This window comes from Coptis chinensis, chromosome 9, assembly GCF_015680905.1.
Source record: "Coptis chinensis isolate HL-2020 chromosome 9, ASM1568090v1, whole genome shotgun sequence".
NCBI lineage: Eukaryota > Viridiplantae > Streptophyta > Magnoliopsida > Ranunculales > Ranunculaceae > Coptis > Coptis chinensis.
The window spans coordinates 36,822,457-36,940,826 of record NC_141464.1 but is presented as its reverse complement, the minus strand read 5'-3'; the positions used below and the strand labels follow the sequence as shown (position 1 = coordinate 36,940,826).

Sequence of the window (118,370 nt, the reverse complement as noted above, 5' to 3'; positions counted from 1 at the left end):
AGGACGAGTTTTAGAGCTTTTGGATGCTATAATATACCTTTTCTTGCTGTAAATCTCGGGCAAATCTCCTCTACTCGTTAGTCCCATTCTTCTTGTCTTGTAGATTTGTAGTAGTAATTATTTCGTTCATTTTTATGCGCTCTTGAGATACTTTGTTGAATTAGATTTCCTTGGTTTAAGTAACATTTTTATTGGTTGAATTATTAACTATCTTAGGTTGTTGTATATTGAATTATGAATTCATCATACTATCTTAGGTCATATTTCTAGGTATGACAAGATCTACTAGAAAGAAGCCAAGAGCAGTTTGGAGAAAGGTTCTGACTATGCCAAGAAAGAGATGGAGCGTACTTAGCACAATCTTGAAAAGGTGACATTCCAAATCTTTGTGTTTTTTAAAACTTTCAAGAAATGTTCAACCTCCTGAACAACCCCTAGACTTTAACCTTCTTTTCTTTTTATTGGTGTTGTCAATCAACTCCGCCAACGCAGATGAGTTCACTCTCAACACTATGCGGTCAAGCTTATGTGGTGCAACAATTATATGTACAACGCTGTTATCTATCTCTTTTCTTGAGTCGACACATTATGGTATACGCGTACAATAATAAGGAGGTGGTAGATTATGTCATAGCAATGGTTCTTTTAGTTTGTATCTAAGTTATTATGAATAGCCTACAAGGACCTCTTTCAGGTTAGATACAAGTCCTAGAGTTTAGTGCTTGACCATCTTTTTTTTTTCAAAAAAGTTTTGAATTGACACGGACTGTGTAATGTGCAGGTATTGCTAGAGGAACTGGCTAGTAGCATCTGGGTGCCTATGTCAACCTCCGAGCATTTTTTCTATTGTTGTGCACAAGAATATCAGCCACAATTCCTTGACCGAGCCAATTGGCGCTATATGTTCACTAGTTTGCAGAATACAAAACAAATGTATGATGAATTTTTTTGTATTACTTTTTGCTCATAGATGAACTTGAATACTTAATATGTGATCTTGAGTTGTAGTCAAGTGATTACATTAATTGAAATGGTATGTTGGTAGATTTTTTGATATATATTTTGTGTTAATCATTTTGTGATACATGCTTTGTCAAATTTTGGTGTTTGGGGTTTTTGTGGTTGTATTTATGCAGGTGATTTAAGGGGGAGAAAAAAAAAATAGGAAGGCAACCAAAAATGAAAGTTATTTTTTTTCAATTAAATGATATTTTGTGGCGCCACAAAGCGCCACTAATTGCAAAGGGCTGTCATTAATAACCGATGCGAATGCCGTCACAAAAAAGTAACACCTGCAGTCTTTGTCACAAATTACTGACGCCAAAATGGCGTCACAAATATTTGTGACGCCACAGTGCCGTCACAAAAAAAAGTGACACAAATTGAGACGCCAAATTTTTGATGCCAAAATGGCGTCACAAAAAATAATTGTGACGCCAAATAGTCGTCACAAATTTGCTGTTTTGGTGTAGTGGATCGTCTGACTGTTCCAGAGTTCGAGTACTTGTCAGAGATGAGTAAGTGTGGAATAAAGCCTAAACAAATTTTGGATTCTATCAAGAATAGGTATCATGATAACATATCTAGTATATCCCAAGTCTACACTGCAAGGCAGAAGGTGAGAAAATTGGATATGAACGGTCTCACACAATTGCAGAGATTGCGTGAGTTGTTAGCAAAAGAACATTATTTTAAGGAGTTGAGACAAGATGAGAATACCGAGGAGATAACGGGGTTGTTATGGGCCCATTTAGAAGGCGTTAAGTTGGCTCGGACTTTTCCAATAGTTTTCATGTTAGACGTTACCTACAAAACTAACAAGTATCGGTGGCCTTTCGTACAGTTTGTTGGGGTGAGTTCAACGTGGAAGTCTTTCACCATGTGTTAGGTGCTTCTTCAGTTTGAAACAACAGTCGACTATGAATGGGCCCTGCATCATTTTAGTAGCTTGCCTGGTGACATAAGCCCATCCGTGATCGTGTCTGACAGGGACTTGGCCCTGATGAGTGCCGCTGACAAAGTTTTTCCTAACGCACACAAGCATCTATGTAGATGGCATATCGCTACGTGCGTCCTTCAAAAATGTTACGATATTTTTCCAACTACAGAACTTGTAGAAGGCCCGGTTCGTGGAGGGAACATTTGTAGTCAAATCGAAGACAGAGGTTATTTTCCAGCGTAGATGGGATGCTTTGGAAAAATATTACAGGGTTGAGTACTCCAATTTTGTTAGTTATTTGCAAGAGACTTGGTTTCCTCACAGGGATCGATTCGTATGTTGTTGGACTAACCAACACATTCACTTTGGGAGTACAACGACCAATAGAGTTGAAGGGTCTCATGCTCAGGTGAAGCATGTACTAGGAAATACAAACTGTCACGATTTTTTGAGTATGTTTAGCTTAATCTACCCGATTCTAGAGATCTAGATGTCCGAGATAAGAGCTACCTTTGAGAGAAGTATGATTGTAACTCAGCACCACCACCGGATTCCTTTGTTTCGTGAACTCAAAGGCCTTGTCTCACGCAAGTATTTGGACTTGCTATTTGAAGAAATAGATACCCACGTAAAGCGTGTTAAAGATGGAGAGATCAGGTGTTGGTGTTATTTGCACACGAGCCATGGACTGCCATGTGCTCATGAATTAATTGAGTTTGAAGAGCAAGAGCGGTCCATCCCTTTGACTGCTATCGACCCCTTTTGGAAAACATTGTCTGCTTCTCCCAATGTGTCAGTGGGTGTTGGTCCTGATGTTACACTTTTGATGGACTTGTTCATGAATAGGTTTGCAATGGTTTCTGAATAAGAGCAAAGGGTTATGATTAGGAAGCTTATGGAGATTGCCGTACCATAAAGTACATGGCTAGTACCGCCTCGTGAGGAAGCAAAAACCAAAAGTTGACCGAAAGGTAGCTACAGCAGAAAGCTTCCAACTGAAGATGAGAACTCTTCAAAGCGAGATCCATCTCATTTTGAACATTCTCAACGTGATCATGAGGAGTGGGTCTCGTCACAACCAAATACTACGCCCACCCAAAACACCCACACTACACCAAGAAAGAAGCCTTCTCTAAAAATACCAACCCAAAACACCCACACCATACCAACAAATAAGCCTTCTCCAAAAACACCAAAAACAACCACACCAAAAAATAAGCCTTCTCTAAAAACACAAAAACAACCACACCACGAAATAAGCCTTCTCCAAAAACAGCCACACCACGAAATGTGATAGATGGGTTAGACTTTGGAAAGACAAAGGGTCCTAAGGATTACGGGTTGGATATTCTTGAAGAAATGCATAAATACATTGTTAGAGTCCATGACCCTGTTGGCGATGGCAACTGCGGTTATATAGCTTTCTGCATTGCATTAGGAAGAAGTCAAGAAGATTGGTCACAGATGAGAAAGGACTTATACCAAGAGCTTATTGACAACCTCCCCCTTTATTGTACTTTGTACAGTCAAAGTGAGGTTGTTTATGCGATGAAGGAAATCCTACATGAAGAAGGTTACGCACCCTTAAATAAGTGGATGAGCATGCTCTTTGCTGGATACCTATTTGCTTCAAGATTTAATGTTGTCCTCCTGCATTTAGGAGCTCGTCAGTGCTTTCTTATCATGTCGCTGAGAACCCAAGCAAATCCTGAAAGAGTGACCCAAGTGTTGGGTAGCGCACATGTTGGTGGAAATTATTTTGTTAATGTTAAACTTGTTGAAGATTGTCCGGTTCCTCCAGTAATGCGCCAATGGCTTAGAGCTCGATATGATATTGCTGAAAGTTGGAATTTGGCCTGATAGGAAGGCAATTGCAATTTATGGCATTGAACATTCCCAATTTAATATGGGAAAACGAGCCCGTTGAAGACCTAACAGTACATGTTATCGACTAAGTTATTTGTATGTTGTCGATATGATATTTTGATGTAATTTGGAACAAGTGTAATTTTATTTTATTTTTATGTTATTAGTTATGTTAGGGCTTTTATTTGATTTGATTTGGAAATCGAGTGATCGACTAAGTTAATTCGGACGACAATCGAGTGATTTGGAAATCGAGCGATCGACTAAGTGATATTTTGATGTAATTTGATATTTTGATGTAATTTGGAACAAGTGTAATTTTATTTTATTTTTATGTTATTTGGAAATAATGTTAGGGCTTTTATTTGATTTGATTTGGAAATCGAGTGATCGACTAAGTTGATTCGGACGGCAATCGAGTGATTTGGAAATTGAGTGATCGACTAAGTTGATTCGGACGGCAATCGAATGATTTGGAAATCGCTCGATCGACTAAGTTGATTCGGACGGCAATCGAGTGATTTGGAAATCGAGTGATCGACTAAGTTGATTCGGATGGCAATCGAGTGATCGACTAGTTGATTTGGACGACAATCGAGTGATTTGAAATAATGTTCGTATGTTGTCAATAATGACCGAAACTACATGGTCAAGTCGTTTGGCTTTTATACCAAACGACCCAGCTACATCGTTTGGGCTTAAAGGCAAACGACATGGTCAAGTCGTTTGGCCTTTATACCGAACGATGTGGCTGGGTCGTTTGGTATAAAAGCCAAATGATCTACCGAAGTCGTTTGGCCTTTATACCAAACGACATGGCTAGGTCGTTTGGGTTTAAAGTAAAACGATCTGCCGAAGTCGTTTGGTATAAAGGCCAAACAATCTGATGAGGTCGTTCGGCCTTTATACCGAACGATGCGGCTGGGTCGTTTGGACAAAAAAAATTTGAAAGTTCATTTCATTTTTACAACACTTTCATATTCATCAAATTCCACTTAATTCCATTCAAACATCAAACATCCATTCATCAAATTCATCCATTCATATTCATCAAATTCCATTCAAACATCAAACATCCATTCAAACATCATTCATCCATTCAAACATCAAACATTCATTCAAACATTATATCAATCCATTCGAAGTTAACAAAGTTACAAACCCTAAACTGAAACAAATTAAATCTATCAAACTAAAACTAAAACAAAGTTAACAAAGTTTCAAATAATCCATCCATCAAACAAATTACAAAGTTACAAACCCTAAACTGAAACAAATCATGAACTATAACGCCCACTAATGTACTTGCACCTAGTCAAGTTGTACGCCCGTTCGAAGGAGGACCTTGCTTCCTCTGGCATATCATTTCCAGCCAATTGCAGACCTCTCTCTAGCAAACGACTGGTTTCATTAATGACGTCGTTCTGTCGAAAAAAAGGAAAATCAAGATAAGTTACCAATCAAATGCAAAAAATCATAGTTATAGAAACTCAATTAAAAATCACAATACTTACGATCGGTGAACAGTTAGGTAGTGTCTCCAGGGAGGGATGAATAGGAAGATGCTCAGGGTTCACCAAAACTACATGAGAATTCCTCGCATGCCAAGTCATGTAGTTTTGATGACACTCCCATGGATAAGACGAGATAGGTCCTCGGTTGCAGGGTTGGATCATGTGATTCTGCCATGACTCCCAGTAAAGTAGCCCAATATTGGTCCAGTTCACCTCATACCCACGTCTTACCACAGTTCTTATTCTCCAATTTGGTATTGGAGGATCTATAAGTACAAGCTGCACGTGACCCAACTGATGCACCAGCCTTGCGACAGCATAAAGCTCGACAATGTTGAAAAAACATAACAATCTCTAAAAAAATGCAATGTCATCGATCGGGTTTGTATCTCTGACATTTTTGTAGGGATGCCAAACAACCTGAAATAAAATCAAATGTGTCATTAACAACTCCAATGATCAATTACTAAAAAAATATATAAACAAACTTAAATACTTAAACTTAAACTTAAATACTTACATACATTGAACTTAATACTTACATTGAAATAATTCAAATCATCAATTATCGCTCAATAATACTGCAATGCATGCGTTGTATCGTAATAGTGTGGAGCGACTGGGGTGTGTCTATGAGCACGTGGCTGAGACGAGGTATAGTTAAAGTTTGGGACTGCTATGAATACCGGAAAGTACTCATAGATCCACGCCTAGATATACACAAATAGTTAACATATTATTGATAGAGTAATAAAATTAACATTAAAAAAAATAAACTCTAAAATACTCAAGTTTTACCTGTAGAAAAGTCATATAGGCTGTAATCCCTTTCACTTTCGCACATGTGGCAGCCCCAAGACCTCTATACAAAAACGCCAAAATTGCTGCACCCCATGCATACTCTTCTATCTCACTGAATTTCAACAACGGCCTTAGATAACATATAGGCACTCTAGTCCCAGACTTGTCAGTAAAAATGGCACATCCAAAGAAAAACAGGATAAAAGCTCTAACAGCCCGTTAAACTTCCTGGAAACTCGAGGCCTTCTTCTCCACCACCTTCCCAGCAGCGTCGCATATAGGGCTATCATGAACCTTGTTCGCAAAATGCTTCCGGATGAATTCTAGCCTTACTTTTGAAGTGAACCTGCTAGATTCCATCTCTGCCCTAATCAAATTAATAGGGAGCCCCAGAGCAATATGTAGGAGATGTATCGATTGTTGTAAGTTCAGCTCACTGTCCCTTTGCACCGCTCTTCCTCTAACTATGACTCCACAGATTTGGACAACATCATCCAAAGTCACAGTCATCTCTCCAACTGGCATATGGAAGGTGTTGGTCTCCGGATGCCATCTCTCCACAAACGCAAATATCAATGGTGGATCCATATGCTCGTGATAACCTTCCACGAGATCAAACAACCTAGTCCTTCTCAATTGTTGGGCAAATCTCAGAGACCTTTCACATTCATTCTTGAAATCCCATTGGAATAACTTCGCTAAGTGCGAAACACACTTCATCGCTCCGCGATCCTCCTGAAACAACCGAGCACGTATTAGATATATATGAGAAGAAACAAAAGATTTTGTAAAAGAAAATCAAAGTACCCAAGAAAAACAAAATATATTACCCTTCTCTCCCAAACGTCGCGAGCAACATGCACCGTATAGTCATACAACAACTTTGACTCATACGGGCCACCCCTATACACACCTCTTTGAAACTCCAAATCATCATTGGATTTTCTTACAAAATTCAATACCGGAGGTGCTTCTTCAACTGGTGGTACGTTTTCTACCACATATTCTTCCACATCATCATCCTGCTCATCCTCCTCCTCATCATCCTCCTCATCACCCTCCTCATTATCATCCTCACTCTCCTCTTCCACTATACTCTTCCCTTTGTCCATATTTACATCTAAACCTACATTGTTATCACTATCTACACTATCTTCACTCGATGAATCAACCTCAGGAACCTCTTTTTCCAAATGGTCTCCTCTACGCACTGATGCCGTTAAGCCCTCTGCCCTTTGTCTCTTTCTTCCAACTGCATCACCACTAGAAGAACCGCCACAAAACAATTTTTTCACACCCTTGAATGTAGTTTTCGCTACATTCTTCACATTCTTTGATCGAGGACCCATCGCTACAAAGAAAAATAAAACAAGTATTAGTAAACCATATTTAAATAAACCATATTTAAAGAAACAATGTACAAAGAAAAACACTAGAAAAGGGAGATCATCCCAAATTAAAACTAATATACTTATAAGCTTGCTATGATAACTCCAAGTATATATGAAGAAATAGAATGAGGCATTACGCTATCCAAATTCTATCAAATTTTGGGCAGAGTTTCCTTTGTTTGGTCAACGTTTCGTATACTTAAACCTGTCATAACCTGGAAATCAATAATGACATCCTTCCAACAGCCATATATACATATAACCTAACTTTTACACGACAGTGAAAATGTATATATATATAAGACTGTTTCTGTATGAACCGTTATTTATGTACATCAAGTATTACAACAAAATAACTGGGCTCTCTCTACAACAAAATGAACTTGACTCTGTCCCTCGTCAAGCATAGGGGAAACCACCCAAAAAAACCACCTTGATAACATACATTCAGTAAGTTTGATAACCAAATTAAAGAAAGAGCTTCTCACCTATAATGTTTTACCGCTTCAGTTTTGTTCCCCTATATCCAGCCCTTAAGCAAGTACTCGTAAAAGCTACATGTGATCAAGGTCATTACTCATTAGTCAAGACTCAAGAACATAAGAAGTATGAAAGGTAAGTAACAGAATGTACAGAAACACTAATCATAAAATGGTAAAAGTATCTTCTCTTATAACATCAGGCCCTAAAGGAAAATACTAAGTATGAAAGATGAGCACTATGAAAGTTTAGCAACAAGATGTAAAGCAACTCATTTTTTAATTTTCAAACGGGGCCCTAAAGATGTAGACTATATTTTGTTGGCTCTACATGGCAACAAAATATATCAACTTCAATTTGAGACTGCCATATGTGACTGTGGTGGTCGTGATGCTAAACCTGGTGGAGAAGTAGGTTTGCAATATTCTAAGGTCTATACCCCTTAGAATATTGCAAACCAAACACAGTTTGTTATTGTGGCAAACTGAAAGGCTTGGACTCCTCTTTCATGCAATGCTGGAAAAAGCTGCTAAATTGATTTTTCAATGTAAGTTCTAAGAGATCATCACAGGGCCAAACTTAAGTCATAATTATAAAAAATATGAGTGCTGAAGGTCGGGGTAAGTATGGTTAAGAGGGCTCGCCAAGTTAAGAAGTTCAGGTGTTCAACAACTACTCCAAATACCAAATCATAAATTTAAAGTTTGGTTCTAGTTTTGAGCATTTAAATATTTGGTTATATAGGGTCATAATGTTCGATTATATGGCTCTTAAAACGTAATTACAAGGGGTTGTTATTTTTTGTATCATCTCTAGAAATACTGTACAAAAACTTAGAGGTAATGTAAAACCAAGTGGAGAAGGTGTCAGAGAAACAAGGTTATATTTCTAGAACTTACAAGTATGATAAACTAATACAAATTTTAATGTGCAACATGAATGCACAAAGTTACCCTTTGTATATATATATATATGTCATGATACCTATTGCTTTAATTTAAGCTTCATTTCAACTACCAAAATAAGTTTTATTTCTTTTAAAACGCCTAGCTCTATTTAGGCACCCTTAGTCTTTATCTAAATGGTAGCCTGAAGCATATGTCCTGGTAATGAATGGGTCACAAGGGTCGAGGAAGTATAGAACCTTGCTCTTCCTCCAACTATAAAGGGAAGCTCAATTGATTACTCCTCAATCACATGGTTCTATGATGATTCCTCGAGAAATTATAAGGTAAGAAAATATATCAATGTATCACACATATTGGATGGAAAGTTCTAAACTCTAAAGGGTTATCAAAGAAATCATTTTTCGAATACTCAGTACAAATTACTAATCAGCTCTAGTTATACTATAAGTTTTCATGTCAAACTGAAATACTTTGTCGAGGCGTATGTGAAAAGGTAAAAAAAATACCAATTTCCGTATGTCTTTATACAATTCAAATATCTTATGATTTACTTAATCCATAATGTCAATTCTGGGAATCCTACATTTTATGGTTTACGCTCAACACTCTGCACCAATATGATTCTGACACTAATATCTCACTTTACACAACACATACAGGAACAACAAAACACAGTTACCAGTCAGCATAGTTCAAATGAAGTTCCATAACATCACGCAAATGGATAGTTCAAATTGACACTCCTAACACATCCAAAACACTTTACCAGATATGCGAAATGAAATGACATGATTCTAACAAGCAAATAGATCATAGGAGATAACTAACAACAAAAACATTTTTTTTTTTTTGCTCAAAATAATGTCTTTTGTTTTCAAATTTCACTTGAACTAACACCTTCAGTCTGACCTTCTTCGATACCAACTTAGTTACATGATGTTTTTATATAACTAAACTAGCCGGTGCCAAACAAGAGACAAATAAAATTTACACTGCTGTTACTTTATAATGATATTTCCTACGCTAGCAAATGACCTCTTTCACTTTACTATCCAACTGACAAGTTTACGAGAAAATGAATTTTCTAAAGTACAGTTTGACATAGTATATCTTCTCTTTGCTACTTATTTCCTTTTTGTCGACAAGAACTCGTAAGTTTACACGAAATATTATGAGCCTTGTTCTTACTAAGTATAGACCCTGGCTAACGGACCAATTTTAGGTAGGGGAGAGTCCAATTATCAGTCCTAACAGACTTATTATCAACCATAGAAAGACAATACTTGGCAATTTCTCTAAACTTAGGAACACTTCTAAGATCAACTATAGTTCCATCTTTCAAAGTAATAATAATATCACCCCACTCACCAATAAAATGTGGAACAACTTTCACATCTTTAATAACTTTATAGGAAAAATCACTCCTATCTTGACCACTTAACCCAGAAATAACAGTTACCCTTAAGTTTGTAAACTTGTATCTTAAAAAAAATGCTCTTGTACATAATTGCTTCATGATACAAGACGACTTGGAAACTTTGCAAAAAAACTGAACACTTTCAAGTTTCAACCCCTAAACCAGCGTCAATCATACCCAAATCTTAACAGTGCGATGTTGTATTCAATACAAGCAAAAACAACTCAGAGTACCACAGAACATAAAAATTAGAACAAAGCTCATTTTTATAAACAATTTAAGCCATTTAGAATCAAATAAAAAAAACCCGCATCCCAGCTACTAATCTTAAAATGACACGTAAATTTTAATAGTTCAACTTCAATTTGGCTTCAAATAACAACACTAGTTTAAGACTCAATTCAAACACAAGTAAATCAAAATGATAACTGACCTGATCTAATATTAAGAAGAACTAAATCAAATTTCGTGAAGAACTAACCTATTGCTAGGCCTGTTGGTTCTCAAGTTCTTTAATCCATCAAATTTTGAGAGATTGTTGTTGTGAGAAGAACTAAATCAGTTCAATCGCCAAGAACTAACCTGTTGCTAGGCCTGTTGGTTCTCAAGTTCTTCAATCCATCAAATTTCAAGAGATTGTTGTTGTGAGAAGAACTAAATCAGCTCAAACCAATAAACAATAGGTTGTTTATGTTGTGAGGTTGTAATTTCGTGATTGTTTATGGATTGGATTGCTTCAATTCGCGAAATTGATTTTGAGTTTTTTTTGTTAGGGTTTCGCGATAACGTCGAAGGGTTTTGCGCGATAGAGATGACCGGTTTCAGGAGGTTTTTCCGGTTTCGCGATTTGGTGGGGGTGTACTGGGCTTTTGGTTGGGCTTTGTTGTTTGGGCTTGGGCTGGAGGCTGCCCAATCTAATTTTAGTGGCACCCAATACAGGACCCTTTATTTTTTGTCAATAAGTTTCCACTGTTTTATAATCAACACAATCTGATATGCTATTGTTATAGATATTGATGGTCAAAGTTTATAAGAACCGAAATAAAGAACCGGTACCGGTGGGTACCCATGGTTCTGGTGCAGTTCTACTAATTTAAGAACTAGAACTGGAAACACCATAACCAGAACCGAAACCTTAAAAGTAAATGGTTATTGGTTCTTATATCAGTAGGAACCGGACTGCTGGCACCCATACCAACACTCTATCATACCTTGTCTTCCTATAAGCAGAGAAGCCGGGGAAATGCAGCCTTTATTTCCATTTCACATAACAAATTTTGGTTGCATCGTACCACAACAAAATCTGGTCAACATTTGTATTGGAATACGAGACTTATCAGGGAGCTCTGGCCTGTGGAATATGCGAAAAGGATCATCTCCATCCCTCTCACAATCATAGCAAAAGAGGACTACCTTCTGGTGGCCTAATAAATATGGGATATATGATGTCAAAAGCGCCTATATTATGATGCAGAATTATTGTGAACCAAATAGAGAGAAACTTCCCATCTTCTCCAAAATATGGAAACTCAACCTTCCGCAAAAGTTTAGATTTTTTTTGTGGCAGTTTACACATCAATTGCTACCGACTGCTGATTTGCTATGTCATCGAGGTTTCCATGTTGAGTCTCTGTGTTCACTGTGTATGGAGGAGGAAGAATCACCGAAGCATCTTTTCCTTCAATGTCCTTTTGCGAGGGCTGTCTGGCTGGGATTAGGACTGTCAGTATCAATATCACACTTCGACATCACCCAGATGAATGAATGGTTAAACCATATGATGAAATGCCTTGGAAATGTTGATGAGTCAAGAACATGGATTACAATATTGGGTGCTGGTCTCTGGTATATCAGGCTCGCAAGAAATGAAAAGAAGTTTACCGGTACAAGGCAATATCCACTAGGCTGTGTAATAAAAGCTAAAAAGATGGCAGCAACAATGGAGGAAATTGATGGCAGAAGCAACTCAAATGGTCAAAGGATGATGGAGATTGATGTCAAATGGGACTGTCCACCGAGGGGTTGGTATAAACTAAACACTGACGGATCGTCGCATGGGAATCTCGGAGCGGCTTGGGCTGGCTGTGTATTAAGAGATGATAACGGAAATTTTATATTGGCCATTGCAGTACCAATTGCCTATGAATCAGCTTTGATGGCGGAGACTTTGGCACTGAGGATAGGAATCAAGGCAGTCAGAGAATTAAACCTTAACAATGTTGTCATGGAAACTGATTGTAACCTACTACATCAACTGGTAACTAACAAGGACTCTCAAGGTCCAGCTCTAGTTTACGACATGATAATGGAAATTCGAGATATGATGAATGAGGGGAATTTTTTCATGCCCTGGAATTATAGGGAAGCAAATTATGATGCAGATGCCGTGGCAAACTTCGCAGCTCATAAGGTTGAAGCGATGGGCTGGGAATGCAACACAGAACAATTTGTTCAACTTCCGGAGAGCTGGAGACATTGGATACCAAAGTACGCTTTTGTGTGGAATGTAATTCCACCCATAGCTAGTAAATTCGTGGACGGCAAAAGTGGATGCGTCAATTATTTGCCTAAGATTCAAAATTTTCAACAATAATACATTGGTCCAATAAAACGCTTAACGTAAAAAAAATCGATATCGTGTTTTTAAGCGGGTATAATGAATATATTTCTTTAAAATTGCTATATATTTTACATTTAAAATTTTGATATATAAGTATATAACGTTTTTTATTTTTATTTTTACAATTTTATTCATGAAAAAAATAATACAAATGTCATTTTATTAAGCCAAACCTTATAATTCGTGAATAATTCGGCGAATAATTCGGCAATTATAAGCTGACCCAACCAATTCGCGAACCAACCATTATCATTCAATTATTCGATTATTCGTCAATATAATTCGAATAACCATTACTAGCTATGATTCCACCACCTTTCTTAGGAGGATGGATTAATCATGATATGCGAGACATCTGTATTCCGAGGTTGATTCCGAGATAATTAAGTATCTTTAGCAAAAAAAAACAGAAACATCCTCCAAAAATTGGCGTATGCCACTGTGGCAAAAGTACTGAGAAATGAATAATTTAGATACACTCTAAAAGGGGCGACTTTGGGAGTCTTTCAATCCCACGGCTCAGCAGCAACTGTGAATGCAACATTGCATCATGATTAGTTCATTTATGTCGCATCAAATTTCTTGACGCAAATTCATTTCTGCAAATTCGGACCATGCAAATTCACTTGAACATTGATCATTGCATCGAAAATCATTTGTGCAAATTCACGGAAATAGAGAGATCATTCATGAACACGGACAATGGTGGCCTAGTAGTATTCATATTCATAGACAGTCACATACAAAATCCATTGTGCAAATTCCCGGAAATAGAGAGATCGTTCACGGAAACGGCCAATGCAAGTATTCATATTCACAGAGACACTTGGGACCACGCGCGGACTGACATTGTTATGTAGAACTTAGGAAATGTGGCTTTTAATTCCCATTTACACCACAAAAGTTTTGGAGTTGGGTCCTCTAAATATGACCACAGTATGGTAAATTCCCTGAGAATTTAGGGACTCAAATCATTACTAGAATAACCCAGAATTATGTAGAAGAGATCGAGTTTATAATGGCAAATGTATTTTCAACACAGAATAGTAACACAGAATTACTATATGCAGCAAGCACACGGTATTCTTTAGTAAAAGGCGAAAGAATAGTTCGCTTTGTGCTCACTGCGTGACAGCGTGATGTTAACTGAAATGAGTAGCTTATTAAATATCACCAGTAAACTGTGCTTTGTTTCTTGTAAGCAATATGGGACCATGTTATAGTGTTATACTAAGAAAATGAAATGTTAGCCTTCCTGTCATTGTTCATTCGCGCCGCAAAAGAAACAATAGTTTGAAAGTTCAAGTGCCATTTTGCACACCTTAAACGTAGATTGTGTTGCGGCCACCCCACATTAATTATGAATGTACCATAATTTGAACATTATCAACGAAAAGAAAAAATGGCATTGACCAATCATAGGTGCAGAGGTGCAGTTCACTATCCAATGTGGCAATATCCACAAACTTTACTAACGAAAATTTCCAATCGGCAAAGAATTTCTTAGAGACCGGCCCTGAGAACCAAAAACAGAAAACGGTCGTCAAGCCCTAAGCGTCATTGCTCTGCTTGGATAATCTAATCGGTATCTCAACGCAAATTACTGCAACCAATAGTGTGACGATATCAAATTCATTTGATTTACACCACGTATGTGTTGCACTACCCAAGTGTAGACCTCACCAAGAGAGTGAACAGAAGCTACATACACCCTAATGAACAGCAGCTTACAAACAATTAGCAACTTGATGTTTCCTCATTTCTGAAAATAACAGCATTACAAGAGAACCAAATAGTCCATGCCAGTATAAGAGATGACAACATCGCCAAGTGAGTGAATTCTTAGGCCCATAGATCTCACTAGTATCGATATTGTTCTCAATCTTATTAGCAATTCTCCGAATAATTCGTGAATAATACACGAATCGAATTTTTGAATGTCTAAACAATTAATATTTCCACACTTTTCAATAATTTGGAATAATTCACATTTTTTGCACTATAAACGAATAAAACACGAATTCCTGAATTATTTAAAAATTCGTTTCAAAAATATTTTTCATATAATAAAAAAAAAATGAAAAACCAAATTTTTGTAAGGACGAGTAGCATGAAGATACATAAATAATAACAAAAATAAACTGTGAAGGGCATTCTTAAAAGCTTAAAAGTTTTTTGTATATCTGTGAAGAACATTCTTTTTTGCAAATCAAAAGAGTACGTACACTAACATAGAGACATGGATATATGTGTTGTTTCTAATTCTTATTTTCCCATACAATTTGCAAATTAAATCTACATTCTAAAATAGATAAGTATAGAAGAGAGAGAAAGATATTGGAGAAAAAAATAATTAATGTTTGGGCGAGACAATATATACTAGACTCTAGCTAACTCACTTAATTCAAAAGTTTAATTCATAATGAATTCGCTGGACAATATGGTCCGATTTTTGAAAAGCAGCTAAGACAAATGTTTGTCAATTGTCAGTGACAATGTTGGTGAATTGTGAGTGACAATTATATTATTATTGGTTGTTGGTTTTTTTTTTTTGGTAAGTAAGCCTGTTTTAAATGAGATCAGTAACTCTTTGATGCGGGCGGGGTTTAAGCCCCAGACCTTTGGTATCATCACCCAAAGGTTTTACCCACTTTGCTAGTTAGCATATAATTATCGGGATTATTGGAGTTTATGTAAAGTAAAATTGGTGGAACATTTCAATTATATTGCTAAATATATATCAAAATTTCTCTTTAAATGTACCAAAATTTTTAAATCTGAATTTTTATTTTAAAACATTTAATATTTGTATAAAACATATTTTATTAATGTATTGTGAATTTTGTACCAAATTTTTCTAACATGTAAACGAATGAAACTGGAATTATTCCCGTACCAAATCATTTCTGTATTCCGAATTACTAACGAGTAGGGGTATTCTTTTTCAAAATTCTGATTTTTTCAAATTCCGATCCAAAAATTTTCGGATTCGGCATCAATATTACTCGTCCAATTTTCGAAAATTTGATTGCTGAAAATCCAATTTAAATTTGGTTCGGGGCTTCAGATGATTTCTAAAATTCCGATTTTCTGATTTTTTCCGATCCGAATCCGCCAATGCATATCCAACCCAATTTCCCCGAATTATTATTTGGAATTATTACATACAATATATCTAAAATTCTAATGTAATTAGAATTGTTTTGATATAACCCCTTTTTTTTTGCTCATTTATAATGGCTTAACTTGCATTAATCAATATATAGTATAAACAAACTAAAAATCCTAGAATTAGTATTTATTGTACAAGTTATAAAATAGACTATATTAAGATATTTGAATTCTAAATAATTTCCGATTTTTATCTAATTTCCGAATTTCTAGATTTTTTTCGAATTCCGATTTTCATCCGATTTCTGAAAATTTCAAAAAAAAAAAAAAAACGGGTCTGATTGGATTCGGCACAACATATCAAATTCCAAAAAATCCGAAACCGAAAACCCATATTCTGATCCGACTAAAACACACCCCTACTAACAAGGCCCCTCACTTAACCACCTTGGACTAGATCAAGGTGTGAGGTTTTTTCAGAAAAGGCCTCGATGCTAATTTGCAGAGATCCACACTTTTATACTTAATGGTTGCTTCATCTCTTGGCAATGTTGGACTCCACAGCTTGATTGGAACGACACCCATAGGATCAATTACACGCCAACACACGAGCTCCACCTGAATCACACAGGCGCCTGAGCTGACAACCATCACGGCTAGACCCTTCTAGAATTTTACACCTGCACGACTCACTAATCTCACTAGCATTGATATTGTCCTCACACTTAACTATCTTGGATTGGATCAAGGTGTGGGTTTTATTTATTTATTTATTTTTTTTTATTTTTTTTTTCTAGAAAAGGCTTTGATGCATGCTAGCTAGTTTACAGAGATCCACACTTTTATACTTAGTGGTTGCTTCATCTCTGGGCGATGTGGAACTATTGATGTTGGTCCACACACCCCAATATGAACTAGTTCGATCTTTATTTGTTGGAGTTAGATCCATGATCCATCCCAAAGCTTCCGAGTGCACCTAAAATCACATGAACTGATTATTTGACAACCCTGTAGAAAGAGAGTATACTATTTATTGAAAAAAAAAAAAGTTTTTAGACATGCACCCCCATTTGAAAAAATAATTAGACTCCCCCCCCCCCCTCCCACCCCGGCGGCTGGAAAAAGAATTAGAACCCCCTCCCCCGGACTAATGTTAACGCATCTTGACTATTATCTCTGTGGTCAAAGCAGTGAAATGTCTTGAATACCCTTGTTGTTGTGAACTATCAAAATAACCCTTGACTTCCCAATTCAAGACCCATTTTTAGGTTTGAGAAAAAAAGAGACACATGTCGTTATCTCGTCATATCTAATCTAACGGTCACAAACACTTAATACATGGGACACATACGTGTCGACAAGAGGGGTATTGGTAGCAAGAAAAGACAATTAGAAAATAAATTTTAATTAGACATACCACACCCCCCATTGAATAATTTTCATTAATGTCTCCCAAACTTAAAAAACAGTAAAACACATTCTTATTAGTCATTATACATATTTATTACTTGTAACATTTTAAATTCTTGAACAAGTACCACCATCATTTTACCCATATTAAAATTTTACTTGTAATGATTTCAAACAAAATTGGTGCTTAAATTAATTAGTTGGGGGACGGAAGATGAACTCAAGGTTTAGGACTTAATTATCAATGAGTGATGTGGGTTGTTGGAGGTGAGTAATTAGATATTGACACGTGTCATGTACATTCTCTAGTTTAAATTGGGTATTACAAAAACTAATATGTCATTTTGGTAATTTTTCAACAAAAAGGGTATTCAAGACATTTCAACTTACTTGACTATGGGATAATGGTAAAAATGCATTGACTGAGACGATGAGTGAGGAGTGGGGGCAAGTCTAATCCCAACATATGAGCAGTAACAAGATTCTAATCCTAGTATCCTATACGCTTCTACAGTTCTACCAGCTTCTACCACTTTATATAAATAAACCTGAAAATGCTTGGCTATCGAGAGAAAGAGAGGCATAGCTATCAAGATGCAATTTTCTCAAGTGTGAAAGAAGAAAATAGTACTGCACATCAGGCGAAACGTGATTTGGAAGAACTGGTACAAGCCGCCACTGCATCTCAGCACATATCAACGGCATGAGTTCAAACGTGATTTGCATGCATGTGCTTCAAAGTTCAAACAGAAGCAATGTGAAAAGCTGGCCTGCAGTGAATCAAGAAAAGGACTTAGGCTATTAAGATCTTGACGTACAGTAGTTCTCTGTTGCGGATTATTGGTGAATATCCTCAATTATAGATTTGCCGACTATTGCCATGTTCCTGAAATTCGGATATATATATATATATATATATATATATATATATATATCACTATCAGAGACATGGAAGTCCACATACAGTTTGACTAACGCTTTAAAGAACAAAGTCCCAAGAGACAGGAGAAACTTGGAGTGTACTCAAAGCTAATGGCAATATTGGAGTTCCAGCCAACCCAAGGGCTATATACCACACTCCGACTATATAAAACCATCAGTCCATCACTCCAACTGAAACTTCTTATACACAATTGAAATGTCCACTAAAGAAAGGGAAACAACAACAAAAGGGAAGAAAATGGCTTGCGCAAGAAGAATGATGAAGGGAAATGGTGCAAATAGAAAATGGGTTTCTGGTTGTCCGATACCAAAACGAGGTCAAGTTAAAGCTGGTATTGCTAAAGGCATAGCTCACTTTTTATCATCTATCTTCTCTCTCAACTGCCGACGATCTTCTTCGAGTTGTCTTAGCATGGCTCAGCCAAGTCGTCAAGTCGAACCCATTTTTGATACATTAGGCTAGATATTTAGAGCTGGAATTTAAACATGAGATGAAGATGATGGCCTGGCCATCTGTTTTGTTGTATGTAGAGTAGTACAGTGGTTTTATGTATAGTTTGGTTAACGAGCTAGGATCATTTTCTTGTTGGTTTTCATTTTCATTGTTCTTGCATTGTAGTTGTTGGTTACAAGTTTGATTTTGTATGTTTATTGAAGAAAATTGCTTAATTTTTAGCTAGGTTTTATTTGTGGCCACCATTAAGTTTGATTTTGTTCACCTGCCCATTCAGCGACATGTTCATGACTTCATGTGGCAAACTGGCAATTGAGAAAAAACAATGACGGATGAAGGGGCTTCGGCTATGAAGATTCAGTACATTGTCTACCATTAGTTTCACTCACCCACTGGGCTTTAGTTGAATACTTCAAAATTTAAAAGGGCCCATAGTTGGCCCTTTGGGCCCATTTACTCTACCTGTGACTCTGTGAGTTGCTCAATGCCAGGCATGAGCAATACTGTGTTTTGTTGAATTGTTTAGTATAGTAGAGACGCCAGCCCGCCACTCGTCCTCTATTGGTTTTGACTTTTGAGGCTGTAATGCACCAAAATTTGAGATTACAAAACTTGCCGATTTTATCGGAAACCAGTAATGATAAAAAAAAAACGTAATCAAAATAAGGTAAGATGAGGAAGTGAAGTGAAGTGAAGTGAATGATTGAAGAAAATAGGCCGGTTTGAAGACTGAGAGAAATTGGTTGCACAGTTTGAGGACAGAGAGAAATAGGAAAGAGAGAAGATAGAGAAATAAGGTAAGATGAAGATGAGGAAGAAGTCGTGAATTCCAAAACCATGCTGAAAAGGGTGACATGTGCAGTCACTTTGTTAGTTAGCAATTGGCATGCTTTCAACATAAATTTGAAGTCAGACCATTGACATGATTTTGACTTGACACCATGTAGGCTTTTGACCGTTTAGATCTAGACCATCTTGTGTGGTTCTCCACTTGATTGAAAATGTATACTTTACTTAGAGCATATGTAGGTGGTGGTAGTATCAAGCGAAATTTGAAGAAATTAGACACAAATTTTAACCAACTCTAGGTAATCGCAAATATAGGACGCAAATTTGAATGTAGGGTCTACCACGCGCGCCATTGGTAATGTCGTGCGCCAGTACTACTGTCGCCCAGGTTGAAAAATGTAAAAAAAAAAATTCATGCGACATTCCCAATATAGCGCCAAATTTAAAAAGTCAAAAAAAAAAAAAATCTTCGGACATTAGGAGTGGTGCGCGACAGTACCACTGGCGTGGTATGCTGGTCAAAGTGAAAAAAAAATTTGGGGCGACATTTGCAATGGCACGTGACATTACCACTATCGCTCCGCATCCGCATCCCAAATCCCAAATTTACTTCCAAAGATGCGGCTAGACAAGTGATGCGACCGAATTTGCTTCCACCTAGAGTTGGATTTCTACGAAATTCCGAGTTTTGGAAGCAAATTTAGAGAATTTGGGAGGTGATACTACCACCTAGAGATGCTCTTAGCCTCTTGCACGTGGCTTCACGTAGAGCCCACCCAAAAAAAAACTATAAATAGTAAATGTGGAGCCCATAATGTTGACAAAAATATGTTTTTATCTTTTTTTAAATAAAATAACAATTTTGCCCATAAAAAATCTAAAAAAAAAACTATTTTAAACAGTAAAATTACCAAATTGTTCCTGGGACCCCCATATTTTTGTATATAGCAAAAATTTGTGTTAGAATTCGACCCACTGAATGTGATATAATATACACTTAATTGGCATAGTATACAATGTACTATGCCTTTTTTTTTTTTTTTTGCACTTTTGATACTATACAATTTTGAGTCACATTACTATATTATACTATCAAAAAATTTGCACTTTTATACTTGGAACTATTTCTGGTCATTTTGTGCTAATGTCATGTGGCCACCATCTTATAGCATGTCCAACCATTTAGACATGTGGCATTATTTGGTTGGAAAAGAAAAAAAATAAAATAAATGGTAGGACAGGCCGAATTTCAAGGGCACCGATTCCAATCTATCTAACCTTATTAATAGACCTCTCCACTTGTCTCTTCTCCTTCCTCCTTAAAATTTTTCTCACTTGAAATCATCGCTTAAATTATTAAAACATTTACATATTTCAAGAAAATTCAATTTTATTTGATTTCTTTTCTTGCTTTCTTTTCCCACCAAATCAATAACTATGCCTCCAAGAGGAAGAGGATCCATTGTTGCAACAACAACAAAAATCGAAGTGGAGAATAATAATATTGAATCAAAGGAAATGAAATTTAGAGGTGTGAGAAAGAGACCATGGGAAAGATATGCTGCAAAAATTAGAGATCCATGGAAAAAAAACCCAGCTCGGCACGTCGTTTGAATCAGCTGAAGATGCTGCTAGAGCTTATGATGCAGCCGCTCGAAATCTTCGTGGTCTTCAAGCCAAAACCAATTTCCATCTCCTCCTCTTCCTCATCCAATTAATTTTCCCAATCATTACAATCATAGATTTGTTGTTCATCAAGAACAACGGGATGAATATCAAGACTAATTACTTCAAGTTCAAAGGCCGACATCAAGCAGTTTAAGTAGCACGGTGGAATCATTTAGTGGATCAACGGTGCAGACTGTATCACAACTTAGAAGAAGAGAGCGAGAGAGAAAATGACAACACTTACCTCCTGTTTTACCAGATGACTGTCACAGTCTGCAAAGGACTCACGTGCTTGATATTCAGTTTGTGTGGCAAAAAAAAAACTGACATGTCTCCACGCAAGAATAAAAAAGCTTCAAATTTGGCCACGTCAGCACATTTTGGCCAGAATATTTGTCATGGTCGCCACCTGATTTTTTTTTATAGTACAATATAGTAATGTGACTAGGAAATTGTATAATATCCAAAGTGCAAAACAAGACATAGTGCATTGTATACTATGCCAATTAAGTGTATATTATATTACCATTGTTTTTCTAAATTGACTCTTAATTCGAGTCCGTTATATGAACTCCACCACCAAAAGTAGATTTATAAAATGAATTGAGAGGTGATTTTTTTGTTAAGATTCTCCGACTCTCATAATAGAGAATCATCCTACAAAAAATTAGTTTAAACGAAAATGTTTAACATTATCAAAAGTTGTTTTGAAATTTGAAAAATATAGATCGTTGGATAATTTTTTAACACTGTAAGTAAATTTTGATACGTCTAGACTGTTAAGCTATAACTTGTGTTACTATACTAGAATTTAACCTATGGCGATGCCACTCAATTGTTATTATGGGTGAATTTATTGAATCAAACATATGTTTAAACCCCATTTTACACCAATTTATTTTAAAAAAAATTGGCATGGTTTCCCTATCTTTTTTTACATCTGAAATGAACATGTATGGCGTCATATGAATTATAAATAACTTCACATGACAATGTGCTAGTTTAGTTATTTATAAATTCATTTTTCAAAGCATACAACAACTCAAAACATGTCTAAGAAGACAATGAAAAGAATTACATAGCAACACTATGAACTATGACAATAACGTTATCAGCAAGCAATTCAAACCACACAAAATAAAAAAATATACAGTAAGCACCCACATTAGTTATGATGGCACATGAAACCATATGCAGATCTAACTAATAAGCACCACATATTAACGGTAAGTATGGATAGGTTTCTCTATTGATCAATGTTATTCATTCATAATTTTGGAGTTGAAAAACAAAGAGGCTTCATTTCACATTCATCTGATTCCCTGCATCATCACACAACCAATTAAATAATGGCCAAAATTAATCAATGTTCAAATTGTACCCCACAAAAACAGTAGTGCTTAGTCATCACTGATCATGTATACTCCTTAACTTTCTAGTGCATACACCTTTGATAGAAAGAGTGTGAGCATCCAACACAAATATTTTGGTGTCTAATGTACAATAGAAATTTTGAGATGAATTGGTGTTCCTACCTTGGACGTTCCACAATGTAAATACATGGTACTATTGAACTAAAAACCTTTTGAACTACATTATCTCAAAGTTATGCAAAGTATTAAAAATTGAGTCCATTCCTTGTGTGAGATAACCTACCAAAACACTTATTTTAAGTTTTTGATAAGTTCAATCATACACTAATTTAGAGGCTCCATTCTAGATTGTAAAATTGATTGATACAAAAATAAATAATAAATAATAAATAATAATAATAATAATAATAATAATAAATACTCTAGCTAGCTTTCTCAAGGAATATGGTGGACTGTAGTTGCCAGTCGGTATAAGTCGACGGGGTAGCATAAGTGAATTGCTAAGAAGAAGGCAATAAGGTGACAATCAAACTAAGAATTAAAGACTCACATAATAATTGGATGAAAACACCTTCTATTGCCATTAGAAAATATTTTTTATATGTAAATTATTTGCATGAACGAAAAGGGGTAGATCTAAGATGATGATCTAAGATGCAATGGGTTATGATAACTATTATGAGCAAATTTGGTATAGGCAGAGCTTTAGAAGCTTAGGTTGGCTTTGGCACAACCTAACTTCCTAGAGTAGCCTTAAGCAAGACGAAAAAACTCTAGCAGATTGCAAATTGTATTGTTGGGCCAACTTGCGCCTAGAAAGTTGCGAAGGTATGAAAGCATTGGTGGGACTGACTCCAAGAGTTAACTGTGGAGGTGTCACGACAATCTCTTGAGCTAATTAGACTTGGTGGTTCTCATGCAATTGTTTGTTTATAACTTGTACATCACAAACTTAACGTACGGCAAAAACAAACATTGTATATATGACAATATAATACATATATACCTTAACAATAATTTGGTCGGAATAATTGTAATAGTTGACTGTGGAGGTGTGACTACTACCTCATGAGCTGATTGTACTTGATGTGAAGGTATTTCTGAGGTTGACGAATTAGCACTTATGCGCTCTCTATCTTCTTGTGTGTTGAGCCAACTTGCGCTTAGAAGGAGTAACACTAATTAGAGTTGACCATGGAGGTATCTCGACAACCTCATGAGCTGATTAGACTTGATGGTTTTCATGTAACTGTTTGTTCATAACCTTTATTTTGTAATTGGTGAAAGGTTAAATACATAAAAAAATTAACAGTATTAACGTAAGCATAAAACAAACATTGTATAGATTGTGGAGTTTTACAATTCATGTAAGAATAAAAAAAAAAAAAAAAAAAACCTTGAAAGAATAAAAGAAAAAAAAAAGTTAAAAAAATACCTCAGCAAATGTAGCACGTTCACTGGTAGAAGTAGTTTGTGTCTTATCCATGCTGAGAAGAAAATGGAAAACAATAAAAATTTTACGAGAATATGGCAGACTACAAAATATTGATAATCAATGACTTGTTGAGTAAAAAACATAATAAATATGACTGCAAAGAGTTAACGAAGACACTTTTAGTAGAAGATAACTGAATGTTAAAGATCAATGAACAACTTAAACCAAGAAATATTAGTTTTCTACTCAGCCTAATGAAGGCTAGAAGTAAACTTTGTGATAAAAGATGATGTTTCTACATGATAACCATTTATAGAATGAACATAGTGCACAATCATCTCAATTTGCTTGGGTTGATGTCCAAGTATGGACACAATGGACACAATATATGCTCTTAAGAGCCTCCAAGAATATTATCATATAGGTTTTTTATGTTAATGACTTGATGTAAAAATATAATCACTCTCAATAGGTTTGTTAGGAACAGAGAACTACATAACAGAACAATTACCAAAAATTTGAACAACAAAACAATTCTTCCTAATAGAACTTTGTTCTTATGAAGTGTGAACAAAGGTTCAAAAATTACACAATTGCACCTTTTATGGAAAATATGAAACTGAATAGAAATACACTCATTGTCAACCTTCACTCCTATGTTTACGGAATGCAAAGAATCCATGGGAACCACCATTCATACCATGCTAAGTTAAAATGTAAGTAATAGGGACCATGTGAGGTGCGTAGATACAATTCATATAATAACACCGGAATCAATTACAAATCACAATCCAACTTATTCTAGAATTACGTGCGGCTGCCTACATTATCAGTAAAGTAACCATTCAAAGAAAAAGTAACTAAATACCTAGTTCGAGAAGTTAAGTAATGTGAAAGTAAAACAAAATATCAATTTTTAACTAAAAGCAATTTTTTCATATGAAATCAATATAACAAAATATAATATAGTTATTTCGTTGAGAGGAAGGAAGCCCTCGCTAAACTTAGAGATGAGAGAATGCATCGAGATAGAGAGAAAAATGTTTTAGGTATAGGCAATATACAGAGAAGATTGAGTGTTAAAGGTATATACATTAATAAAATTAGTGGAGAATACAATTTAATATGTGAAATCCGATCACATCACTACACCTGTTGAAGAAGCTTGGAGCGGTAGAGAAAACTTGGAGCAATGGAGAAAAACCACCCTTGTTGAGTTTCTGGTGGTGGAGTCTCCTGTACGTTTGTTTCAAACGAAGGGTTTGAGTACGTTTTCATAAGTTTCAAATAACGAAGGTTTTATTATTATTTTATTTTTTATTTTTTATTTTTTTTAAGTGGAAATTTTATTGATATTGATAACAAATTTTACAAATAATTAGAACAAACGTGCAACAAGATGCGCTGCAAATCCTTTCTGAATAGCAAATCCTATCCTTCTAAAAACAAACTCGTTGTTTGTTTTTTTTTTTTTTTTGTTTTCTTTTGGGTCTTTGTTTCCTAATTAAAATCAACTTGGTCTTTGTTTCCTAATAATTAAAATCAACTTACTATTAACTCTTAATTGTACTATTAATCGTTCGATGTACTAATTATATAAACTTTTAGCTGTCAGATGTAGACTTCACACAAAGCGCTTAAAAACCAAGTTGTTTTATTATATAGATGGAAGTTTAGTCTTTCAGTTTAAGTTTACTTACCAAGAGTTGAGGGGTTCAACCTACTTGAACCGGTTGGATGTGCGAGGTGAGTAGTGTAACATCACGTTTGCGCATCTCAACCCAGGTCAAGTCCTGTTGGCAAGTTTTTTTGGAGTAAGTAGGACTCTTAAAAGAAATTGATTTCGGGTGGTGATTTTGTTGGCAAGTTTTAGGACTCTTTAGTTTAGAGTAAGTAGAACTCTTAAAAGAAATTAATTTATCACCTTAGGATCATCCCAAAACTGTTTTCTCCCTGACCGCTCGATATAACAGCATAATTATTATATTTGTTGGCTAGTTTTAAGACTCTTTAGTTTAGAGTAAGTAGGACTCTAGAAGTAGGACTCTTTAGTTTATAGTAAGTAGGACTCTTTAGTTTAGAATAAGTAGGACTCTTAAAAGAAATTGATTTATCACCTTAGGATCATCCCAACTATATTCTCCCTAACCGCTCGATATAACAGCATAAAAAACCAAGCTGCTTTTATTATATAGACTAGAATTTAACCCGTGGCTACGCCACTCTGTTTTTACAAAAGTGCATTAAACATTATTTTTAAAAAAACTATTTAAGTATCTCAAAATATATATACACACACACACGTACCTTTCATCAAAAGCTGGAGAGAAATTCAGAGGTACAACTTCATTATCAATGGTCTAAAAAGGAAATATGCAACAATATATTAGACATATATAAATATAAAAAAATTTCTCCTTGAATATATTAGGATACATAGTGTGGACCAAGAGCACATTATTCCCCAGACTATATTAGTTAGTAGACATCGAGGGACTTGTATTTTCGTGGGAGGATATGTTGATGAAATTATTTTTATCTTGATATACATACTCATTTGACTCGGTTTGCTGAATGTATATGGCAGATCCAAAGGTTGAGCATGATGTCTCAGAATCTACTATTGAGCCTACATTGGTAGAATAAAGGGCTAGGAGTACTCTTTGCATGGCAATAGCTGGAAGATAAGACATGGACGTTCGAATGCTGGAGGATCACATCATAGCAAAAATGTCACTCATGTTGGCCAACTTAATTTTGCCCTAGCAATTTACAAATGTTTTTGTCATTAGATTCATATAGAAGTAGGCTTGGAAGTTCATTTGATTTTTCCAACTCATGTAATGTTCACCAGAAACTAAAGCAAGATAACCAAAAAAGATGGAAGTACTGGAGAATAAGCAAAATAAAGATGCACAGGAACTTGTTAATCAGATTTCATAATCAAAGTTATTTCATGTTTAGTCAAAGTAAACTTATGTTAGACAGACTAATCTTTGAGCTTTCAGCAAACTAAACCATGAGACTGTCAAGGCATTCACTTTTGCATTGGACAGTAGTAATAGAATTGCAAAAAATTTCTAGCTGACAAAATGAATAGAAGATACACATGATGAACAACATAAAAAACCAAGATGCTTTATTATATAGATATACTTAACTTGCACAACAGCTTCCGAGTGATACTGAGATTGGACCTCAATTAATTTCCAAGGGGAGAAGTTAACACTAATTTACTTCATGATTTATTTCTGTTAACAAAAAATTGTATCAGCTTGAAAGGATTGACACTTGGGCGAAGTATCGATACCCAACTACCCATTATGGCCACGGTTGGATACTCCTTAAGACACTTCACTTCTCGGAAATCGGAAAATTCCAATTACAATCCTGGGTAGGATTCACCATCCGCTAGACATACCACATAAGCCAACTGTAGTACGAATGGAATAGCAACTGTGTCTAAGCAATTGGAAAGACCCGACCCTCGTAATTTCTTACCACCCATAAGCGTTAAACACAACTATCAGCTTAGTACGATTCTTAATTAAAAGTAACTCCATCCATCCTCGGGCTTCCCATAACACCATAAACAGTGCCATCACTGTTATCTTAACTTGAATACTTTATGGTGGATTTTTACCTCGTGCACCCACTGAACTGCTTGTCGTCTGTACTTCATCAAGCCTCAAATCTATATAACAAATTAGGGTGGTGTGAGGCCCCAAAAACCAACCCTAACCTTTGGATCTACTCAATAATGCTTATGATGTGGCGGATCTTAGGGCTTATAGGGCGTGGATAGTATAATAAGTGGCAACAGGAGTACTGGATCATTGTTTGAAGTAAACAAATGTGGCTGGACTTTTTGGGTGGGCAGTTGGGCTTTTTTCGTCGGGCTTCTGCTGAGGCTTTTTAGTGCCGTATGGCATGGGCCAAATCTAGTCTTATATAAATCGTGCACCTTTTATCTTGGTTTTAGTTATGATCTTTCATCGGTCGTACAAGACCTGTAGCAACCACTTGTCATCCGATTCCAGCCATGAAACCAAATAGTAGGAGGACTCTATTTGGTGGTATTTAGTAGGACTCTTAGAAGAAAGCGATTTATCACCGTAGGATCATCCCAGTCCATAACTCTTTATTTTTTTCTCCGTAGATATGTTTTCTCAAGTCTCTTAGAATTACCACTAAGCTAGGTGACCTAATGGCCATGTTTTTAACCTTTTTCTTCTTTTGCTTACTTACAATGACCTCCATATATTAGTATGCGTGCACCTTAGGAATTGAAAGGGAATTGAAGTGTTTATGCATACTAATTTTCCGATCCTTCTCCAAATAGCATACTTCTATAATACAAAGTATATATATATATTGCTATCAATAAGAACCGAAAGTTCAAGGGTTAGAAGTCATTGTCATGTACACTAAGTTGGAATGAAGTAAACATAATCTAGGGAACCAAACCTATGGGAAAAAAATTCGATGAACAATTTTGGTTTTCAATGAAGAGTACACAACTCTTTATTTTATTTTTTTTCTTAAGAACAAACGGAACTATTGGTTTCCAATGCAGGGGTTTTCATTTCGGGTGGTGATTTTGTTGGCAAGTTTTTTTGGAGTAAGTAAAACTCTTTAGTTTAGAGTAAGTATGACTCTTAAAAGAAATTGATTTATCACCGTAGGATCATCCCAAAACTGTTTTCTCCCTGACTGCTCGATATAACAGCATAAAAAACCAAGCTGCTTTATTATATTTAACTTATATTCTTTGGTTTTGCAGTTTTATAATTGTTTGATATGTGTGTTTTGGTTTACTTTAGAGATTTCGTGTGGGATCTGATGAATTCAGTTGAGCTGATTGTATTACTTGATTTGTTTGCATTAGAGTTCATTCTTTCTTTCATTTTTTCCCTCACTTACAAAATGATTTAAAACCTAATTTTTTGTGGATATGATATACTAACCTCAAATAATATCTCTACAAAAATTCAACTTGTTTTACAATTTTTAACATTGGCAAAAAATGATTGCAAAAATACAAAGGATTATGGGAGAGGTATGCCAACTTATATTCTGATAATGATCTTTACTGATAATGGATCACAAATATGGGTTTTAAAAGAGAATAAATGGAAACACGCAAAATTACACATATTAAATCAGAGAGGAAGAGAGAAGCCCATGACCTTGTGATGACTCGCGAAGCTCGCAAAAGAACATATACAAGCTTGTCCCTTAATCATGAGGGCTTTTATGGTTTGAGGGCTGGGCTAGCCCGGCCCGACCCTTTTTAGCACCCCTAGACTCGGATCACATATCAATATGCTACAAGCTTCTTTCACATAAGCCCAAGCCCACATATTTCAGATTGAGATGGGGTAACTAGTCTTCCATAATCCATATTATAACCTTTTTCTTCTTTTGCTTACTTACAGTGACCTCCATATATTAGTATGCGCGCACCTAGCCTTAGGAATTGAAAGGGAATTGAAGTGTTTATGCATACTAATTTTCCGATCTTTCTCCAAATATTTAATTACAAACTCATTTATACTCTCTCCCTCGTTGGGCTTGGCAAAATATATCCTGCCAATAACATAACCACTACTTCTTTTAGTCCATACCTTTTCTATTTTGTGCCAAACAAAGTGCTCGGGGAATTCTTGGTAAGTATAGGCCCGAGCATTTGGATTTGAAACACAACAGTTGAAGAATGAAGTGAGACTCGACTTTTGTTGTTTCACCCTTTCAAGAATATTCTTCGTTGGTTCCTTAGGGTTGAACACAACATGATGCATACCTGGCAACAAATCATAACTTAACAATATGGCATTCTAATATAACTTAATAGTATATTGATGAAATTTGTTTAATCAAGTGTTAAATACCTGGCAAGTGAAGAGATAACCTTACAACAGTTGGAAACTCTTCATGTAAGGAAAACCCAAATAGCCGCCAAGCTGCTTCTGGTGGTCCAATATATCTAGCATCAATGTACTGTTTAATCTCATTTCCGCCGTCCAACACCATTGTTGTTATGTTATTGCCCTTGCAGATGTACTTGTGGATGTACTAAACACATTGTAATCCCACACACACTTCGACATTAATGTGACAATTAAACATCCTCACCAACTGTGGATTATATGGGACAACGTTTCTATTGTCAACCTCTTTGTCTTCCACCATATAGACACGTCCCGTGTTGCGACGCATATAAAGTGGATAACTGTCTTTTTGTATGGTTGTCGCGTCTATAAACTCATGTGGAAAATACTTTGTGCACTTGCCATTTTCCATACATGGTGAGTTCATATTTTTAACACCACACGGTTTATGGATTATACAACTCTTTATTGTATCAAAGAGCAAGGGATTCTTATCTAGGTCGGGAAATTCTATAGATATAATTCGATCAATTTGGGCTGTGGTACGAATTTTATCTTCATGCTTGAGGAAAAAGAGTGCATGCATGTGCGGGAGGTCACGCTTCTAAAATTCAATGGTGTACACATGAGCTACTTCACAACCAAACACATTTTTCTTCTTGATAAATTTCATTAAAGCTCTTTTCTTCAGTTCGAAAACACGAGCAAGAACATCAGGTCGATAAAACGCATTTTGGTTCTCCAAAAGGGCTTCTTGCACTTCTGGCCAGTGAGGATTAGCCGTCATCATAAGGAATATATTTGGATACTTATTGTAACGTGTTATAGCCATCAAGTCTTGAAAGATCTCATACATGTTTCTTGGACTTCCAATGAACGATGATGGCAAAATAAACCGCTGACCAACCTGATAAGGATTCGTACCCTCAGCTAAATCTGTCAAACTCATGTACACTTCAGCACGAAGATCCTTTTAGTGGGTGTAATGATAGTATAACTTATTTTACTTAGTAGAAGCCCAAGCATCACACAGAAGCTCCTGAAACAATTTTCCACCACGGAGTATTGCTGAATATTCAATATGACGTTCGAACAAACGATATGCATAGAACACCATCTGAGTCAATCACCTCGAATCGTCGTCATTGACATCATAAAGTTTCATTTCGGTTGACCATCCAAGCTCACCCCAAGGGAAAAACAAAGGATAATGCAGGGGTAGATAAGCGGGATTACATTCATCAATCCACTTCAGTGCATTGCCTGATCTATAATGAAGAATGATATCTCTTGTGCTTCTGATTTCAGTTCCATCCCCATGTATAACAACTGCAATTTCATTTGCTGAAGGAAGATTGTACCACCGTCAGTCAGTAGATGTATTATAATGGAGATAAGCTGCCACGTCATTTTCCTCAGTTGCACGAGCACTCAATATATCATATGCTTGATGAAATTTTTCAGCAAATCTATTACAATCCGACAGTGTACTCTGAATGACATCTAAAACATCACGGCTCAATTTTGGATTTCGGCGATGACACACATCAAGGGCACTGGCTGGGTCATAAACATAGAGCTGAGCATAAGTCAGATCTTTCTCAGGTTCTGGTAGTAACGATCCAATTTGATGGCGTAACTCACCATGAATGGTGAATGGAATAGGACCGCTACCACTGAATATTCGGTCATCCGGTTGACAATCGAGACTGGTAAATGCATTAGCCAAGTTATGTTGATGAAGATATTGTCTAAATGACCTGGCTTTGGCGTCACTACCATCATATAGATCTTGAATCGCAGGAGGCAATGGACTAAGTAGAGGAAGACTGACTTTTTCTTGTTTGCAACACATCCCGAAAAATTGTCTTTTGACTGATGTATTTGCTAGCCTTTCATCTTTCCAGTGCAGAGCTTTACAAAAGGAGCATTCCACATCCATCTTTCCAAGATAATGGCGGACATTGTTGTGCATATTAGCAGGTTCTGCCATATTGACACCAGTTGTAAGAGGCTGAAAATAATCATCCACATCCATTTCGCTTTGGGTGTCACTAACATGTAGGAAAAAAAATCCTAATGAGTTAGGAATGGAAATATTTTTTTTACTGAAAATAATATTATAGAAAACACAATGAAATTCAACATACATATATGAAGACATTGATACTAGAATATTATGAAGGTCTGCTTCTAAGTTCTTTCTAGTTCGCTTGTTCATTCTACCAATTATGCGCTCTTTTTCTCTTCTATTGCGTTAGGCCAACTTGCGTCAAGAAGTCTGAGAAGGTGTATAAGCATTGGTCGGAGTAACACTAAGATCATCCACTTCCATTTTGTTTTGGGTGTCACTAACATGCATGTAGAAAAAAAATCATAATGGGCTAGGAATGGAAATATTTTTGACTGAAAACAATGCTATAGAAAACATACAAAGAAATGAAACTTACATATAGGAAGACATGTGATAGGGTTATATACTTAAAAGCATTACTTTTGTATTAACTATAATTCTTTATATTTTGAATGAGAATCATATGGGCAAATGTTATGCATATTATATATGTTATTAGTTATATGCATGCGTCTAATACTTTATGTTGTAGATGATATGGTGTGTGGTAACACCCAGAATATCATATCATCAGTACCTTATAAAGTATAAGTAAACGTTCACAACCTAGATGGATTTGGACAAACCATTGGTACGGTTGTAGTATAATATGGTATTAGTCTATCTTGACTATAGGATTATACTAGTACACTTTGTGTGTATTGAATAGGACCAAGTGAGGTTGTTTATCTTTATACTGACTATATAAGAGAACAAACACCTCTGTTATTATGGATGTTTGTCCTCTTAATCTGGATATAATAATGGGCACTTACGTGCATTGTACATTGCTTTAAATCATCAATGAGTAAAATTCATTTGTGAATCAACAAACTCAATGGATTGGGTAATGACATTATATCTAAGGTGTGTTGTTGATTATAGAAGGAATCCGTGACCAGCAGGAAGTCGGGTTGATGATGTCCCCTTAAGGAGCTCATAAGGATTGTCATGTAAACCCTGCAGGTGGATTTAATTCGACATGACAATGAGGTTGAGTGGTACTACTCAAGGACATAAGAAGTTGATTAATGTAGTTGTCAGTAACTTGACTTAATCAATGGGCATTCGATATCTTAAACATGGGGAGATCAACAAGCATATAATATGGAGCCCATAAACGTAACACGTAATTTGGGATTAAGGCGGTAGTGCAACAATGGCCTTTAGTGGAATAAGCCATTTGTTGACGGACTTAGGCCGTGTGTTCTGGGCGAACATGGGAAGCCCAAGCCCGTCAGGAGGCCCAACCCTAATTTCTCATCATGGTCCTTGTTGTAGTCTATAAATAGAAACATCTTTCTCTGGCCAGTTTTTACACAAAAAAAACTCAGGTTTTGCTCAAGGAAAGATAGATCCAAAATCGGTTCTAATTTTGTGAGTGAGAGAGGCCAAGAGAGAAAAAAGAGGCTGGAAGATCATTGCCCACACAACGTCCATTATAAGGATAGGAATACAACAGAAGATCAAGAGGTTGCTGATTTCGTCCATTCTCAGAGATATCACAGCTGATCTAAAGGTATGATTTCTAACCAAACCGTGAACACCCTTTATTCCGTTGCGCATGGGTTTCGCGGTTCGTAGTCTTTCGGTGAAGCCATAACGGTTCCTACAACATGGACACATGTATATTTTGAAGGTCCTGCTTCTAAGTTCCTTCTTGTTCGCTTGCTGCTTCTACCACTTATGAGCTCTCTTTCTCTTCTATTGCGTTGGGCCAACTTGCGCCGAGAAGGCTGAGAGGGTGTAAAAGCATTGGTCAGACTAACATTAAGAGTGGATTGTGGAGGAGTAACTACAACCTCATTTTGCACAGGAGGTGGTTGGACTTGATGGCCTTCATTTCCTTGTTTTTCCAAAACCTGCATTTTATATTTGATAAAACATAACCATCAGAAGGCAGTAAACAACCACCGCATATAATGAAAGTATATATGTTACATACCTTAGCAAGGGTAGCAAGCACATGGTCAATGATCCGTTGTTTATGCTCACGTACTCGATTTATATAATCCAATTCTCTTTGCTGCATGATGCAAGTACATGAAAAGCCGCATAAAAAATTAAATGAGAACGTTGTCAAATTAACAAAATAGTTTTTCTTTGTTACAAAATTTAAAAGTTTGAAATCATATAAGAATCAAACATAACCAAACTGTGAAAAAGGAACTTCAAATACCTGAACTGATACAGTAGGTTCATTGGTAGATTTAGGTGGTGCATCGATAACAGAAACATCAAATGCACTTGCAGGTGGTGCCTTATCCATGACTGATAATCAAACATTGATAAGGGAACTTATTATTTTACATCAACGAACGTTCTATCCTCACATCCTTATGGGAAAATTGAATGAGAACCAAACTCCAATTCTTTCAATTATTATATTCCATGTGATTAAAATTAAAATCAATTGAAGTGAAACATGTTATCAGTTCCTATGGATCTATGGATATATAAAGAGGGTACAACTGCTGCTATCAAATCGATTAACCAATTATGAAGTTTTGCTCTAACCATATTATACTATCCTGTGTAGATATGTTTTCTCAAGACTCTTAGAATTACCACTAAGCTAGGTGACCTATTGGCCATGTTTTTAACCTTTTTCTTCTTTTGCTTACTTACAGTAACCTCCATATATTAGTATGCGCGCACCTTAGGAATTGAAAGGGAATTGAAGTGTTTATGTATACTAATTTTCCTATCCTTCTCCAAATATTTAATTACAAACTCATTTATACTCTTAAACATCCCAAATATGCCATATTCACCAAGATGATTTTGCAATCCCACATACAAGGGACTTCCAAAAAACTAATCCAATTAATTCAGCACTCAACAAATTTTTAAGAAAAGTAAAATACAGGTAAAATTGTCCATTGTTATTATTCTTTATATTGTAATCTGAACGTTAGTGTAGGAGTGGACAGATTCATTGGTTTGTCGCTACCTCTAATCTATCATATTGTATCGTTTCTTCCAGTCGAAGAAATGGTTCAAACATGTGTTCTATCCAAAGGGTGGAGAAACGTTTGGTCTACTGTCCCCTCCTTTCATTTCGATCACGAGTTATATCTATCCAAGGAAGAACGCAATTTCTTTAAATTTTTCGAGTCAGTACTATTTCGACGACATGGCTCGGATATACAAAAATTCTCTTTCCCTAGGATACAAACCCAGGTCTTGTGATAGGCATAGGGTCAATTCGTGGATCATCTATGTGTTAAGATATAATGTTCAAGTTCTTCATATAAGTAATGATGACATAGCTATTGAGTGGACTCCTCAGATATTCACTTGTGAATCCTTAAGAGAAATCAAACTGCATAACGAACACCTAAAACTTCCAACTTTGATTTCTTTAAAATAAAGGAATAACACAACATATATTAATAACCATCATATCAGGGTGCAATTGTTATTAAAAAAAACAAAGAGAGTACCTATTATCTCCACTGTTTGAAGAAGGTTACTGAAGCTGAAGAAGAATTGACTAGAGACATACATTGAAATTTCTACTACCCATTTTATCATGTAGCTTTATGGCCTGTTTAGTTCCAGTAGAACTCTATGTCTCTATATATTTAATTTTACAGAAGTAAAAAAAAAAACGAATTGGAGATACAGCTGACATAATTTTATCAATATTTTACTTTTCTAATGAATCTGTTGACTACTGAATTGGTTGGATCAGCAGTAAATAAAATACACAAAAGATGCACCGAATAAGAATTTGAACAATCACGTTTTATAGTATATATGCAATAAATGGCACACCCAACAACCTTTGCTTCAGTAATCTACTTCATTGGGTGGCACAACTTATATTACCTTGGAGTGAAAAATCACGGTAATGCATAGTTTCCATTCAAATTTAATTAGATATAATTGAGTACTCCGTGAATTTTGGTAATTCCATATCCCTAAAACTATACTTATTCAACCCTAATATATTTAACGATTCAGGGAACAGGTACGAAATCTAGTACCAAAACCAATTGCTTGAGATCATAATCTTTGGTTTTTATTTTCCCAAAATTCAAGGTGAACTTTTGAACGAAATAGCTTTTCGTCTTACGCTTCAAGTTCAAAGATCGGAATGCTTGTTTTAGTTGCTGGTTGAGAGGTGCTTTGGCATAAACATTAACCAAAGTGGCCAGATTTACAAACAAATATTCACATGCAAATTAGAGAAGCTCAGGATTGACATTAGAAACCACAATCACATGCCACTGCACTTGGAAAGCGGAGTCCCAATTGACTAAAGAGACCATCAATAGGATAAAAATTGACTTAGATAAATCCTTGAACTATTTTCAGTAGTCTACAGAAGTAGATACGTAAACAAACATTGTCTTGTTGTTTATAAAAGAAACACCGACACATTAACTAAATGAAGGTAGACTTTGAAGTTAATACAAAAAAGTATGCACCATGCTTAAACCTTATGTCAGATCTTTAAAACAAACATAACCCAGCTATATTAAAACAACCTTTCTCATATCGCCCTCCTCCCCATCCTCCTCAAGGGAGTCCAAAGAGTTGCACTCCCTCCATTCGAGGAACACTTTCTGTTGATCTAGGCAATTGCCTGATATTAATTTATTACACTTCATGACTTAAAATAGTATGAAAATTGTCTTCTAATATAAGCCTAGAAAGGAAAAAATCCCAAACTTAATCAACCAAATAATTCAAATGAATTCAAATGATCAGGCAATTGCCTGATATTAATTTATTATACTTCACGACTTAAAATAGTATGAAAATTGTCTTCTAATATAAGCATAGAAAGGAAAAAAATCCCAAACTCAATCAACCAAATAATTCAAATGATCAGGCAATTGCCTGATATTAATTTATTATGTAATAATACATCAAAGAGACACATTGCTTCAAATTAACAAAAGTTCACACCTCAACTTGAGATTCAACACTGACCAGGGATATTACTCGTAACACCATAAGCATGCATGGTTGAAGCTTATATAAGTATCAAGTATCATTGAGCAATGAAATTGTATGCAGGTTAAAAGAAAAATAAAATAGAAACAAAAACCTAGTTGATTGATAGGCTAAATTGTGCTCATTAATGCTCAGCTTGTTGAGAATTTTTAGGATACACTGTCAATAATTAAGTGAATTGTACGTATTAATTAAATAGATACGACGTCTAATTTAAACGATAATTTACAGCCAATGCCGACAACACATCACAAATAATGAACTGAGTTTACGTGTTGATTAAGCAATCTTTGTAATTGCATGGTACAGAAAAAATAACACACATTTCGCCATAATAAACAAATAGATCGAAACCGTCAGCATCTGATAGGCAATATATCCATAAATTAAGGACAAAAAAATACCCGTATAAACAACTTGAAAAATGACTCACCACCCTCGCTCTTGTTCTGGGAGGTCCACAAGTCGCATTAATATCTCTTCAATACTACATCAAACCATCATTACAAAATTTCTTTTAGATAACTCATACCAACAAAAATCATAGAACTCAATAGTATATCATTTTCAAACAGGTATAACTGTTTGTGGAGAAATTAAGTAAGAATATGATATATACCTTTTAATTGAACATGACTCTAGAGCTTGGGAGAGCCTCTTTTTATTTTGGGACGTGAAGAGGATGAGGTTTTTTCTAGCCGTGAAAGTTTATTTTAGTCTATTTTGTTTTTGGTAGGTTTTCTTTTTATAGTAAGTAAGTGAGGGGAAAAGATAGGTAGTACTCTTTAGTTTAGAGTAAGTAGGACTCTTAAAAGAAAGTAGGAAGAAAGTGATTTGATCACCGTAGGAAGGGAAAAGATAAGTAGGACTCTTTAGTTTAGAGTAAGTAGGACTCTTAAAAGAAAGTAGGACTCTTTAGTTTAGAGTAAGTAGGACTCTTAAAAAAAAGTAGGACTCTTTAGTTTAGAGTAAGTATGACTCTTAAAAGAAACTGATTTATCACCGTAGGATCATCCCAAAACTGCTTTCTCCCTGACCGCTCGATATAACAGCATAAAAAACCAAGCTGCTTTATTATATAGATTAGTGAAAATATTGTATTTATTCTTCATACTCCAATATAATTAGAATTGTATTAGTGTAATTACCGTTATACTCTTGTAATTATCTACTTATACCTCCTTGATGATTGAGAAAAATAAACACTGGAATATTATTCGCTTCATGGCATCAGATTAGGTTTTGATCCCCCATAAACCCTAGCCGTCACCTTTCAGTCACCTCTTTCTCCCTCTCTCATTCTCAAGTTATTTTTCTTTAATTTTTAGTCTTTCAAAGAACTCGGTATTATCAAGTACTTTGTTTGATCCATCGATCTATATTCGGTATCTTTCTTTCTCTGGTAGTCTTGCACTCATTCACTTGTGAGAAAGAATATTGTGGTTATACAAAGGTGGAGCCCTTGCTGCATTCAAACAAAGTTCAATTTGACTTCTTTTGATTTATTTCATTATTAAACCTGACTTTGAAACAAAGTTCAGTATAAATAAATTATTTAAAGCTTCCACATTTGTACTGTGTACCAACAACGAAGCACTAGTCTTGTCTTAACGGCCATTTATTTTGGGCGTCGGTATTGACACCCCACTTTATGGGATTGGCACTCCTTTGGAAAAAAGTAAAACAATAATGGTTATTCCTTATATGTTCTTTTACATCCCACATGCCCATAGTTCTACGGCATCGGGTTGCTGCGAGATCTCATATCCCACGGCAGGCAGTTGCCGCGAGATCGCACAATTCACGGGATCAGGTTGCCGCGAGATCCGATATCCCATGGCAGACAGTTGCCACAGAACATTTTTTTTTTGTGTTTTTTTTATTTTTTTCACTTCAAATTTTGCGTATTGAACATACATGACATATGAATATATCATTTTCTTCTTTAAAACTTCTTTATACACTCCAAAAACAACACCAAAATCATGACAAAAAAAATGTACAATCGAGCCATAATTTTGCTATCTCGCGGCAAATATTTTCACATGCTATAAGAAAATTTTGTGATCAAATTAATGAAGAAGAGTTTTGATAATTAATACAAGTAAAAACTCCATTTTAGTAAACATAATCATCTCGTGGCAACTAACTTTTTTTATGGTGGCTATTAAAAAAAATTTAAAAGAAAAAATGACCCATGGCAACCACCTTCCGTGGGATATGGGATCTCGCGGCAATCCGAAATTTTGTGATCAAATTAATGAAGAAGAGTTTTGATAATTAACACAAGTAAAGACTCCATTTTAGTAAACACAATCATCTCGCGAAAACTAACTTTTTTTTACGGTGGCTATTAAAAAAAATTTAAAAGAAAAAATGACCCATGGCAACCACCTTCTGTGGGATATGGGATCTCGCGGCAACCCGATGCCGTGGATTGTGCGATCTCACGACAATTGCTTGCGATGAAAAATCAATACTTCTCTATTGCTAATGAAAGATCAATACTTCTTTGTTCAACATTACATAGTTACCTAAACTTGTGATGAAAAATCGACCTCTTTTCTAAAACCCAAAACCTTTATTTCTATCCATTGAACGTCGGCTTCTTCTAGAAAACCTGAATAACTAAAAGGAAGTTCTTTGCTCATATAAAAAACGATTCAATTGTTTCTCTCGCATTTCTCAAGTTGGTTTCTTATCACTTCTCTATATCTTTGTGGTTCCCACCTCTCTTTTTGCGTCGTGCCTCTCTCTTCCTTTAAGTGTTTTAGTTTGACATTGATTTTTTTCTTAGTTTTTTTTGGTATTATGTTCACTCTGTTTGACTAAATCAGCATTTTGATTGTGCAATACAGTAAAAGGGGGTTGTAAGAATATTTATGTGTATGAACTACTTTACTATGTTCAATCTTTAAGGTTTTATAGATTCATCATCTCTTTAATCTTGGACTAATTGTATAACCATCTGTTAGTGCGCAATTTAATTACTTTGATATTTGATTTTCATGTTTTTCATCCTTCATGCATAGTTTTTCATTCGTGGCTCTTTTGTGGCAGGTTCTTCTTTTTTAGATGACGTCAATTGGACATAGCAAGGGGACGACATGATTTAGTGAACAAAAGTAGATTTGATAGAAGATATTCTTTGGTTTGTCAGTTATAGTTTGATGAACCGACCGCAAAATTTCTTTGCAGACTTCTTTTCTAGCGTGGACGTCCATCTTCCAAAGTAAGGTAATTATTTAAGGTTGGCATATTTGCAGTTGATATCGACATAATTTTGAGATATGATTCCCCCCCCCCTTGCTTTGATAAACAGGAATGGTTACTATATCATGGTCATTCCAATCTCGAACTTCTAATTAGCAGGTATGTACTGATCATTATAGAATTTTATCATCATTGAGATCATTTTTAGCTTTAATATTTGTATAGTTATTTTCTTTGATTTTTTCCCATTAGCACTACTTACTATGATTATGCAAAGTTTTAATAGATTTGTCATGTTTGACAACTTTCGTTGATTTGATAACATCAAATCAAGAGGGTTACATTCTAACAAGAATATTCATTGTAAAATTCATTTTTGCCCAAGCTGATTGGTGGGCGTGCATATGCCAAACGACAGTTAAATTAGGTAAATAATTCTGTTAGAAATTGATGTTTAGCATACACTATCATGCAAAATTTGTATTCATCAGCTTATGTGTTTTGCTAAAGAGTATTATGGATAGGTCTACCTCTAAGATTTGGGCTTTGTTTGCTTCAAAATATCATATAGTTTAAAACATCCACTCTGTCTTTGACTCGATACAATTAATATTTTGAGGCATCTCACCTTTTGATGTCGAGGTATGGACACACACATCATTACATCATGTTTTACTTGAGTGCTTGAGGTAATGATCCATGGTTTTGAGTTGGGATAATGTTGCTTCATTTCAGTGCTATACTGTAGAGTGTAAGCTGTTAGTATTCATTTATTCATTATTACAATGCATACTCTAATGGTAAATATATGCCCACTTTTTGTGTACCTTCTAGAGGCCCACAACCATTGATAATTCCTCCAGAGAGACAAATAATAACTGTTGCCATTTGAATATTACCTCATGAAAAGGCCTATTTGGAACATTTGAACACGTCAATTTTTGGATTTTAAGAATCATATTGGGCTTGTGCAAAGTCCACTGAGGATAATATATTAGATTGATGATCCATTTATATGTTATGCGTACTTAATAATGGTATTGTATACTTCCTTATAGTCATTATAATACCTGATGCTTACACTGATCTCCCTTTCCTTTCTGAGATTTGTTCTTATGTTTGAAAAATGTGCTTAGCCATTGATGTGGTTTGCACTCCTTTACCCTTCATTTCTCCTTTACACTGCTGAATGCAATAAATTAAATAATACAAAAAAATTGAATTTTGGACTAATTGCAATAGCTTCTGTTTTTGTGCAATCGATATACTTTGATTTTCACTTCTTTCATATTTGTCATCCTTCGTGAATGGTTTTCATTGGATCTTTTGTAACAGGTTCTTCTTTCCTAGATGGATTCAATTGGAAATGGCAATGAGATGACATGATTACGTGAACAGGATGATATGACAGGTCGAATCTTCAACCATACGTTCATCCTAATATTCCTATTAGATAATTAGGATGGGGAAGCTCTTTTCAGTAGATGCTGCTGCAGCTCATGGTATTTAGGGGACACTATAGCTTCCGTTTTTATTCATACCATAGTATCATGAGACAAACCAACTACAACTTATTTTTAATCGACAGGTTTTGGTGTTTTTCCTTTTTATTTTAGTTCTAATCAATTGAATCCCGATGTTTTGTTTTGTTTTGTTTTATTAGGTTCCATTACGATAAGTTTCTTTCACTAATTAAAATCTTTATCAATTATTCCTTTAACTCTTTTTACCATCTACCTATTTCATTTTATGGAGTGCGTTAATGTTTGGCCTAATCAAGTTTTATCTCATGACTTTGCAGTTTAGCTAGCTCCTTGAGCACAGGAACAATTCCGATTTTGCGGAATTGTCGGTTATAAACTCATAATGCAAAACCCATTCCTAAGGTATGTTATGTCTGAGTGAAATAGATAAATTTTGAATTCAAACAATTTGTTTCATTCACTTTGAGCCCTCTTTTTGGTTCTTACTTTTGTTATATTTGCCTACATTTTATTCTATATAGAGCGTGTCAATATTTGGTCATTGATTATATTATTCCCAAGATGCAAATATGTTGGATAACGCATTCAAGTGTTGTTATTAGGGGGACATTGTGTATTAAGGATTCGAAAAGAGAACAACAATATGTTGCCTTAAGTAATTGTGTGTATAGGTAGTGGATTCACTTAAGTCACTTGCAGCCATATCCAATATATCAATTTTAATTGATGAACTGATTGCTTCTTTTAGAATTGAAGCATTAGCTGCTCTTTCTATGATGGGCTCCTACTTGATTCATTAGTGGGTTGCTTAAAAAATGTTGACTCACTTCTTAAGGGTGGTTCTACTCTTCCTTCTTCTCTCAATTTTTTCCTCTTTCATTGTTATATTTGCTCAATTTTTTTGGCTTTCCGTTGTGCATGAGCACTTATCAAATGGAACTATGGAATATCTCATTTTAGATACACACCGAATCTAGGTAATATAACCATTGTCACAACGTGATTTTGAATTTGCTTACCCACCTTAATTGCGTAGATATGTTTCAATTTATAATTTCTTACAAATTTTACTTCGTTAAGTATAACTAATAGTAACTACCACTCATTATTGAGATCAATCATATATTGGGCGTTAGGTGAAAATTAAGAATTAAGTTCATGTGGTCTTAATAAAGAGAAAAGAAAAGTGTCCTAGACACAAACACAAAATTTAAGTAGGATATATCATTCCCACGTCGACACAAAAAAGGAAAAATATAATAAGAAGAAGAATATTATTACAAAACAAATAAAGCATGGCATGAGAGTTTCGACTTTCAAAATGAGATCCACACAATCTATATGATGTCGAAGCTCAACAATGAAACATTCTATCTTCAAAGCTATGATGAGTACAAAATTAGCTAGTTACCTAAAATTATTTGAATGGATTCATATGGAGATTATATAGGACAAACTCCGTTTAAATAAATATTTTGATCTTATCCCTTACATAGTCAAAATAAATATGCATGTCAATAACAACATAGAACACCGTGAAACACAAAAGGTAGAACCTAACCTCAATTAGCTTCTCTATTTACAACTTTAAGAAATAACCAATTAACGTGACGAAGTGCATGGATGGCATAATCTCATAACATTATTTCTAATTGGTTGAAAGGGACAATAGAAGTTGATAAGCCATGGTGAACTGATGAAGCTTATAAGTGGAGTATCATATATCTATTTGATTCCATGGTCTTTTAAGCTTAAGACCCTCCTCAACTTCATTATCCGAACATTTTTATTGATTATTAGTGCTATTTTCAAGTCAATAAAAGTCTAAAACAACCACCAAAACAAAAGTCAATACAAATCTGAACAATACATGCTAGTTCAACATTGAAATTGTAAAAGTAATTAACCAAATCAACTCAAAAATAAGAGACTTACATAATCAATTCAAATGGTGCTATAATCCACCAATGACAATTGGTACTCTACCAGGTATACTGACAAATTAACCCGGTATAGAGAAGAAGGATGAGAAATAGAGCCCATGTATACTGACAAATTAACCCGGCATAGAGAAGAAGGATGAGAAATAGAGCCACTGCAATAACACAGTAAAAAATTCATCAAAAAGGGTGGTCATGAACTTAAGTATATCCATAGGAAAGTGAAATACATAAAGCATATAATTGTATCCTTTAACATAGTGTCCAATGGCCTACTGGTAAAGTAATCAAAGTCGGGTCATGTATCTCACAATTGGAAGTCAAAGAGCAAGAATTCTCACAAAAATGATTTCAAGGGAGGGGGAGGGGTATTGTGGGATGGTATACATGGAATACCTAGCAAAAACACCTATATGCCAACTAAAATTTGATATAATCAAGAACCTCAACATATCCTATAACATATTAGTTCTTGAAGAATGACAAAAACACCTTAACCAAAATGGCAAAGTCCAACTATAGTAACAAAAATTGAAATAACTAAGGGATTTAGAGACCTCACTTTCTCAGCACATGTACAACTTCAGTTCAATAACATAGCTCAACAGAAAACTCAAAGGGAACTCATAATGAGAAGGATATACATCATTATGAGTATATATCCTAGGCGAGATCCTAAAATGGGGCCTATGTGGTAAAACAAATGAAAAAAATAATGGCTTTTACTATATCAAAGAATCAGCTTAATGACATTCATGACGGTTAGACATACTTCTATGCATTGAGTACACAAAACAATCTATAAGCAAAAGAGATGCAACCAATTCCAAGCCTCTCAAGACCTCTTACAATATGGAAATCCTCTTCCTATTCCAATTATTACAATTTTACAATCAAACTTCCGAAACTTTTTCCAACTCATTTCAAAGTAGTGGCTGGAAAATCAGAGCCCCTTAATCAAATCAAATATTGCCAATTTATATATATTTTTTTCTTTATTTTGATAATACCCATTTTCCAACTTCTAAACAACCCGTCTCAATAGTTGTACAAATAGTAGAGATAAGATAAATTAAAGTTCAAGTTTCATTATGATTATAAATTAGTATTTATTTCATACAAAAAAAGAAGGGGATACAATTAAGAATATGATTACGAATGAAGTTACAAAAATATAATTGTTTTTAGAATACCCATTAATTATAATGATATAACAATATCTCACCTACTGGTTGAAATTCTCGGTCCTGTGGAGGAGGTTGTACATTATCCCTCTGGTTGTTGGAAGTGGCGCGTCTCTACCCGAGAAATTATGGTTCTGACTGGGATGTTGCATTATATTGGTGCACTCTGGTGATTCCAAGTCTGATTTGGAGGTGGAACATTTCCATTATGATATCCTTGCCTCTCAATTGGTTGCTGCATGTCCCAAACTGGCCCCTGTGCTACCAAACTATTATGAGCACATGTCCCAAACTGGCTCAACTCCATCATGTTCCAACAGTTCGTCCAAGCCTCTGCAAGACTTGAGAACCCCACTATTGATTACAGAACCATATGAGACCAACAATAGCCGACTGGAAAACCCAGATAATCAATCAAAGATCAAGGTCGGGTTTTTAGAGAGAGAAGCGGACACCCATTGGCGTCGATGGGAATTCGAAGAGAGTTGGGAGGAAAGCAAAGATGATGGATTTAGGGAAGAAGATGGGATAAAATTTCGAAGAGCAGAGGCGTAACCTTGAAGAAAAGAGCAGACACATTGTTGAGAAGATGCGAGGACCATGATTAAATACTTAACTGGTTCTGCATATTGAGCAGCTTCTTTTGTAGTTGATACCCATGTATAGATTCATATCTGATTATTACTCCTATATATATTTGTTATGTCCGGAAGTGTCTATAAAATATGATGTCTTGTAATGCAAAAGGAAAAAGAATGAAAACCCTTGCTTTCACAATTTGCGCTCTTTAATGGTAGTAGCTCCATATGAGTGTCGCAGAATTTAGTTGTTTTTTAAGTAAAATATGGTGGCGACAAGTGCAGTGAATTTTGTGGGGTGCGATGACATCATAGGTGAACGAACTTACTATCCCATAACATATGACTCGGTTGAATAATCAATGTTATTAGAGCATTTGCAATGCAGGTGATAGAGGGGGGTTTGTGAAAACTATCACCTAGTTGGGTCCAAAAGCGCTGTGCAATGCAGGGTGATAAACTCGGTGATAGTTTTCCCCAGTTCAAAACAAGGTGAAACCTTCCACCGAGTTTTTCACTGACTTGTTAACTTCGGACGGGATGTTGGATTCCGTCTCGTGTGTGTTTTTTTTTTTTTTAAAATGGGTTTTTTTTTCGGACGGGATGTTAGATTTCGTCTCGCATGATTTTTCGACTTTTTCGGTTTTTTTTAAATTTCAGACGGGATGTTTCATTCCGTCCGAGTGTTTTTTCAATTTTACGCCCGCATCGAATCCAACATCCCATCCGAGATATTTTTTATCACCTTTGCATTGCACAGCTTCACCTTGTTTTTCACCGGGTTAGTGAAAAGAGGGTGAATAAGTGATGAGGTGGCGGTGATAGAGGGGGGGGGGGGGAAATTATCACCTGCATTGCAAATGCTCTTAGGGTGGCCTTCAGGAAATTCACTTAGGTGACTGTATGCTGTTGGGCCATATCAGAAATAGTGAAAAATGGCAATGGAAACAAAAGGTGCTTTATATTGCTATGAAACAATGGTCTATTAATTAATCATTTAATAGGTCCATTCACTTCGTTGTTACCAGATTGTTCTACAAATGAGGCGAGGCACACTATCTTCGCAAACAAAAGTAAAAAATGTCTGAAATTCATTGAAATTGCATTGCCAAATAAAAATGATCGAATTGCATTAATATGTAAATTTCGAATCAAGAAATTTGTCCCTAGGCCCATTATCAGGTGAAAATCACTCTCAGAATGAACATTTTTTTTAATCACTCTCAAGGACAATTTTCGAGTGAAAATAACGTGGAAAACCAATTTTCGAGTGAAAAAAGCCCATAAAGACAAATAACCCGGATTTGAAATAAATATTTTTCGATTTTAACATTTCTCTCATTTTGGTATGAACATTGATTATATGACTGTTCATACCCAAATAGGTGAACATACTTCATACACTATGTTGATGTATGAACAATGATTATATCATAGCTCATGTTGAGGTATAAACTATAATTGTTCATACCCCAAATATGTATGAACAATGATTATTCATACTATAATATGTGTTTTTACTGATCATACATTATGTTGAGGTATGAACTTATAAGCAGTGATTGTTCATAACTCATGTTAAGGTATGAACAGTGATTGTTCATACTCAGGTGTTCCTACTGACCATATGTATGAACAATTATTGTTTATAGCTCAGGTTGAGGTATAAACAATGACCACAAAAAAAAAAAAAATATATATATATATATATATATATATATATATATATATATATATATATATATATATATATATATATATATATATATATATATATCTGAACAACATTGATAGTTAATTATATATATACGAACAACATTGATAGTTAATTAATAACTCATGTTGATGTATGAATATCGATTGTTCATACTCTAATAGGTGTGAAAAATGATTGTTTATCATACTTCTTACTGACCACACATTATGTTGAGGTATAAATAATGATTGTTCATACTCAGGTGTTCCTACTGACCATATGTATGAACAATGATTGTTCATAGCTCAGGTTGAGGTATAAACAATGACCCAAAAAAAAAAAATACGAACAACAGTGATAGTTAATAACTTATGTTGATGTATGAATATCGATTGTTCATACTCCAATAGGTGTGAACAATGATTGTTCATCATACTTCTTATTGACCACACATTATGTTGATGTATGAATAATGATTGTTCATGGCTCATGTTGATTTAAGGTATGAACAGTGATTGTTCATAGCTCATATTGATTTGAGATATGAATGTGTTCATACTAGATACACTAGGTCGTTTCGATTCGGCCAGACTGTTTATTATTTCGTGTCAATGGTATACTTGACATTTCATCTACCTGAGCCATTTTTAATTTTGCGTCAAGGATATATTTGACCTTTAATCTACCCGGTCTTTGTGAGTGATTAAAAAAAAATGGTTTTGAGAGTTACTTTTTCCCTGATCTATGCTGAAGAGTCACTCATTGATTTTGAATTGCATATCAATCTTGTATAGTTGTATATCATCTTGGTAAGAGAATATTTGGTGAGCTTTTAAATGTTGTGTATATTTAGTAAGAGAATATCTTGTTTTCAATAAATCAAACTTGTAATTGAAGGGGTAATTGGTTACTTACCAAATTAAATTTACAACGTAATCTACACATTAATATGCAAAACAAGAAACCCTTAACCATCAGTATATATATCAGGTCAGGATGACCTTTTGCTCATCGGTAAATCTGTGAATAGACTAATTCCAACTTTCTTTCCTCGATATGGCTAAATTTTCGCCCACCTTCTGCTTTTTTGTTCTCGTTGTTATCTTTGTTTCAGGTATCTCTTTTTTATGTTAACTAGTATGATGCTTGTGTGTGTTTTTTGCATAGCTAATTCGTAAATAAACAAAAATATATGAGCATTTCTACTAAGCTAAAAAGTAAATGTATTTTATTTGTTAAAAAGTACACGTGGGCCACATGTCCCGTGTGTTTTGGGAAAAATATATTTAATCTAAATGACATATTTGCCCTTATTATTAAATCAAATTTACTTGAAATTTTTTTATTTGAATTTTTGTAATTTAATAAATAGAGTAAGGGGAATTCCGTAAAAAAAATAGTTGAAGAGTTACATAAAATAATATATGAGCTTCTAGGGTGCGCAGGGTGCACAATAGTTGTGGTGTGCATGATTTTGAGTCACACAATACAGAGGGATAGAATCAGAAGAATGCGTGAACAAGTATATGCAATAAAATATTGATAGATATAATCTATCATCCATTATTTTTGGGACGACTCTCCATTATAATGATATATGTCAAGTATCATTCTCTGTTAAAAGGCTGACACATGTAATATATCATCCATCATTTATAGGGAAATGCTTCTTGATCATTTTGTTTGTATGATACATGTCATATATCATCTACTTGGAACTCTCCGTACGAGTGATATATGTCATATATCATTCTATGTGGGAAGGGTGTTATTGTTATATATCACCCATCATTTATGAGAAAATGTTTTAGGATTATTTTGCTAGTATGATACATGACATGTATCATGTCGCCAATTACGTTTTTTGCCCTTTTAACTAAAACTTATGTAGCCAGTTACCAAAAAAAGTATAAAAAAGGAATGAGTGGACCATATGCCTGTGCACCGGTGCAACCTGCGCATAGTAGATTTTGTGTGTTTTATATTGAGTAAAGAAGAGATTAAGGGGTTGTTTGTTTTTTCGGTTTTCAGCGTTAAGAGGCGCTGAAAAGTAAGTTTCCAGCATTCAGTGGTTGTCCCAGTTGTTTGTTTTTTAAGTTCACTTCAGCATTCAGCGAGACATTTGTTCTTTAGCGTTCCGTGGTCTCACATCTCCTGAATGCTGAAACAAAAATTGTTAAAGACTTCATTCCTCTCTTGCCCCTCATTAGCCGCTCTCCCTTCTCTCCATCACTCTCCTTTCTCTCTATCATGTATGTTTAAAAACCCATTTTTTGTTCAATTTCCAGCGAAAATTGACTGTTTTTTCTTCATTAATTTTTTTTTGCAGATCTCTACTTCTCATCATCACTTCTATCAATTTCTAACAACAATCTTTAGGTTTGTTCTCTCCTTATTATTATTATTATTTTAATCAAGTACATCACACTTTGGATTTGGCATTGAAAGTGAAAACTAATATAGCACACTTCCAAATGAACAAGAGCTACTAAACATAAACACGGACTTAGCACAGGAACAAGTCCCTCAACCCCAATGGGACAATGTTTGCAAGAATGCATATTTGTTTTGGAAATATGATTTTTTGTTGATTAAACTTTGATGAAGACAACAATCTTATTATTGTGTTTCTGATCGTTGGGACTTGGGAGGTGGCTAAAAAATGCCTCCATGTTCTGTATGTTTGAATGATGACTCAAAACAACCTTTTTTTACAAGCAATAAGTAGAACGAGTGGGTGATGTCAGTTTTCTTAAACGACTCATCTTTTCTTGGTTTCTCCATTTAACAGTTTGGAGTAGATATATCTTGAACTACTTAGTATTATTGGATCACCGCACCTGCATTATTGTTCTGGTATTAATTGTGGACTTAGCATGTGCATCCATTTGACCAGTGTGTAACTTCATTTTCTTGGTTTCTCCATTTAATAGTTTGGAGTAGATATATCTTGAACTGCTTAGTATTATTGAATCACCGCACCTGCATTATTGTTCCGGTATTAATTGTGGACTTAGCATGTGCATCCATTTGACCAGTGTGTAACTTGTAAAACCCCAAATCTTTGGGCTTTGGACTTTGGATTTTTGGGCTTCATCTAGTGGGCTGAAAAATAGAAAAAATAGGGTCTTCGGTCTCTCTCTCGATCTCTTTCAGGCTCTCTATTTGCCCCTTAAGGGCACAATTGAGTTCGAATAATGGTGGGGTATAGAATTCGGCTTCTTGGGTACCTAGAAAACATGAGATACAAGTTAATTAAGGTTTTGATTGGGTAGTGAATTGGGAGCTAATTCAAAAGGAGTTTAGATAAGTTATCTATACCCTCAAATCTCTTAAGATTAATTAGAATTTGAAACTTCTACGAGTAGAATATGTAGTGAGTATTGTTTGTTGCATACTTATAGATTTACAGCACTTGCTATCAAATTCATAATTTTTATTATTAATATGGTGTGTGGCATGTTTGGAATGCATGTAGCTAACCACTAAAATCAATTTGATTGGTACGACTAATTATTTGAGTCGAGTGGTGGCTGTATAGGTGATGGGTTGTTTATTTAGTTGTATTAATCATTTCATAGTTTGGTTTTTCATGTTCTAATGGTATGTACAGGAGATTATAGCTCATTGTTTATGGCTTGTATAGCTAAGGTTTTAGTTTGTGCATGGCTATTGTTAAATTTTATTCTTGGCGTTGAATACGCATGGGACCTAGTATTCTTTGAGTTTGGTAGTCTTGTATATTAGTATGAGATGGAAGAACTATGTATGGCTTGATCCCTAAAAGGGTACGTAGGCAGCCTCCTGGCACAGCCGCTTCCGTAGGTAGATACCCACCCCGTAGAATTCTTTGTTTCCAATGTTTGATCGTTGTTTTATTTCATAACTATATATGTTAGAGCGTGCTTAGTATGATATGTTTAATATTGGGTCCTCACGTATTTTGCTTATAAAAACTGATATTAAGTTATTCATGTTTAATGTTGTACGTAAGTCATTCGGTTACGAATAGACAGATGCAGCAATGGCACTGAGAGTAAGTTTTACTATAACTTAGATATTTATCGCTATGAGTGTCATTAATTCTAGTCGTGTTTGTGTCCACCCGGTTGCTATATTAAAGATATCTTTATTTGTTTAGTTTGTTTAACCGATATTAGTTTGGTACTTAAGTGATCTGGCACTTGTCAAGACGCTTTAGTATCTCTCTATTTTGTATCTCTTTTAAAAGGTTTTATAGTAAGTACTTATTGTTAAGGGCATAAACCTTTTGATAGTTATGGGACTTAGATGTATGTATGTTAGTTGCACTGTATAGGTCGTGTATTAGGGTTTTTGGGATGTTTGTATATTTATAATTTTATTCTTATTCGTGGATTGGTTACTTGACTTAACTGGCATTGGTTGAGATGGTTAAGTTGTTGGTTCTACAAATCAGTATATCTTTTAGTAGTTGAATTTACGACTGAGGTATGAGGTTTTATATTTGGTTTGGATGTATTCTTATTAAATTTTTAGGTTATGACAGGTTATCATATTTATGAAATGTTGAAAATACAGAGGAGACTCTGCCGAAATTTTTACTATAAAAGTCACGTATCTTAGGTATGTTATTGTTTGAGATTTGGAGTGTTACATAACTTCATGCTTGCATAGTGGAACCAAAACCATGCAATGCCTTCCCCAGGAGTAGCACCTGTCAAATTGTTAATGTACTACTATTCTTGTAATCTTATTCCATAAATGATTACTCATTTTATCGAGTGCTTTTGTTGCATTTCCTTTTGTGGTAATGTATATCATACTATTCTCATATACCTTCACATCTAGGTCGTGTCTTTCTTTTAGGATTATAATTTAATTTTTTGTTCTTCTAGTTGATTCTCTGCAAACCTTATTGAATTATCTTGCCCCGAGTGACTAACTGACTATGTTGTGAGTCTGTAGTGATATTTGTATATATACTTTTCTTTGCATACCATTGCTTTGTTTGTGTACAATTCCTTAATTAATTCCTATTGAGTGACTTTAGGCATGGGTCCTCGAAAGGAGAAGTTAACTCCTCGGGTTAAGGGAAAGAACAAGGCAACTCTGGATGTGGTTGAGAAATCCGCTCCAACTCCTTGGATAAAGACAGATGATGCATGGAAAAAATGTTTTATTGAAATGTGTTTAGAAGAGGTTAATAATTATGGCTATAGTGGAACTTCACTCAAATCAGAGTCATGGATTAGGATTAATGAAAAAATGAGCAAGGCCTACGATGTTCCATACATACAAAGGCAACTTAAAAACCAATGGGACTACCTCCGAAAATAATATTAAACATGGATAGTTCTATCAAATAGGACGGGACACGGTGTCGATTTTGTTGGAGGGGTTTTAGATTTTTCGGATGATATAATCAAGGTAGAAATCAACAACTTTTTAGTTTATACAAGTTATTAGTATACAACTACTTTGTTAGTTGTTTAACCCCATTTTTTTTTGGCTATCTATTATTACAAACAGAAGTATCCTTTGGCGAGCCATTTTAGGAATGCTCCATTGGCAAATAGCGAGTTGCTCGAATTCTTGTTTGAACCCACTGTATCTTGTGGTGATGAAGGGTTTAACCACAAACATCCAATTCCTGTGGTGACTCCCTATAACGTTCATACTACAGAGGTTGAGAATGTTGATAGTGCAAGTGAAGATAACCAGATTTATAGAGCTGATTATCTTGACGATCACTTCCCAAATGTCACCTACTGTGAGGAGTACAACCCTTATATATCACAAGATGATCATTCTTCCCATGTTCCAAGTGATAATGTACCTATTAGTTGTTCACATAGTGGTACTATACCTGCACCACCTAAACAAACACAAGTTCCAACTACTTCATGAGCAAAGAGTGATGCTGGAAGCTCAAAGCAAAAACGTATAAGAGATTCTCCTGAACCAGATCCTCTTGTGAAGATTATTTGACAACTTGTAGAGATGGCGAAGACTCAAACCATAGGAGATAGAAAACTTATGGATGAAGGTGTTTTGCAAGTGGAGGAGTTACGCCTCTTGGATTTGTTGGATGCTACTCTCTACCTTAACTCATTGGAAGCTCTCTCTCTTCATCCTTCTCATAACAAGATGCTTTTGAATCTGCAAGAAAATAGGCTTAAAATCCAATTCCTGAAGAACATTACTCGAACTATGTCCTAGTCTAGCCTAAGGATGTGATACTTGGAAGATTGTCAGTATTTATACTTTGTTAATGTAAAAGGTTGTAGTTGACTTGGATAATTGTCATATTTAGTTTTTGTTGATGTTGAAGGTTGTAGCTGACTTGGATGATTAGTGTATTTAGTTTTTAGTTTTCTATATCGTTTGTTGTTATATCGTTTTTAGTTTTCTATATCTCTGTCAAAAATTTTCTATATCGTTTGTTTTTATAAACAATCAAGTTACTTAACTGCTCTGGCATTGGTTAAAGACTGTTAAGTAGCTAGGTTGATCAATGAGAAATATATTGCTTTGATTTTAAGGATATGACAGGATTTATGTTTATGGAATGTTGAAAATACAGAGGAGACTCTGTCAAAAAATTTCTATATCATTTGTTGTTATATCGTTTGTTTTTATAAACAATCAAGTTACTTAATTGCTCTGGCATTGGTCGAGACGGTTAAGTAACTAGGTTGACCAATGAAAAATATATTACTTTGATTTTTAGGTTATGACAAGATTTATGTTTATGGAATGTTGAAAATACAAAGGAGACTATGTCAAAAAATTTCTAGAAAAGTCACGTATCTTAGGTGTATAATTGTTTGAGATTTGGGGTGTTACAAGACTGCTAATGATTATAGTTATTATGATCGATTTTGTTTACTTGGATGATTGCATAATTAACATTTTTTATTTTTATTTTCATTTAGCGAAGATGACACCGCAACAATGGTTATTGGTTTATTATATCATAATATTCGCATGGATTAAGCATGCTACGAATCCTAGGCGCATGCTACAAATCCTAGGTACGTGAGGCAAAAGATATGCATATCTACACTTACTGGGAGAATGTATGTACAAGAGCTTCTTCATGGAGATGATACAAATATGTTTAACATGTTAAGGTTGAAGAGGCCTTCCTTCGTTATGCTATGTGATTACTTTCGACAAAGGGAGTGTCTTCATGATAGTAAACATATTGATGTAGAGAAAAAAATGGCAATGTTTTTAATGACTATTGGTCACAATAAGAGAAATCGAACCATAGTGGATCGATTTCAACATTCAACACAAACCATTAGCAAATGTTTTCATGAGGTGCTAGTGGCAATACTCCATTTCTCAAAAGAGATGATACTTGATCCACCATTTGACCGGGTCATTCAAAGGAGTTGTTGGAGCTTTGGATGGTACACTAATAGACGCAAATGTTAAACTTGAGAAGCAAATTCCTTTTCGAGGAAGAGGGGGTAAGGATTGTTTCCAGAATGTTTTAGCTGTGTGATTATGATATGAGATTTACTTATGTGATGGCTGGATGGGAAGGGATTACCCATGATGCTCGTGTATTGAACGAGACATTACGATGGCCCAAAAAACACGGATTCCCATTGCCTCCGGAAGGTGTGTTTCAAAACATCACCTAATGAATAACTTTTCTATTTATCAAGTTTATATATGCTTATATGAATTCATTATTGTATTGTAGGTATGTATTACTTGTGTGATGCTGCATACACACACACCAGGGGCTTCATGTGTCCTTATAGGAATGTTAGGTATTAGTTAGCTGATTTTAATTGTGGTGGTCTTCCTAGAAACAAAGAAGAGAAATTTAATCAGGCACATTCCTCATTAAGAAATCTAATTGAGAGAACTTTTGGTGTCTTGAAGGCAAGATTCAAGATATTGAAGAGAATGCCTCCATATGCTTTTCGCACACAAGTTCAAATTGTTGTAGCAAGCATGGCAATACACAACTTTCTCTGTTGCGTCTTAATTGATGACCGGTTGTTCAAGCGATATTAAGATGAAGAAGTTATTATTCCAGTGGGGCCATCAATTGACTCTGACAGACCTGAAGCACCACCGAGTTTGAGTCATACATTTGGACCCGAGGCACATGAGTACATAGTCAACTTGCGTGACCAAATTGCAGAACAATTGTGGAGTGGAAACATTTGATCAGGTTTAAAGTACTTGCATTTTGGAGTTAATTGTAATGTACTTTGGAGTTATGGTTGTATAACTATTTTCGTTTGTCTTTTTAGTTTTATTTTTATCCTATATTACTATATGAAATGTTTTAGACTAGAAATTGCCCGTGACTTTGTCACGAAGCTTTTAAAAATAATTGTTCTCCTAATTGTTTCTTGTTTGTACATTTAACCTTTGCACAACATATTTTGCAGAATCACTAAGAAAATGAATTATTTAAGTTGCAAAATTACGAAGTAAAATAACCAAAAGACCACAACTTCCGCAAATAAGGATGACATATAGGTTTATTCCAACAAAACTTCTAGATACACGATATTTGTAGTGCAATTAGAAGTATCTGGTGGAAGGATGACACTAATTCTTTTTGATGATGTGCATCTTGAGAGGGCCACATACAATTGTCCATGACTGAAAATTAGTGTCTGTAGATCTATCCCAACGTACTTGACTGATTGCCCTTGTGATTTATTTATCGTCATTCCATACGCAAGTCTTACAGGGAATTGACGTCGTGTCATTGGAACTGCCATGTCATTAGATGAAGGCGTCAAAGAAATTCTCAGGAGAAGTACCGGCTCACCTGCTTTGTCTCCAGTTAAAATCCTAGCCTGAATCACTTTAGAAGCACATTAAAGAACTATTAGTCGTGTTCCATTGCAAAGTCCATTTCTTGGTGCTATATTTCTGAGCAGCATAGTCGGGCTCCCACGTTTTAGTTTTAGTTGGAAAGGAGGTAAACTTGAGGGATCAAGTGAATTCAAAAACTCACTTGGATAATCATGTCCATTTGTGGGAGAGTTGCCGTCTTTTTCAACTGATTTATCTGCTGCTAAATATTCAATAACATCTCCAGGAAACAATTTTAAGGCAGTGTCATTGATTTCCTTGACATCGTCATTATGTGCAGCTAGTAGTACACTCTCTTAGAAAATCAGCTGAAGTTCTGCCCTCCACGTTCAAATTTGGGTATATAGAGTAAATGAGTTCTTCGATATTTCTGCAATGTCGTATTCAGATGAAAGCTCTACCGTATCTTTCGAATTCGTTCTAATCTAAACAAATCAGTTAAACTTAGACGATAAGCTACTATTATAAGAGTTTTTGCAAAAATACAGTTCAAAATAAATGGTTAAAGTAGATATTTTACCTTTTTCAAATAGTTTGCAAAGTCAATGTTATTTGGCTTTGTCATATTAAGCCGCATGTTTTGAACCAGATGCAAGACTTTCACATGTCTCCAGAGCGGAGATCGTCTCAATGATGTAGCGACAAATTCTTCACAGACACCTTTCGATATAACAGGCAAAGTTTGCCTAAAATCCCCTTCAAGAATCACAGTGATTCCACCAAATGGCTGCTTATTGCAACATATATCCTGGAGCGATCGATCAACAGCTTCTACATAGTGTCTATGTTGCATGGGGACTTCATCCCAAATAATAAGTTTCGTTTCTTTGAAAAGTCCAGCTTGCAATGATTCTTTACCAAATCCACATATTGTGTCTTCTAACACATCTAGTGGTAACCTAAATGTTGAGTGGGCAGTTCGACCTCCGGGCAATAATAAAGACGCAATTCCAGAAGAAGCCACCATAATCACGATATTACCAATACTACGACATGATGCTGTAATTGTATTGTATAGAAATGTTTTTCTAGTACCCATAACTCCATTTAAGAAAAATAATTTTCCTTTAGCATTGTGCACAAAATCCATCACTGCATGGAAAGCTTGGCGTTGCTCTTCATTGAGACGACTAACATTATCATTTGCCACCTGTTGTAGTCCCTCATACTAAAGTTGTTGTTGCTCCAAAATAAGTCTATTGCCAACTACCTTATTCCAATTTTCTCTTGGTAGTGACATGTCTGGGAAATCTGAAAGCTTCTTACCACTCTAAAAAAGGATTTGGTCCAATAAAAATAAGTCGTAGTCTTTTACTTGGGCGTCAAATGGATTTGAAATGAGAAACAATGTTTTCATCTTGGGTGCAAGATCATCACATATTTGTAATGCAAATCTATCCCACAATAGTTCTGAACGTGTTGGAGTGCACTCTTGAAGGATAACACTGAAAAGTCCTCGTAGTTGATACCCAGTTTGCATCACAGCTGCCTCCTCTAAACATTGTTTCCACTCCTCATCATCTTTTAACAGTCCCGTGCTATACATGCAGCTCTAAATGTACCATATGGAACACCATCTACAAATTTGAATGATTCAAATGACTGCGGCCCCTTTACAACAATTAACAACAAGCGAAGATAGAAACGTTCACCTGCATTTGGACTTGCAAAATGCATCCGACCAATAGCATAACAACTTTTGCTCCTGGGTGTCCAAATTTTCTCATACTTGTCATAAACAAAGTGTTGAGGGACTTCTTGATAAGTGTACTTTCTGGCATGTGGATATTTAGCACAACATTTGACGAATGCATTTAGAGTTGATTTTTAGCTCGAGCAATAATTTCTTAAACTCTAATAGATGCCACCACGGCTTAACAACATTTGGTCCGATATTACCTCTAATAGATGTCGATGTGGTCCGTTGGATCTCCGTCATTAATCTCTAGTTAGCACTAGTTAGCACCATAGTTGTTTTGTCAAATCCCTTGTAAATATACTTAGTGATATATTTGACTGCCCGAACTGATGCACATACTTCAACGTTAATGTGGCAGTCGAACATTTTAGATAGATACGGATTGTACAGAGTGACATTTCAGTTGTCAATGGTATGCTCACCTCTTATCTTGCTTTTGACCTTGTACATTTTTCCTGTGTTGCGACGCATATAAAGAGGGTACCCTTCTCGATCCATCGTTGTATTTTCAACAAATTCTCGTGGGTAATGGAACCTGCACTTGCCATCTTGCATACACGGTGCTTCTGGGTTTTCAGCACCACACGGACCATGAATCATGTACTTCATAATGGTCTGAAAGAGTGCAGGTTGAGTGTATGGGTCTGGAATCTCAGCAGAAACTATTCGATCCACTTGTTCAGTGGTGCGAATCGTATCCTCATGTTGAAGGAATATGAGAGCGTGCATGTGTGGGAGGCCGCATTTTTGAAATTCAATGGTGTAAACATGTGCCACTGCACGTCCAAACATGTCATTTTTTAAGATTTCATTCATTATCGCTTTTCGCTTCATCTCAAATACTCGAGCGACCAACGCAGGTTTATCAGATGTTGTATGGTGACTCTTAAGCTCATTTTAAATTTATGGCCAATTCGGATTTTCAATGACCGTAACAAAGACATCCGGATGTTTATTGTATCGTGTGATCACCATTGCATCTTGATAAATCTCACACATATCCCTTGGACTCCCTGTATGGGACGATGGCAAAATAAAACACTGGCCCACTTGATCTGGATTCAATCCCTGTGCTGCAACATCTGTCAATCCTAAATACAACTCTGCACGAATCTCAACTTGATGATCTCTGAAATAGCGCAACTTGTTCTGTTCGGTTGAAGTAAGCCCAATCGTCAACAATAAATTCTTGGCATAGAGGCCCTGCCTGCAAGATCATTGAATACTCTGTCGGGCGATCAAACAAACGATAAGCATCGTACTGCGTCTGGGTCAAACGCACATCTGTTGGACGATTATTTATGACGTCCCATTGGCATAGATCAGGAGACCAACCTAGTTCTCCTCGAGGAAATAGAAGAACATAATGCAGTGGAAAATAAGTGGGATTACACTCACTTATCCTCTCTAACCCTCCCCCTCTCAAACGAAGAACAATATCTCGCAAGCTATCAACCTCATTCCCATTACCTGGTAATACCACAACAATTCCTCTGTAGATGAAAGGTTATATTGTCTTCGGTCACTACCAGAGTTGTAATGAAGACGGACAGAAATATTGTTGTTTGTAGAACCATTTGAATTTAAAATCTCAAAAGCATTCTTATAGAACTTGTAGAAGTCGTTGTACTTAATAAGAATGTCTTTAATGATTTTTAAGACGTCCTGTGACAAATGAGGATTCCGACGAAGGCGGCGATTCAAAGCCTCATTTCCATCATAAAGGTAAAGCTGTGAATAGACAGGATCCCTTCCTAGATCTGCCAGCAGTGATTCGACTCTATGGTAGAGTTCTCCGTGTATAACAAATGACATTGGACCACGCCCATGCAATACAAGCATGTCCGTATTAACACCAAGGCTTGTAAAAGCATTACACGCATTGTATGATCGAATGTGCTCACAAAATGACCTCACATTGGCATCAGATCCTTCATACAATAATTTAAAGGCGGGGGTAGTTCAGAAAGCAAAGGCAATTTGATCTTTCCTTGTAAACAACACATCCCAAATAGAGATTTGTTTTTGGTTGACTTTGATAGTTGTTAATCTTTCCAATGTAAGGTAGAACAGAATCCATAATGCACATCCATTCGACCAAGATAATGTTGTCCTTTCCGTGGAGTAGGTACATCTACATCCATTGGAGAGGTGAATACTCGTTGCATGCGATTCTTTTCTTGGTGAGCGCGTTGAGCCAATTGTCGCCAAGTAGGTACTAACCCTAGTGAGATAGTATGTTGAGAAAGAGTTGAAGAAGTAGAATTCTGAGAAACATTGTAAACATTTCTGTTGTTATTTCTTTTCTTTCTTGAATGCTAATAGAGAAATTAAGTGTCAAAAATTGATTTAAACAAACATATACTTTACAATATAAGGAATAAGATGAATAATATTTCTTTTAGAAAAAAAAAAAAAACATGAATGCTAATATTAATACATGCATCTAAAAATTGTCAAAAACTGCTTTAAACATAATTAATAGTTTAACCAACAACTTACAAATGAGATAACTACAAAAACAAACATAGTATATCAAATCTTTGCTTCACAATATATAGAATAAGAATTCGCAATGCATCTTCATAGTATTAAAAAATTGATAACATGACATGTCCAGTAGCAATTACATCTCAATTATTAATACATGATGGTTAATATTCCATGAATTAGATAAAATATTCTTCATACTACGGTATAAAGAAACATGTATTTTATAGCTTAGTTTACCAAGATATCAATTTTTCTACTTTTTTTATTGTAGAGGCTAACAAAAGTACAGAAGAAGTGGAGAAGTGGTATGAATTAAAAAAAAAAAACCCCCTCAATATTCTCAGCATTTTGAACGCGGAATTGCTCCCGAAGTCTTGCTCTATGAATTTCTACTTCCGTTTGCTGTACTAATCCTTGTGAGATGGAATGTTGATAGAGATGAAGAAGTTGAATTCTGAGAAACATTGTAATCATTTATGTTGTTATTTCTTTTCCTTCCTGAATGCTAATAGTAATACATTCATCCAAAAAGTGACAAAAATTGATTTAAACAAACAATATAAGGAATAAGATAAATAATATAAAAAATAACAACTCATAATCAGTTTATTACTTTTTAGACTGTAGATGTTAACAAAAGTACAGAAGAACTAGAGAAGTTGTGCTATGAGTAAAAAAAGATACCTCAATATTCTTAACATTTTGAGCGTGCAATTGCTCCCGAAGTCTTGTTCTATGAATTTCTACTTCTGTTTGTTGTTCCATGATGATTATACCTTTAACTTAAAAAATAAACGGTAATTGTGTCTCAATTGATTAAAGAGATGCAGCGAAGAGAAGTTAGAAAACTATTGTTATTCACCTATTGCTTCAAAATTACTTGCTCTGCTCAGTCACAATGTGGTTGAGTTACTATCTAATTATCTATGATTAAAGAACCACTATAATCAATCGAGAACAAAGAGGGTACCTGTTTTCTCCATTGTTTGAAGACGGTTACTGAAGAAGAGTTGAACTTGGAGTGCTTTTGTGGGAGTACCTCTCTTTTGCGTATGCATGAAAGGAAAAATAGGGGTGAAGTGAGTGAGATGGCTTTAAACAACTGAATGAAACTTCAAAAGCAAGCTTTAAGTTTGTGATAGAAATCTCAAAGTCCAAAAAAAAACTTTGAAGATCGAGACCTAACTTCTTAATATAGTTCTAATATGGGCTTAGGTTTAGTGCTTGACTGTATGGTGTCCATCTTTAGATATCAATCTAGTGAATCTGAACTGCTAGCTCAACTCTTACGTAACCTTATATCACGGTATCATGAAAACACTCTAAGACCCTTATATACACCACTTGCGCAAGGAAAGAGTACAAAATACACAACAAAATAGAAAATGGTTGTCTGGCTTGTTGGAAGTATTGTGGTCCATTATTCTAGAGCTTGCATAGCAAGCAATTTCACTCATGGATATCTTCCAAGTTCAAGGAAAATCACATTGCATCACTGGAAATGCTCCAGTAAAGGAAAAATAACCTTGCAGCATCTACATCCTCACTCAAAAACCTAGAAAGCATTTTGAAACACTGTGTTTCATCGTCACAACAAGATTATACATTTCATAATGTGGGACTGGTTTCTGCAAATCATCAGTATAATTTCTGAACCATAAAACTGTTATAGCCAACAAAACAGTAGAAAAAGGTAGAACAAAACTGTCAAATTCATTACACAATCGACATGGACAGAAGTGCAAGTATTAGAATCAAAGGTAGACAAGGGGGGGGGGGGGCAAGTGAAAGGTACCTTTGATTTTATTAACCAACCAGTTCGTTCCTCCTTGTATGCTACTTCCCAGTGACCTCAAGTACATGCGAAATTATATCAGTGTGTAACTAACAATGCACATAATAAAACAAACACACTAAAACTGTGGTGAAGAAAAAACTGCAATTAACACAAAAGTACCAATCCACAAGGAAGTAACCTGCTATCATTTGGTAGGATATGAGATTAAGAGAAACACATTGCGGGGAGGAAGCTAAAGTAGATGCAACCAAACATAATTGAGATAGTAACCGAATAAATATAATAAAACCACTCTAGATAGTATGTTAGTTTCCTTATTGACCCGCAGTAAGTGTTTGATTCAATATATATAGAATTTCTTTTTTGATAAGTAATAGCTATTTTTTTTTCCGATATTCATAAGTAATAGTTATTACTTTACTTAATTATAAGATTATATTTGATTTTTTTCGATAAGAATAAGATTATATTTGATTGGGCACCTTATCTTCCGAGCTCATCCGTACCAATCATGTACAATAGCCAAGATTCATTAGTCAAATCAATAACCCTTGACATGATTCCATCTAGGTTCGATGTGTAATTACGTGTGAACCTTCAATTGATTGGAGTGTTAACCAATATAGTTCTCTAATCATACTACAACTCTGTAGATGTTAAAAGTTTGGCAAACTCTTAGTTTCCTTATCGACCCCAGCAGTAAGTGTTTGATTCAATATAGAATTTCTTGCTGGAGCCAAACTCTTAGTTCCTTATTAGTAAGTGTTTGATTCAATATAGAATTCCTTTTTTGAGAATACCAATCTCGAGGGGCATGAGATTAAATCTCAGCCACCACATAGCTTTTCCCAAAACCAGTCCTAGTATGTTATATTGATGTCATACAGGTGCTGAAAATGTTGAATAAACAAAGAAAACTCTGTAAAAAAAAATCAGATATTTTGTTTTTATAAACTATAAGTTTGTGTTCAAAATTGATAACAGGGGTAAAATTTTCCAAATGATTTATATTCAAAGATTTGAGCGTGTCATTCGACGAGTAAAACAAACATGTTTTTCAGAGTTCAACAATCAACATTCAGGATTCAGAGGGTAGGTCATTTAGCATTCAGCATTCAGAGGCTAAAAAAAACAAACAACCCCTAAGTTGTACGCCAATTTGCTATGAAACAATAGTGTATTAATTAATCATTTAATAGGTCCATTCACTTCGTTGTGACCAGATTGTTCTCCAAATGAGGCGAGGCACACTATCTTTGCAACCAACAGTAAAAAAATATATGAAATTCATTGAAAATTGCATTGCCAAATAAAAATGATCGAATTGCATTAATATGTGAATTACAAATTGCATATCTTGTATAGTTGTATACCATCTTGGTAAGAGAATATTTGGTGAGCTTTTAACTGTTGTGTATATTTGGTAAGAGAATATCTTGTTTTCAATAAATCAAACTTGTAATTGAAGAGGAAATTGGTTACTTACTAAATGAAATTTACAACGTAATCTACACATTAATATGAAAAACGAGAAACCCTTAACCATCAGTATATATATCAAGTCAGGATGAACCTTTTGCTCATCCATAAATCTGTAAACAAACTAATTCCAATTTTATTTCCTCGAAATGGTCAAACTTTCGCCCACCTTCTGTTTCTTTGTTCTGGTTGTTATCTTTGTTGCAGGTTTCTCTTCTTCATGTTATATGATGCCCGTGCACGTGTTTTTTGCATAGCTAATTCATAAATAAACAATAGTATAGAGGCACTTCTACTAAGAGCAAGTTCAATGGAGAGCTGCTAAATTGGGCTGCTAAAAGGTGCCACATAGGCCTTTTAGCTTGCCCAGCCAAATTTGGCACCCGAAAAATAAAAACCAATCCAATTGCGTTTTCTGTTTTGAAGTGCTAAATGATACGAACGACATAGTTTTTGCCGTCTGTCTCCCGAACTTATTATGGCAACTGCTAGCGAAGGTTTTAACTTTGGCTGGGTTTTTGACTCCTAAATTTAAGACCCTTTTAGCAGCCCCATTAGAATGACATTTTTGTGGTTGGGGTGCTATATTTGCCTTTAGCAGCCCATATAGCCCCTACGCCCCCATTGGACTTGCTCTAAGCTAAAAAGTAAATGCATTTTATTTGTTGAAAAATACACATGGGCCACATGTTGGGACCTATTTGTTTTGGGAAAAATATTTGCTCTTATTATTAAATCAAATTTACTTGAATTTTTTTATTTAAAGTTTGTAATTTAATAAATAAAATAAGGGAAATTCTGTCAAAAAAATAGTTGAAGAGTTAGGGGCATTTTTAAAGTAGTTTATTTTTAAGCCAAAATCTAGAGTACGCAGGCTGTACCTGCACTATCACATCTGGGCCCTCTATCAGGCAAGAAGTGAGGGTGTATTGCATGACAAAGTCTATAACCAAGGGATGTGATGCTAGCACACCAATAACCAAGGTGTACTCTAGAACTGCTATATTTTTAAAGTAGTTTAAGATATGCTCATTGTAAGTACCCTCCATTCCACACTACAGTACACGTGTCCACATACCAGGTCATCCTCCTTCAACTCGTCCCACACCATCAAATCGTACACACGACCCAACACCCAGGTTGTCCACAACATCAGTTACATCCATTTATGGAAGCAAATCAACTAGCGCAATCTTGGAGCTCAATCAATGCCACAATCAATGAGACATTAACTTTGTAACAGTAGAGTAATGGCGAATCATCAAGATAGCACACAAGGTGGATCTACACTTCATAACGGTCCAGATCAAATATGGAAAGTCAGCTCAAACATCTATAAATAGAGAGAGATGAACTATGTAAGGCTTGCTTCAAGTTTACCCCAAGAAACTTGATACGTAGGCAACTCTTATCCCAAGAAGAGTGCATCCATTCCCTATCGCCCAAATCATCAAGTCCTTGTCCAGTAAACACTAACATTTACATTGGCGCCGTCTGCCGGTTCGTTCTCTTGAGAAAACACAGATACCATTTTCTCAAGCCCACGAAGTTGGTTACAACAAGCCACCATGGAAGCACAGCTACAAGCATTAGCATATCAGATGAGGATGCTACAAGAGTCATTCATAACACTTCAACAAGAGAACCAGACAATGCGCGAGCACACCACCTCCAACACCAACAACGGCACTCCAGACGCAGTGGAGAACAACGCCGTCACAACCCTCACCAACACTACCAATCAAAGGCTAGAAAACTTCGCACAAAGATTGGAGAAGGCGAATGACAAGGATAGCGCACTTCAGATCGTCCAGAAGATACTCCAGACGTACAAGGCATCACCATTCACAACAGAGATCAGTCACAAGCAATCGCCTTCAGAGTTCATCCAACCAACGTTCCCGCTGAACGACGGTAGCTCGTGTCCAGGCCAACACGTAACTCGTTTCAGCTAGACTCTCGCACTTTACAGCACTCCAAAATACGACTACCTTAAGTGCAAAATCTTTCCAGCCAGCCTGAAGGACAGAGCTTTAGAATGGTTCTACACACTAACTCCTGATTCAATTAGCAACTTCGACAAGCTAGCTGAGACGTTCGCAGTAGAGTCCGTCCACAACAGAAAGTAGCAAGCAGACTTGGACTCTTTGTTTCAGCTCAAGAAAGCTCATGGCGAAGTAATCCGCATCTTCCTAGGACGTTTTAAGAAGGAGCTCCTCTCAATGGAGCTAGGCCTAAAGGACAGTTTTGCAACTTCAGCTTTCACCAACGCTCTCCTGGAAGACTCCGACCTAGTAGGATCTCTGATGCGCAACAAACCAGAACGCTTAGACGACCTGTACCACCGAATTGACAAGTACATCAAGTACGAAGAATGGCTTGCCCAACGCAAAGAAAAAGAAGTCCTCGCAGTAAGCGACAAGCGAGGACCCAAAGAAAACAACCACTATTCAGGTAAAAATAGTAACAACAACAACACCAACAATTACAACAAGGGCTCCAGCTCCAACAAACCCTCTTACACAAAAAGGGAATTCTTTAGCTTCTCCAGGACACCCAGCCAAATCCTGAAGAAGATATATACAACACCATACTTCAAGCCAAACATCAACAAGGTGATCGCCATACCAGAACGTCCATACTGCCATTTCCACAAGCTCCACCACCATGACACCAATGATTATTGGAGCCTCAAACACTACCTCCAAGACTTAGTGGAGGAAGGCAAATTGAAAGAGTTCATGCTAGAAAGCGACCTAAGGCACAAGCTGGATGTCAAACGCCACAGAAGCAAGAGCCGCATCAACGAACGACCTACCAACAACAGAAGCAGGAGCAGAACAGCCCGACGATCTAAATCTCCAGGTCGGTCGAGGCACAACAGGAGACAGCACTCCTCCGACCACGATGAGGAGAAAGTAATCAACATGATTACAAACACCTCAAACGACGAAACCTCAGGTCGGGAGAAGCGCAGACGAGTAAGAGCGCTTCAAGAAATCTACCACCTCTCACACAAAGCTGAGGTAATCAATCCCACCAACCCTCAAACAATAACAACAATTTCATTCACTGAAGAAGATCTAGACAAGGTGTGCCTACCCCACAATGATGCCCTGGTAGTGCACGTCAAAATCAACGGTTGGACAGTCAAAAGAGTCCTCATCGATCTAGTCAGCTCGTGTGACATAAATTTCAATCAAACTTACAAGGACATGCACCTGCCAGACTCGGTGATGATAGAATCAAATGCACCGCTCTATGGGTTCAACGGAGATCGCACAGATGTCATCGGAGATGTTATCCTACCAGTCTCCATTGGAGAAAAGGAAGATATGGTCAAAACTTCAACACGCTTCAATGTGATCGATGTCAAGTCGTCCTACACTTTCACAAGATCCAAGCAATTCCATTAACCCTACACCAAGTCCTGCGATTTCCCAGTCCCCAAGGCATCATGGAGCTCAGAAGCAACCAACTAGAAGCTCGCCGATGCAATCACGTCAGCACAACGACCTTACCCAAGCCTCAGGTCATCGAACACAATGACATCCCAAAGAAGCAAGATCTTCAGGCATCCAGCCCTCCAGCAAACAAGCTCAAATAGAACTAGAAAAAGTCAATCTGGGCACAGATGATGACCCAAAGTTTGTTTATGTAGGGGCTGATTTAGATCCCAAGCTCAAGGAGCAACTTGTCATATCTCTCAATAAATTTTTTTTTGCTTGGTCGTATATCGATATGTCAAGAATCGACCCTCAGGTCGCTTGCCACAAGTTAAATGTATATCCAACTGTCAAGCCTGTCAAACAACGACCTAGGAAACTAGCACTCAAATTTCAAAAAGACATCAATGAAGAGATAGAAAATCTCAAGAATGTTGGATTCATCAGAGATGTCGAGTACCCGACCTGGCTAGCCAACATTATGGCCGTTCCAAAGAAGAATGGTTAGGTACGACTTTGCATAGACTTCACCAACGTCAACAAGCACTACCCAAAGGACAGCTTCCCCCTACCAAGGATCGACATACTGGTAGATCAAACGTGCGGCCATGAGCTTTTATCATTTATGGATGCATACAGTGGATACAACCAAATACCGCTTGCAGAAGAAGACCAGGAAAAGACATCCTTCGTAACTCAGCAATGAACGTTCTGTTACAACGTCCTACCATTCGGCTTGAAGAACGCCGGTGCGACCTACCAAAGACTAGTCACCAAAATGTTCAAAGACTTGCTAGGAGACACTATGGAGGTCTACATAGACTACATGGTGGTCAAAAGCGAAAATGTGGGCGATCACATCTCCCACCTGCAAGAAGCCTTTGAACGACTTCGCCAAAACAAGATGAAGCTCAACCCAGCAAAATGCGTATTCGGAGTAGCCTCGGGAAAATTCTTAGGTTACCTCATTTCACAAAGGTGCATTGAAGCAAATCCAGAACAAATACGAGCTCTCCTTGAAATGCTAGCACCAACTACAAAGCAACAAATTCACAAGTTATCAGGCATGGTTTCAGCACTCAACAGATTCATCTAATGAGCATCTTACAAATGTAAGACCATTCCTGCAAATACTCAAAAAAGGCGCAACATTCACATGGACAGACGAATGCCACAAAGCCTTCACCGCCTTGAAAGCTTACTTATCAACGTCACCCATCCTGTCCAAACCAGACGAAGGAGAAACACTGGGGCTTTACCTTGCAACAACCGACTTTGCAATCAGCTCAATTCTTTTTCGTGAACATGAAGGAGTCGAAAAGCTAGTCTACTTCACCAGCAAGACGTTGGCAGATTCAGAAAAGCACTATTCTTCGATGGAGAAAACGATGCTTTCTTTACTGTACTCAGCTCGAAAGTTCCGACCTTACTTCCAATCTCACAGCATTAATGTCATCACCGATGTACCCATCAAGCAAGTATTGAGTTCCAACAACAAAATTGCTCGAATGGCCAAGTGGGTTGAAGAGCTCGGAGAGCACCACATAGAGTTCGTTCCCAGAACGTCTTGCAAAGGATAGGCCATTATTGATTTCCTTGCGGACTTCCCGTCGAAGACATCAACTGGGAACCCGAGCCCATCACTTCACTCCATCAACCAGCCACCCCAAACACATGGCACCTCTATGTAGATGGAAGCGTGCAACAACAACGGCAGTGGACTAGGGGCTGTGTTAACTTCACTAGAAAGCACTCAGCTACAAAAAATCAATCAAGATCGATTTCATAACGTTTAACAACGAAGTGGAATACGAAGCATTGATCACAGGCATCTGCATGGCACAATAACTACAAGTCCCCAAGCTTAAAGCTTATAGCTTACAGCGACTCACAACTAATAGTTAAGCAGATCACCAAGGAATATGTCACGAATGGAGCAAACCTTGCAAAGTACGCTCAGGTCGTCAGTAACCTCATCAGATCGTTCAAAACGTTCTCATTGGAGCACATTCCCAGGGAAGATAACATACATGCAGACAGTCTAGCTTTTTTAGCCTAAAAAACATAAGAGGTTTGCCCCAGCACAATTTACATTGACATCCTAGAAAGACCCGCTTACCAGGAAGAAAGTGTCAACAGCCTCACTGACTTTCAGCCCTCATCCGATCGAAGAAGAAATCACTCAATCTTGGATAGGCCCATTCCTGAAATACATTTTACAGGGTGAGATCCTAGCAGAGGCAAAGAATGTTCGTGCAATACAATTCCAAGCCCCAAGATACACAGTAATCAACGGACGATTATTCCATAAATCCGCATGAGGACCACACCTAAAGTGCATAACTCCGCGCGAAGGCCAGCTCATTTTCGACGAAATCCACAAAGGTGAATGTAGCAACCATGTAGGAGCAAGATCTCTGGCACATAAAGCAATAGCCCAAGGGTATTATTGGTCAGGCATGCATATCGAGGCAAAAAGGTACATTCTTAAATGCCTCCAATGTCAAACATTTGGCCATAACCACCTAAGTCCAGCAAGGGAATTGATCAATATTGCAAGCTCATGGCCTTTCCACATGTTGGGGCTAGACATCATGGGATCATTCATCCAACAAAAGAAAACAGGACTCAAATACGTTCTAGCTCACTACAATAGAAAAGTTGTATTACATCACTGAAAAAGTGATGTTAAAACTGTATCACATCACTTTCGAAAGTGATGTTAATAGTGGTGATGTTAAAAGCTTGTGTTTTTAACATCACTTTTTAATTGATGTATGAAAGTGATGTCGTAACATTTTAGATCACTTTTGAAACGATGTTATAAAGTTAATATACAATGTCACTTCGTAAAGTGACGACCAAAAGGGATGTTATAAGAATACAAAATCACTTTTTTAGTGATGTCGTCTTAGTAGTTCGACATCACTTTTAAATAGTGATGTTAAAGAATGACTATGGACATCACTTAAAAAGTGATGTTAGAAAAAAACTATAGACATCACTTCCAAAGTGACGCTTGATTCAAAAAACTACTACACTTAAAAAGTGATGTGAATTACTTTTCGAATCACTTTATAAGTGATGTCGTATTGATTGAAAATTAAAAAAAAAAAATATATATAAAAATATATATATATATATATATATATATATATATATATATATATATATATATATACACACACACACACCATTTTCCTGTCATTAATCATCAAATAAAAATGAATCTTTCTTACATCATTGTACATATACATCTCATCCCCAATTACATGTCATGCCAAGTATCAATAACATCGTCCCAATTTAATATATCACTTTAATATATATCATCCCCAGCCAATTACATATGTCATGCTAATATAAATGTATCTTCTTACAATTTGAAGAGTATCCATCTTGCATACTAACAAGCAATGGCTTGACAAAATAACAAGTGAACTTGATCAATGCCCCTGATGAATTTTGCATAAATTAAACCTGCAAGAGTTCCCAACACAATCTAAGTTGTAGATAATAGTGTCAACTTTTATAAATAAAGTAAAGCAGAATGAAAGATACAAGCGCTTTCATACTTAATGCATAAACATCCTTTTAATTTCTAAATGCAAAAAAGGTAAGAACTTGGCCTATGTGGCTTGTGTGTGGGCTGTTAGTGGTATGCAGTGGCTTTTTTGTGGCATGTCAGTAGTATACGCTTCAGCAGTAAAATGTTAGCTCATAACTCAACAAGACTTCACAATCTAAATTATGTATACTTCCTACAATTTGTGGACACCTTTCTAAATGCAAAATATATATACTTTTGACCTTGCACACGTGGCACTAAGAGTATAAAGCAATATCTATATATTAAGCACTTAGAAAGTCCGAAATGTATATCACTTGGAAAGTTATAGTGCAATGAACACTGCCATGCTTGGAAAAGCTTGAGGCATAATCTCATGGAAAACCACGTCTTTATCTTTTATGGTGGTTGTTTCAAGCTTGAGGCATAGTCTCCTGGAAAACCATGTCTTTCTCTGCAATCAACAAACATCTACAAAGGGTCATGCAAAAGATAACCACAACCATGGCACCACAACTCAAAACCCAACTTTGCAATACATTGCAACTACCAAGCTTGCACCACTGCACCCACTTTTGATTTAGCCCAAACCCCATGCATCAGGTAGGTTTTATGGGGATCAAATATAATGCAGAAGTGTACTGTCCAAAAAATTATACACAAGTGCCCCTTAACTTCAAGTATTATTAATCAAATAATTGCATGTAAGAAAGTTTGGGCCAAGGGACATACCATACATGTAGAAAGAAGAAACATGTATAAGAGAAGCAACGATACCCATGAAGCGAAGTTTTTTGCATCTTGTTCTGCATGCCAAGTGACCCAAGCACTGTGGTGTGGGCACTGAAAAAAATAAAGTATCGCGTTCAGTAGTGATTTCAAGAAAGCTTATTACCTAAGGACCCTACATAGGTGACTAAGTAATAGTCTTTCATGTGTTCTGTTTATTAGAGGAAATCCTAGTCATTTAACGAATGATCTAGACAACTCTCCATGAAATTAGAATGGAAATATACTTGTAAGAAACTGACAAACTGACATCTGAGTAGATTCCTAGCTTCAGTCCCTTGCTATGGACATAATCTGCAAGCGCTTTAATGCCCAAGGGGACAATTGAAGCTTTAGGAACTAAATTTGCCTGCAGGAAAACATAAATTCAGAACTTACTTTGTTAAGTTTTACACATGTGCAATGTGCAATAAACTTAGTTAGACAAACTCACGAAGTACCTGAGAGTCCCTATCAAGTTCACCCCAGCAATCATCTGATCAAATTAAGTTATTCACCTGACATGATATGTACATACAGATTAAGCTAATATCACAATAAATCAGTGAATATAGTGACAAAGGAATATAAAAATGTAATTGATTCACTTACATGTTTACGCTGTCCTTGAATTTCGTTTTCTCTCCTCCTTTATCCGGGCTTGAGATCGGCAATGTAAAAGCTAGACAAGCTTTCACACAGGCAGAGTTAAAAACAGGTTTGACCTGCTAGAAACAATTCACAATAATCAGTTAAGTAAGCAAATATACACAACAACCACATAATATAACTAAGGGAAAAGTAGTTATTTACATCATTCACCATAGATCATCAAGTCATTTCCATAATAAATTAATTCTATAAACATAAATCTCCAAGTCTTAGGTAGTGTTTTGAAGCATCAAAAGTCAAGCTCTTGAGATTTGTGTGCATCACAATTTAAGAATAGAACTTGTTGGCCAAGCCACAAAACAAGACACAACATCTTCTATTGTCTTCAATTCTATATTCCCCCAAACATGCAACGCGTCTTTCCGAATTGCAACATCAATAGAAACCTTTGAAACACCAGGGCCTAAAGGCACATGATGCACTTTAACTGTTGGATTATCACTGTACCATAAACCTTCTGCGACAACATCGTCTGGAACAAGCCTAAACAATTTGCACTTCACAACTTTGGATTGAGCGCCTCCCTATACAAAGACACAAAAGAAAATTAATACTAAGTGTACGAGTATGCAAATTAAGTAAAATAGCTTTCAGCATTTTATACATACAACTGAATTCAAATTTTGATTGCTTTGTCCTGATAAACTTTGATGGTCACGTTGAGCCGTAGGCAGTGTGTGCAAATTTTGATTACTTGGCGCTGATAGACTTTGATGTTCATGTTGAGCCATAGGGGGTGTTCGCATAGGGCAAGCTCGACCATCGAGAGAAACTTGATGTTTCTGTGGCAGGTCAGGACAAGGTTGAAAAGAAGACTGGTCTGACTGAAAAGAATTTAGGTATAAGTAAACAAAATGATTAATACACGTAAGAGATGAATACACAAAGATTAATTTACCTCCTGATTATTCAACACTTTAGCAAGAGTTTCTTTAACAATAGACAATTTTTTCAGCACATCAAAATATTGGTGCTCTAGTTCGCACACCGTCCCACCGTACTGTTGAGTAGCATATAAAGTTGAAGCAGTAACTCCATATCCCACTCCTCTCAGATGCCCATTAGGATCAAGACCTAAAACTTGTGAGAGTGCATCATCTTTTCCATAGTCCATACTATAGCTCATTTCATTCAACTGGTCCTACAAAATAAGTAGAAAAATGGAGACAAATAATAATAGTAAAACTTAGCCACAACTATGAGAGAACCATGTAATCTATCTTTGATTTTTGTTCTGAATAACAAATGACATACTATCTTTCCTTTGGCAAATTCATTAATCGATTCTCCATTTTTCCTTCTATGGCCTGCAACCCATACATTGGATCCATCGCTTTTATGATTCTACATATATATCATAATTAAATAAAACATAAGTAAAACTTCAACAAATTTCAGACAAAAAAAAATATTATTCAACAAATGTAAATTATTTACCAACTCATCTTCCAATCTACCAAAACCTTTATGGCTATTAGTGTGGGGCATCTTGTGGTTAGTCGCTGCCTTATTTCCAATTTCCCTTAATTTCTACATAGCAAAATAAAATAAAAGGATATTATATAAGGCTCAAAATATATTATACAATGGTTCAATATAATAAAAAATCGATACCTTGTATTCATCGGTCGAGGTATATGTGATAAACGTTTTCCAATCAACTAGCATTACATTAGGTGGGCAGTGTGCAACTCTATCCTCATCATTATCAAAGGCATCATAAAATGCACTCCTTAATTTTGTTTTGTATTCACGCCAATCTTTCCCAATCATCTTAAGAGTTTGCTTCTTAGCATACTCTAGGACTACAAATCTTTGATGTAAAAATTAAATAAAGAAAATCATTACACTTTTTCAATCATAACAAAAGATATATGGAATCGAAACAAACAAATTAAAATTATTACCTTATAGAATCCCACATTTTGTCTTTAATGCCTCTAAATTGCCTTTACTTTTGGGTACTTTATGCCAGGTACGAAAGCTAATAAGAACACGACTCTTTGCAAGCTTACCCAAGTAGCTGCTGAAGAATTCTGAATTAGGACCAACAGGTTGACCTTTTATATTGAAGCCGACAGACATCTTCTGACCACGTGGAATAGTTTTCAAGAAGTTTAGTTTTGTTGGTCCCCTACATTTTTTTTCTTAGGATGGTCTATTCTTTTGGATGTATCACCCTCTCCTTCAAAGTCGTCTTCTTCCCAGTCAGTTTATGGTTCATCCAATCTTGGTTGTTCCCTTTCCATTTCTGGTAGATCCATAACCTTTCTCAAGCTGTCCATTTCCACCTCTTAGTTAACAATTTGTTGTTGACTTGCCATCTTTTCAATTTCCAGAATTTTCTTCCCACGCGATTTGGCTAAACCTTAAATAGTTTGTACATAAATCATTATACACTAATAAGTATAATTAAGAACATTACATGGGAGACATGGGAAGGAGTTAAATATATACACAATGACATAATCATACCTGCGACATGTACGCGTTCATTCTTGTTAGTTGTTGCTAAGTCAAATGCTCTCTTAAACTTTTGAACCTTAGCTCTTGCACTCTTCTGATACTATATTTTTAATGAAAAAAATAAAATTAGAATACTAAAGAAAACAAATTAGAACAATTAAATTGACATAATTATATATGAATATGAAACAACTTACTGCAGTTAGTTCTTTTGCATTTTTCTTCGTCATTTTTCTTCACATGTACAATGAAAGATTAGAAAATAATCATCTCCAAAAAATTAAGAGTATTATGGTGCTTACATAGTTCTAACAAAACTATAAATCAACAATATGTATCAAGAAATCAGTGCCGACATTCAAGAAAAGATGCATCTAGCATAACATAATAAATCAAGAAAACTATAGCAACATTGTCTAAACACACTGAATCAACAAATTAAAAAGGAAACTGCAAAATAGTCTTAATAATCCACCAACACCCAAGTGTGGGATTAAAGTCCTAATCAACCCGTAAAACCAATCTGACGTTGCAGACCTAGTTAAGTTCTATTTCTTTTATTTTTGTTGAGTACCCAAGTTCCCTCACAGTCCCAACGCTCATACACTTCATCACCCTCATCACCTTCCACTTCATCAACTAACCTCGCACTTGCAAAAGGTGGTGGTGGAGTGGTCACATTGCTAAGATCTTCCTCACCATTACACTTGGAGTCATGAAATCCACGAGGAGGTGCTCTCAAAACCACATACCAGTTGCTGTCACTTGATTCTCGAGCATAAAAAATAGGTTCAGCCTGGGATGCAAGAATAAAAGGGTCCTGGTTGTGTGTTAAACTCTGATGCAAAATGACTAACGTCAATCCTTCTTCAACTTTGACCCCACCCCACTTCCTACGTTTGCCCAATCACACTTGAATAGCGGATATTAAAATGTACCATAATCTAGCAAAATTATTTCCTTGATCACACCATAATAGGTCACAACTTGCTCGATTTGCCTGTTGTCCTTAGCACTTGCCCTACATAAGCTACTAGCGGGCAGTGATACTCCAGAGTTTTGAGTTCCTTTCTCACCATCCTTAGTGTGGAAGCGGTGGCCATTTATCACATAACCTTTATAGCTCACAACATCAGGACCTGGACCATCAGAAAGCGAATCTAACAAGCTAGATACAGGCTTCACTTTCTTCTCATTTTCAATCTAAAGGCACATAAAAAAAAAGACATAGTCAAGTACTCGCAAAGAGTAAATACCCTAAAAGTTTATAAAATGTAAATGTAAATCAGATCCTCACCTCTTGCTTAAACCACTCATTGAAATATTCGACATGCCTTGCTCCTAAAGCACCTTCGTTTCTCTGTAAGCGAGGTTCTCTACGGATACAAGCTCTTTCTTGTGTTTTCTGCTTAATTACAAAGGTAAATGTTAAGTATTTCGACTTCCCATGTACACTTTTAAGTGCTACATTTAACAAAGTTACTTACTCAATGTACGGCTGAACTTCCTCAAAATTGAGTAAAATGCAACGATGTGCAACTTTGACCATATCTCTTTCTAATGTTACAACTTTCCCCTTTAACAGTGGTTTTCCTTTTTGAATATTGGATTCATCCTCATAGTTTTCATTTCTACTTTCTAGGTTTTTATTCACTTCACCTCGTTTCATATGCTCAGTGAAAAATGACACACTCTCTTCGGCCAAGTTAGACTCAGCCATGCATCCCTCAGGCCTTGCGTGATTTCTAACACTTGCTTTCAAATCCTTCATGTATCTATATTTGGTGAATAATTGAACTTTTAGAACCCAATATACTCAAAACATACTTTATAGATTTTAGCTAAATTAAAACCAATTAATAATAAGGACTTAAATAAATTAATACCTTTCAAAGGGGTACATCCAACGGAATTGTACCGGTCCTCCAAGGCACACCTCTCGCACAAGATGAAGTGTTAAGTGTACCATGATGTCAAAAAATGATGGAGGGAAATATCTTTCTAGTAAACACATAGTCACAACCACTTCATCCTTTATACTCTCCATCTTTTCCAGATCAATTGTCCTTTGACAAAGCTCATTGTAAAACGAGCAAAGTCTGAAAATTGCGTTTCTTGGCCCTTTGGGTAAGAGATTCTGCAAAGCCATTGGCAACAATTGTTGCATTAAGACATGGTAATCATGAGACTTTAAGTCATAAATAGCATAGTCATTCAAGGAAACGCGGCACGATATGTTTGAACAATACCCATCAGGCAACTTCAATGCCTTCAATCTTTCACAAAATATTTGCTTCTCACTTTTTGACAAATTGCATGGTGATGCGGGAAGCTAAGTAATGTTTTATCCCCATTTTGCTTAGGATGCAAGTCATTTCTTATTCCCATTTCCTACAAGTCTTTCCTAGATTTAATGTTATCCTTTGATTTTATTTTCATATTCAACAGTGTCCCAAGCAAGCTTTCACAAATATTTTTCTCTATATGCATAACATCTAAATTATGACGCAACAAGAGAAATCTCCAATAAGGCAAGTTAAAAAATATAGATCTCTTATTCCACATTTAGCCTTTTCTTTTTATCTGTTGACCTTTTTTCATTGGCACACCCTTTCCACGTTTTTTTTTTAGTGATATAGCTTTTCCCCAATCATCTCTCAAATCTCTTACCGCAGATTTTCCCCAATCATCTTTAATAACTTTTACCTCATCATAAATCTCTGTTCCTTTCAAAGGCACTGGCTTGTCTCCAAGTTCTTGTTTCCCATCAAACCAACTTTTCTTCAAACGAAATGGATGGTCAGCTGGAAGGAACCTTCGACTTCCCATGTAAGAGAATTTCATGCTATGTTTTAGCCACACCGCACATGTATTAACGCCACACTTAGGACATGCAAATCTACCCTTCGTTGCACATCCAGCTAGGTTACCAAAAGCTGAAAAATCATTAATGGTCCACATTAAAATAGCTCTTAACGTGAACATTTTTTTCTCATATGCATCATAAGTTTCCACACCTTCACTCCATAAAAGCAGCAAGTCATTAATCAATGGCTTCAAGTAAACATCTATGTCATTGCCTGGCTAGTAAAGACCGGGAATTATCAAGGTCAACATCATATAACTCTTTCGCATGCACAACCACGGAGGTAAGTTATATATCGCTAAAATGATTGGCCAACAACTATGCCTTAAACTTAGAGTTCGGTGGGGATTGACACCATCAACCGACAACGCCAAACGAAGGTTGCGTGCTTTTTCACCAAAAGATGGCCAACTTCTATCAATATGCTTCCACGCAGGACTATCAACTGGATGTCACATGCTTCCATCACTACTTCTATTCGATGCATGCCATGTCAGTTGCTTCGCTTTGTCGACAAACATAAACATCCTCTTGAACCTCGGTATAATAGGAAAATACCTAAGAACTTTTGCTAGAACCTTCTCCCTTATTTGCTTTGTATACGGATCAATTTTCCATCGACTAGCATGGCACTTTGCACAACCCACAAGATTTTTATAATCATCACCCCTATATAAAATGCAATCATTTACACATGCATGAATTTGTATAAAATCCAAATCAAACTTCCTTAACATCGACCTTGCTGAATTATTTGATGTACGAATAACATTATCCTCTGGAAGAATATCACTAAGAATCTCCAGCAATTCAGTAAATCCTCTATTGGACCAGCCACGCTTTGCTTTTAGACTATACAATCTAACAATTGTGTCCAACTTGCTGTACTTACAACCTTCATACAAGGGCTTCTCAGACTCCTCAACTGACTTATGGACTTTGGTTGTGTTTTTTGCATCACCAGGAAAGTCTTTTGCATTACTTGCATATGTCGCTTTAAACATTTCATATGTCTCTGTCTGGTCGACGCTTGTATGTGCAAATCCTTCATCTTCTAGAGGCACTTGCACTTCCTCTCAGTGCAAAATGAACGGATCATAAGTCATATCAATACCCCACTCTATCAAATGATCTTTTACGGCATCTGGACTCAAAAGTTTAAAGTTTAAGCATTGATTGCATGGACATCTAAGGATTGTTTTATCTTCAAAGGGAGCTAAAGCAATTCTAATGAATTCATCAACAGCAAATCCATACTCATCCCCAACTCTGGTAATTATAAAACCAATCATCAATTAACTATATATGTTTTAACTAAAGTAATAGAAATAATGTAATGTAATGAACCTGTTTAAAGATCTCCACGACTTGTCCATAACGTTGTTTATATCTAGCCTATTAAGATTGTTAACGCTGATGTCCTCAACTAAAAAGTGAGACAGGGAGAAATTTAAACCACAGTAACAAATACGATTGACACTAAATTGCTCCTGCATCATGGACATCAGTAGCAAATTAAACAACACAACCACACAACATAAATTCGATAAGACAACCAAATACCCAAAACAAAAATTCTAGCTACTTAATTGGGGAAGACACAAACTTAACCAAAAGTAAGATATTCACCTATTACAAATTAGATCATAGATTTAAAATTTTGAATTTGTAATGGAATATTCAACACATCTTAGAGCTAAAATCACATAAAATACTGAGAATAAATATATAACAACAATTTATGATATGACAATTAACTAGGAAGTGAGGAAGTCAAGTCACACATCAAGACAATCTCAGAGACATATCAAGAAGGAATGAAACTCAAATAAACAATGGGATCCAGTAAGAAGTAAAAGATAATCAACGATCTATACACCTAAACGAAAACATTTGATGCCTAAGTCTAGAAGTCCGATACGACCCATACGCCCGTGCCACTACACAACACACGAGTCGATTACTTTTCGACTTCTAATTTCTGATAACCAAGAAAACAAGTCCTCAAAACTAATAGTCAATAATAACACATTTTTTGTTGACCAATTTCTGAATGGAACCAGAACCACCACGACAATTCTCAAACACCGACACCACCACTAGCTACTACAACTAGTAATGGTGCAACAACCCCACAACAATAAAAGTACCGTAAAGTGAATATTGAAAAAATTAAAGGAACTGTAAAGTTCTAATTTTTTGAAGCTAGAAAAATCGTGCTTTAATGAGCGAGACAAACCTGGTTAATTTGTTCCTTTGATTTCCAGCAAAATCCACGGAAAACGATTATGCTTTTTTGACACAAAAACAGAGAAAGTCAGTTTTGTACGAGAGGTGGCAAAGGCATGAGCGAGAGAGAAAAAAGACTTGGGAGAGCTTTACCTGAATCGACTTTAGAAACAGATCTATTTTTTCCCATAACTGACCTAGCTGCCGTTTAATAAGTTTAGTTCTAATATCAGCGGGAACAAAAAATTTCTTCGCGGGTGGGCTTCAGTTTTTGGGTTTTCAAGTTTTTCATCCAACACTGAACACAAGTAAGAGGTAATAGCTAATTTTGGCAAAAAAAATAAAAAAACTGGAACCACAATACATCACTTATTTAGTGACTTACTTTTTTCTACATTTAACATCACTTTTAAAGCAATTTCATATTTTCTAATTTTCAACTTGTTTTTAAAGTGATCTTAAAACACTAAACCACATCATATATTCAAATCACTTTTGAAAGTGATGTTGTACACCTATTACTAAGTTACTTTCAGTAAAAGTGACTTTAAAACAAATTTACAACGATTTACTAACATCACTTATACGACAAGTGATGTCAAATATTATATACAACATCACACTCATAAAAGTGATCTTAAAAAAGTGATGTCGTATCATAAAATTGTTGTAGTGTAGCAGCCACAGATTACTTCACCAAGTGGGTTGAAGCAATCCCACTAGTCCAAGTCAAGGAAGTCAACGTCATCAACTTCATATGAACCAATATCATCACAAGATTTTGTCTACCCCACACCCTTGTCATGGACAACGGAACCCAATTTGCTGGCACATAAGTCAAGACTTTTCTACAAAAATGGTGCATCACTCAAGCATTTTCTACACCTAGATATGCACAAAGCAATGGCCAAGCAGAGGCCACAAACAAAGCCATCAAAGAAAATCTCCAAAAGAAGTTGGAGACCAAGAAAAGCCAATGGCCAGAGCAGCTCGAGAACATTCTATGGGCATAAAAAACAACAGCCAGACTTAGTACCAACGAGTCTCCTTTCACACTTTGCTTTGGAACAGAAGTAGTAATACCATCAGAGCTCACAATCACAACCACACGCTCAGACATCGTCGAATCAGGAGACAATGACAACATCTTAGTCAAAGAAGTCGACCTCCTAGAAGAGCGAAGAGAAACAGCTGCAATATCCCTAGCTCGGTACCACCAGGCAATCCAACGATCATACAACAAGAAGGTCGTCCTAATATCCTTCCAAGCTGGCGACCTAGTCCTAAAAAAGATTTTAGCACTAGCCAAACTCGACCCAACTTGGGAGGGACCATACATAGTCGACAGAGTTGTTGGAAATGGAACGTACTGGATCAAAACTCAGCTTGGTGACATGCTTCCCCGACTTTGGAATACAGCTCTCCTAAAGCGATTTTATCAATAAGTTTCTTCTCCAGATATATAGGTCGATATGAATAAAATTTCATCAACATTTCGAGCACAGATGTCATTTTTTGCTTTACATGAGTACCATGCACCTTGCACTACGTAACCCGACCTAGGACACCACAAAGTCAGGTCGTACAACAAAGAAGGAGCCAAGAACTACTCAAATACAACAACCACGCAGTGGTTAATTATTAATCAAATCAAACCAAGGTCCCCCAAAAGGACCCTAAATCAACTTAACACTAAAGTTAAGTATGATTCAACTGTAATTGCCACTCAAAGGCCAATTATCAGACAAATACAATCCAAGGGACCCCCAAAAGGACCCCAAGTCAACTTATGACCTCGAAATGTTTTAAGTTAGACTCAACTATAATGGCCATTTAAAGGCTAATTATAGCAGGTTCTCCCAAAAGGAACGACTTACACACACCTAAACATGGCAAAGCCTAGGTGTCAACTACGCAAATCTACCAGGTCGTACACACAAGCTCTACGACCTGTTACAATCAGACGACCTACCCAAGTCCAACAGTTCATCAATGATACTGCTATACAACACAGGTCGTCAAACAACAAACAAAGACAACAAAAGCAATCACATGCATGCAAACCTCAAGCACAATCTCAACAAGTAAGTAATTTAAATATTTCTACTTAAATAACAAATTTGGTTAGGTACTGGAAGCCCCCAGGTTATCCAAGGAAAACGACCTCAGTACCCCCATCATCAAAAATATTGTTTATCAGTAGCAAATGCAAGTGTTTCAATATTGTTCAAAGAAACAACCAACCAAAATCAAACCAGAGAAGCTCAAGACTAAACAGCAGGAGAAACTTGATCAACATTCAAGGGATCCAACTCGCTGCCCTGTACAGCACCAGAATTGCCAGCCGGATCATCACCAACATTCAACACATCTTTGACAACATCATCAAGAGAGGTAGCTGGAGCAGCATCTAGATCGGATGGCAGGTCAGATCGTCTACTAGCATCTGCACCAGTATCTTCAGCAGACACTGTTGCAGCCCCACGTTCAACTGACATCTTGAGGATCTGATATTTACGATCTAGCTCCAAAAAATCATCCACCAGAACGTAAGTATCACCCCCTTCCACCAAATCCACCAGGTTGTTATATTCAGACTCAGCTCGTTCAGCAACAGCCCGCGCTTTCTTGCACTCAGCAACCCACTGCTAAACCTCCAGCCTCGAAAAGTCAAGAGAAGGTTGCAACAGAGCCACTTTCCTACCAAGCTCTTGCACCTGAGTTCTCAACCCTACGACCTTAGCCCTCTCCACCTGTTGCTCGGCCACCAGCTTGCCATAAGCCTCCTTGGTTGCATCCAACTCCTTCTTGTACAGATCGGAGATAGATACCATCTCCCTCAACTCCTGTACATGGCCATAACCTAACAAATAACAAATTAAGATTAGATTGGACCAATATTAACAAAGCCCAAAGAGAACAAACTCAAAATGGAAGACAACTCACAAAGCACAACGACCGATCCATCTCCTTCAGGTTCACCTCCAGACTCTTACCATCCAGCTTACGTCTATCTCCATCAAGAATAATGCTCTCCACCAACCAATGTGGACTTGAAACTGCAGTCCCCATTCTTCACAAACTTCATCAACCCACTAGCAGGGTCCTCATACATGACAAACCTGCTCAGAACGTCATCTCCACTCTTGTCACTTGGGGCCACACTCCCTGACCCCTTGCACTGCTGAGCAGCAGGCTCACCATCAACAACCTTCTTCTTACCACGGGCCTCACCTACCCCAGCGTCAACAGCCAAATCATTCAGGTTCATCTTCTTCAAAGGTACCCGACCTGAAGAAGTACGACCTTCTAAAGTACTAAATCGTTCCTCAGACAAAGTTCGGGACCTCTTAGCCCCCTCCGTCTCAACCACTTCGGAGCGCCACTTCAGATTAGTCCTCCGGAACGAAGTGGGAGCATCATCATCTCCACCAGCACTTCCACCAACATTATCAACAGCAAGACCACCAGCACTTCCAGCACCCGATTTAGAACGGGTGGAGGCAAAACGATCCGCATCACCAGAGGAGAAGCAGTTGGATGCAGAACGATTCGCATCACCAGCAGATAAGCGGTTGGATGCAGAGCGTCCTCCATCCCCCAGCTTAGAACGTTGGGATGCCAAACGATCCACATCACCCACCTCAGGCGTCACGGACACGAAGCGACTTTCAACGACACTTATTTACCCATCCTAACGGCCCTAGAACGGCTATCACCAGCCCCTCCAGCCTTTCTCATTCCAGAAACAGGTGCTTTCTTTTGGCTCTCCCTCTCCATGGCAGAATCCGAGTTAGAATCAGAGAGAACAACAACAGCCTTACGAGCCTTCTTCTTTTGCTCCAACTTCTTATGGTTAATTTTCTCTCATCCACACCTCTTAAAATAATGAGCAACCTCCCCCAACAAAGCTCGTTTATCCTCCAAGCTCGAACAAGCAAACCTTTCTATAGCACCGGTCTGGGTACGACCACGAATAGAAACCTCTGCCAAAACAAAACAAATAAGTCAGAACGTCCAAATCATAATATACCATATACACATTACGACCTAAAACCAACGACCTACCAGCAAACTGTATAACACGATTTGCCAACTCCCAATGAGGAGGACAATATCTACCCACAACCAACAACGGCCTACGACTTCATTCCTCCTTACTCACCCTCACGATAACAAGAGATTTCCCCTTACCGACCTAAAAACTAAAATTCAGAGCACCTGACCTCCTCACAACAAAGTGCTCCAACACATCTGTTAAGTAGATGTTATAGCCCCTATTATTTAACAAATCCAACACATGGAAAATCCTCCAACTGTTCCTTATGAACTGACAAGGGACTTTCCCAAATAATTCAGCGCCTCCACAGTAAGATGGGAAAAATGCAACCTCATCCCAGCCTTCAAATGTCCATAACAAACAACTACTCCTCCACTCCAAGGAACGTAATCACTATTAAACAAATTCCTCTCCCCCCTCAGGTCGTACATGGCCAGGTTGGCCTTCACCCAACTAAACTCCTCCCTCAGAGAAGCATAACAATCTTCTGACCTAGGCCTTCTCGCATCCTCAGCCCTCATCTCCAACAGTGGAGACGACGAAGCCTCATCACCACTACGAGACCTAATTTCAACATCTTCCTCTTCATCACTTATTGTTCTCTCTCTCCATTCATCAATTTCGACTTCACCACTCAAACTATCACTAGTCATAGACATTGCAAAATCAAAGGAAGAAGAAAAGATCAAATTTTTAAAGTTGAAAAGCACGCACCTGATAGTGAAGGAAGAGAATTTTTTTTTTTTTCTTTCTTTCTTTCTTTCGCTCTATTTTTTTTCCTTTTGCTTGAAGAATGAATAGACGAAAACCTTTCACAAAACCAAAACCCTTACCTGCCCAAAACCTCGAGAAAATACAAATCGTTTCGGTTTCCCACGTAAGCACAATCATGACTAGCCCACAAAATCGCCGTGATTTGGGCCCATGTTTCAAAACCCAACTGTTCCCACACATTTTTCGAAACCTAAATTCAAAACAAACAGCTGTTAGACACGTGTTTTTAGACTTTATTTTTTAAAACCGTCCATTCCACAATACAGTACACGTGTCCACATACCAGGTCGTCCTCTTTCAACTCGTCCCACACTATCAGATCGTACCCACGACCCAACACCCAGGTCATCCACAACATCAGTTACAGCTATTTATGGAAGCAAATCAACTAGCGCAATCTTGGAACTCAATCAACGCCACAATCAAAGAGACATTAACTTTGTAATAACAGAGTAATGGCGAATCATCAAGATAGCACACAAGGTGGATCTACATTTCATAACGGTCCAGAGCAAATATGGAAAGTCAGCTCAAACATCTATAAATAGAGATAAATGAACTACGTAAGGCTCGATTCAAGTTTACCCCAAGAAACTTGATACGTAGGCAACTCTTATCCCAAGAAGAGCGCAGCCATTCCCTATCACCCAAATCATCAGGTCGTTGTCCAGTAAACACTAACATCTACACTCATATGTACTTTGTTATTATAATCAAAGTACATATATATGCTCATATGCATTTTTAAAGTAGTTTAAGATATGCTCTAGTAAGTTTATATATGTCCGTTGTTTAAAAAAAAAAAAAAAAAAAAAAAAAAATTATATATGTCCGTCTTGTAACAAAATGAGATTTCCACCGTCCATACCTTTAGCTTTAGGCTTTAGGAGTGAATAAAGGCAATCAAACCTTCATCATTTGATAAAGCATTATCTAGTTTCATGTTTTTTTTTCCTTTCAAATATGGAGGTGGAGTTCGTGCCTATTATATATTTATATTCTCTCTTTTCCCTGATGTACTCCTTTCTCTCAATCATTTCCATTTAAGTCGGTACAGATACTAATACCATTCTCATTTTGGACAGCTGAAGTTATGGTGTCCTCAGTTGGAGCCTTGGAGTATTAGAATGCGTCCAGGTTTACTATCCGTGCGGTTCAAATTGTAAGGAACGTTGCCAAGGGGATCATCCAGGTGGTGTCGATCAGTGCACTGACAATACCTGCTACTGCACATATTCTTGCAGTTGATTCTTGCAGTTGACGCTTTAATTAATGTTTTCTGAAGTCTAGAACCTCCACATGAATAAATTACTTTTTTTCGATTGCAATCTGTATGTTTGTCAAGTCTTTTCTTTTATTTTCCAAAAAGAAGTTTCGTCAGCCAAAAGATGAATTTAGAAGACTACTAGGGGGAGTAATACTATGACTAACCAATCTTTTAAAGCTGTGCACTGAGAGCACAAGGATTTTTTAAAACCCACTATCAACGGAGTGTTTAATCAACAGGACTGTAAGCTTTAACGCTCTTGCTACAGTATGAAAAGTTGTAGCATATGAAGAACTGTTCAGCGAACTCTTGGAGAGCAATCCCTAGATTGATAGCTTCCTTTACTGGCAACAGCTATACTATCTCCTGCCACAATATTGAATGGATACTGCCATACGGGGTTGGAGAAACTCAATAACATCCTAACTTCATATCTTGAAGTACTTGTATCCATATTCAGGATTTGTCATCCCTTCCTCCCAATAACCCATGCGGCGCCCACCAAAAACCATTTGTTGAATGCCCAAGTACCTGGGAAGTGTAAAATTGGGTTAACCAGTAGATATTATTGCTTGATCATGAAGTGTTGCTAGCAAGCAATGAGAGAGAGAGAGAGAGAGAGAGAGTTTGCAACTTTGTTTTATGGACAACGTTTATTTACTCACTCTGAGCTCAGTACAGTTAAGCAATTGAGAAGTACATCAACTGGAAAGATATCAGAAGTTCCAAGGTCCACCCTGTTTGACGAAGTAAGTAAGATCAATGCACTTGCAGTTGGTGGATAAGCATACAACGACACTATCAATTAAGAGCAATGTGAAAATAATGCCAAAAGCTCGTACCAAACACGGCCCCAGTTATCCTGAAATTCAACATCACCAATATCATGGAAAGATGATGGCATTACTTTGAAACCTTTATCTGCATCATAGATAGGGTTATGTTCCATGGACGAATTTGCCAACTTCAATTCATTACCAAATGGAAATTGTAACAAAATCGTTGGTTCCAAATAATTCAGAATCCACAAATATTATAACTTGGAGGGCTGGTCTTCCCTATGCACCACATATATACTTGCAACACAGAAGACCAACTGATCAGTTTGATTACGCAGTTAGATAATACTAGTGTCGATTCACATGTTATTACTAGCTTAGATTTGAATGTTAGATGTCAATCTGAAGGAGGTTGGAGATGGTGGTGTGCAATGATTGACTATGCTCACATCACAAACGGAAACACAAACATACCTGTAGATTAGAAAAGTTGAAAGCTCCCAAACGACCCATGACATACCATGACTGAATAACTTGAAAAGACAAACAAAACAGATGAGAATGAAAGAGTAACAATAGAGTAGTAGTAAGGCAAAGGGCAATAAATAATATAGGTTTGGATAGCAAGGAAAGTTGGAAATAGACGACATACACTACCAATGAGATCGACATCATGATCAGTTGGAGAGCCATACAACTCAAACCATATATAAGAATCGATTGGATTGAAGCTACAAAACCAAGTAAGCAAGATTTTGATTAACAATTAATACTAGAATAAATAGTACGGAATGTTGCAAATGAAAGGGAACAAGGGGGAAAAAAATATCAAACAATTGGAGGTTGTTGTTCCCTTACTCTCTGAAGCTGACTTTGAATGCTAGAACAGAGCCAGTCTTGGACTTGCTGAGGAAGTCTTTTTTACCACCTTTCCTGCGAACTCGTTCTCGGACCATCTGCTTCATTAGTTCAGGATTTCCAATGCTATCGCCGAGGACAACACGGAGCTCGGCGTCATGCTTGCAAGCATCCTCAAGGACTTTGGCCCACGCAGGGTACTTGTGGGTGCGCTCGTATTCTCTCTTCCTCTTGTCTTCCCTCACTTTAACTATTCTCCGGCTTCTCGCACTGGTTCCCGAACCTTTGGCAGCAGTACCAACTGATACTTGGTCGTTGTCATAATCAACATCCCCAGAAATTTTACTACAGACAACATTGGTAAGTCTACTAGAAGATGAGGAGTAGGCTAAGTTGTTGTTTAAAAATCGGCTGATATAATTACCTTGTCGAGAGCAAGCGGTGGACCAAGCATTCACAGAGCAATTGCTCATCATCTGATTGGGGATGTGCGACTAACTGAATTGGAGACACAAGTTCAGTTTTAGAGAGAAAGCGGAATTTTGTGCCAACACGACTGACTCTCTCTATTATTTGGTGATTCAAAAACATAACATTTGTGTTTGCCAACAGGTCCATTGAACCAAAGGCCATCATGAACAATTTTAGTCAATTACTCTAAATTCTTTGCATTTTCTCATTAGAGAACCCAGCCCTCTATACCGTATTGTCAGCTAAATACCATGATAATATACATTGTAATGCATTTGCGCCTTCAGCTTCTATTATCCACGTTTCTATCAAATTACACACGGCAGCATCCATGCTGCCATAACCGATGCCTGTAAACCACCATATATACCTATTACATATACAGAAACCTAGGAATTAGTATTTGGCCATTCCTCGCATAATCCTCTACACTCCTGCTCATCTGTTGGTCCATATATTGACGTTGGAGTTCCGTCTACTTTCTATGAAAATGGCAATATGGTCTACTTTCTGTTATGTTAGAATTGGATTGTGCATAGTAAAGCCAAGTAGTACGATAACACACTATAACATTTAAAACTAAGTTATAAAAAGAGTAAAGATGCATTTGTTTGCTACTCTTTTAACATTTCACTGGAAACAAATTAAAGAAGATCAACAGAATGAATTGAGCTATGTATGTGGCAGAAGAATGAAGAAACACTATAAATATAAGACGACCTCCCTCCTCTAAAACAAGTTTATATTGGGAAAGCAAATACCTTTGATGCTAAGTAAATAAGACCATAAACCAAATGTATTAATCCAATTGTAGCAAGTGTGTTAGAGCCAAATGTAATGAACTAAAGTTTGTAAAAGTGCAATAAACTTGTTATTAGAAGGAAAGTGATGAGAGAAGATAAACATACACTGCCCAAACCGGCCGAAGTTAGAGCAAGAAATCCTTGAAAACAAGTGGCGTCGACGATAGAAAGCCAGGCCATAGGAGGTTTCCTGCCAAAAGCGACGGGCAAGAGGCCGGCAGGGAGAAGGCGGAAGGAGGAGACAAAGAAAGGGCCGGCCCTGGGCAAGGCATCCCCAGAAGAAGAAGAAGAAGAAGGGAGATACGAGAAGAGCCCAATCCAACAACAAGGAGACATTGTTGGAATGGGTTCGAAAGGAGGAACTGCTCTTGCTCTTCTTATTACTGGGGTGCTGCTGTAGGAGTAACAACTCATCATCACATTCGACGTCGAGACCAGTGGCAACACAATCGAGAGGAAGTGAGTCGGAATCTGTTCTTCTTCTATTGGTAGTTGTTCTGCTGAAGGTGAGAGACCTACGACTACGTGGTGTTGTTGGAGAAGAAACATTTGGACGATGAAATAAGTAGTTGTTCTTATTTGATGAGCAGTAGTAGGTGATGGTTTTGGTGGGAAGGAGAAAAGAAAGTGATTTTAGTGTTATAATAAGCGGTACGGACATCGAGAGAACCAACGATTCAACGACAATAGAAGAAGAGTGGTAATAGTAATCTCTTCTTCAACAATTGACGAGACAAAAGGAGGAAAGGTACCTAATAATAATAATGACCACACACACAGACCCTCTCCCGCGGGTCCCACCAATCTTCACATTGTTATTAGGTCATTACTCTGTCGGTGACAACTACAACTAAATATGCAGTGGGAGCGTGAAAGAGAGGGAGAGGGAGGAGTGGAGAGAGAGAGAGAGGAGTGGAGATTGAGAGTGTTTAGAGAGGAAAAAAGAGAGACGAAGAGGGAAAAGAGATGAAGGCAGATAAAAACCAACCAAACACATTTTTGTCCACATACCCCCTTTTTACCCCCCTTTTTGCCCGAATGTTCGCTCCGCTCATTTGATTAAAAATTGAAAAACTCGATCTCACAATTTTTAATATATATTGATTGCTTCATATTCAATTTGCACCTAAATATCGTAGTTACAAGAGTAATACACAAGTACATTTTAAATTGAAAGTCTCAAGGGTTCTTCATCATGATCCTATCGGATTCTGCATCTAAAACAAGGAATCTTTACTGTGGTATGAGGACATACATCTTGCATGCATGGGTATCAACGGTAGCCTTCAACTGATGTTGAACGGATGGAGTTGTTGTATGCTGCAACATTAAAAACCAGTTTCATTAATTCCACACAACTGGATCGTGCTTCACCGGTATTTTGCACTAGTTAACAAACTTTTATCAACATGTTTGGAATCAAACCTCCCATAAATCCCGAGCCTCAACCGTTGCAGACGATTTAAGGCCGATATCACTCCACTTTGCAGTGATGGATGACTGCTGGGAACCTCTGTTCCACAGTACAACGGCTACCCTACCGCCACTTAAAGGACCAGACCATACCTGATCAATACAGCACAAAATGATGATTGACCTAATATTCACGCTAAGAATTTTTCCCATAAGTCAACTTAAACACTGGTCTTTGATAATGTTATTAGGCTTTATACACCATTGTTTAAGTCGTAAATTACCTCTAGATCTCCAGTTTTTTTTACCTTCTTCCCTTGAATTCCAAGCTTATCTGTCATACCAATAAGAGAAGTTCACAAGTCGAAACACCCATGGACCTTTTCTAACTTCACAGTTCATGTAAGAAGTTCTTTGCTCAAACTACTTTTTCTCATAATGTTCGAGGCACATCGTATTTGGGCAGTTGAATGAGATACACCCATTAAATATGTATTTCAAACATGGGCTCCCATGTGCCACGTAACATACTTTGAGCAAATTCGCTTTGAAAAGAGAATGAAAAGAAAGATAGAAAGAAAGAAAAATAAAAAATCTGGCGTTCAGCTCACTACGTTATTTTCATTTTAAACATTTAAAATCTAGCACACGACAAAACATATATATATTTTTTTTTTTCTAAAAGTTAAACCATACTTATTTGTGATTGCAAGTTATACATGCCTTCGTCAACAAAGAAGTTAAAGTTCTATATAATACCTTGGTTAACATCAATGACCTCCTTGTTGCTTAACAACTCAAATGTTTCGTTGTCCATAGACCGGACATCACACCCAATCAGCAAAGGGGCCTACATAAGCACATAAAGATATGATCTCAAAGACTTATGCAGCTTCATTAACTATTTCATTCAAGCCCATGGACAATGATATACTAAATGATCCAGTAAAAGAGGCTGACAGTCGTAAGTACTCATTACATGTGTACCTTAGCTAATGCCCAAATGCTGAAGTGAGAGCGATATTCCTCTGTTGACAAGCCTCCATTACCCACCTCAAGCATGTCAGGATCTGATTACACACATGGAGAGATCAACACCAATTCAAAGTCTCTAGTTGTGTGTTACTACACTGGAATACATACACTCACCATTCCAACCTCCAGGTCCAGCATATGATGCCCATGCATCATTTTGATCGGCACGTGATGTGATACTAGCATTAATTAAAGTTACCATAAGTTTTTTGAGTTTAGTCCAATGATACTTGATCATTTAATTGTGTAAGCTAAAACAGTTTTACCTTTCCCAGTTATCTTTGATGTCTCCTGTGGTTCTCCAACTATTGCCAAGACTAGGTGCCCAAGTTGCTGGGTCATCCTGGCCCCTAGATTTGAATGGGCGGAGCAAATTATTTCCGCATTTAAAAGCAACTAAACATACATGTGATTTGTGTGTGTTTGTGTATTGAGAGTAATACAAAAAGCGCACCATTCACAAAGAGAGAAGAATATGGGTCTTCCACTTTTGAGGAGAGCTTTACTCATCGTCAGATATCTGTCATTCAAAAATCAAAATCAACAAGCTACTAATGTGTTCAACATGCGATCACCCCAAAATACAAATTTCTTCGAGTACCTTTCTTGGGGGCTCTGCCCTTTGTTGTGGCAATTATCATATTTCAAATAATCAACTCCCTGATGGAAATAGAAATGACAGTACACAAAAAGATCAGCCCAAGACAGTGATTATACCCGTCCGATTTATTTTTTCTTATGGATTCAAAACCTTATCCAGACTTGAATGGGGTGGTCTTTATTTCTACTCTCTCCTTGATATGTTAATAAACAACATTAAGCATAATTTAAGACCAAGAAACGAAAGTCATAGTACTATAAACTACGTCACCCAGCAGATAACTTGATTCTTACCCACAAAGCAAAGGTGTTTGCATCTTGTTGCTCGTAACCAAGGGAGCCAGGCATTTTTTTGCTGCAAGTAAGTGTTCTGATATTTGTACACCAATGAATCAGGATGTTGAAACATATAGAAAAATATAACAGATAATTAAAGTTAAAAGATAGAAATCTGAAATATAGTTCATTAAACTGACTTCGTACCCAGCATCACCATAGATCCCAATCTTGAGACCTTTATTGTGGACGTAATCTGCGAGAGCCTTCATTCCGGAGGGAAATATTGAACTTTTAGGGACCAAGTTTCCCTGCACATTACATATCCAACTGCCTTCAGAAAAAAAATTGGTGAAATGCTTTCATCAGAAAATTTTGATGAACTGATTTCATATGTAGAACCATCTATGTCCAAGTGAAATGGAAATATCCTGTATATTATACATATGACACCTGTTTTATATATATACCAAAATTGCACCTTATTGATACAAACAGGTAATAGTGGAGGTTCTAAAGTCAAATAGAGAAAATGAGTTTGGAAAAGCCTGTTGTCTACTTGTACCTTGGAGTCTCTATCCTGTTCTGCCCAGCAATCATCTGGTCAAAACCCAATGAGTTGTCAAGAATAATAAGACCAAGTACTTATTACCACCTAACAACTTTTGATAAGCAAAACAAAATAGTACCTAGGTTTATGTATTCATAACCAAGGACTGAGAGGCCAGTAGACACCATTGCATCAGCTGTGAATTCAAGTATGTAAGAACAAACTTAGAGAAAAAAATGAAAACAGCTGGGCTGGGATCTGAGGATTTTACGACTTCACTCAAAAAACACTGAAAACAACAACATTTTTCATGTCAACATTGATGATTAGAGATGTGTTCACGGTTTCAATTAATCTTTTAACTTTTTTTTAGGAAATAATAGAGATCACACCCTAACCACCACATGTACTGTTGTATGGGTTAGTTGAGTAGCGCACTGAACCCCCAAAACTTCCACACCCTAATAAAAGTAGCTAATGTTAAAAGAAAAGTAAGTTACGAGGCCCCATAATTTAACCTGTTATATGGATCACTTGTTTTATTTTTTTAGGGTTTATTAAGAAGGACCTGAGGTAAACGCTTCCTTACCTGTTTCGCGAATTAACTCTTCGTTGAGTGTGCAGGGGAAGTGATTAAAGCTGTTCCATCTGGTAGCAATAGATAACTTAAAAGAGGTTCAGTTGTAAAACCATAATTGCTTAAGGTACTTCCTACCTAGCACTTTTCATATGGTTGGCAAGAAGTAGCATATGGAAAACAATTTTCGGTAGTAAGCTGACAAAAATATATTTCATGTAAACATTATCCTATATTCTTTTTGTAAATTAGATTACATGTGTAGACAAAAATGACATGCGAGCATGCACGCAAGCACGTAATATATATACACGATTTTTTTTTCTTAGAGTAGTTATCAACTTGAATACAACAGCATAAAATTACTCCAACATTCTGCTTAACCTGCTCCACCTCAAAGGTAAAAACTGTTCAATGAGAAAGCCAATTCCTATATTTTGTTCCATTGTTGTGAAAAAAACAGACAAAAGCACAAGTTTTGACGAAGATGTTCTCTTTTCCTGCCACTTCTTGTCAACCAAACATAGCATAAATATGACCAGTACATTTTTCTTTTTTGCTTAAAATCAAAGAGTATTATTACTATACAATTTGTATCTCAATGACAAAACAATATAGACTTACCCCATCTGAGGGGAACGTCCAAGGCCATTGTTCAGCAAATTCCTCCTGATCTTCACGTCACCAGTTTCATTAGGACGAGCTTCTTTGACTTCCAGGAATGTTGCACAAAGGACAAATGTGACGGAAAGAAATGAAACCAGAGATGATTTGAAAGTTAGAATAGCCATGACTGCAGTATCGTGTGCAAGTTTAAAATCAGCTATAATGTTTGGTATGCAAGAAGAAGGGAGATATCAAGAAGGTTTAGGATGAGGATTAATAAACTAATATCGACACAACATCCGTCATGCCCAAAGCAAAAGCAAGTCTAAGCCCCAGTTATACACCCACCAATGGCTATGGATTGTGTTGGCATCCTAACTTGGCTTTCTTAATAATACACTTATTGATTGGATGCATATTAGCTGCATTTTTCCTTGTTTGTATAAAAAAATGTTTGCTAGCTGTCTGTTCTTACCTGTCTGAGATAGATGCTAGTTTATGATGAATCCCATGTAATATGAACCTTAAGAGAGTGAATTGTCCAATGAAAGGTAATCCAATTGAATTGCATTCTAGTCTGTACCATCAGCAGGGACGGCTCCACCCACATCCATTGTAGAAAGCAGAAACGCTCCCAGGATCTTTATCGAGGTGGACAGATAGTCAGATAGCTCTAGAGATCGGTAGACCATAGAGATCCTGAATACCCCCTGATACGTGCATTCAGGTTTGCCCCAGCAAGTAACGAGTAGAACACAGAAACCTCATACTCCCACTAAGCCTCAAATAACGAACAAAGACCCTTAGTCTCAACTTGCTTGCTCCCCAAACGAGAAAGCATCTCCGCTTGTCAGCTCAATTTGGAAGAAAATCACCAGAAATCCTTGCAAGAGCATGAACCAGCCTGAAAATGGTGGAAGCGGTTTCCATCTCTCACAATGAGATGCCTGCAGGTGATTTTAGAGATAAATTTCAAGGCAGTGTGGCAGTCAGTGCAAGTCCTCAGATTCTTCATGATTCTCAAAGTAGAACCTGGTTCAGTACTAAGCAGACCAAATGCTACAGACAACCTCTCTCTGTGAACCCCTAGAGCCTCCTCTTTGTCTTCTTTCTCCAAGTCGTGGATCACCATCTGTGTTTCTGCAACATAACCTATTTCTTTAAGTTTAGTATTTAACTCTTCCAACTTTTTATAAATTTCAACCAACCGATCATGAGACCGGTCTCCAACAAGGAACACATGGAGAAGTCCATCCACCTCAATCTGGCTCCAACCAGGCTCCTTCACTAATCCTCTCCCTTCCATCAAACTTCTCACCATTGCAGCCTGCTTCCACTTCCCTACAGAAGCATACATATTAGACATCAGTATATAGTTATTCGTGTTTTGAGATGCCACATCAAACAACCTCTTAGCTACGAGTTCACCAAGTTGAACATTCCGATGGGTTCTACATGCACTCAGCAAAGGAACCCAAACCTGAGTTTGCGCTTGCACAGGCATCACCTGGATGATTTTCAAAGCCAAGTCCAAGTATCCAGCTCGACCCAGAAGGTCCACCAAGGCTGAATAGTGTTCTGTACTAGGCTTGATCCCATATTCCCTCTGCATTATTTGGAAATGCTTCAATCCATCTTCCACTAAACCCGAATGGCTGCAGGCCGATAATACTCCCATGTAAACAACTGCATCTGGTCGATATCCTTCATTTGTTTGCAAATGATGGAAGAGAGCCAGAGCTTCTTCTCCCATCCCATGGATTGCATAACCATTTATCACAGAGCTCCACATGGCTAAATCTCTACCAGAAGCACTATCGAAGATTCCCTTTGCTCTTTCAAAGCTTCCACATTTGCAATACATATGAATTAATGAAGTTTGAATCCGCAAATTCGACCATAACCCATTTAATGTAGAATACTCTTCCAACTCTTCTCCCAAGGCCAAAGACCCAAGATCAGCGCAAGCGGAAATCACGGTAACTAAGGTTATTTCATTTGGTCTAGTGGATGTCCTGGTCATATGTTTAAATAAATTTACGGCTTCACTAGGATTTCCAAGTTGAGCATACCCGCTGATCAAAGACGTCCACAACAATGCGCTTTTGTCCTTTACAAGATGAAAGATCCTCCGAGCAGATACAAGGTCACGACATTTAGGATACATGTTTACAAGTGAGCTCTGGACTGAGTTGTGGTGATGACACCCCGTTTTGAGTATAAGAGCATGGACAGAAGCTCCCAACATACGAGCACAGCAAGAGACGAGGTTTAGAAACACAACAGAATCCAGAGTGAATTGGTCCAGGCGCATTTGGTTGAAAAGAGTGAATGCTTGGAGAACATGGCCAATGTTGACATAGCCGCCAATAAGGGCAGTCCAGGTGACAGTGGACTTGTCGTCCATGAGATTGAACAAGGAGCGAGCAGCGTGGATTTTATGAAAATGAAGATACATAGTAATGATGGAATTGAAAAGAAGCAAATCAGACGTGAAGCCGAGTTTGATCGCGTAACAGTGTGTGGACAAGACAAAAGGGCGACAAGTGTGCTAGAGAAGTTGCATACGTCTGAAGAGAAGAAAAGATTCGTGGTTGGAGTAGGCAGAAAGGATGGAGTTCCAGGAAACCAAGCTCGGAAGAGGCATTTCGTCGAACAAGACACCGCCGCATTGGACGAAGAGGTGTTGGTGGAACCCTGTGAGCAAAGCGTGGGCGTGAATCTTTTGGCCATCACGGAGTTTGGCGCAGCACTTGAGGACGGAAGGGAACGTGAAGTTGTCCCCTCGAACTGCCCATTCTCTGTACATGCTTTCATCTTCGAGTTCCATATTTCTATTTGCCGCCGCCGCACACATTCATTCTCGTCTGATTGCAGTTTCTATACAATATTCTTTACAGAGGACGCTATTTATTCATACCATGGACAAACCAACTACAACAACTTATTTTTGTTTATTTTAACACGGAGTGATTTTTTTGCTACCAGCAGGATTTGCTCCAATGCTCCAAGCGAAACAAAAACCAGCCACGTGTCTACTAAAAAGAGATTGACAATTATCAAATTCCTTCTTTATAACAAATTTCCTGATTTGCCCCCACTAAAAATAAAAATAAATAAAAAGAAAAAAAAATTAAAAAAATCTCATTGTAAAATATATAGGAGTTCTTCCCATCCTTAGCTAAAGATTTTTTTTATCTTTTTTAGTTTGAAAGAAGTGCACTAGTTCAGCACTTCAAGTTTTTTATTCCTTTTTTTTTTTCCCAACAATTAAGACCAAAAACTAGATTTTGTAATTGGCTAAGTTTTTTTCTTTTATTTTTTAAAGGTTGGGGGTAAATCAGAAAGCATATATTAAGGTGGAAATTTGATAATTGTTGACCCCTTTTCAGTGGACACTTGGTTGGTTCCTGTTTCCCTTGAGCTCTTGGAGCAAATCGGAGCAAAAAATCACTCTTTAACACGTACTCTATTCAAATATTTATACACTTAAGCTTATCAATTAAAAAGCCTTTAAATCCATTATGTAACAGTAAATGGATGTAGGAACTCATCGTGCTAGAGTGGGAAACATGGTGTAAAAATCAAGGTATGCAAATTTTATTTTGAGTTTTCATTTCTGCCTTTCCTCCTCCTCCTCCTTCTTTTTTTTTTTTTTCATTTATTTATTTTTTTCCCCCTCAAGTTTGGTTATCATATGCACTTATCTTGATAAGCTTTCAATGTTGATATGCTTTCTTCTAAAAGATGAATGTGAGAGCTCATTAGACAAGACAAGGGTGTCAGAGCAAGTACTATACAAGCAAAAATGGTGATTGAAGTTGAGGTACATATATGATTCTTTCTCAAAATATGTACATACTAGAAATTAACTCGTGGCGATGCCACTCAATTGCTATTATGGGTAAAGTTTTTAAATTAAACACCATGTTTAAATATACCATTTTACACCAATTAAAAAAAATTGGTTGTGGTTTTCCCTATTCTTTTGGCATCTAAAATAAACCTGTATGCGTCATATTAATATTAGACATGAAATGTAGGGAAAATAAAATATAATTGTCTAACAATTATTATTCTCTCAAAAATATATCTTACATATAAAGTAGAGAAATGACAGTGATACCACTACACCAAAATTTCAGAATTAGGACACACCCTTGGGACAATATATCCCGTCTCTCATTAGGAACGAGATTTACCGTCTTAAACAGTTTGAACCCCGTCGTAATTGTTTTTTAGGTTGACTAAAGTTGACTACAGTTGACTATATGACATAAGTTTTTGTTCCAAATTAGAGACGAGACAGTTTGTGCTCTTCCAGTTTCGGTGGCCGTCGTAGATGATTTTTCAGAGAGAAGGTGTTGCCCTTATTTTCTTCGCGCTCAATAATTCATTACCCCGCCCAATATTTCACTACCCCGCAGCCTAAAATTTCTTTCTTTCACTAACCCTAGTATAAGAAGAAAGTGAGGCTTTCGTGGGAGGGCGGTAGTGGTTTGACATTAAGAGCTTGGAATCTCTCTCAAAATCAGCAAGAACTGCATCTCTCTCTTAAGTTTTGGTAACCCTCTCTCCCTCATCAAATTTTGTTTGTGTTTGTACCTCAATTTATGAACCCAATTTCCAGTCCAATTTCTTGTAATTGGCTCAATTCTTTAAATTTTCGGGTTTATTGTGTTTTTAAGTTTCTCAATTCCTTAAAAGCTTGTATCTTTGTTGTTTATTTTGATGTGATTGTATTGTTAACATGGTTTTACTATCCTACCTAATTAAATTGTCTGGGTTTTGTAAGCATAATAATTGAATGTTAGCCAACCTTTTCTTTTCTTAGATATTGAAACTGATGATACAAGCTTGAGAGCTGATTGTTTTTTTCGGTTTCATAAATATAAAGTTTGAAACTTTGTTGAAGCCACTAGAATTAGTTCTGACTGCATTTGGGTTTGGAGTTCTCTGGTCTCAAAATATACAGCTTCTTGCTGGCATTTTGTTGATGTGATTGGCTAATTATTTCAATAGTGTTCTAGCGTTTAGAAGATGGTTTGAATACAGTGGTAGGATATGACATTTAGTTTAAAGGTCTTATCTTTAGTAGGATATGGGATGGTTTCATTCAGAGTCCTTTGTTTGTTTCATGATTATTATTTGGATAAATTGTTTAAACCTATAAATGTCATTTCTGGTCACCATAAGTTATATTTACTTGCGACAAATATTCCTACACCGTAGAGTAAAAAACCAAAAACATAAGTGCATTTGCTCTTGTTACTCCTCCGAGCCAAAATAGAGAGTGAGGGTCATTCATTGTTGTTTTCATCTCTTAGTTCAGGTAATTCTTCATATTTCAACACTTCTATTTATTTTTCCCATCAGTTAGTCTATTAGTCGAAAAATTAAATTTGTTGTTGTTATATTAACCAATTGCATTTTTTTTCTTCAAAAAGGTTGAATTTTTCCTCAAAGATTACGAATTTAATGTTTAATTTGTTGCTCAAACAAAAATTTCAGCTGTAGTAACGCATACAACTAGTCACCTTTGTTCCTTCTAGGTATTAACCTTTCAACGTCCTCTTTAAGTTAATTTTTAGGGAGTTAGATACTTGGATGTAGAGACTTGAGCTATTTGGAGCGAGACTTGAGTTGTTCCTAATCATAATCAATAATCAATAATGGATGGTAATAATTGGAGACTTGCTCCTCAACTTGAACCAACTATGGTTGAAACTCCTGATTGGCGTACTACATTACAAATTCTCGTCATCATATTGTTAACAAGATGTATGCTTCTCTACTGTTTTTAACTGTTTGCTATTCCGATCATTTTGTTTTGTGAAATGTGAATGGTAGAAATGAGAAACAATGAGTAAAGTTTTGAACTTGTGGAAGAATAAGTGTTGTATGAAGTTAGTTGAAGTATATAAGAAATGGGATTTAGTTAGAATTGAGTTTTATTGCTTGATCGTTATAGCTTAAATGATTGTGGGTGGTTTTTTTTTAGCTTATATATAATGATCATATTTAGTTTATAGGAAGCTTATTTACATTCCGAATTGCGATCGGAGTTTAATTAAGTAGTAATCGGAGTTAAGCTTATTCGTGTGAGTTTTGTAGCATATATGGTTTGTGAGAGTATTGTATGAATCCTTGAGGATAAACATATTGTTGAGGATAGTTTGTGCTTGTCTGTTTATGTACTTGGAGCTTGCACAAGCTCACTCGCACACAATATTGGGTCTTCTGGTAAGTTCATCATTATCATGTATTTTCTCTTTAGAATTTTAACTTCTCTGAAAATACGTGTAATAATTTGATGCAGGTGAACCTTTTAAAGTTTGAGGGATTCATCTCTTTTAAAGTTACCGGTGCATAATCAACAACTTGGTTTCAGGTATTTGTTTACTCTCTTGCGTCAATTCTTTTGGGTATCAATTCTCTGAGTTTTCAATTCTTCTTTTTATTCTTCATATCAGTTCTTTGGATTTCTACGTTTAGCTCGGTCATCCAATTAACAGGTACTTTACATACGACGTATTTTGATATTAATTCTTTGATTAGTTAGCAAAGCTATTAGATGCACAAGGAAATCTGAGTGAAACCAATATATTGACTTAACCTCAAATGACTACAATGGTTTCTCTATATGCTAGAGAGTAGAGACTTGATGCGTTAATTACACTGTTACTAGACTTGATGCGTTAATTTCATTGTTACTTAGTTTGTTAGAATCATTAACTGAAAGCAGTTAGTATGTTAGAACATTTTAGCTGTAATAACTGATTTCTACTGATACAAAGTTAGAAATGAAGAAGTCCTCTTTGGAAGCCCATGTATACTTCAAAGTACGACTCTATTTGTTGTTTGTGACTCGGGGAGTCGGTGATACATTTTGATTATGTACTTGTATAGTAACTGACTCATATTTGTATCTTAAAATTGTATAGTTTAGGCTTTAGGACTTGGATATTTAGCTAGACTTGTGTGTCAGAAGTTAATACACGTGTCGCCATAAGTTAGTTTAGTGCTAAGCTTTTTATTTTTATTGTAATTTTACGCCTACATGTGATTCCAGTTAATGTAGTTGTTGGTTTCTTGTTGATGATAATGCGTACTAATTTATTTAATAATTCATTTTTATGTATCAAGGCAAGTTTGCCTAGGATAACATATTACTTGTTGGTTCCTTAACTATAATACCTAGTAATTAGTATATAGATTAAAACCAATTAGAGGGTGTTACTGAAAAATCCTTATAGAGGAGGGATAATAGAACGATGATGACGATATCGTTTTTGAAGTATTGATTGGGTAGGAATTTCAGGAGCACACTTGGAGAATCTGCCATCAAATTCTTACTAGGTAATAGTTATCTTTACTTTAGTTCTTCTTTTGTAGAGTAACACCCACTCTATACTTGGTTTCTTATATTGTTTCAACCCAATTTTGGGTTTGATGACTTGAGACGTTGAAGTCTCCATTGAATAGTTGGAGGCTGGAACTGGCCTGGGGAATGGCCTGCAGCAGCCCAGCAGATGGCATGTAGCAGCCTAGGACTTAGTTTATTGTTAAATATGAAGGTTGGGTATATTTTGTACCATTCTAGAATTATCAATTGGAACCATACAAACTTTTGTAGCATGTGCCATTATCAGTAGGACCTAGGACTTAGGTTATATTTATCCAGAAGTAGCTTAAGTTCAGGTGGAACCCTGTATTATCATATCTAAAGTTGCAAAGCTACACTTCCATTGGGTTCAGTTCTTGCATTGCTTGCTTGTTTTAATTTAGTTCATAAGGTGAATGCAACTCATTGCTTTTTCGATTGGAATTGGTATCTGTCGTGAGTGGTTAAAATTAGTAATTTCCAATTCATTTCAGTTGTTAAGTTCTTTGTTCGAATACACACGCACACTCCAATTCATCCTTCTTCTTGTAGTGGAAATTTGTAATTGTCTTATTCTAGATTGGACATCATTGATGCAGATTTTTTCAATTGGGGGCCAAGCTCCATTACTGCGATGGTGCATCTTTTACAGGAGACAGTGAAGATAAGGTTTGATTGTTAATTCCAATCAACTGTGCAGTTCTTTGTTTGTTTCATGATTTTTATTTTGATCACAATAAGTTATATTTACTCGCGATAAATATTGTTACACCATCGAGTAAAAAACCAAAAACATAAGTGCATTTGCTCTTGGTACTCCTCTGAGCCAATTTTTTTTACTGTAATGCATGCCCTTGCACTTCTCATGCATGCTTTTAGCATATTTTGGCGTGTCTTAGATGTGTTTGGTCAAGACTCAAGAATCTACCTATAACCATTTTTGAACGTCAAATTTTATTATACATAGGCGTGCCTCGTGTCTGTGAGTGTGACCCTTGTGTGTAAAAGATTGTTTTGTAATTGATTTATTTCTTCATATTTGGTTATAAAAATTGTTTCTTTTTTCGTATGATTAGGTATCCTGAGTGGTGTTTGTTTAGTTTCGTGCTATGGATGGATTTGGTTTTGGATTTTCTTGGATTCATGGTAGGGGCAACTTTGTTTCTCTATGGGTAGCAGAATAAGTCTCAGAGTTCTTAAGTTTTTCAAATAATTTGTCGTAAAGATGAGATATTTTTGATTGATTTACGTTGAAATGTAGCTTTGTTCGTTAACTATCTTGTTTGTTTGTGTTGAAGTGAAACTACCTTTTGAAATTGGTTTTGGCCAGATGGCCAGTGTCTTGACTGTGTAAAAAATCCAACATAGCACTTGTGTAAAAAAATATGTTTTGGCATTGGAGTTGATAGTATTCATCCTGACTTAATAGTATTCATCTGACTTAATGGTATTCATCTGGCAGGTGTTCTTATCAAGGGGATGCGTCAAGTAGTTAGCGGTCAATGAGCTTAGATTACATGGAAAACTTTCTAAGTGACTACTATACTATTTACTTAAAGGTCATATACTTGTTATAATTATGAATTTATGATATATAATTTAGTTTATCTTGTATTTACTAAGCGCAGTTAAAAGCTATTGAATTGGTTTTCAAAAGTTATTTCACACATAATGGTTGTTAAGATCTGGAGGTTGTGCACTGAACGACATACGGTTGATAAGTTAGACTTCTAGCTTCTATGCGAACTGTTCACTCGAAAGAAACCAACATTTTTTTAGTTCTATGTGAAACTTTCGGGTTATTTTTTCACTTTCATCGGTGCGTAATTAAATCTGTAAGGAAGAGTTGTGCAAGACACACACTGGTATATGACTTCTTTAAACAGGTATGCCTTCAAACCTTTCTGTTTGCTTCTAGTAGATCCTTTATGTTGTGTGAAGCGGTTTGGAATTTGTTCTTGTGTTGCTATCTTTGATTGATTCACGAAAGGGAAAGATTTGACTGTCTTATTTGAGTTCTTTTGGATCCTACATACAAGACACAATAGTTTATTTTAGTATGATGGAGTAGTATGCTGATTTTCTAAAAGTTGGACCTCTTCTCTTATTGTCTGCAAAATAGGTTTGCCACTTCATTGACATGATGGAGATGCTGAATCATTATCCCATGCCTCCAAGTAAGACTTTTAACTTTTTTGTATGTATACTATTTGTCAAGCGTCAATTCCTTTGCATGTCGTACTTCTAAAACAATACAAAGTTGGGGAGGTAAATACTGCTCTCCACCATTAACCTAGTTAATCGAGTTGTTCCAAGTTTCAAGTAGTTGACTGTATCTTTCTTTGCTCATAATGTGGTTTCTTGGAGCCGCTCTTTATTGATTTGTCTATTATTTAAGAATGTGGTTTTATAGTTTTCTCTGATGTAGTACTTTGGGACCCTTGGATTGGTTTGTGTTTGTTAACAATCGCTTGAAACCATTCTGTAATTTTGGATTCAGATTTCATATTCATCTCTTGGGCTATGGGTCTATAATGCTAGTTTCAATTTAAGTCAATTACTCCACACTTGTTTCAATTTATGTTCACTGGGTGATGAACGTCTTTTGCAGAGTAGAAAGCTAGTATATAAGTATATCATCTTAGTGTAATGATATATCTGTAATGGTGAACTGTGCAAGCTATATCACTACACCAGAATTTGAGAAAAAGGACGCACTCTTAGGACTATTTTCTCCGTCTCCAATAAAGTACGAGCAATACCGTCTTAAATCGTTTTGTGCCCGTCGTATTGGTTCATTATGTTGGCAAAAGGACTTTGCTTTCTGTCCCATATTAAGGACGAGACAAGGTGACTGAATCTTTTAGTCGCTAGTATTAATGTGGAAATGAGATGAAAATAAGTCGGACTCTAAGCTATTAAACTTCTTCACCGAGGTCGTTCATGGATCTGGATGAAAATCCTACTCAATTAAGGACATCTAGATATGTTGCAGGAGGTCCAACCCGATGCGAGAGATATCAATCGGGTCGTAGTTTTTTACTATTTTCGCGCTTGATATGTTGTAGTTAGGATTTCATTAATGTTATCTTTTGCAAGAGAAACTTATTTGCTTGTATATTTCCGGGTTGTTTGGCAAGACAACATTGACCTAGACAATATGACTTATGAGGTATACTCACCGCCCCTTTTGTTGTGAGCCAATGTTTATCTACTCTTACATAATCTAATAAGCTAATGCTAGTTATTAATGAACTATTTCCGATTACTCTTGTAATGGAGAGTAGGTCTTCCTTATTTCTGTAATTTCGTTTGTGTTGGTGTCTTAGTCTATAGAGAGAAACTCTCTTCCAAAAGATTAGGATCTAGTTCATAACCTACAAAGTAGAATGTGGATAACTGATCTTGTTGCCATCATATTGCATTGGAGTTTAACATCCAAAAGTTATTGGGGTTAGAGTTGGTCCTTTTTTTCACAATCTGAATTAATGTCCTCACAGCTCTTGTTGAAATATCTTGTAACATTGTTTTCATCTACAGGAGTTACTTAATTTAGGTGAGGCAGTTGGGTCTCATAGTCGAGGCCTTTCTAAAGAACTTATTGAATTGCTTCCAGTGCCCAAGTACAAGAGTGGCTCCTTTTTCTCAAGAAAAAGTTTCTGAAATGAAAGGTAAGATTCAAATTAACATGTTACTCCTTATTTTAAAATACTAGTTTGTTTCTTTCAGTTCTGGTTGGAGCATGTTATTAATGTAATGAACATCTTGTTTTCTTTGAACTCGTTTGACTAGTATATGTGACAATTTTCAATTCACCTGACGTAGACAGAAAGAGTTGGGTTTTTCTTTGGGACTTGATGTTCTATGTTGATATGATGGTAAAAAAAATGTTAGACAAATAAAGTGGTTCACATACAAACCTGTAAGCTGAATGGAACAAGTTACCTTGTCCTTATTTCATGTGATGCATATATTTGTTTTGTCGTTAGGAGTAGATTATCAGTTGATGGTTCTTTTCTCTTTTCATTGTTTGGAGAAAGGAAGCCATGCATTTTTTTAGTGTCAAGAATAAAGACAAGTTTTTGATAGAATATGCTAGCTGCAGATGAACCGTGATGTAGATTTTGGTGCTGGGTTTATTCAAAGTTCATTGTATTGCATCATGTTTGTTGGTTAGATCTAAACATGTATAGACAAGATTAATTTTCAGAAGTAGATGAACGACAACTTGTGCTTGTAATTTCTATTACATACAATGAAGAACTTACAATGTGGAATTCATGAACTGAAACTAAAAAGACAAAGAGTATCTTTTCCCTATTTAATGTCGTGGTTTAATGAAAGATTTGGTGATCTATGAGGCAACTTGGACATTCCTAACACAGATATTTCCCTTCTGTTTTTTCTTTTTGTGATTCTTTAGAGTATGTGTGCTTACTGTATAGTTGTTGTTAACTGTTAAGTGTAGTTTTTATTTGATGTTTATGTATGTTGCATTTCCCAGGAAACTGGAAATGTTATTTGCCTTGACCTAACACTCTTCTATTCCACTAAGAAAATAAATGTTTATGCAATTCACAACAAGACTTCTAATATTGTTGCTATCAGGTGTGTGATTTGCCAAATGAAATATAAAAGACGGGAGCGGCATATTACTCTACCCTGCAAACATGTCTACCACACAGATTGTGGAACAAAATGGCTTAGTATCAACAAGGTGACTAATCGAGCCTTCTGTTTCTTTCTGAATATCTCATACTAAATTACCATGTTGCTTTTTGTTCACCACTAAACATGTATTGTCCTTCTCGGGGCTGTCCAATTTGCTATCTTGAGGTGTTTGGCGATAGTTCTACAAAGTAAAACCCAATTGAACAACAAATGGAAGGTCATCTTCAAGTTATTTCAGATCGTGGTGATGCTTACTCTCCTTGAGGTTTTTCTCTTCCTATAGAGAGCTAGATAGACTAGAGCTTTATTAGGAGAATCTTTTCTTTGTAGATGTGGAATAGTCATCATAGGCTAGTGATAAGTTTTAATGTAATGGATTACAAGGACAACAATGTAATGGATTCTTTGGGACAAGATATCTCCGCTCCACGGATGTGCGAGAAAAGTTGCGAGTTACATTTTTGTGATATTTCGGTCTCATTGTTATACGACTTTACTAGAATAGCTTTAAATAAATGCTTTCTACCAAAAAAAATTAATTATTTAAAAAAAAAATTACTTTAAACAAATCGACGGGGAATACTATCGTTAGCATTTGCCTTCCCTAAGACAATATGCCACGAAAATGCGTGTACTAAATGTAAGACGAAAATTTACGACGGTTCAGTACGTTCCAGATTTGAAAATAGGCAGTTCCAGCAAAAAGGAAATTTGCGACAGTTTTGAATGTCCTATAATTAACGACGGCCTTAAGTGTCGCATGCCCGTCGCATTTCTAATTCGCTTTACCACGCATTTTCCCATCGTTAATATTAACGACAGGGCTATTCGCGACAAACTTTAGAACACCATTTCCCGTCGTAAATCTCGATTTAGGACGGCAATTTCCGTCGTTTATGGCCTTTTCTGGTGTAGTGTACTACTCGTGAAGACATGCTACTTGCCAAATTTTAAAAAAACATCTTCGACTTGTATAACAAATCTCGAAGTTGGACATGGTTAATGGAAATCAAATAAAGCTTCAGGTTTGTAACCAAATTTATTATGATTTTTTTTTAAATGCAATTCCAAAATCACATTAATACAAAGAAGATACACGCACTACCGCGGCTTTTAGATACAACCACTACTTGCAGATTTGAGAAAATCTAAAATTCAGTAGGAAGCCTGAAAAAACAAACATAAAAGATACATTTTAGTTAAAAAAGCAAACATGTCCTTAGTAGTATTATAGATGAAAGTTCTTTTATATAATCTCCCCACATATCTTTTTCTTTGATATATCTTTTTTTTTTTTTATAGTGGTACATGTATATCCTATTTTGAAATCAAACCCATTAGAAGTCACATATTATGACCTTAGACAAAGAACCAATGGTCATGTCATACCTCGTACTCATGTCCATGCCCATGCCCATGTGTATGATCACCATGACCCTCCCAATGATGTCTCCATCCCTATGAACAAAAACACCATATAATATAAAAACTCAACCCAAACAAACAACATAAAAAAGAAAGCATAGGCGAGTAGTAATTAACAACTAAGGAAGCTTTTGAAGACCAAGACATTGAAATACTATCTTCCAGCCATTACCATAAGCCAAGATAGCATGGATATGTCTTATGAAATCCACAACAATGACATAATTTCATATTCATCGGCCTAATGTCATAGCCAACAATTTCAAAATTACTAAACGTTTGATAGTAGAAAAGCTCAAAATCTTTACGGAAGTTTTGTTGTTTATGCGTGTCGGGGTGCAATATGTTTCCTGCTTTCCCTAGTACTTAAAAAACCAAACATTTTTCAAAATATCACTCTATCTGACAAAATTGATGTGATGTGTCTGACAATACTATACACAACACAAATGTACTCGGAAAAGCATTCCATGAGCTAATTTTGAATAGGAACACTATCTCGAACTTGAATCATAAAAAGTTGATTTTGAATAAGATCTTAAACTGTTAGAATGAGGATATATATGTATATATTAACAACACATGTATTATATACTCAAGACAACTAAGTTAGTATCAGAACATAAAAATCAATAAGCATCTTTACAACAGATCAAAGGATCTTGCTTGAAGAAGTCATATTATTATAAAAAATATATATATTTAACAGTCGAAGGACATCATTTACTAACATAATTTTAGTAAAAGAAAGGATTTCAGGACACGTCAAACAAACCCTTTACAGTTAGTGCATTTAGAAAATTCAATACATCTAATACACTTCATAATGTTTCATAATCATTTTTTGCCTAATAATATACTGGCCGCTACCTAGATTCGATACTTACGGGGGATCCCATGCATCTATTGAATTTACTTCAAAGTGCAGCAGTCCTCATTCCTCACACATTTCATTCATCACCAAACACATTAGTTTTATAATTTGACTATATTAAGTTCAAAATACATCACGAAAATTTCATTAACTATAGTGGCTTCATAACAAGTAAGAGTTTGAACCATTAACACATGCATTCCACAAAAAATGAATGTAAATAGTTGTGCTTACCGTAGTAGGTTAATTACCTTCAAAGTCGCTAATGATCCAACTTAATAGGATAATTCCACTGTAAGAATAATATATATTAATAACTTTAGAAGTAATTTTGTATAAACTTTTAATCTTGTATAAAAAGAAATTGAGAAATAAACAACAAAAGTTACAAAATCTCTCAAACTAAAGCAATACTTCGGATAACTAATATTCCTCTCCCATGTTTTAGAGAATAATTAGAGAATAGAGGGTACTTGCTATATATCTCCACTGTTTGAAGAAGCTTACTGAAGAATACTTGGAGGAATGTCTCTCTTTTGCACAATCTACTTGGTGAATCCTACAATCAGAAGTTGAGAAAGTAAAGAGAGAAATTAAAGTACTGAGAATTGCAAAAAGTCCATGCTCGCGATCACATTTGTTATAACAAAGTGAGACATGAATAATTTGTACTGAGTTCTAGTGTTTAGCTTTGAAAATACAGAGATGTGAATAATGGACTATAGACTACAGAGATTGAATTTCATATGATTCAAATAATTATCCAAGAAATAATGGAGGGTACCTATTACTGAAGAAAAGCTGAAGTGGGAGTGGCTATTTTTTCAGGGGTTTTTTTTTTTTTCTGACGTGAAAAGAAAGAACATGGGTGAAGTGGCGAAGGAACAAACTTTGTAAACTATTATTTTATTTTGGTGATTTAGTGTATGATTATCTCTTAGCCTTTTTTGTTTTTGGCAAGTTTTGTTTTATAGTAAGTAGGACTCTATTTCGGTTTTGGCTAGATGTTTATAGTAAGTAGGACTCTTATAAGAAACTGATTGTTTACTGTAGGATCTTCCAAAACTGTTTTCCCGTGGCTACGCCACTCAAGTCATTATGGGTTTTCCAAATCATCGTACATAATTGATCTAACTTGAATGACATTTTTGCAATACGAATGTATAGTAACGTGATCTAGAAATTACCCTTGTCTTCAACCTGAATGATTCTTGATTTTGTTTCTCACCATTTACTTTGTATCTAACAAAGTAATATAAAACCTTGGAATTCATTTCCTCTTTCTTCTCAACTCACAAAGCTTTATGGATAACAGCCGATGGAACTAAGTTATCTCAGCCCACCCCGATCAAGAGCATTGATTCCTGAGGCATCTTAAGTCTCCAAACCTTAAGTAGCAAATCACTTTAATATGGATTATCATTTTCCTTTCTCTATCAAGCACATACCTGCACACTTGCACTGCAGATAAGATCAGCATATTGAACATTTGCTTACACGAATTGAAGGATAACATGCTGTAAAAAGTGAGTACCATTGCCTATTTGTATCACGCTCCTGCAAAATTTTGAGTATCCACAAAATATCTAAATGTTGAGATAAATATAATTAAGTGTCCATATCCTTCAACAAATAAAACCCAATTTCACAACGCTCAAATGTTCAATTGATGCTAGTATAACTTAATGACACGCAAGGAGGCAAAATGCAGAATATTTGGCACCATTGAACATTCAGTTGTTGCAACCCTGGTTTTCCATATATTAATATATATATACTTTAACTATTTGTTGCTGGCATAGTCTCCATTCTCCAAGCAACTGAAAAAATTAGGGTCACTAACTACATAGACAATGTCACCTACAAGATATGTAGAAAACAAAATTATATAAAATATTACAGATTCATTTGCTATCACTCACGAATGCAAAGTAGCCCCAATAAGTTTTAGGAAACACAATCCAAGAAAAAAAATGAATTAATTATTCTTAACTGGATAGCCTAGATATGGTATGCCAAATAATAGAGTAGCAATTGATCATGGTGATCAGGTGATGCCTATGATAGGTCTCTCATTACTGCGGTATCCAGACTTTCTTTTGAACCCCACAGAGCCAGACCATAAGTGGTAATTAACCTAACTACCATTACCACCATTTGGGAATAGAATCCATCTACTGAGTCTGAATTAAGTAAAATTTTTTATTGCTACTTTTGCGGTTGTGCTTCCACCTGAGGTTGTAAGAAGTAGTGTTCTACAATTGAGCGAAGATGTTTGGGTTCACGATGTTTTGGGTGGTGGTTTATGAACTTCTTGTAGCTGCACTGAGTTCTCAAAGCAATGTTGGAAACCAAAGTGTGGGTACCTCTCATACCATGTGCCCTATTGAACATGAGTGTCCCAGTGCTCTCCACGTACAGCTGTTTTTCTCATACTTGTGCACCCAACCAGAGCCATTGTGACCTTCCCCCGATGTACGGTTCCACCGCTCCCCATACTTTCCTTCCCACCACATCTCTCCTTGCTTGACACCTTGGCCGTATTGATTGAAATTCTCATCCCACTTGTCACCCCATTTTGTCCATCCATCACCCTCTAAACACTCGGCCCACTTGTCAGTGTATTTTATACTGCTACTGTGCCCATCATACTTCTCTCCCCACCTGCAAAAATACAAATACATTAACAATATTAACGTAAGCAGAAAACAAACATTGTATAGATTGTGGAGTTTTACAATTCATGTAAGAATAAAAGAAAAAGAAAAAAAACTTGATAAAATACCTTAGCAAATGTAGCACACTCACTGGTAGAAGTAGTTTGTGTCTTATCCATACTGAGGAGAAAATGGAAAACAATAAATTTTTTTATGAGAACATGGCAGACTACAAAATATTGATAATCAATAACTAGTTGAGCAAAAAACAAAATAAATATGACTGCATTGACTACTAATCACTAACAACAGATTCAAGAGCCATATATTGGGGAATGTTAACTTGCTTCACATTTTTTTCTCTTTCCTATGAACAATCTATCTAATCAATAAGTAAAAATAATTTCTGAAGTAACGGTTCCATTCCAGAAGTTATTTTGATTCAGGCTTATCAATTGAAGTGTTCTCTTATATGGTTCCAGTGTTTATATAGGTGTACATTGCCACTCAACGACACAAATTCTATGTGTGCGAAGGGAAAAATCAATTGCTTGGTGTTTGCTTAGTCAAATAAACCGGCTAATGTTGATAACTGGAATTATGAAAAGTCAATGTAATATATAAACTTTCCCTAATAAGCGTTGATAACGAAGAATTCTTAGATAAGTTAGCATTGATAACGAAGAAATCTTAGATAAGTTGGTAGTAATTCCAAAACCCTTCGTGTTTAGTTGTATGAGTTTATATAGTAAGTGTTGGGGGTTTCCCAATCAAACTAATACTCTATAGAAAGTTTGTGAAGAAATAAGAAAGTGATTGTACCTGCGAAGCCCGCTGATCGAGATTGAGAAGAAAGTAATCTGTGAGGAGGTGTTGGGCAGTCTGGAGAAGGCTAATATCATCAGTACGTTAGAATTTAGATAACTTCAGATAAATTTAGATAAGTTAGAATTTAAATAAGTTAGATAAGTTATTTAGATAAGTTTCATAAATTCTAGATACGTTAGTAGTAATTTTTTTGAGTACGTTTTCATAAAGATTGTTTCCTAATTGGAATCAACTTACTCTTTAATTGTGCCAGTCTACCGTCAAATGTACTGATTGTATTAACTATTAGCCATCCGATGTAGACTTCACACAACTCTTTAGTTTATAGTAAGTAGGACTCTTAAAAGATATATATTAAAATTGAAAGTGGAAAAGAGGTAGGACTCTTAAAAGATATAGATTAAAATTGAAAGTGGAAAAGAGGTAGGACTCTTTAGTTTAGAGTAAGTAGGACTTGATCTTAAAAGAAATTGATTTATCACCGTAGGATCATCCCAAAATTGTTTTCTCCCTGACCGCTCGATATAATAGCATAAAAAAACCAAGCTGCTTTATTATATAGATGTGGACAAAATAAAACTAAAGATATGATGTATGCACGTTATTCATATTTCTTAATATATTCTTTTTTATTCTGACAAAATAGATTATAGTCAACAATTTCATATATGAGATGAAGACTTTCGTTGAAGTAATGGTCAATTTTTTGAATAATATTGTTGCTAGTTATAGGTAATTAGGTATCTCTGTGCTATTGTAACAACTTGATTGGGAGCACCAGTATTAGGCAATTATAAGCTGAACGCAGATGGAGTTGTATCAAGTGCAAGAAATAGCTATGGAGGACTCAGACAAGATCATGTTGGCAATGTTTTGTTAGCGTTTACAAGTGGCGGAACCAAAAAGTGTGTTTTCTTCAAGAGCTAAAAGCAATTGCAATTTAGAAGGTGCTAATTGGTGCTAAAATCAATGTATTTTTTTTTCCGGTATATCTTCATTCTGTATCACTTGGGATTAAATGTACGTTACTCTGTTAGTACGTCCAAAATTATCCATGCATCGATATTCAATACAAGTATGCCACCAAGGGCAACATAAACTTATTTTATTTTGCTTTAACTGAAACTAGATTTTTGGACCCGTTCAATGAACGGAGACCGTTTTTATATAATTTTTTTCATTTTATTATTATGTATCAAAAATCTTATTTCCAAACTATATTAAAACTCAAAGTCTCATACATTAAATTAATTGATCAAAGTTACCAACGCCAATTATTTGCCAGATTTCGTTCTAGACTTCAAACAATAAGGAAAATGATAAGCAATAAAGAATTATGCAAGACATTTATGTTTTAAGAGAGGAAGCTCTTGAGTCCACACTACAACAGTTGCTAATGATAAGCAATATAACATTAACTACTAAATAATTAAGCTCAGTGTAAACCAAGAAAATGCTCTCACTGATCTACCCATATTCTCCTCATCTTGAACTTAGCCAAATACTAGGGTTTAACAAAACTCCACATCAATAGAAGAAAATGCTGGAGAAGAAGTAAAAAAAAAAGAAAATTCAAACCCGGGGTTTATTATTTCGAAAGTATATTGAACCAAATATATGTGTACAACTGCAAGTTATGCAACAAATTTAAGCAGTCAAGTTCTAATCAAATCTAAGTCTCAAATTAAATACTAACTACAATGAAATGGAAATTGCACCCACATTACAGGGGAGAAATCTATAAGTCAACAAGTATATGTCTACAACTACTTGAAACGGGAAAAAAAAATAATAATAATAATATCCAAAATCCATATTTATGTTAAATTTATTAATGAATAATAATAATTAAATTGATTTACTGAACAACTCCTAAGTCGGTAATGAAAATATTTCATCTTCCCAATGTCATTTGGTTTTTAGTTGGGTTTGAGAAATATATATTTCTTTGTAGATGTATACAAACTTTGGGTCATAAAAATCGTTCAAGGATACTCAAGAAAAGCAGTTTATATGGTACTATGGCTTAATTACAAATAGTTTTAAGTCTTTTAACAAAAAAAAATCACATTATTTAATGACACCCATTCAGTGAATATAATGTGATAGGATATTTAACGTCTTTTTACTTATGTTTCATTGTTATCTTTTTATTTTTCACTAAAAGCATATCCAACGGCTATTTTTTAGTGCACAATCTATTTCATTAAAAGAATGTATTCTCAGGCTAATTTGTCTATTATTTAATTAATACATACACGATATGGGCAAATAAGATGCCATGTGACAACAATATTTAAGTGAATGATATGGATCTACTTGAGCTGACACTTAACAACAACAAAATTGTGTCATTACTTAATTGTGTCGTTATATCAAATTATTCTAAAAAATATTAGAAACTATGCATAACTATGAGATATGAATATTATATTGATCACTCATCCAAATTTTTGAAACATGAAAACCCTACTCTCTATAAAGAAAAAAACCCAGACCACCCTTGATAAAACTCTTTGACTTCTTAATATTGTATAATAAAAGAAGTTTGATTGACAAATAGCATGGATAATCGTCCATCTAAATGAGGTAGTTAATTCATCAAAAAATAAATAAATGACACTACAAGAAAACAGACTATTGGCCACGGACTCCAAGAATTTTTAGCCACATACACAATCTGTTGCATTAACCCGCAACCTTTACCTACGGCCATGCCACAAATTAGGTCGTAGCTGCTTCGACAGTTTTAGCCGTTGGATTCATGTGTGAAAGGCTGCCCACGGCTTAAAGTTACTTTACACCACTGCAAGCTGTAGGAACAGATCCATTGAATAATAGTTCAAAAATTGAAAAGAAAAAAACACAAACTCACAAACAACGAATAGTCTCTTGAAGTCTTCCAGGGTTCTCATCGTTGTCCTTCAATCTTTTGCAACACCAACGAAAATTTTCTTCTCTCTTTCTCCAAACTAGGGTTTTCTTTTATTTTCGACATTTTTTTTTATTTAGTGTTATTTTTTAGAGTTTTGGATTTACAAGATATGCTCGAAATTGAGTCATCGTGTTCTTGCTGGAAGCTTGTTTAAAGACAGAATTTTGATGTTATTAACAGTGATAGACGTACTTTGTTGCTCATTTTCCCTATTGATTTTGATAATTTCAGTAGTAGTGTGTGAATGTTTTGAAATTTTGTGTATTAGGGTTTTAGAGTGGTAAGTGAGTGCCCAATTTCACCTTTTTGAATTGGTTTTATCAAATTGGGTTTTAAAAATGTTGGCTTTGTCAATCTTTCCTTTAGTTTGTGGTCATTTATATATTTTTTTATTTGAAAATAGAGTCATTTGTTAGTAAATGTCTACTGCCTTTGGAAGTCATGAAGCAGTTGGTTGAGCTATTCATAGGACTAACCGGCAGGAAAGTTTTGCACTAAATGTTACAGAAGTTTGCCATGAACATTGTGTTTCCATCAAGTCAAGCCCATTCTATAATTCCAGAAGCAAACTAATTTATTCGGTTGTTGTTTACGTAGTGAGCTAACTTTAATGACATATATGTCAAATTAAGGAAAAGAAATATAAGAATACTTTGTTACTTGTATTACATCATTGCTATTTGTTATGTGAACTCAGGTTAATACTAGTGGTTACTTGAGTTCCTTGTCTGCATTAGAGAACCTATATAGGTGGAGTGCAACTCTTACTGATCTACCACAAGCAATTTTTCAAAAAGAGATGTGATACTAAGTCCCTTGCTGGTGAAGTAGTTATAAGCTTCTATCATAGCATGGTCATAGCTTCTAGAACATATAGTGAAGGTTCAACAAAGGTGGACTAAGGCTAATTGTCGACCTCATCCGATGTGCGGAGGTTAGACATTTGAAACTTTAGTAGTTTGTTTTCATTAATTATGCATGATATTTACCTTTATTTATTGAATTACTTGTAGTTGGTAGTGAACATATATATATATATATATATATATATATATATATATATATATATATATATATATATATATATATATATATATATATATTTCCATAAACAATTGATTTCTCATAGTTTATTTCCTTTCATTACATTAGAAGTTCTTTTTAATCAGTCATTTATTCATGTTCTATTCTCTTACGTAAAAAAATGATGGGCCTTGCCTTTCATGCAAGGGACTGACTTGACAAAGGGTACCCTTACCATTTTAATTTTCCATAGACACTTTATCCCTCCCTTGTTAGTTTCTCAATGTAATCGATGCATAATTTGCCTGATGATACAACTGCCTTGAGAATCAAAACCTTAGTGTGGGGTTTTGTTTGTTGAGTCTTATGGTAAGTAGATTTCAGATTGTGTAGTTTTGGTTTCTTCATTTTTTTTTTCATTTCTATTTCTTCGTTTGTATCTTTCTAATTTCTCTTCCGCTCTCTACATATATGAGAATTGGGATGGCATTCCATCTACTAGAAGTGTAACCATCCATGTTTGGATTCTGAGAAAGATCTTGTACTTTGTGCGTGGAAGCTCCCGGACCCAAGTTCCTTGAGATTGAGACTGTGGTTCGGGTACTCTTTCATTGCATTATTATCCTGGTGTTTAAATCTCCCAGGAACTTTACTGGTTTAGGACGATAGCTTTCAACTTTGACATGTTGATAGGATAGAATTTATTGAACCTTGCATGGATGCTGGCCCCATAAGGAGCGTAAGAAACTTTTCTACTTCAACGGAAATTTAGGCCCAGCTTATGAAAATGGAAGTAAACACTACAAGAAAATGGACTTTTGCCCACAGCTGCCCGATATTTGTTGCCACGGTCATGAACCTTTGCTACGTTTCCTAACATATAGATGGTGGTGGTGATGGTGATATCAATCCATCCATGATTGTTGTAAGGAATCAAATGTGACTCTCTGTCTATTGCATGAGCAGGAGTTGCATGCATATCAATTGGCCAAACCAAAGCCTCATATTTAATGTCATTCATGTGTTATGCTATATGTTTTGTATATTTTTTCATGTTCTTAAGTTTTTGTTAACCATTTATTGAGTTTTTCATTTAGTCATATGTGCTCCCAACCTACCAGCGCATTTTGAGTTGCTTACGTGCCTTGTTTTACTTCCACCACAATTTGCATACTTTACTTTGGTAGGCATAGAGCCCTTTATTACTTACTGCTACTTACAAGGCTTCCACAACACTAGCGTAGCACATTTAGAAATCATTTTGATCTCAAATAGGGTGAGTGCTGTCTTAGATTTAATTTCATACTTTGTAAATGTTAGTTTTAGTAAAACTTTTTCCTTGCAACAAGTTGTTGGGAATAGCTTTAGCAATACATTAAGGGTTGTTGAACTTGTTCAGTCTTACATAGCTATGTAGCAGCCATGCACTAGATGCTGCTAGCTATGTATATTAAGCCCAGTTTTCTATTTCACTTTATTTTTATTAATGATTCAAATACCTACTGAGTTGGGTTGGATATTAGTTACATTAGATTTTTATTCATGTCTTGTAACTAAAGTTATTCTTATCGATTTTAATAACGTTCCCATATTAGTTCACGTTATTTTCTTGGTATCTTGGATATTATGATGATTTGGCATAGTCAAGACATCTACATGTTTGTATTTGGCGTACTAATTAAGTTCTTATACTTTAGTGTTGAACTATGATAGATTTCAGGATCGACATTGTAGCACTTGGAGAAGTTCACATGAGTTTACGATGGTGGAAGAATGAAGAAAGCACTTTTGCCCAAGGGTTGTCTACCTATTCTTCGAATAATTCTTTCTTGTTTACATTATTTGTCTTTCATTTCATGAAGAATGAGAACAAAAATACGGTTTAGTCGTAAATATTTTTAGCATTAGTTAGGTTTTGATTGTATGATTTAGTTAATGGAATTCTATCTTTCAGGATGAATGGAAATGGTGATTTTGAGGTGTAGGATGGTTATGGGAGTTTTGTTAGGTGATTGGTATGTCTCTGTTGATTGCGGGTGAACTGACCCAAGAATTAAAATATCAATATTTTTTAAAAAAATAAAGAACTTTGCCACGGTCTAGAATTGTCGCAAAAACATCAATTCCCACGGACCCAAACCGTAGGAAAAAGTAACATTTTCCCACAGTCATGACTATGGGTAGATAATTCCCGACACACAAAAAGCCCATGGTCCTGCGATGGTCCAAAACCGTGGAAAAAGGGCTTTTCCCACGCTTTTGGACCGTGGCGTAAAACTTGTTTTCTTGTAGTGTGAGGTAATGATAGAGAAGTAATGATGGGTTCTAAGCTTGTCCCACTATGAACAACAAAATCCCAGTAATATCTAGCAATATGTCTCATGTAACCAGTCTTCTGACACTGACACCGCCTAACTCTCTAGTGGAGAACATAAAATGTTAACCTACGGCTTCATTTCTTTTAAGCTCTCTTAACAAATTCATACATCACCACAACTTTGTATGTGCATACAATAAGATGCAATTATAACCTCAAACCATGAGCATAACTTAATTATTTTTTGAGATTAGTTTAATACATTTGCATCTAGTTTCTGATTTTTCATAAATTATTTTTTTAAGTGTAGTTTAATGAGTTGCATCTAGTTTCCGGTTTCTCGTAAATTATTTTTTAAGACTTGTTCAAATATTTGCATCTAGTTTCGATTTCCTAATAATAATTTTTTAAGGTTAGTTCAATGTAGTTGCATCATATTTTTGATTTTCCGTTAATTATTCTTTGATATTAGTTCAATACTGTTGCATCCAATTTTCGATTTTATGTTAATTATTTTTTGAGCTGAGGTTAGTTCAATATATTTGTATCCAGTTTTCCATTTTCAGTTAATTATTCTTTGAGGTTAGTTCAATGTAACTGCATCCAGTTTTTGGTTTCATATTAATTATTCTTTGAGGTTAGTTCAATACATTTGCATCAAGTTTCCTATTAATTATTTT

At 36.1% G+C, this 118,370-nt stretch overlaps 5 protein-coding genes, 6 long non-coding RNA genes and 1 other non-coding gene across 26 annotated transcripts; 5 read left to right on the top strand and 7 right to left on the bottom strand.

Moving 5' to 3' along the window:
* Positions 1–13,950: 13,950 nt before the first annotated feature.
* On the bottom strand, positions 13,951–14,070 carry LOC147475822 (U5 spliceosomal RNA). Its single transcript, XR_015209924.1, has one exon. It is a non-coding gene; the product is annotated as a U5 spliceosomal RNA (small nuclear RNA).
* Positions 14,071–49,191: 35,121 nt separating this feature from the next.
* Positions 49,192–55,691, top strand: LOC147475821 (uncharacterized). Its single transcript, XR_015209258.1, has 3 exons — positions 49,192–49,564; positions 54,103–54,799; positions 54,885–55,691. It is a non-coding gene; the product is annotated as an uncharacterized LOC147475821 (long non-coding RNA).
* Positions 55,692–56,525: 834 nt separating this feature from the next.
* On the bottom strand, positions 56,526–58,538 carry LOC147475820 (uncharacterized). The gene is made up of 5 exons (XM_086585545.1): positions 58,145–58,538; positions 57,990–58,048; positions 57,339–57,575; positions 57,234–57,293; positions 56,526–57,191 (listed from the first exon to the last, which is right to left on the bottom strand). The coding sequence occupies exons 1-5, from the start codon at positions 58,536–58,538 to the stop codon at positions 56,526–56,528; spliced, it is 1,416 nt and encodes a 471-aa protein (XP_086441671.1).
* An 11,635-nt stretch (positions 58,539–70,173) lies between these two features.
* Positions 70,174–71,999, bottom strand: LOC147475819 (uncharacterized). 2 transcript variants are annotated; one of them, XR_015209259.1, is made up of 4 exons: positions 71,887–71,999; positions 71,736–71,792; positions 71,523–71,644; positions 70,174–71,349 (listed from the first exon to the last, which is right to left on the bottom strand). It is a non-coding gene; the product is annotated as an uncharacterized LOC147475819 (long non-coding RNA). The 2 variants fall into 2 exon arrangements; XR_015209260.1 differs by having other exon boundaries at positions 71,546–71,644.
* An 89-nt stretch (positions 72,000–72,088) lies between these two features.
* LOC147475818 (uncharacterized) lies at positions 72,089–74,303 on the bottom strand. The gene is made up of 6 exons (XM_086584416.1): positions 73,854–74,303; positions 73,384–73,476; positions 73,201–73,290; positions 72,845–73,087; positions 72,555–72,770; positions 72,089–72,470 (listed from the first exon to the last, which is right to left on the bottom strand). The coding sequence occupies exons 2-6, from the start codon at positions 73,432–73,434 to the stop codon at positions 72,207–72,209; spliced, it is 864 nt and encodes a 287-aa protein (XP_086440542.1). The 5' UTR covers positions 73,435–73,476; positions 73,854–74,303; the 3' UTR covers positions 72,089–72,206.
* Positions 74,304–81,366: 7,063 nt separating this feature from the next.
* LOC147475817 (uncharacterized) lies at positions 81,367–84,220 on the bottom strand. Its single transcript, XM_086585544.1, has 5 exons — positions 83,997–84,220; positions 83,729–83,784; positions 83,385–83,493; positions 82,454–83,175; positions 81,367–82,370 (listed from the first exon to the last, which is right to left on the bottom strand). The coding sequence occupies exons 1-4, from the start codon at positions 84,218–84,220 to the stop codon at positions 82,527–82,529; spliced, it is 1,038 nt and encodes a 345-aa protein (XP_086441670.1). The 3' UTR covers positions 81,367–82,370; positions 82,454–82,526.
* Positions 84,221–84,628: 408 nt separating this feature from the next.
* On the top strand, positions 84,629–86,061 carry LOC147475816 (uncharacterized). Its single transcript, XR_015207274.1, has 2 exons — positions 84,629–85,310; positions 85,427–86,061. It is a non-coding gene; the product is annotated as an uncharacterized LOC147475816 (long non-coding RNA).
* On the bottom strand, positions 85,776–89,465 carry LOC147475815 (uncharacterized). 7 transcript variants are annotated; one of them, XM_086581750.1, is made up of 8 exons: positions 88,625–89,465; positions 87,670–87,743; positions 87,246–87,590; positions 87,040–87,118; positions 86,862–86,921; positions 86,451–86,572; positions 86,274–86,345; positions 85,776–86,139 (listed from the first exon to the last, which is right to left on the bottom strand). In XM_086581750.1, exons 1-8 carry the CDS (start codon positions 89,066–89,068, stop codon positions 86,037–86,039), a joined length of 1,299 nt encoding a protein of 432 aa, XP_086437876.1. In that variant the 5' UTR covers positions 89,069–89,465; the 3' UTR covers positions 85,776–86,036. The 7 variants fall into 7 exon arrangements, with proteins under 7 accessions (XP_086437876.1, XP_086437879.1, XP_086437878.1 ...); XM_086581753.1 differs by having other exon boundaries at positions 86,451–86,470; XM_086581752.1 differs by having other exon boundaries at positions 86,862–86,912.
* A 135-nt stretch (positions 89,466–89,600) lies between these two features.
* Positions 89,601–97,135, bottom strand: LOC147475814 (alpha-galactosidase-like). 7 transcript variants are annotated; one of them, XM_086581747.1, is made up of 16 exons: positions 94,052–96,555; positions 93,595–93,682; positions 92,983–93,041; positions 92,533–92,589; positions 92,409–92,443; positions 92,051–92,154; positions 91,862–91,937; positions 91,569–91,627; positions 91,422–91,487; positions 91,234–91,317; positions 91,082–91,146; positions 90,920–91,002; positions 90,692–90,782; positions 90,217–90,266; positions 89,945–90,085; positions 89,601–89,839 (listed from the first exon to the last, which is right to left on the bottom strand). In XM_086581747.1, exons 2-16 carry the CDS (start codon positions 93,597–93,599, stop codon positions 89,753–89,755), a joined length of 1,062 nt encoding a protein of 353 aa, XP_086437873.1. In that variant the 5' UTR covers positions 93,600–93,682; positions 94,052–96,555; the 3' UTR covers positions 89,601–89,752. The 7 variants fall into 7 exon arrangements, 4 of the variants coding, with proteins under 4 accessions (XP_086437873.1, XP_086437874.1, XP_086437871.1 ...); XM_086581748.1 differs by lacking the exon at positions 92,983–93,041 and having other exon boundaries at positions 91,076–91,146; positions 94,052–94,192; XM_086581745.1 differs by lacking the exon at positions 94,052–96,555 and having other exon boundaries at positions 91,076–91,146; positions 93,595–93,991.
* Positions 97,027–99,939, top strand: LOC147475813 (uncharacterized). 2 transcript variants are annotated; one of them, XR_015207272.1, is made up of 3 exons: positions 97,027–97,165; positions 97,324–97,402; positions 99,896–99,939. It is a non-coding gene; the product is annotated as an uncharacterized LOC147475813 (long non-coding RNA). The 2 variants fall into 2 exon arrangements; XR_015207273.1 differs by lacking the exon at positions 99,896–99,939 and adding an exon at positions 97,875–99,882.
* Positions 99,940–100,045: 106 nt separating this feature from the next.
* On the top strand, positions 100,046–102,701 carry LOC147475812 (uncharacterized). Its single transcript, XR_015209525.1, has 4 exons — positions 100,046–100,091; positions 101,560–101,629; positions 102,037–102,106; positions 102,423–102,701. It is a non-coding gene; the product is annotated as an uncharacterized LOC147475812 (long non-coding RNA).
* A 1,385-nt stretch (positions 102,702–104,086) lies between these two features.
* Positions 104,087–105,679, top strand: LOC147475811 (uncharacterized). Its single transcript, XR_015209902.1, has 3 exons — positions 104,087–104,132; positions 104,501–104,631; positions 105,569–105,679. It is a non-coding gene; the product is annotated as an uncharacterized LOC147475811 (long non-coding RNA).
* The last annotated feature ends 12,691 nt before the right edge of the window (positions 105,680–118,370 follow it).

Excerpts from the sequence above, each read along its gene's own strand:
- LOC147475820 (XM_086585545.1), bottom strand. The coding sequence starts at position 58,538 with ATGAATGAAATCTTAAAAAATGACATGTTTGGACGTGCAGTGGCACAT. Across the intron at positions 58,049-58,144 it reads GGTCAAAAGCAAGATAAGAG|TTCGGGCAGTCAAATATATC; the intron begins GTGAGCATACCA and ends TATGTGCATCAG. Across the intron at positions 57,576-57,989 it reads GATTTGACAAAACAACTATG|AGCTGCATGTATAGCACGGG; the intron begins GTGCTAACTAGT and ends TGGTACATTTAG.
- LOC147475818 (XM_086584416.1), bottom strand. The coding sequence starts at position 73,434 with ATGCCCCACACTAATAGCCATAAAGGTTTTGGTAGATTGGAAGATGAG. Across the intron at positions 73,088-73,200 it reads AATTTGCCAAAGGAAAGATA|GACCAGTTGAATGAAATGAG; the intron begins GTATGTCATTTG and ends CTTATTTTGTAG. Across the intron at positions 72,471-72,554 it reads ATCAAAATTTGAATTCAGTT|GGAGGCGCTCAATCCAAAGT; the intron begins GTATGTATAAAA and ends GTCTTTGTATAG.
- LOC147475817 (XM_086585544.1), bottom strand. The coding sequence starts at position 84,220 with ATGACTAGTGATAGTTTGAGTGGTGAAGTCGAAATTGATGAATGGAGA. Across the intron at positions 83,785-83,996 it reads GTGAAGGCCAACCTGGCCAT|GGGCTATAACATCTACTTAA; the intron begins GTACGACCTGAG and ends GTTAAATAATAG. Across the intron at positions 83,176-83,384 it reads GTTGCTCATTATTTTAAGAG|TCGCTTCGTGTCCGTGACGC; the intron begins GTGTGGATGAGA and ends TGTCGTTGAAAG.
- LOC147475815 (XM_086581750.1), bottom strand. The coding sequence starts at position 89,068 with ATGTTTCTTCTCCAACAACACCACGTAGTCGTAGGTCTCTCACCTTCA. Across the intron at positions 87,744-88,624 it reads CTTCGGCCGGTTTGGGCAGT|TTAGTCGCACATCCCCAATC; the intron begins GTATGTTTATCT and ends TCTCCAATTCAG. Across the intron at positions 86,573-86,861 it reads TCAACTTTTCTAATCTACAG|TTGGCAAATTCGTCCATGGA; the intron begins GTATGTTTGTGT and ends AATGAATTGAAG.
- LOC147475814 (XM_086581745.1), bottom strand. The coding sequence starts at position 93,761 with ATGGCTATTCTAACTTTCAAATCATCTCTGGTTTCATTTCTTTCCGTC. Across the intron at positions 91,628-91,861 it reads CAAACACCTTTGCTTTGTGG|GGAGTTGATTATTTGAAATA; the intron begins GTAAGAATCAAG and ends TATTTCCATCAG. Across the intron at positions 91,318-91,421 it reads TTCTTCTCTCTTTGTGAATG|GGGCCAGGATGACCCAGCAA; the intron begins GTGCGCTTTTTG and ends ATTCAAATCTAG.